The 144,179-nt window shown below is 40.9% G+C and overlaps 1 protein-coding gene across 1 annotated transcript; it reads right to left on the reverse strand.

Annotated features, from left to right (window-relative positions):
• Nucleotides 1-901: 901 nt before the first annotated feature.
• Nucleotides 902-101,962, reverse strand: PPARGC1A (PPARG coactivator 1 alpha). The gene is made up of 13 exons (XM_066384116.1): nt 101,805-101,962; nt 96,498-96,677; nt 43,949-44,143; nt 42,251-42,373; nt 41,182-41,386; nt 36,894-36,939; nt 36,711-36,784; nt 23,571-24,486; nt 22,913-23,017; nt 22,637-22,757; nt 11,959-12,080; nt 11,475-11,626; nt 902-4,845 (listed from the first exon to the last, which is right to left on the reverse strand). The coding sequence occupies exons 1-13, from the start codon at nt 101,850-101,852 to the stop codon at nt 4,742-4,744; spliced, it is 2,391 nt and encodes a 796-aa protein (XP_066240213.1). The 5' UTR covers nt 101,853-101,962; the 3' UTR covers nt 902-4,741.
• Nucleotides 101,963-144,179: the final 42,217 nt, after the last annotated feature.

A 144,179-nucleotide genomic window follows, 5' to 3' on the forward strand; every position in this document is an offset into this window, starting at 1 on the left:
AATTGAAGGGTCAGAGGAGACAAGTCCATATCTGAGGCTTGTCCACTGAATCTCAGAGTGCTTAGTACCATAGTTTTAGTTGAATGCGTTATTTGGGTAAGACGATGGCAAGTTTTTATTTTCTATTTTGATAAAGTAAGTGGCAAGTCTTAAACTGATCTAAAGTAGAAACAGAACCATGGGAAGTGCTTCTTGTGTTACTTAGCAGATTTTAATGTACGATGGATAGCTCGATCACATTTCCAATAATGAAAAGCATGATTTTTCTCTAGGAGATGGGACATGGGACAGGTCAGAGACTGGGCTATATTTAGCCACCTTTACCCAATGCTATGCTTCTTCTGTTGGGGCTTGCAGTACAAATTGCTGGAAGTGGGGATGGCCTTCCGACATCTGGAGACACCAGAGTGCTAACAAGGCATTCTCTGTCCTGTCTGGGATCAGGACCACCGATCACCCATGTGGCACAGCAGACCTCCTGACAGCAAGTCCGGCCCACAGCGATCAGCTTGTCCCATATTTAACCTGATGACTTCCACGTGATGGGGGCTGCATCCCATGACAAGTCTTCAAAAAATATTCATTCCATCTCCAGTAGACCCGCTTCCTATGCTGACTGTGTAGCGGGGTTACTCACTGGAGTCCATGGCCCGCACACTTTCCAGGGCTAAGTAGGAAAATAGAGCCCATCCACATCACCTCTCATTATAAAGCTCACCCCTTCTGCCTTTGCCGGGCACAAGGAGACCAGGTAAAATAGAGCAATCCGTCCGTGAGTAAGGAAAAGCAGGGAGAAGGGGAGGGGACCCAGAAGGCGGAGAGCCTAGTAACGAGCGGCTAACGTGGACGGATCTGAGAAGCACGCCAGGCATCTGGGTACGATAAAGAAGAAAAGCAGAAATAGATTTGAAACATTCGTTTCCCTTTATTAGCTCAGTGAGGCTGATGTGTACTGCACATTTTAAAAAAAAAATCACAGGAATTTTCATACAATGAATAAAACCACAACAATACATGTAGAATTGGCAGGTGGAAAGAAAAAAAAAAAGCCCGACAAGGGCTCAACTAATCGCTCACTTTCCCTCTTCAGCATAGTTCAACCAACAGTATTACACTTTCACCTACAAATCTTAAAGAAGCTCCACCAAATCAGCAGTTCACATTATTGAAAATGTCTGTCACATAGGTACAAATTTAGAATCATCACATTATATTACATGGCTATTCTAGGTCATCTATAGATCAGGTCTTAGACTACAGTGATTGAAGTTCTCGTTACAGCCATCAAAAAAGGACACATAATCATTACCTACTGTAAGCTCACATCTAAAGGCATGAAAAGGTTTCCTTTTTTCAACGGACCCAACCATCACACCCCAATAGTGCAAAGTTCCCTCTCTGCTGCTTTGAACGTTGACAGCCCAGCCGCTGCGCTCTCGGAGTCGTTTAGCAAGAATGGATTGTGTTGCACTGGAAGAATTATTCTGCTACATCTCTTTAAAAAAAAATCCCACATTTCTAAAGCACCAGTTCGGTTACCAAAATTGTAGATGTGGTACTTACCACAGCATGAAGGCAATGGCTCGCGGTCATCTTAAAACCCTAGAGGTCTATGCTGAAATTTGCCTCCGGTGATGATGGGGTACATGTGTTCATATGAAATAGTCTCTCCAAAAGAAATTAAAAATAAAAATAAAAGGAATACAGTTTACATTTTGATGGGCTACCCACAGTGTCTGCTTAAGATACAAAAGCTCTATTTGGATGGTATAGTGATTCTCTCTTTGCACTAATTTTAGATGCAATTTGAAGTTTGTGGAAGAAAAAAAGAAAACAACAACATCTTTATGGTAACAATATTTGTCAGGCCAGAGGGGGAATAAATTACTTCTCACCATGAAATCTGTAGTTGCTGCCTTTTGATAAGTAAGAAAAGAAACCAAGGATTTTTTCGCATGTCAACAATCCAGGGCACAAAGGAGAATATACTTAAAATTGATCACAAAAATTTAAAGGCAAAGTAGAGAACGCATCTGGTCCTTGAACACATAATATGATTTACTAAATATTGATTTCTTAAAAATAATTTATTGCTCTTAATAGTCTTTTTTATTGTTATTATTCTACAACAGAGGATACTCAAAGTTCAGAAAGAAAGACTGTAAACTTTAGTTTGGCGTTCACACAGAGTTAAAATACCTGCATTTCACCTACAGGAGAACGAGAATTAGGCGGATTAAAGATGTGTTACCGTTGTAACGCAGAACCTGTGAACAAGGTTATTTCATAGTATTTTTATTGCTTTCTATCTACTTAGAAATAAGAAGCCAGAAAATCAAGCAAGCATCTGACAGGACAGACAGTGGATTCATTCAGAACACAATATGCTGGTGATAAATGCATGCAGCTATCAAAATTAGCTGCATTGGCCTGGGGGGTGAAATCCATTTTATAAGACCATGTTGGGCGAGAGAAAGGAAAAGAACGATTAAGAAGTAGGCATATCATGTCTTTCAGAAAAGTCGTGTCAGCCAACCCGCGATCGAATCTCAACTTAGGAACTTGAATAACACACTCCAGACTCTACTGACTTCCATTCCAGGGGCTCCACACTCAGATGAAATCCTGATGCTCAAAAGGGAAGTTTTTCGGAAGTTTTTTATTGAATTTCAGCAGAAGCAATGTCATCAAGAACAACATCATGGTCACATCGAGGCCATGCTAGTGCAAGCAGAAACATTGCTTCTGCAAAAGCTGAATTTCCCAAATAAAACACTGAAACTCCACCCTGACAACTGCCATGCATCCTAGGTAGAAAATTTCCACTGGCTTTATTATTTTCATCATCTCATAATTTATAATAAATAGGCTATCTGCAACTGATAAATATGTCTCTTTAGTAAACAAAGGAATGAGATATCAGTATTTATACAGGATGCATAACTGTAAAAAATACAGATAAATACCGTCATCATACTCTGCCAAGGGAAAGAGATACTGGCTTCAAAGATAGTTCTTCAGACACACAGGAATTATTGTAAAAATCATACTGTAATTATTACCTCAGCATTTTGTATCAAATTAAAATCACAAAAAATTAAAACAACAGCATTTTAAAAAGATTTTTGACCTCTAGTTTCAAAACTACTGTTGATAGAGAAAATAAAAACATTTCTTAATGGTTACCCATTGAGACTTTACATAAAATCATGATATCGTCTAGAAAAATTTTAGATGAGAAAATTTCATTCCCCTAACAAATCCAGTGTATAAAACCTCAAAGAAAAACAAGCAACAAGAAAATGTGGAAAAATATCACGGAAGTGGTTAATACCTTTGGGAGGGGGGCTAGGATATTTCTTGACAAGATGCTTAGATCAAAGCTCACCTAAGAACGGATGGATATGCATAAAGCATCATTTGTTGCTGCACTCAACGGACACACACACTGTCTTTTTTTTTTTGTACAATCAAATATATATAAGCAGTAAGTTCAGCTTCTAAATAGGTTAGTGTACAATAATTGTTTCACCTCATAATTACATTTGAATATTCTTGATTAAGAAAAATTTAGCAGTTTTGAAAAGAAGGCTGCATTTACAGTGCATAGCTGTAACAAAAAAGAAGAACATTGTTGTAGAGTATGTACACAACATAAAAATACTCCATTTAACATCTGTAAATACTTAACTACATCGGAGAATGTAGCAATTATCCTATCTGAACACATCCCGGAGAGTTCTACCCAACTCTCGTTCGCAATGTTACACCACGCCCCCTCCTCAGAAAGAACCACTGGCCAAGTTGCACGCTTGACTGTGGACAAGGCTTTTGAAATTTGCAGTGGAAGATCAACATTTTTGGACATTTACATGGGTGTCAGGATAAAGGACGAAGGACAGAAACTTCAAAATGTTAGGAAAGTTTAGCATTCCAGTGCCCGCAGTATCCTCTCCCACCCAGATTCCATGGCAAAAGGACAAAAGGAAAAATAAAAGAGAGAGAGAGAAAGAGAGAGAGAAAGAGAGAGAGAAAGGATATTAGTTCTACGGAACCTGTGGTTTCTTCGGGATTGTCATATAATCATTACGTTATGAGAGAACGCTTGCTTCAAGTTGATTTTGTACTTTCTTAAAAAAACAAGAGTACGGAGGCTGATGCCCAGACACCAGCGGCTGTCATTTTAGGGTGGTTTGTGGTTGGTTGGTTAGTTTTCTTTCCGTTTTGAATTTATTCATTTTTTTTCCTTTTGAATAGAATATGAACATTTTGAAGTTCTAGGTTTTACGTGTGTCTTCTTGGAACTGCTGCCATTTGAAGTGGTTTGCCCTGGCACACTCTGGTCAGGAGCCCCCAGTCCCCACCTTTAAATATATACTTCCCTCAAACCAGGCACGCATGCGCGCGCGCACACACACGCACACACACACACACGCACACACACACGCCCGCGCACGCACACACACACACCATCACTGAGAGACTCCAGGGAACGCAAAGCTGACACCCATGAATAAACATGTGCTTACTGGATATCCATTCTGTCTCTTGCCTCTTCAGCAGCTGTGTTCATGTAAACCATTGTTGTTGTTCTTGTTGTATTGTTGTTGTTCTGTTTTGTTTTTGTAGAGTGTAAAGTAGGAGAAATTCCTAAGTATTTCTTGCAATAGTCTGTTAGGGAAGGACGCACTGTCCCGTGAGGTATTCACCGTCCCTCTGTCATCCTCAGCCAGGGAACATGTTACCTACGCAAGCTTCTCTGAGCTTCTTTCAGTAAACTATCAAAATCCAGAGAGTCATACTTGCTCTTGGTGGAAGCAGGGTCAAAGTCATCTGAGTTTGAATCTGAAAGAAACGCACAGTAGGTTAGATGCACTCTTTGCTGATGGTCATTAACTCAACAATTACTCCGTTCAACATGATCCAATTTGAGAGCAACTTATCCAAACAGTATACTTTAAAAAGTATGCCCTACATAGGTGGGACACAAAAAGGAGACTCATGGACATAGATAAAAGTGCAGTGGTTACCAGGGGGAGGGGAAGGGAGAAGAAGGAGGGGGTGGGGCAAGGGTTAGAGAGAAACAAAATATAGGGTGACAGAGGATGATTTGACTGTGGGTGATGGGTATACAGCATAATCAAATGTCCAAATGATGTGGAAATGTTTTCTCTAAATCTGTGTACTCTGACTGACCAATGTTACCCTGTTAAATTTGTCTAAATTAACTAATTAAATAATTAAAAATAAAAATAAATAAAAAGTATGCTCAACTTTATATTTCTATATACTGTATATGTATATGTATGTGTGTGTGTGTGTGTGTGTGTGTGTGTGTATATATATATATATATATATATATATATATATATATATATATATATATATATATTAGGGCTACCGGAAAGTTCTGTCCATTTTTGGAATAAAACAAAATACAAATTCTTCTGACTTAATTCATGTGGCACCCATCTTGAATATTTCCACACCAATCCTATCTTCCGAATATGGTCCGAAATGGTTTGCTGAGCTGAATTAAGTCTTTCTGCGATCTCCGATGTTGTCAGAAAAGGATCTTGCTCCAACATGGTCTTAACAACATCGTCATTGATCAAAGATGGTCGTTCAGAACATGGCTTATCAGAAAGGTCGAAATCACCTGTTTCAAATTTTTCAAACCATCTTCTGCATGTCCAATCAGAAACTGTACCTTCACCAACACTTTCAATAAATTTCTGCATGCTTCTGTAGCATTTCTTCCTTGTTGAAATTCGTATAAAATACAGTGGTGTAAATGAACCTTATCAGTAGCCATGGGTACACTATCGCTTCACACATAAGACTAACTTGTTGTGATAGAAATGGACAGAACTTTCCGTAGACCTAATATATATATATATATATATATATATATATATATATATATGTGCATAGAGTAAGGAGTGGTGAGCATTTAAAACACTGATCTATTGACTCATTTTAGACTTAAACACTCCTGTATGGCAATCAGAACAGACTAATCTTTCTATTCAATAGCAACTTATCTAATTGATAGACTTTAAAAATAAGGCTCCACAACTTTCATGGCATGTTAAATAACTTACTGAAAGTTCCTCAATGACTTAGAAGGAGAAACAAGAGTAGGAGCTGGAACTAATTTTCCTACTTAATGGGACTGATTTCACTGAGCTCAAGTCCAGTTGAGTGGGAGAGAGCAAATCAGACCTTCACATACTCCCCACCCAGCAGGAGAAATATATGGTCCAGTCATCTACTCCATGCCTTCAGGTACCCCAGCAACAGTGACACAAACTCCCCCAAACTAGAAGATCTGGGGAAATGTTTCATGTCAGGAGAGGGTAGATTCAATCTCTTTACTAATTAATAGGTGATCGAAAATACGCAGGTGTAAATAAAGACAGGGTCTTACTGGGATCATTAAACTAGCCCAAGTCACTTCCATTCCCAGTCCCACATGCTACTTTTATAAGCCTTCAACAAAATCGATGGGTTTCAGCAATGTTGATGTAAAGTGAACATCTGTTAACTCTTTCTGACTTTCTCCATTGACATCTCTAAAAACAGTCAGATGGTTTTGCCGGCCTTACAAGTGAGAAAGAATACCTTGGAAATAGAACAGAAAATGTCTTGTAAAGACATTCTTTTGAATGCTCTTAATTTGAGGGAAAATCAATCCTTTCCAGAAAACATTAATAACCTACGAAAATATGAACATTTCCACGTTTTCCCCAGACTAAGTTCCGAAAATGAAACGCTCAAAATGGCGGAGCAGTGTGAGGCTCGATCACGCGGAGGCATCATCACCGGCCTCACGAGACGTTTGGCTGAAAAGGTTGTGGTCCCTCACGCTTTGCAGCGCCAGATTCTTTTACCGCTTGCTACAATCAACGTGAACCATCTTAGCTTCCAAAACAAAGAAATTCCTGCACTTCTTGTTATCTTTCATTCTCACCATGCCTTGTCTTTACTGAATTTTTGTCAAACAAGTTTTTCCAGGTTAAAAAAATAAAAAATAAATAAATAACAACTATATAGTCAACCCAGGACATAAAAGCGAGGACAAAAGCGGCTGATCTTTCCTCGCTAATATCTGAAATGGCTAATTCTTAAATTCAAATGGTTCCCGCCCTTCCCTTCCTAGCCTAATGAATAGTTCCTCTGTATTGCTAAAACCTCACCAGCAGCTGTTGTTCAAATTGGTATCTTTTTTTGCAGAAAAAAACAGCAAAAAAAGTCCTGCTCATGGCTAGCCATTAGCCTAAAATCAGAGTCCCACCTGCATGGTAGAGCAGAGGAAGGGGTCTCCTGATGACGAGAGACCACGTGACATTTAAAGTCAGCCTACGCCCGTCAGGAAAACACCTACGTCTCTTTTCTTGGAGGAAAGTTTGAAAATAATCAAAATGTCTTAACCTTTGGATTTTTCTGCATGAAACTCAGGATTTCTGTATTTCTTTGTTTTTATTAGCAAATGCTAAAAATACTTTGAAACCGTGGCTCTCAAGAGTTTCTTCACGGTGAAATATGAAGGTTGATATGGACACATATACCCACTTAGATGAGTAGACTACATCACCCAGAAGGCACCCCCAATCTTTTCTGCGGCAGGCAGATAGAATGTGGTTCCAGGTACTTCCTGAGGCGATAAGGTCTATTCTACCCCTTTATTCTACACCAAAGGAAGGGTGCTGCAAACAAGTAAAATGTAATAAAAAGTTTGATAGAAATTACTCAAAAGCCATTCTAATTATTTTAAAAAATACATTGTTATAAATAATGACATTGCATAAATACAAACAAATACATTTCAACTGTATCCCTGGTACCTAGAAAACTGTTGGCACAAAGTAGTTACTAAAATGAATAATTGTTAAAGGTAGATATTAATCTTGACCACCAACATATTACTAAAACGACAGTCGAAAATATTTGGATCAGGATCTGGAAATGATTTACCAATAAACAGCAAATGTTCATGAAGAGTCATGTATATATTTAAGATGCTCATAATGGATTACATTTCTTTGAGTCAATATAAATTTATGATGACTATTTTACTTCATTTTTTCTTATACACTTAAGTTCTACCTCACAACAAACTCGTGATAGAAAATTATTGTTATTTGTACTGGCCCATTCTTCTGTTCTGGTCAGATAGTCCTAATTTAATTTTTATCATTTCTCTTTAATATTTTTCATTGAGATTGTTCAGAAAGATTCATTTTTTTAAAAAAAATAAGACACTAAATAGAAAGAAACACAGATTAGAGTCATAGACACCAGACTTAAATGCTGGCTTCACAGTAGTAACCTTGATTGTCACTTTAAATTCTGAGTCTCATTTATAAACCTACCTCATAAATCATAGCTGGAATCATATGTTTTACACTAATAATATTGTAGTGGCCATTAAGTGCCTCAATAGTATTGAAATAGGATATGCGGACTCACCTAATTTGGTGGAACAACAACAAAAAGAAACAAACAAAGGTGGTTAAATCTATCTAAAATGATCGGGCCCTGGCCGGTTGGCTCAGTGGTAGAGCTTCAGCGGCATGTGGAAGTCCTGGGTTTGATTCTGGCCAGGACACACAAGAGAAGCACCCATCTGCTTCTCTACCCTTCCCCCTCTCCTTTCTTCCTATCTCTTTCTTCCCCTCCTGCAGCCAAAGCTCTATTTGAGCAAAGTTGGCCCTGGTCCTGAGGATGGCTCCATGGCCTCCATCTCAGGTGCTAGAATGGCTCCAACTGCAGCGAAGCAACGCCCCAGATGGACAGAGCATCGCCCCCTAGTGGGCATTCTGGGTGGATCCTGGTGGAGCACATGCAGGAGTCTGTCTGTCTGCCTCCCCCCTGCTTCTCACTTTGGAAAAATACAAAATAAATAAAATAAAATAAATAAAATGATCTGTCATTTTACTCTTGGTAAATGTATCTGTATCACATCATTTCTACTTTACACACACACACACACACACACACACACACACACCTCACGATCCCTCTAATAGGCCAGTAGATGCTTCTGTTCCCTGTATTCAGTGGCCGCGCCCTGGTGCAGGGAACTGGCGCTCTTCAGGAGACAAAGACAAGGCACATATGAATGCTGTTCAGTTCCAAAGCTGGACTCTGATGCTGATTCTTTCGTTTTAAAAGAACTTGAAACTTCCAACTTCTCATGACCATATCATTTTAAATGATAATCATAGCCACTGTTTACTAAGCAACTACTTTATGCCAGACCCTGTTCACAGCTTCACAAACATTAATTTAATCTTCACAACAGCTCAATAAGTTATTTTACCAGTGAAGAACCAGAAGCAGAGGGAGTTTAATTGTTTGCTTAAGGTCAGAAGCTACGTCAGGTTTCAAACCCAAGTCTGCAGGATTCCAAAAGTCTGCAGGCTCTTCAACTGCACCATGCCTATGCTCAGATCCACTACACTTCATGCAATTGTCAGGCTTGAGGGAATTGGGAAAACCCATGCTACTACAATGCACTTCAAACACATTTTTCAGAAAATACAGAGCTAGCTTAGCAACGGCAAAGTTTCATTGCTGCTGGCAAGGCGGGAGATAACGAGAGGGGAAAGCGTTCTTCTCAGAAATATTTCAGGGAGGCTCCAGTTCAATTTGGAAACACCATTCAATCCTCCCTCTCCCAGTGATGAATCGTGATCTAAAGGGCCCCTCTAGGTAGCTTATTTTAAACTCTCGATGCTTTGAGAGACTAGAAACACCCTGGCCTTCATCACTGAACAAAATAAGTCAAATCAACTCAAGACTTCAATCTGTCTTGACTGTTTTTATCAGCCAACATTTGAACAAATGACTTGCCACCATTTATATTTTCGTCCCTAGGCCTCTATCTCTCCAGCAGTCAGCTACCTCGCCCCTGCTTCGTACTATCTATTTAGGGTTTGAAGTGAATTATAGCATATTCCCCCTGAACAATGCACACTACCTATATCAATTACTCTGGGAAGACATCACTTTGGTGGAAGGGAGAAAAAAAAAAATCCCCTGTATTTGGTATTCATTTCTTTCTTTATACCAAGCCAAAGCAAGTGCAGAGAGAAATATAATAATGCTTAGGAATAAATTTATATATTAATTTTATGATTCGTAGTATAATTGATTTAAAACAGTTATGTCATATGAACGAGACATTTGCCACTTTCTTTTCTTCATCAAAGAATGTAAAGTCTTATGATACACATATTATGTAGACAGGGAATCACAGCAAAGGAAAAAAGATTAAATTGCAAAAGAAATTAAGATGTCCATTGTGACATTATTTATAATGTTAAAAGGTTGAAAATTGAATAAATATTTAGTTATAATGGAATGATAAAATATAATGGCATTGTTCATTGAACAGTATTCTGTGTAGCTATTAAAATGTGTTGAATCATTTTTAATCCTGTGAGTACAGTGGAAAATGAACTTATATAATGTTAATTAAAATAAATAAAATTTAAGTTTATATTTATATGTAAAATATGACCTTGACTATAAGAAGTTAGATATTCTGAGACAAAATACTGGCATGTAAATTATACACGAAATAATAGTGGTTTTCTCTAGGTGAGAGGCTAATAAGTGATTTTCTTGTTTTTCTTAATTTTTAAAATATTTTCTAAAGTTTACCTGTATAACTTTTATACCAAGAAAAAAATATCAATACTTATCATATGTTTCAGTTTCCTTATCTGTAAAATGTGGATGACAATAATAATATCCATCCTCTGTGATTGTTCTGGTAATTAAATGAGAAAATGCTTTCAAAGTCCTTGGCACAGTGTCTAGCATATAGAAATACTAAAAAAAAAAAAATCACATTTTCTCTTTTTTGTTTTAAAAACTGTATAGTGTGATTTAGCATATAAAACATTATTTTATCCTCTCAAGGTGTAATTTATAGAAAAATGTTAACATTTCTAGGCTTTGTGATAGAATAAGGACAAAAGAACAAGACTTTTTGCATATTCTGTTCCATGAAACAATGACGGCAATGCTATGGTTTAGACAAAAGGATTCAGGGTTGGGGACAGAAAGCAATGGCAGATTACACATATATACAAAAACACATACAACATAAACACATGCAGACATACACTATACCCCACACATACACACAACGCATTAACACACAAAGTTTGACATACTCCCCTTACACACACACACACACACACACACACACACACACACCAGTGCTGAATTTCAGCATCTGGGCAGACAGAATTTACTTCTTCCCGTTGTTGCCAAAACTTACGCCCCTTGCCTTTGAAACTGTCTCGTGCATTATAAAATAAACAAGAAGATAAAATTTGCATTCAAATATTCCCTCTACTTAAATAATGGTCCGACCCAATGTGCCTTCAGTTTACATTTACTTCCATTTTGAGCTCTACATTATGGATTCCTCATCCCATGTACAATAAAATCCATACCTAGGTCTGCATAGTTAGACTTGAAAAATTGCTTGCGTCCACAAAAGTACAGCTCGAAGTCAGTTTCATTCGACCTGCGCAAAGTGTATCCATTTTCAAGAGCAGCAAAAGCATCACAGGTATAACGGTAGGTAATGAAACCATAGCTGTCTCTGCAATGAACAAAGAGCAGAAGTTCAAAGCTCCTGAGGAAGCATTAGCATAGATGGCTGTAACCCTTTCTACCTTGGCAGACTTCGCTGGTACCAACGTCTAAACCACTGCATCCATTTATCAGGGTGATTGTCCTGTCAAGCTGCTAAATACTTATTTCTGGGACAGGAAATCCCAACTAGAAAGATTAATAAATAGGGATGAAAGAAAATAAATAAGGTTCTGAACTCAACATGTCATCTGTCAAAGCATCCCCCTCCTAGTAATCTTATGGCCATAATTTTTTACATATGTCAGCTTCTAAACAAGAAATAATCTTGAAGATTCTCACCCATCATCCCGCAGATTTACTGTGCACTCCTCAATTTCACCAAAAACTTCAAAGCGGTCCCTCAGCTCTGTCCGTGTTGTGTCAGGTCTGATTTTGCCAACATAAATCACACGGCGTTCTTCCTGGGGGGCGGGGGAGGGGGAGTAAAGAGAGACTTGCTACTTCTGGAGACAGAGAAGAAGTTGAAGCTCTAGAAACATTCACAAGGTACGAGCATGCATAAGAGAACCCACGGAGCACGCCAGGGAAAGCAAAACACACTAAAACTGAATTAAAGGCTTCGTATGCTTGAACTGAGTTCTAATTTGCATTTCATCAATACCACGCTCTTCCTTTACATACCCCTCCTATAGCCCCTCATTCACTTCTACTCTTCCTGTCCTCCTCTGTTCTTCAGCCACGGGAACTTTTATATGTTAGAAAAGAGACGTGTGCAATGTGATGATTTTTATCACTGAATAACTGAACAATACCTATTAAATATTTTAACTCCCATGACTCAATTATTAATCCTCAAAATTGGTAAGAAATTGACCTGACTGGCAAAACTGTTTAATTTCTCATTAACTCGGCCTTCTAATAAGGACATGTACAATTCCCCCCCCCCCCAGTTTTATTGAGAACTAATTGACATAAATCACTGTGTAAATTTAAGGTGTACAGCATGATGTGGTTTGAGGCACAAATTTTGACAGACCTCAGAAGAGTCATTCTTCAACTCTAATATAAATAAATATTACCTGCAGAGCTTATTAAAAATGCAAATTGTTGGGGTTTATCCGAGCAGTACTAAAAAATATTTGGAAGGCAAGGTTCAGCGACCTTCATTTTTTTAATAAACACACCCAAATGATTATGACGCAGATGGTCCAAAGACAGTAATTTGAAAAATACAGTCTAATTTTGACTATTTTAAGCCATAGGTCTCCAAAGAATAAGCACTGTAAAAGAGACTATAAATTTCACTTTGGCAATAAATCTTATTTTAGAAACAGACTAGAAGGGCGTGGCCTAATTTTTACCAGTGGAGTCAATATCATCATAATCTGAAAGTCATCAATAATTTTATAACCTTTGACATGTGGGAAGACTATTTCATAGACTGAGGATGTATTTTTTAAAGAAGACAAACCAAAAAACGAATGACTTCTTAATGTAAGAAGCAATCCTATAAATCTTGTTTTAAAAAGATAGGCCAAAGGTGATAATGTCTCTCAAATCTGAGAAAAGCCAAGAATGTAAAGAGTTAATATAATGAATGTGCCTACCAACTAGGCTACATGTCTATCAAGGACAAACAAGAATGGAATGAACCGGAATGAACTTGAGCGTGTTGAGATTTCAGTTAGATGGAAGCAAAGACCAGGAAGCACAGGACTAAGGGACAGATTTAGCTCGCTTAAGAGTTTTCTCCAGATATACTGAGAGCCTCCTGTCTTGGATGATCTGAAAAGTAATTTAGGTCTAAGGCAAAGAGATGTCCGATGCGAGTTACTGAATGTCTTCCCTTTCCATGTGTCCAGGATTCAGCAAAAGACCTGGCCAAGACTGGGCACGCAATAAGGGCCTGAGAAATATAACTCATCAATTCACAGACTCTATAGTAGATATCATCCCAGTGATCTATTCATTTGTGTTTTATCTTCTTTTACCTTATACAACCCTCATATTTCTATTTTCATCAGGGAAATTACTCTGAGCTTCAAACTAAAAAAAAACCAACTATCTACATGACAGCGCAGGTCAGATGTCCCCTTGGCATCTCAAACTAGACCAACATCATCCAAACCAAACTCCCCAGTTCTAACCCCTCCCCAGTGGGTCTCTCTCTAATGTTCTTGTATCAGTGAAGTTCACACCATCTGGGCAGTTATTCAGGACAAAAAACTGAGTGCCTTTTTTGATTCTTCCTTCATATACAATCATGTGTTAAGTCCTGGTGATTTTTACCTTCTAAATCTAACTCTAGTCCATCTCCTTTATTATATTATATTTCCCCTAAACCAAGCAGCTAGCGTCTCTTTCTGGACTAGGATAACAGCCTTTTCACTTGAACACTGTATCTGTATTTACCATCCTCTAATTTATTCTGTCACTCGGGCAGAATAAGTCTTTATTAAGGGGACAGGAATCCAAGCATAGCAGCTGCTGTCTAACACATTCCAATGGCTTTCTTCTAACTTTGAAGGAAAGCCCTAAGCCATAAACAGGACCTACTGAGCCCATCACAGTCTGGACCTGTCATCATCATGGATTTATCTCCCACATTGCATTTTTTCCTTTACTCTATTTTCCAGGTACATTGAGCTTCTACCAGTCCTTAAGATATATGGTGCTCCTTCCTTTTCCAGGGCCTCTGAGCAAGCTGTTCCCCTGTTACTGGGAACATCCCTTCCCACTCTCCCTCTCCCTCTCTTTCACCAATAGACACATCTTGTCTAGAATTACAATGAACTCAACAGTTTTTTTCTTTCTGAGACTTGAAAGGAAGTCAGGATTCCTCTTAGTTGCTCTTATAGAACAATCTATTTATCCTTTGCAGTTCTATGCCCATTTGTAATTAAATAATTAATAGCTTTTTCATTGTTCAATGTCTATCTTCCCCTATAATGAAAGCCTTATGAAAGCAGAGAACATCTCTGTCCTACTATGTTTTCAGGTTACCTGAAACAGAGTCTCAATGAATATTTGTTGAAAAAAAAAAAAAATCAATCACCAAACGATTACTTCTAACATTCTCTCCATACCCTTCATTAGATCAAAGATGCCCAAGGGTGGTCCGCCCTCTCTGAGGCTGAGACAATGAATAAAGAAAGCCAGGCTTGGTGCTTTGTCACTGGGAAAACCTTGTCCACGTGGTTCAGCTGAGTGAATTAACTCAGGTTTTCATAACTGGTTTTTACAGGTCTATGCAGAAGCAGTGTGAAGTAGCTATAAGGGTAAAAGGCTCTAGCTTTTAAAATCACCTCTGAGAACCAGAGGCGGGGCTCCACTGAAACACAGTTGTCAAAAGACAGTCCCCCTGACATCAGCTGTTGAGCCTAAATTGCTGGCCAGATGAGGTACAGCAAACAAAGCAGGCTGCCTGACTCGCTTCCATGTAGATTGTATGTCTCAGTTGAAGGCTGAGATGGTGTTGGGCCAGAGCACCCAGCACGTCCAGGAGGTCCATGCATACCCATGGACAGTGAGGCTCACCCGGGGCAGCGCTGCACTTCTGAGCAAAGGAATCATAACATCACATTCCATTCCGTTGACCCAGCCAGCGCCAGTCAAACAGCCGCGTGAGATGGGACGGCTGTCTAAACTTCCTGGCGCCTGCTTGCATGGGTGTTATGATTTTTGTTTTAATGAGCTTATTTAGGAAGGTTTCTACTGTATAGAGGAAAAGGTGGAGGGGGGATGCAGAAGAGAGAGAAAGAAATTGAACTATCACAAGGAAATTGTTCAACTGCCATTATGGGAATACACACAGACAGACTACGTATTTGAGTACATTCAAAGTTAAAGTTAAAATCGACCGTATGCACGTCCATATGCAGATATATTGGTACAGTTTCTGAATGGCTTCTTTCTACAGAGCTGCATGCAACAGTGATCCCACAAAGAAGATAAACTGGAGGACCTGTTGTACTAGATAACGATATATTCTGCAGTGAAAAGAAGACACAACTTAGATGGGAGGAATAGAAATCCACAGGGCCATGCACAGGGCTGTCCACAGCCACTTAACTTACCCATTTGCCTATCATGTCTTTTTGTAAAAACACAGGACCCGGGCCATGTCTTGCTACCTTACAAAGACCAGAGATTGAATACATGCTAAAATTCTCATTTGAGAAAATGATTAGAGCGCTCAGTTTTCCTGGTGCTAAAAATGAAACTAAAAGGCATCTGAAGGTCTAAAAGGCAAAGACAAAAATCTTTCCAAGATTGGCCAAAATGTCTAGCAGAGAACCGATTATTTTTAACAGGTTGCAGTTTTATTAGACAGATGAATAGATTCCATATCTTTAAAAAACCTTAACATTTGCAGCCAATTTTTCAAGACATTAATTTCTAAACAGGAGATGAAAGGAAAAGAAATCAAAATGCTTAATAACATTTCCAACTTCTTAAAGGCTTGGAGGAACTCTAAACCTTTGGCAGAAGCTTTTGAAAAATGATTTCCAGACCAGTTTTCACTATTGAGGAGGATGGAGCATTTATCAAATATCTTTTAGCTTCCATTTTCACAAAATCTAGTTTGCTGATGGGGTAGATAATAAAACTGAAGCTTTATGTTGCATTAACAGGTATGGTAAATCCTCATTATATCAAAACACAGGGGATAAATAAAGAAAAAAAAACCTGACTGAATTAACTGACTTTGCATTATCAAAATCTTTATCAGAAAGTGTATAGAGCCTCCCAGTTAGCTGGAGAAAACATACAGTGTTTCTCATCAAATAATAAGCTACTTCTGGTAAAAGGGGTTTGACAAAAATAAAATTAATAAGGAGATTAACACATTTATTATCTAAACTATATCAAGAGTTGTGGTTGCTGCTTTTCATGGGTTATCTTACTACAGTGCTCTGCAAAGCTAGGTAATAACAAGGAACAGCCTGATAGAATTTGTACTCTCAGAACTTCTATTCTACATTTCCAAATTAGAATAATTTTTAAAAAGAGCCTTCTGGCACTGGCTAGGGGCTCAGTGGCTAGAGTGTCAGCCCAGTGTATGGACATCCGAGGTTTGATTCCTGGTCAGCGCACACAGGAAAAGCAAACATCTGCTTCTCCCCCCCTTCCCTCTTCCCTTCTCTCCCTCTTCCCCTCTCATAGCCAGTGACTTAATTGGTTGTAGTGTCATCCTATGTACTGAGGATAGCTCTCTTGAAACACAAGAGCCCCAGGTGCTAAAATTAGCCCGGTACTTAAGCATCAGCCCCAGATGGGGTTGCCAGGTAGATTCTGATCAGGGCGCATGCAGGAGTCAGCCTCACTAGCTCCCTTCCTCTTACCAAAAAAACAAAACAAAAACAAAACAAAACAAAAAACAAGCCCTATTTTATGTTAAGGTAACTGCGTGTCAGCTTTGGCAGTGAAAGATATGTGTTCATTGTTAGAATTGTTACAACCCGACTTCCTCAAAAGTTCCAAGGACACTACAAATTCTATAGATGAGATGCATGAATAAATTTTATGCCATTTCTAGAGCGAAGAGCCTCGTTAGGTTCTCTATAGAAATGGTAAACTGAGGGGGGATTGGCCACAGAAAGATATGGAAGGACAGAAAGAAATGTCAAAACTCTGACAAAATTCAAAAACAAAAGGATGATTTTTTTTCTTGCCTTTAATATTGATTACACTCATTTAATTCAGTAGTCATTCAGTAAGTTTCTGCTACTAGGGGGCACTCTAGGGAGGAAACAAAAATATAGCCGTCAGTTTCCCAAAATCAATCCCATCCTAGTAATGTTCAGGAATCTTCCTCCTTACTCCTGTCTAAGGTTAGATAAATGTGAAAAAAATCCAGGTTAGTCTACTTAATAGACAATATGCAAGTAAGAGCCACAATGCAGGTAAACCCAGTGAAAAGCCAGAAACCATGAAAATTATAGCCTGAAAATAAATAAATAAATAAATAAATAAATATATTTAAACCTGTATATATATATAACTGCTTTGAATGAAACTGCTCATTTTTATATAGAGAGCTTATAGCTCAACATAAGATATATTCACCTACATGAAATATCTCTTGAAAAGGGCTTAAATAGAAAACTACATAATTTTTTCCAAAAAGAGTATCTATGAGAAATGACACGATTTTTTTTTTCCCCATTCGGGAGAAGCTGATCACTTTCAGTGATGACCTGCTGTTTCTGGCCCCTGGGCTGCACCCTAACCAATGGAGGGGAAGAGAAACGAAATGCCACAGCCATTGCCCAATCACTTCTGGTTTTGCTTTTAAGCACTGAGCCATATCCTGATGTCTAGATTACCCCTTTTAATTAACATCTTATTAGCATGTTTTCTGGCAGGAAACTGGACCGATTGCAAATGGAGCTGGATGTCGAAGTCCACGAGAAGTTAGAGCGGTGACAGTTTAGACATTAAGTAGTAAACTCTGCTTGCACCATTCCAGTCTAACCTGAATCTTTTCAGGCCCAGGAGACTGATAAAGGCAGAGGGCGAACTGGTTTCTGAGAAGGAGTTTAGATGGAATTTGGGGTAAGTAGCTGCTGACACAACATACAATGAACCACAATGTATGATTCTGTGTTAGTAATTACCAATCACTAGTTTTTTTATGAACGTTCTGATTTGGTGCACTCACATTGCTCTGGATAGAGACTTTTAGAGGCATAAGCTATGAAAACTTTACTTATAGAGCTCTAAACCAAAGCAATATAGACCATAAAACAAAGGTGACATTAATTTTATTTTCTTGAGTGAGAAGCAGGGAGGCACAGAGACAGACTCCCACATGAGCCCCCACCAGGATCTACCCAGCAAGCCCTGGGATCTACCCTGTGCATCTGGGGCTGTTGCTCTGTGGTTCTGTTGCTTAGCAACCAAGCTATTTTAGTGCCTGGGGTGAGGCCATGGAGCCATCCTCAGCACCTAGGGCCAACTTGTTCCAACCGAGTCACAGCTGTGGGAGGGGAAGAAAGGGAGAGAGAGAAGGGCAGGGTTGCTTCTCCTGTGTGCCCCAACTGGGAATCGAACCTGGGACATCACACATCGGGCCAGTAGTTGATTGCTGAACCAACCAGCCAGGGCCACATGTTCCTTTTTTGTAATCTCCTTATGGAGACTCTGCTTTGTTAGCCCCATGATTATATGATTGATCTGAATGAATGCAAAATACAGCACTGCACCCAAAATAATCCAAGTATAAATTGTACTGTATCCATTATTTTAAAGGTATCTCAGAAGTCTGAATGGAAATCACCTACCCGACCAACTTGGGCAGACTGTCTTAGTTCCTTTTGCTGTTTCATGAATGACTTTTCAAGCTAATCTAGTCAAATGAATAAAAAAATTATTGCTTGTCTCTCTAGTGCCCAAGTCCATAAAAATAAACTTTGCAAAATGCATTTTGGCATAAGAAAGCAGATCATTCTGAGTAAGGAAATCAATCAGAAAATCTTCCTGTGGGTAAACTCATTAAATAGTTCCAATGTGCCTCCAAGAAAGGTTTCCAAATCTTTATCATGACACGCAGGACCCATCAGAGACCTGGCTTCCATGGGGCCCTGCAGACTTCGTTCTTGCCTCTGCCCTCTCCCAGTGTTCTAGTGAAATGACTGGCAGTTTCCCAGTATACCCTGCTTTTTCCCAGAGATGTAGTATGAGCTCTATTTTCTGCCTAGAATAGCAATGTCCAAGAAAAATAAATTGCAGTTTATGTAATCCTAAATTTTTCTAAGAGGCACATTTTAAAAGTAAAAAAGAACCAAAAATTTAATTTTAATGATGTATTTAATTTAGCTCAATATATTTAAAATATTATTTCAGCTTGTTACTGATATAAAAAATATTAATGAGTCCCTGGTCAGTTGGCTCAGTGGTAGATGTCCCAGGTTTGATTCCTGGTCAGGGCACACAGGAGAAGCACCCATATGCTTATCCACCCCTCCCCCTCTTGTTTCTCTTTCTTTCTCTCTCTCCTCTCTCTCTTTCTCTCTATCTCTCTCTCTCCCTCCTCCCCCTCCACTCCCACAGCCATAACTCGATTGGAGCAAGTGGGCTCTGGGCACTCAGGATGGCTCTATGGCCTCTGCCTCAGGTGCTAAGAAGAGCTTGTTTGCTGAGCAATGGAGCAACACCCCAGATGCTCAGAGTATCAGCCCCTAGTGGGCTTACTGGGTAGATCCCAGTTGGGGCACATGTAGGAGTCTGACTCAGCCTCTCCTCCTCTCCCTGAATTAAAAGTAACAATAATAATAATGAAATTTTTTCACTTTTTTTTTTCATTCTGTCTTCAAAATCAAATCACACTGGTAGTGTATCTAAATTTGGGACTAGGTAAATTAGCCACTTGGCTAACAGCTACCCTGTGGGTGGGACAGCACAGGTTTAGAAAACCGTTGCCTTCCATCCCCTTTGGTTTCAGATCAATCTCACCCTCTTCAGGGCTGACCTCCCTCCTTCCCAGGCCTGGGTGCCCACCCACATGGCTCCACAGTACCGTAGTTGTATCTACTACTACCACTCAGCATACCCCATTGCCTGTTTGTCTTTATTTCCTGGCAGACTTGAGGCTCCCTGGTTGGAGGGGAACAGGTCTTACTTAATTTTATATCTTAAGCACCTAGCAAACATTAGTCACCTACAGAGTCATGAGTTTTCACTTATGTTAAGAATAAAAATAGTATATTATTGTCAAAGGGGCATTAGTTTTATAGTAAGTCCTAAATTTTTATATTAAGCTCTTATTACCTATAGGTCACTGGGTTAGTAAACAATCTCTAGGTCATATATATATATTTTGCAACCTGCTTTTCAAAAACTAACAAATAAGCAAACTCAAGTTCAAAATTCTCACAAATGGCTATTGTTTTATAATTATTTAATATAAGCCAAGTTGACATTTGCACTATATAAGCCATCTTACAAAGAGAACTGATAAAAGATAGTCTTAGAGAATTAGAACTAAGAAATGGTCCATATTCGTGATGCAAGAAGAAGGCAGGGTGGCATCCGCTTCCAAGCTGAAGTTCATGACCCCAAGAGTGCGAGTGCTTTGGGCTCAGGCAACAACTATGGAAGGTAGATCAATCACACTACTTGATCTATTTGGGAAGAGCCAAACTAGCAAAAAGGCTCCACCCTCCCTTTTTGATTCTAGTCAAGTATTGGCATTAAATTATCTTTGGAAGGAATAAAATAAGCACATGTCATTTATCTACATTTATTTATATAGCTTGGGTTATAGCTGTGTTGTATTTTGCCCAAATGAGCAAATATATTATGTCATAATTAATCTCTCTCTTTAATGGCATACTCCTGGGAAGAAATGCAAAGGATTTTTATAAAGTATGAATTTGCAAACACTGAAATAACTACTTTCCCTACGTGCTTATGCAACACGATTTTCTTCTGTAAAGATTAACTGTAATGTGCCACGTTAAAAGGCTTTGTAAACGCCATGGCACCATATAAATGTGAGCTATTACAATTATTGAATAGGCTATTAATTAAAAACAGCAAAATTAGAAATATTGAATTTTTAATTTTCATTAGTCTTCTTAAGTGTTAACTAATGACATTCTGGCAGATCTTAATATCACAGCTCATTTGAAAGTTGAGAAAAAAATAAGGAAAAGCATCATAATTTGCAAAAGGCCCATCATTTCGTCTTAGGTAGATTCAAAGTTAAGTGACAGCAAACACCCTAGACCTTTAGCCTAAGTATTCAATTACCTCTCCCTTCTTTCTCCTTGAGTGCCTGCGATTAACAAACCTCTCAGCTAACCTTTCTCTTTTTTTTTCCAGCTGATAAGTGTTGGCTAATGCTTAATTTTGACTTCATTAGTCAGCTCTTTTCTCTAAGTTTTTCAAGATTTTGTTGATGGTAGTGGGTTTTCTTAAAGGAGCCATATACATCTAACCTTGAAAATTCCTTTCTCTCAGGATTGGTTTGCTTATACGCAAGATGTGTCAAAAGCTGATGACCCTCACGGAAACGGTTCTTATCAGTCAGCACAGAGAAGAGGCAGCTGCCGTGAACAAGAGCAGTGCCATTTCGAAAGGGTTAGCCGCGGCTCCCCGGAACACCCTGTCGAGAAACGCTCTGAGACCCTACGGGGGCTCAGTGGGCAAGAGTGCCATGATCGGTAGGACTATCTGCCACTGACAAGCGCTAGATGCCAACACCTGGATGCCTCCCAAGGTCTAGGCTGATAACCGATGGGTGAGAGCCAGGGTCAAGTCTATCCGATAGGAAGCAGCTGCTGAAACAAGTACTTGACCCACGGAGAAAAAGTTAATTTAACGTAACCTGCATCCTTCCACCGAAGGGTCAGCACTGTCCACACGTCAAGTGCATGGAATGCCCTGCGGTAAGCGGGGCCAAGGTCCACGTGGGATATTGACAAGTAGTCCATACAGAACATGATGTGAGAGCGGCCCAGGTAGGCGCTGGCCCAGCACGAGTGGGAACTGATCACGTTCCCAGCAAATCTTCCTCGACTGTCTCCTTTCCATGGAAGTCGGACCCCGTCTCTTCACGGACAGTCCAGCCCTCACATCTGCCCCAAAGACGGAACAGTGACACCCCCTCATATCCCTCTCCAAGAAGAAAAGCAGCCAAGAGCAGTGAGAAGAACTCATCCTTTGACCAGGTGGAACCAGGATCTGACCAAATAACTCTCCACTCCCACTCCCACCATTTCTGAAAACAGGAATGAGCTTCACAGTGAATGAGAAACAATACTGATTTAGCATTTGGCTTCCCAAAAATCTGTGTGAAGAGAGATTGGGGACTCGCTGATGTTTTAATGTCAAAAGGCTGAATATTGCACATTCTAACAAAGCCTTAGCTATAATTTATTTTCTATTTTCTAATCTACAAAAAAACAAAACAAAACAAAACAAAACAAAAGAAAAACCAGAAGAGGACAGAAAAGAAACAAACGAAAAAGAAACCCTCCTTTGAAATGAAAGTTAGCTCCAAGCTGCTTACGATTGCCTTCTGCCTCTGCCTCTCCCTCTGTTTGGCCCTTTCCGACTCCCGCTTCTCATACTCTCTGCGGTATTCTTCCCTCTTCAACCTTTCGTGCTGATACTCCTCGTAGCTGTCATACCTGAGAAACATAACTTCATCATTAAGTCAACCACCTCCAACAGCATGGGCAACATGAGTAATTGGCTGGAGAAAGACAGGGTTTTAGATTGCATCTGGCCACTTAAAAGCCGGGGATGATGAGAGGAGCCCAAGCAAAGCAACCCCCATCGTTACCTGGGCCTACAGCTGTAGGGTGATCTTGACCGTGATCTTGAGCACAGGGGAGAATTTCGGTGTGCACGGTGTCTGCAGTGGCTTGACTCATAGTAGTAGCAAGATCTGGGAGACAGGAGAAAAACAGAAAGGGCATTTGCAACTGCCACTTAACCCCCGCCGATCGGCACGGCTGCACACCCCCCTGGAACACCGTATTGCATGAACTGGCTTTTTCTTCCTAGAGACTAGTGAGATTTCCCAGTGACAGTTTCTGATCATCTAGTCAGCTTAGAGGCCTGGGAGTGATGTGCTCTCTCCGGCGTCTCTTATTGATGTTAATGCCGAGCGCCAGTCTGGTACACTGTCAGCTTTATCTTGCATGGATCTCCACTATCCTGGCACAGGGCAGCTCTCCAGGTAATGGAAAAAGTTAGATGAGCAAGTTTCTTACAAATTGCTCTCTCTGATCTGACTGGCTCAAGGCACTCTGCTCAAGGCTGACAGATTTAAGAGAAGATGAGGAGCGGTGTATGTGTAACAACAATCTCATTAGTTCCGGCACCCAGAATGCAGTGGTGAGGTGCTGGGCTGCCTGTGGGTTTGCATGTTTTTTGTGTCTCTTTTTTGACTTCTTGGAAAAAGCCTGACGCTCTGGGTGAGTTTGGACAAGGTTTACCTTGAGGAGGATCTACTGCCTGGGGACCTTGATCTTGACCTGGAATATGGTGACCGGGAACACGACCTGTGTCGAGTAAAGGACCTTGAACGAGAGCGCATCCTTTGGGGTCTTTGAGAAAATAAGGATTTGGGTGGTGACACAGAATCTCTACACGGAGAGTTAAAAGAAGAGCAGGAAGGGGACACATTGAACAATGAATAGGACTGCGTGCCGTCCCAAGGGTAGTTCAGTTTGTCACTTTCATCTTCGCTGTCATCAAACAGGCCATCCATGGCTAGTCCTGAATTTATAAACATAGGTAGTTTGGAGAATTGTTCGTTACTGAAATCGCTGTCCCTCAGTTCGCTGGTCTTGTCTGCTTCGTCGTCAAAAACAGCTCGACTGGGATGGCCGAAGTGCTTGTTCAGCTCGGCTCGGATTTCCTGGTCCTGGAGCTGTTTCCGGGGGCCGCAGGGAGAGACCTGCCCGTTCACCGGCGGGCTCTCTCTCCTGGAGCACTTGTCTGAATCTGTGGAGGGACAGATCTGCCCCTGCCAGCTGGAGGAAGCATCTTTATAGTCTAGTTGTCCAGAGTCTTGGAGCTCCTGGGATATATTAATGAGTATTTCCGTTTTGGAGTTGACTGACTGACAATAGTCATGGTCACCAAACAGCCGTAGACTGGGCCGCTTGGCCTTCCTCTCCTCGTGTCCGCTGGTGAGCGCGGAGGCCTTGCTGAGCTGCGCGTACAACTCAGACTGCTCGGGCCCTTTCTTGGTGGAGCCGTTGCCTTGGGTACCAGGACATTCGCTGTACCGGGGCTTCTTGGATGGCGGAGGGACCACAGTCTTGCAAGAGGACTTCAGCTTTGGAGAAGCCCTAAAGGGGTTGTCTTGGTTGGCTTTATGAGGAGGAGTTGTGGGTGGAGTTAGGCCTAAGGCGGAAAAAAAAAAAAAAAAAAAAGAAGGGGGAAAAAAAAAAGAAGGTAGGGAGAGAAAGAGAGAAGAGACAGAAATAATGTTCTTAAATGCCAGGATACGTTTCCTAACTTCCTAACTTTTTCAAGATTTCAGACAATGGTTAAAACTGAGTGAAAAATAAGGAAACTAAATTCATGACAATACCTGAAAAAATGACTCTCTCCCCCTAAGCCTCTGTCACCGAGAAAAGACAGATCAACCGGCCAGGCAGACGCACAAGTCGTGAGAGTTTGTATTTCAAACACCAAGGCTAACAGACCCGCTTCCCAGAAAACATTAGCGTGTCTCTCCCAGCCTCCGCCACACCGGGCACCACCAAAGGTCAGGTTTTCAAGGGCACTGCGTCACCTGTGTTATGGAAAATGACCGTGGCGGGGCTCAGGGGAATCACGGAACAGCTTTGGTAGCTTTTGTCAGCGAGGGTGCGAGTGGCTCAGGACTTTTTGTCCAATCCAGGAAATCTACCCAAGGAGCCAAAGAATTAGGCAACTTGCGGGACAAATACAGATGAGACGACGGCAAATGTGGGGATGACACAGGCTACGTCGAAGCGAGATCAGTGAATGAGGACGTACGAATGCAGGGAACTAGACGACCCTACCAACTTGATAGCAACGGTTCCCTGTCGCCACAGTTCATTAGCTTAGTAAGCCATGGCTAATGCAGGTATAATACATTCTTGTAAGCATAACTAATACATTCTGTCTAAAATATGGTTCTGCAACAGAAACCAAAGTGAACAGTAACACAAATTATTGCAGTGACAGGGGACCATTTTATGAGAGTACAGCATTAGGGCAGGTTATCAGGCTGAAGGATGGAAAGGAATCCAAGTTTCAGCAACTAACGAATGTTTTAAGAAAAAGTAAAAATAAAGGAAGAAGGGGTAACCCATCCGTTGTGGCCATTCCTGGTTTTTCACAGAAGGAAAGAACAGTCCGTTGGGAGTCCCTGCGGGAGTGTCTGTGAAGTGTGGGTGCCTCCATGAAGCGACACCCCCTGAGTCCAAGGAACTTTGAAGAAGGGAAGGATGGAGTTCAAATGACTTTATGCTTACAAGGGAACATTTTAGTTTACAATACACTTTCTATTTAGGAGGATAGGCAAATGCTATTCAGCAAAAAAAGAACTTCAAGTCTGCTAACAAGCCTGGGGTTAGACTTAAGGCAACTGTGCGTTTCAAGGCAAGGCAGAGAAATCCTACCTTGTTGGAAAATATATGTATATATATATATATATATTTATATTTATATAGGGAGAACCAAGTAGGTCATGGAGAGCCACGTGGACCTTGGGTATGAACAGAAAGATGCTGCCTCTCTCTCCTAGTTTACAATCAAGATGTTGATTTTTTTTTCCCCCCTAAAATGAAATATTTGACACTGCTCCTTGGCAATATTTATCATGCACAGCTAATCTTCCGTTAATGAGGGAAGAAAAGAGATAAAAATGTCAAAGTGGTTTGACTTTGGAAATGCATCCCGGAAAAGCTCAGAAAGACGGGAGGTGCAAACACAGGAGAGGAGGAATATCGGAGTCAAGAAAGCCTCCCTTCCCTAGCATCCTCCAGCATGCCTACCCCTCTTGGTTTACAGGTAAGAAGCACGTGACATATTATGGAGTGAACCATCCGGGTCCCCGAGGCACACGCCCCTTTTCCCCCTCTTTCATGGACTTTCGTGTCTTCTACTCAGTCTTAGAACCCCATGTCATCCATCGTTTCCTCTCTCTCTTCCTCCTTCCTGTTTCTTTCCCTTCTGCACTGCGTCGCCATACACATTGATTTTGACCATATGCTACCTTCAATTACTATCACAACAAATTTAAAGATACTAATGCCCAGCAAAGAAATGACAGGTTCTCAGTAGTTCTCCCAGGACGCTGAGGTACTCAAAGAAATAATGATGAGTAATCCCCCTTTGCTGAGTAAATAACAGTAAAATATTCCAAGAGACATAGCCCTTGCGCTGCGGGAAATGATATTCAACATCCTAAAATATCTAGCTCCATAAATCTTTTCATGACACCCCAAATTGAGGTAATTTTTAGTTTTCCAGTGAGTTACTGCCTGGATCAATCACTGGATACTCATCAGATATAGCTATAGATAATGCTTTTTTTTTTTTTTTTTTTTTTTTAAATGTGTGTGATATCTTGTCTCTTTAAATAAAGTAGAAGCTCTTAGAGGGATGTTGTTTGGGCTTATTTTTGTAAAAATTCATACCCGTTGTTGTTTTTATTCTTCTAGATCCTCCTTCACCAGTGGATCTCGCATTTTAGTGGCTGCAGGGTCACTTGGGAGGCCGGTTAAACATTTTCACTGAGACGGTTCACAGAACACATATGGAGGCCCACGGCCTTTCAGAGCCTCTACGGCCCAGGGCCTTCTACTCAGGTATGTGTGTTTTGACCGACATTCTAGACTTATATAAAGAAACCCTAAACTTCAAAAACACCAAATTAGGCCACTATTAAGTAGAGACTGATTCTAAAAATAACTCAGCTATCTAGGGATTTTAAATATAGAAATTCTTTTTTAGTCTTGAACATGTGAAACCCTTTCCCTAGGACCTTAAGCTCATTATCGCTTAAATAACTGATTCTCAAGTTGCACTTGGGAGTGGCGACACCCTGATTGTAGTTTCTTTGAGTGAAAAAGTAGAACCTTTCACCTCCTTCAGCCTGTGGCAACCCAGGGGGCAGTGGCTGAACTCCTCTGAGGACATGCAGGATGCTGCCTACTCCCGCGGCTGCTGTTTCAGAAACCTAAGCCCCGCGGACTTCATAGTTCTTCTTAATAGACACTTCTTTAAAATGGGACTTAAATACCTTTTTTTTTTAACATAGATGCTTAAAATGCACAGAAACTCTGCGAGATAGCCAAATATACCCTGGGAAAGATCAGGGCTGGAAATGTCTGTGGGCGTCACTTATGAAAACAAATAAAGGATTCTTGCTGAGTGGATGGAAATGACTGTAGGATTAGTGAGTAGGTGGGTAGGGAGAAACAATTCAGATAACTCCCTAAACTTTTTTTTTTTTACTGTGTACTGAAACATCTTTAATCAGAAAGTATCTACAAGCAACACTAAGAAATCTCAGGAAATCTCAAGACCTCGATCAACCAGCGCCTAATTGAAAATCTATTTCCAGAGATAGTTGGGACCCAAAGCAAAACAACCGTGTGAGAGGCATTTTTTTTTTCTTTTAACATAGTGTCAAACATTTAAGAGATGCTGATGGGATAGGGGACCCCTTGCTGCACCCGAACTAATTGGATTTCTCTAACCTCATCGCTCCTACCCAGGTTTCCTTCCCCTGGGGTAGGACAGCAGTCAATACCAATTCCTTAATGCCACTGCCTTCGCTCATCTTCCCGCTAATCAGCGGACCTCCGTCTCATCCCACAAGCCTAAACCAAGAGCGCGAACGCCTCCCATAACCTCCGGATTATTTCCTGTGTGTTGATTTTCCGGGGAATGTGTACATTCTGGCGTTGACAGTACAAGGTATATTCCATGCTCTCTCTTGAACTTAGCAGGTTTTGACAGATTTATGGGAGGACAGATGGCCATTACAGGCTGAAGGCTGACAAGAGGCAGTTCAGAGCATTGTTAACACACTTGCACAAACTCTCAGCACTGCAGCTCTGTGCAGAATGTAATTCAGACTATAGCTTTTTTATTGCTGCCTATTTTCTTTTGTCAAAAGAGCCTGCTGTGCAGAGCAACAAATGGCTGCTATTACCCAGAATGTAATGGGTGTCAGACAAATCACGTAACACAAACAATCAAGAGTATGTAGGTCATATTTCAACAGAGCACAACCTTAGCAATATTTATGATTACTGCATTGAAATGTGCTCTATAATAAACAAGTACCTCTCCATCACTCACACTTACGCACTCCTGCACAGCAAATCTGGGAGAAGTGCTACACGCTCTACAGTCATCTTTTTAAAAAGCCCTTTTATTTAAAAAAAAAAAAAAAAGAAGAAGAAGAAGAAGAAGTCAGAGACAAGTTTTATTTTGTTTTTCATTATGTGCTATAAAACGATTTTCTTGGAAGAGTTCTCTTTGGGGTTTCTTTGTTTAATTGAATGAGTCTGGTAAATGGGGAGTCCTCTGCTCTGTTTGCTGTGCTCCACTATCCACCCAATGGCTTCGGCAGGATCTTTATTTTACCATTTTACAACACTTTACAGAATCCACTGCTAAAGCTGGGACTTGCTTTAGAGTCGAGTCGACAGTGAGATTTTTCCTATGCCGCATGCCAATTCAGGTCTTGCTTAAGGAAAAACGACGAGAAGATGAGTTTCTAAATTGCTTAAAAACTCACCAAAAAAAAAAAAAAAAAGGAAGATTGGATTGGTTCAAGAGAGGTGCAGGACTTGTCCCACTCACATAGTTGTGGCCCCAAAAACTTGGAGGAGGTGTTGAGAAGACACAGGAAGGGCTGATCCCAATATGAGCTCTCACTGCTGCACCAGTTGTTAGAATGTCTATTTGACCAAAGCTCCCCCGGTGCACTCAGCTTCCCCAGGGGACTCTGTGAGGGCCAGCAAGCAGAATGGTAACAGTTGACACAGAGGGACACCCCCCTCCACCCTGCTCCAGCTGACAGCACCTCTGCTTCTATTACTTTCTAAGTGGTTCCTGTATCACCCCTCATGACAGGGGAACAAACTGGCCATGCAGAAAAGTCTCAGAACATTCCCGTGACATGTGACTAATTCCCCACTTCTTGCTCTAGGAAGATGAAGATCTTATCATTCGACCATCACGCACTCTCCCCCAGAGCTGGGGCAGGAGAGGGGAGCAGGGTGGGGCTGGGCAGGACTGGATTTCCAGGTGTCCCCTGCCTAAGCCTCCCAAGCTACTATGGGAGAGGAAATTGCTTTCTTGTTCTTGGCTTAAAAGAAAGTGGATAGTTCCCCTTCCAGAAAAGTACACTGAGGAACAAAGGAATTATCTTCCCCAATGTTGGGTCAAGAAGAATGAGACTGAAAATAGAAAACGAAGGACATATTTGAAATAAGGAAGAAACTCCCGACAGTAAGAGTTGCCAAACATTGGAAGAGTCTGTAAGAATTTGTTGGGTCTCTCTTCCTTGGAGTCTTCGGGCATGGGAATGGATTATATGACCTGTCAGATCACTTTCCAGTTCTCTACGCTGTGGTTTTCCTTTTAAAATGACCGACTATCGCTCGTATTTTGCTTTGGTCTCTCTCCCCAAAGATAAGTCACAAACAATAGAAGTCTATAGGAAAAGGGTATATCAAATTTATGCTTGTTTGTCAATATTCCATCCGGCACAATGAACTTTTTAAATGGGAAGTCCAAAAAAGAAACTATAAAACTCTACATAAAAGAAGACTAAAAAGGTACAGATTGATTGGTTAGTGAGTGGGTTGATTTTTTTTCGTAAATACAAGTCCATTGATGTGCACTTTGAATGACTGCCCATTGAACCCGAGGGAAAACCCTAAGTGAGAAATAAAGGACACCAATTCACAAGTTCACTATCATGAAAACCATGGGGGAAAAATAGGTCAATTAAAGAAAAACGTTGCTAAGATGTAATGTGTTGGGGTGATGAAATTGCCTGTGATTTTGCTCTTCTCATTTCCTAAGCTACCAATTAGTGATATTGCTTTTTATCACTTTATAGTAATAAAAATAAAAACAATTTATATATACATATGCATATATGTATCTATGAAGTTTTGGGGTCACTCTGGCCCCTAACTAAATTTCTTCATGCCTTGTGATTAAAACCACCGTGTTCAGCTGACATTGCTTTGCCATTCTCATTTCAGAAACAAAAAAGTCTAGCACTCTGAAAATCTCCATATGCAATAGATTGGAATGCCTTCTGCCAAAAGAGCATTCTCTTTTCTCTCATCTTGCTTTACTAACAGCTATTTTGAAATCAAATTAGTTTTTACACCTGTAAAAGAGAAGTGTTTTTTATCAGCCAGAATGAGCTAGTTTGGTACAATCACAAAGTCAGACCAGCTGGCAATACCTAATAAAGCAAACTTCCTATCTCAGCCCTCCTGTTTCCCAAGGACTCTGCAGATGGGACAGAGGGATTATTCAGGAGGTCTCAGAATTGTGTTGACTCTATATTTCCACTGAAACGTGTGGAAAATGTCATTAAAATTTGTGAGAGTAACCCTAGCTGGTGGCTCAGTGATAGAGTGTTGGCCCCATGTGTGGATGTCCCGGGTTTGCTTCCCAGTCAGGGCACACAGGAGAAGTGCCCATCTGCTTCTCCAGCCCTCCCCCTCTCGCTTCTTTCTCTCTCTCTCTCTCTCTCTCTCTCTCTCCCTCCCTCTCTCTTTCTCTCTTTCGCTCCTGCAGCCATGGCTCAATTGGAGCAAGTTGGCCTGGGTGCTGAGGATGACTCCATGGCCTCCACCTCAGATGCTAAGGAGAGCTCTGTTGCTGAACAATGAAGCAATGCCTCAGATGGGCAGAGCTTTGCCCCCTAGTGGGCTTGCCGAGTGGATCCCAGTCCTGGTGCATGTGGGAGTCTGTCTGTGCCTCCCCTCCTTTCACTAAATTAAAAAAAAAAAAAAGGTGAGAGTAAAGAAAAACAAGATACCAAAAAGGTTTGGGCAACAGCTTGATACAATTCTTCTGCCATAACCAAACAGATGAAGTTTGTAGATCAAGGATCAACAACAAATCAACAACATGAGTGCTGTTTCTACCCTGTCCACCCCCCTGCTGCACCTATGGCAGACATCACTAATTGATCATGACATTCCTACTGAGCACAGACTTGGCCTTCGAATCCTTCTCAACACAATGCTGCTGGCAGCCAATACCAATCAATGACACTTGGCAAGTGAAAGGAAACCTATTTAACATAACAGATGTCAACTACTATCTTTAAAATTCAGGCTTCAGGAAAGAAACATCAGGCTTCAGGTCAGGCAGACCTCCTCTGAACCCAAGGTTCACCACAGAGCTGGAATCAACATATAACTTTTCCCTCAACAATGAAATGGTTAGAGAGTCAAAAGAGATCATATATATGGGGTGCTATTAGGAAGTGTCTAACCTCCACAATTTGTAGTCATGATAGAGAGAGCTCTTGTTGAGAGAATATCAAAGAGGAGATTTTCTACCTATGTCTGGTATATACCACACCCACACCAAAAGCAAGATTTGTTCAATTTCTTGGAGAATTAGGAGGATTTTTGCCACAAAAAAGGAATACATAATTTCATATATGAGAATGCCAAAGGGGAGATAACATTAACTTAGTTAAAGGGAATAGATATAGGGAATCAAAAGTTGAAAAGATGTGCAGCAAGGTACAATGACCCCAGTAGATGAAGTTAACATAGAATTAGTAATTCAATAGCTAATGGTTATTGAACATATATATATGTGCTGGTACTGGAATAAACCTGTCTCATGTTTTATCTCATATAATCCTCATAATGATTCAATAAAATCAGGTGTTATTATCTTCCTTCGATGCATAAGGATCCTGAGTCTTACAGATGTTTCTTCAATTGACCAAAAGCCCTACAGCTAGATAAGGGCAAATCCAGAATCTGAACTTGAATTTGTCCAACACCAGCACCAAGGTTCCTCACAACTTCTCTAAGCTACGCTGTCTGTTTTATAAAAAATCATAATAAATTACTTTTATTTGGAGCATTGCTGCTCATAAAAGGTATTCGTTCAGGTTAAACCACATGAAATTGCCATTTTTTGTATGTCAGAAATGGTCGAATACTGGCAATTTTCGGTTTCAACCTATAATTTAGTCCTTTGAGTCAGACAGTAATTTCATTTGGGAATTAGAGATAGGCTTTAAAATAGAGGAAGCTGAGACCTAGAAAAGAGTAAGGATATTGAAAGGAGGCCTAGAAATAAAAAGATGAAGGAAGGGAAGTCCTTGTCTTATCTTGTGTATTTCCTTACTGACCTCTCTACCCACGTCAAATTCCTTCTTCCCCAAACAGCTCTTTGATTTTCTGCCTTCTTGCTTCTGTTCCAACAGTTTCTTCTCCCCTTTCCACTTGTACACTTCAAACTCTGATACGCAAGGCAGTTTACCCTGTGGAGAGCCCAATTTCCTCCAAAAGCACTTTCAAGGATCCTCTCATTCACTCACTGCATAATGGTACGGTCTTAATGCTTCTGTCATGCTGAACTGCCTTTAGATTTCTTTCCAATCTCCTGCCATCATCGTATCTAACTTGAAGCCACGTTACAGGGTCCCTTTGATAACTGCTTTCCTCCCTCTGGTGAGTCTCTGAAGCATAATTAGGGTTGGTCACATCCTCCAAACACACCATGCAACAAATTTCACTCAAGATTTCTAGAGGAGATGAAGATTGTAAACATCGTACATTTCAAACCCATGATATCTCTAACAAAAATACAAAACAAAACAAAACTGTACTCTACCAGCCTCCTCTTCCATTCACCACCCTCCAGGCAAGCTCCAAACGTCTCTCAGTTTTCTGTGGTATCCTCCACATTCCTCCTCATTCTGTTTTTCTTATTGCTTTAAATCCCTTCTCTTATGCAATGAGATTTGGCCCTGCCTCTAATTTGCATCTTCACACTTATAACCACCATGCTCAGCAAACTAAAAACACCCTCTGTGCCCATTTATGTTTAAGAGATAACCAAACAATATAAACAATAAGTAATATTTTCCCTTCCTGCTTCCTATACAACATGTTCTTTTCTCTCCACAGCCTATAAGTCCTCATCTCAAACACAAACACATTTATTTAGCACCTACTATGGGCCAAGTACTATGCTTCATAGATTAGTTGCTATGTGTGACACTTGCTATACTATCATCCACCAAGATCTATTAGATTGCAAACATAGAGCAGGTTTGAAAAATACATTGTTAAACTGATTTTCATTGTACCCAATAATTTTTCAAAGCACCAGGAAAAAGGAATTTAAACTAGTAAGATGAAGTCTGGTTCACTGATAGAAACAAATCCACTGTATATATGTTTAAAGAATATAAGTATTTTCTATAAATCTCTACCTGCCTTTCAGTAGTGTAGGCTACGGCCTATCAAAATTATAAATAGATTATTTAAAATTAGGTAACTATCAATAAGAGGAATATTAAAACTTCTGGCAAAAAAAAATCAAAGTGTATTTTTATAACAACTGATCTCACTAACAGAAGAAATGTAATTTAAATGATACATTCCTACATATAAATTAAAATATTTTGAAAACAAAGATACCCAATGCTATCAAGGATGAAATAAAGCAAATATATCCATGGAGTGCTAATGGAAAAACACCTTTCGAAAAGCAATGTGGCAATATACCATATTCCTTCATGTATAAGACGCACCATTTTTCAAAAAATTTGGGTTCTAAAACCTGAGTGCATCTTATACAGTGGTTGTAGATTTTTTTACTTGCATTTCCCACAATTTTGCGCTTGTTTTTGCACTCATTGCTGAAGAGTGATTACTCATCAGACACAGATGAGGACAAGCTAATGGATGGGAGTTTTGACAGTAATGAGGAGTTGTATGAATTTTATGATGAATAAAACTTGAGTTCGATAACTTTATGTAATACATTTTTTTTCAACTTTCGGGCCCTAAAATTGAGGTGCACCTTATACATGGGGGAAATAATGGTATATGAGGAAGCCCCTGAAATATTTATGTCTTTATATTCAGTAAGAATAACTACTAGAAATTTATTTTGAGACTATAAGATTAAAAAAAATTATGAATGAAGATTTCCACTGCAGTGCTATTTCAAAATGGTAACAGCCTCAATGTAAACAGTAGGAGTATGAATAAGTAAATTTAGATGTACCTACTCAAACCAAGGTTATATAGCACCCTAAAAGCCTGATAATAAAGAGCTGCAATACACAAAAGTTCCTTATTAAAATGTTAAAGGCAAAATCAGGATGCAAAATTATATATATAAATAAAATGATCGCAGGACATGAAAATACCCATCTTCCACTGAAACAATGGTACAGATATCTTTGTAACCTAGAACTACAAATAACTTTTCTACCAGTTTATATTACTGATATTTTTATAGTAGACTTTATTATTTATAATCAGAGAATAATAAAGAATGTTTCTGTCACACAAAGCTTGGTTTTGGTATATATACCATGGAAGTTTTCTCAGTCCCCTCTAAAACCAAGTAACTGACTAACACAAGAGTCTGAACATTCCTAGTTAATAGCTTCCTTACAGTTAACTGGTTGCTATCAGCCCCGGCAAGGCATTTCCCAAGCCAGTTAATGTCCAGTATACTGGTGACTAAAATTATATAACAGAATAAAATAGCAAGTACATTAATAAAATATCAGTAAACAAAAATTGCTATAAAAAAAACCCAATAAAGACTAAAAGAAGGACTGTCAAATAAGTTGTAGATGGGTGCTAATGAAAAACACTGAGAAACCATGGGAATTTTGATTATAATTTACATGAAAATCATAACAATCTAGAATGATTCTCTACTCAGACCACCTCACAAATATTTTTAATTTTTTCTTTTCAGAGTAAGAAACAAAAAGTGAGACCATCTATAACGCATTATTAATGAGGTTTGTGGCAAAAAAGAAGAAATCCCTAGTTAGTACACTTAAGTTCAAAATCAAGATCTTTCTCTTCAACAAAAAAAGTTGATATTTTCATTTATATTTATGTTTTAAGCAAAAATAGTGACAAAACTGCATAAACTTTAGTCAACTTTATAGTAAACCCACCAAATACTCATTCTCATTGCTCAGATATAGGAGCCTCCACTGCATATAATATATAAACACAAAAGTAATTTATAATCATATTTATAAATTATAATTATTTAAAAATTATGTTATGTATATATGCTTATAAACAAATATATGTGTATACTTATGTATGAATATAAAGATATATTTGATATATATATATATATGTGAGTCTACATACATACACACACACATAAAATACATAGAGATACCATGAAGTTAACTACTCTACTGATTTACCAAATCATGCAATAAACCTTTCATAAGGAGGTAATTTAGCAAACTCAAAGTATGAAATTAAACTTAGTGACAACGACCACAGTGCACATAGGCACCATGGTCCTGGTTGAAAGCATCTCGTTTGACTTACTGTTCCTTTACCCTTATCAGCAATGGCCAGAGCCAAGGAACTTCTTGTTCAGACATCCTAAGATTCACTGTGGGGTGGGGTTCAAGTGCCTAAACTCAAAGCACTTGCACAAAGACACCATTTACAACCAACTCAAAAGTCTGCTTTGGAACTCTTTGTTTAATGAATTTCTCAGAGGTCAGTCCAAGTCCTAGTGCTCCTTCCTCTTCAGTATGTGAAGTTAAGACTGAGTTCAGAAGTCCAAATGCTGAAGGAAATAGCTCTTCTTTAAAATATATATAAGAACGTTTTGTTTTGCTGAGTGGGTATATTTTCATTTTTCTCCTTTGCTAAAAAGATATTAAAATGATAACATATAGAGGAGAGCATTATACTGTTAAGTACACCAGAAAGTGAGAAACACTCCCAGGGAAGCCCTGAGAAATAGTGAACCAGCCTTCAAACCTTTGCTCTTTTGCTTTCTAGCTCTGTGATCCTGGGCAAATGACTTAACATCTTTGAGCCCTTATTTCCTCATCTTAAAAATGAGAGAACTGCTACCATTCTTAAGAGGTCTTGTGAAACTAGCCAAAACCACTTACATTCCTGGCACAATTATTGAGTGGGAAATGAATGAATAAATGTTCATTTCTCCTCCTACTCAAGTTTTGGTGTCTTAATCTAAAGGAGGGTTATTTGAGGATCTAAAGCTGTAATACATACAGGATGGGCAAAAGAAGGTTTAGTTTACAGTTGTGAGTATGCAAAACACAGAGTTTATTCTTGTGTTACTTATTATTGTATTATTTTTCATAGGAACAACTGTAAACCTACTTTTGCCCCTACCCTGTATACATCAGAGACTGGCTCAAGTCTGACTCATCATAACTATCTTTAAAAAAAACAATTAGAAACATTTATAGATAACACACAAAGTTGTTTGTTCTCTATTATTTTCTTTAATCACATAAAAAACCTCTATTATTTAATGTGTGATATATATATATCACACATACACACACACAATCCCAAGTGAAATGTAAGGCTCACCTGCAGTTCCAGAGAGTTCCACACTTAATGTTCGTTCAATAGTCTTGTTCTCAAATGGGGAACCCTTGGGGTCACTGGAAGATATGGCACATTTATAAAAACAAACTGAAATGGAGTTGCTGTAGCCAAATGTATTAGAACCCCCTTCCCTTTATGAAAATGGTTACGTTTCTTAATACTTACTTTGGTGACTCTGGGGTCAGAGGAAGAGATAAAGTTGTTGGTTTGGCTAAAGGAAAAAAAAGGAAACTAATTATGAAATATTGAATGGGTTTTTTTTGTTTGTTTGTTTTCTTTCTACAACAGTCAGGATGGAAACTGAAAAACAAAAGTAAGGAAATCCTTGAATATTGGATCAAAGTCAGACAACCATCCATTATACTAAACAAAACAAAAAACATTTGCATCATGAAACTATCATTCAAAAACCATGTGAGAATAGAATTTTCCCCAAAAATGTAGCATTCCTGTTAAGGATACAAAATTTGCATCATACCATCAGAGAGAAATAATCTTTTCTATTTTAATTTGGAATACAGTACACGGTTTGTTTAGACAAGCAAAGAGCAGAGTAACTACAAGACGACAGAACGTTATGAATATTCAGTTGATTTTTCTCCTAAAACGTATAATTTTATATCTAGCCTGAGAATAGGTTGTTTGTATGAGGCCAAAGCTCACATAATAACCATTCCATTCATGAAAAAATTAATTGAGAGATTATGGCAAATTGTGAACACTGATCCAGATGGATGGAACCAGGGGTTTCAGATCCCCAAATCCGAGGGGCGCAGTAAGACACGACGTTTCTTTGTTGAGAGGCCTACCAATTTACAAAGAGAGCTGTTCTACTTCCTTCCACACTTCCTACAATTTACCTCCCACGGTAGGCATTTCCCAACTACAAAGAGTGAAGTAAAAATCTTCTTACTCCAAAATATCAATTGCTACTCTTCAGCAGTCTTGTATTTTGAACAGAAGGAGGAAAAACATGATGCAAAATGCCCTTAGGATATGTATCTCCATATTACGTATATATATTATATTTATATATATGTATATACATATATATCAATATATATATTCTTATCTACAGGGATATAATTATACATGTAAATTTTTTTCAGTAAAATAACTATGTTCAAAAGGTCAAGAGATAGTCATTTATGTCATGAAAATCATAGAATTGAAATCAAAAAGATCTTCAGAATAAACTTCCTTATTTTATGGGTGAAAAACCAGAGAAAAATCTTTTGAAATGCTCAATGATATTACCAGAGACATAAAACTGGTTACTGGCAGAGTTGGCCCAGAATACATTTCCTTTCTTCTGTTATCAAAAGGAACTACAACCAACAGATATTAAAGTAAATAAATCAACACCAGTCATTAAGGTTCTTTGAAATGTAAAAATATTATTTTATCCAATTCAACCTGAAATAAGGTACTTTACTTGGATAAATAGTATTTACATATTTAATTTGTAGACTTAGAGTTAGTTTTTTAAAAAAGGAATGGTTTCTCATTTATCCAGTGTACATTCAGTAGTACGAAGTGCTGTCTTCTACAAATTACCAGTAGATACATCGATTGATAGCCTTATTCATATATACAGATAAATGAACTGGTTTTACATTAATCTTTTCAGTGTGTCTGATATAATGAGCCTTCCAAAAATAACACACTTATGAAGGAACTTTACCAGCTTTTAGAGCGCTCAACTAATAATTAGGATAATGCATACAGGTTCTATAAATAATGACACCAGATATGAACTGTGTGCTCTCTCATACAATAAACGCACACTGAAAATTAGTCTCTACAGTTCCATTTTCAACGTGTAGAGTAGGCTGTTTGAAATGCTCAAAGGAAGACCCCCAAAATTCTGATAGCTGGGTACAGGTAAGGAGGAGGGCAACAGAAGGAGAGGAAAAGGCTGTGGCCATATTTAAGGGCACCAAGGGTAAACAGGAAATGAGGGCCACAGGAAGGGCAAAACCCAAACCCGCAAACAGACTGTAATCCCTGAACACGCCCGTGCTTTCAGCAGCTCAGGGAACATGGACTTGATTCACTCAAGTTTCATCCACACTGTTCCAGTGAGCGGGAGGCCAGAGACTCTAGGATCCTTGAGGGCAGGAATTCATTATGTTCATGCAGATCATGGTATTTTTGATGAATGAATACATTAGCAAATGAATGAATAAGTAAATAAGTGGGACACCAACATGTGCCAAAGGCCAGACCATTAGCCTAAGAGACTTAGAAGAACCCACACAGGAAGTTCAGTGAGAAGAAAATTACATTCGGAATGGTAAGCTCAGTAGACCCTGTCCAATAGCTCATAGCTTTTTTTCTTTCAAATTTTGAATAATACTTTAAATAATCCCTGAAGCTGAGCATTTATATATTTCCTGTTAGTTATTAACAGCCAGACATGTTTACTTTCTTTTAGGCCTTTAATAACCACAAGAATATATATATATTTGTTCTGGGATAGGTTTTTTATTGCCTCACAACAGACATATACCTTAAAAAAAAATAACCCCACTTACAGCTCTTCTAAAAAATATTTCCTCCATAGGCCAATTTAATTCTGTCAAGTGCTACAATTTAATGGTTTGTAATGGTTTACAGTTATATTTAGTGGTAAACAAAATAAAAAAAAAAACACTTCAAAATCAAATAGGACCAATTAAAGTTTCAAGAAAAAAAAATCATTAAAACACGTACTGCTGGGCTGGGTTCAAAGACTACAACATTTCATGGAGCTCCAGACTTCATATTCAGGTCTAGAAAATGAATGCATGACCTGACCGGCAGGAGGCAGCGAGGCGCCCCGTGAATTCCTCCGCTCGCAGCGTATCTAGCTGGGCTGGCTCTCCTGCACCCGAGGCCCTGGACAGCCGGGCATCCCCCCACGCGGCTGGGTTTCTCTATAGAAACTCTCCCGGCGACTGTGTGCGGGCCGATCAAGATCTGAGCAAGCTAAGAAAACTTGGCTCATTTGAATAAATATATTCCCTTGAACTGACAGCAAGGGGATGGGTAGTGATGGAGAGACAGCCTCCAGGAAAAACCTAACGGGGAGCCAATTAAAACTATGAAAGGAAAGTTCCTGAGAATTCTGGGCTTATGGGGAGGTGGCGATGAGAGAAGGGCACTGAAAATGGTGGGAAAGAAAATAATTTTGAAATAAAGCCTGACCAGGCGGTGGCGCAGTGGATAGAGAGTCAGACTGGGACGCAGAAGACCCAGGTTCAAAACCTCGAGGTCGCTGGTTTGGGCCCAAGGTCTCTGGCTTGAGCAAGGGGTCACTCTGCTGTAGCCCCCCCCCCCCAGCCTCAAATGAGAAAGCAATCAATGAACAAGCAATCAGCCGCAACAAAGAATTGATGCTTCTCATGTCTCTCTCTTCCTGTCTGCCTGTCCCTCTCTCTGACTCTGTCTCTGTCAAAAAAAACTCAAACAAAACAAACAAACAAAGCCCGGCAACAACAGCATGCCTGTGCCCAATGATCATGATTCCAAGCCGGGGTGAGACCCCTCCCCCGCAGCTGCTTGGGAAAAGCTGGGGACAGGAAAAGAAAAGAAGAGGTGGGTGTGCAGAGATTCTATCAATAGATGAGATTACACCCCACATCCACAACAGGGGTACAGGTCAAGTTCACATGGAAATGGGATACTTTAAAGCAAGATAACGTTCAACAAGTTCTTTTGAGGTCTCTAAGACTATTTTGAGAGAAAGAGTCAAAAAGAAAGAAAACTACGTATCTCTCTGCCATGAGGGGTTTTCCCCAGACCACCCTGATCTGCCTCAGAAGCGCCCGCCATCCTTACACTAACGTATGGGGATAATAAAACATCGGCCTAGAGGTTTTGTTTGATCTAGGCAATATTTTTAAAGATGGGAAAGCAAATTTTTTGAATTCTAAGAATTTCCAGATCCTTATTTACAAAATAAGAGCTGTGAGCCTAACATGTATTCTTTAAAAGAAGAGAGCGAACAATACACTTAATAATCACAAGAGCCTTCATAATTATTATTTACAATATCTTAACGTATATTCACAGAAAATCAACAATGCCTTAGGTTTTCCATTATTGAAAGGGGGTAAAAAAAAGCTCTGTAATGAATTGCCTAGCCCAGCTTGCTCAGAATTTCAATTATCAGCATTTCAGAGTTCACATAAACCTCATCTGAGGTTGCAATGCTACCCCCTTGGACTCCACCCCCAACCCAGCTAACGTTTCAGCTGCCATTTGGTAATTGTGCATCAGCTAAACAGGAGAGGTTCAATGTGTGGCTAAGGAAGGACTTCCTCCCCATCTATGGTCAAGTGCTGAATTCTCTTCCCAGAGAGACACCTAGGAACTGAAGCTCGGAGCTTGGGCGTCATCAGCCCACTGCACGCTGGATTTCGCCTTCAGTGCCCTCACCACACAGAGCGTGTTTTGGTCCCCAGCCTACCTTGTAAATGTTGCGACTGTGATTGTGTGTGGGACTTCTTTTTGGAGGTGCATTTGTCTCTGCTGCTGTTCCTGGTCTCTGTGGGTTTGGTTTGAGGAGGGTCATCGTTTGTGGTCAGATACTTGAGAAGCTCTGAGCATGGACGTCTTTGTGGCTTTTGCTGTTGACAAATGCTCTTCGCTTTATTGCTCCATGAATTCTCAGTCTTAAAAACAAGGCATAAAGAAAGCTAAAATTAGTGAACTGAACCTTAGAAGAATGGATATAGGTTTTCTGAAGAGATGAGATTTTCAATGAAGTGTTCAGTCTAAGTGTACTAGATCTATGAGCTGTGAATAATTGTTTGCAGAACAAGGAAAGAAAATTACATTTAAAATTCCTAAATGACATTTATGCAGCTTTTTATTTCATTTCTCCTACATTTCAATGTTCTTACTCAGCAACATGTAACTAACAAGACCCTACAGCGCCTTTACTGTGAATAAAAAAAAAAAAAAAGAAGCTGGTTTAAACCTTAATTTGCCACTGATTGCTAGAGCCCAGTATTCACAATTCTCTTAAGTACCCCTTAACGCGCCGTTTTCACTCACAGTGAATGGCAAGACAAACATTGTTTAATACAGCCCGCTAACCGAATTATGTCATTGCCAGCATTCTATCCAATTAATGGCAGAGATAGATCTTTTGTGGTGATTCCAAAGCAATCTTTCTCAGGTTAGACAGCTGGCAAAACAGTAATCCTGCATCTTGAAGTCACTTATAGATAACACCGGCCTACCAACAAATTAAATTGTAGCCCACATAGCTCTAAGTATTAATAAGATGGGCAAAGGAGTAACAGACAGTGGAACTTCCATTCTAATTGTCCAAAGACAAAGCGTCAATGAACTCTTCCTAGTTACAAGTAGCTGAAGTGTTGCTTTTAGAAACTCATTTCATAATTGGTTTCACCATAGTGAAGCAGCTGCAGGATCCCGGTGGAATGAACACATGTAAATAAACCTATGATTTGTTTTACAGCGTCAAGCAAAAACCCTTTGTTACTTCCCCTCCTGTGTTATTTTCGTACCTTAACGACTGCAGGGTTTGTTCTGATCCTGTGATTATGGTGTGCATGGTTCTGGGTACTGAGACCACTGCATTCATTGTAACTTAGCTGAGTGTTGGCCGGTGCCAGTAAGAGCTTCTTAAGCTAGAAACATATCAGGGAAGAGGAAAAGCAAGACAGTCATGAGTCTTCTAAGCACCAGTGTAGACATTTTTAATGTTTATAACTACTTATAAAAAATTAGTTCTACTTATAAAAAATAATTCTATCATTCTTTAGTTATATCATACCTTAGCACAAAGGAACTAACAAAAATGTATTTTTATTAAGAAAAAAGTTTGGCATTACCCTATGAACTAAGATGAAAGTTGCACCTTAGTATGTCTACCTAGCTATCTTTGAAGATTTGTAAATAGGGAGAGTCAGGTGTGGGTTCTGGTTCAGTCAGAGCATTTTCTGACTCTTGACTTCTGTTTCTTTGTTTGACTTGAAGGCTATCCAGGACCTCCCTGCTTGGACATGTAGTATGACTCTAGGTCAACAACGCCTCCCTGCTGAACCAACTGTGTGGATGAAAATCATCTGGTATCAATGTAAAGAAATCACAGTTCTAGACAGCAAAGCCAACAATGCTGACAAATGGAGAAATTGGGGAATACATTTCTCATAAGAAATTTTCTCATAAGATATTTTCTTCTAGACCAGAAATATCAGAAGGCAAAAGAATATAAGTAGGTCTCCATATATTTACATGGAGTGCTTTCAACATTTAAAAATTTAGTATTGGGCAATAAACAACCTTTAAATAGCATGTCAGAGCATATTGTTAAAATTTGGAGGATGGCATACTGTAATTTACATTGTGTGCTCTTACATCAAATTTATGGCAAATGACAAATGGCTACCATCGATGAGAAAGTAAAACTGTGTATCAGAACTAATAAAATTCTGGTCAAGCACTGCATTGAAAAGAAAATTCACTCTTCACTGCCAACAAATTTACTCTTCATTGCTTACCATAAATTTCGGTAACTCAGGTTGCAAATGTGCTATTATTTTTCAATCTTCATAAGAATTATGGATCCAAAAACTTAAAATATTACATACCCCTTGACATACCTTCTATTTCTAGAACTGTATTCATAAGAATAAAACTACAAGTATGCCAATTCTTATATAATTTATGACAGTGAAAAATAGGAACAAAAAACTAAATATCCAACTTTGGGAACTGCTTAATAAATTAGGACATCTTTGAATAATAAAATACTATACAACCTTTAAGAATAATGCACACATTTAGAATTCACAGACATGTTGATATATCTTAATGAAAGAGGAAGTTTCAATTATTTTGCATATTAGAGGCTATTAGAAATTACAGGTGAATATTTTAGTCTGGTTTTTTTTTTTTTTTTTTTTTGGTTGGCCCATGTTTTCTAAATTTCTACCAGGAACATAAATAATACTAAGAAATAAACACATATATTCATAGATACAAAAGATAGTTTTTAAAAATGCAGGAAGATTACACAAAGACTGTTATCAATATTTTTTTTAACACAGAATCACAGACTTCTCAATGCCGAGCGTACTTCGGGATTGTTTTGGCATCAGTCTAAATTCAAAATCCGGACCTTATTGTTACTACATCATACCCATGCAGCGGGTAGCCAGAGGCAACTCCAATTCCTGTTAAACAGTAGGAAGGGTTCTTACTAGAGACGGCTCTTCTGCCTCCTGAGGCGGAGGGGTGCCGTCAGGCATGGAGGAAGGACTAGCCTCATTCTCAGTGGTCACATCTCCATCTGTCAGTGCATCAAATGAGGGCAATCCGTCTTCATCCACAGGGAGACTGTCCAGTGTCTCTGTGAGGACTGCTAGCAAGTTCGCCTCATTCTCTTCATCTATCTTCTGCAAAAACCGAAAAACAGAAGAAGACGTGAGTATGTTGACATTGGGAGACGGGTAACACTATTAATCAGCATTGACTGGACATGTTGAGCCAAATGAGTAAACAATACATGAAAATTTTGAATGGAAATGCAGAACACAAAGATCATGTCTTCCTCAAACTCCAAATTCACTTTTGGCCTGAAACACACAATTAGTTAGTACTTCTTCTGTACCAACTTCTGATTGTTGATTTGTCCAATTAAGCAATTTATCATGTCCGTGCTTAATATGGCTGTATATAATTCTGTGTTGTTCAGACATTTTCCACTTGTTTACATCTTGTTTCCCTCATTAAAAGAGACGATTTAGAGTGTCTGAGAACTTGAGAAAATTTTAACCATATCTATTTCATCTTCATGTAGAGTGCTCTGATCTCAATAGTATAGTACCTGCTAAAATGTATACAACACTTTGAATATCACCAGAAACTAAACTATACTAAGAGAAACTGAACACTTTCATAATTTCAGTTCTAATTTCATCACTGAACACTCTACAGTCATTTATTCTTCTCCCTAACATCTTTCCCAACTTTAGTTATAAATCCACAATCACAATTGCCTATTAGACATTTCTAGCTGCTAATAGTTCTGTCATCTTCAAAACTCAAGCTTAGCCGCTCTTGACTTCCTGTGTTTGGGCAGCAATTCTTCAGACCTAAACTCTGAAACTACCCTGAGGCTTCTTTATCTGTCCTATCTCTAAGTGCATCTTTTCTTTTTTTAAATAATTTTATTTTTTTAATGGGGCGACATCAATAAATCAGGATACATATATTCAAAGATAACAAGTCCAGGTTATCTTGTCGTTCAATTATGTTGCATACCCATCACCCAAAGTCAGATTGTCCTCTGTCACCTTCTATCTAGTTTACTTTGTGCCCATCCCCCTCCCCTTTTCCCTCTCCCTTTCCCCCCTCCCCCGTAACCACCACACTCTTATCAATGTCTCTTAGTTTCACTTTTATGTCCCACCTACGTATGGAATAATGCAGTTCCTGGTTTTTTCTGATTTATTTATTTCACTTCGTATCATGTTATCAAGATCCCACCATTTTGCTGTAAATGATCCGATGTCATCATTTCTTATGGCTGAGTAGTATTAGCTATTATTAAGAAGACAGGTAATAGCAAATGTTGGAGAGGCTGTGGAGAAAAAGGAACCCTCATACACTGTTGGTGGGAATGTAAAGTAGTACAACCATTATGGAAGAAAGTATGGTGGTTCCTCAAAAAACTGAAAATAGAACTACCTTATGACCCAGCAATCCCTCTACTGGGTATATACCCCCAAAACTCAGAAACATTGATACGTAAAGACACATACAGCCCCATGTTCATTGCAGCATTGTTCACAGTGGCCAGGACATGGAAACAACCAAAAAGCCCGTCAATAGATGACTGGATAAAGAAGATGTGGCTCATATATACTATGGAATACTTCTAAGTGCATCTTTTAAATGCGTTCTTTTTTTGTGGTCAAGGGTACAGTTCTAGTACAACCTTACTTTTAATGGGGATTCCTCCAAACATACTCTAACTCATTTCCCACACTCATTACTACCAACACTTCCTTGGAAAGCTAGTGTTTACTAATTAATTCCACAAATATTTTTTAACATCTACTTTATGTCAAGATCATATTAGGTGTTGAAGGTATAAAAAGAAGTAAGACAAAATTCCACCCTCCAATAACACTCCAGTAGAAGGAAAGAACCTGTAAAAACAGTTTATTATAAAAAACAATATTTACTTCAGTACTTCCTAGGCCTCCCAAACTGAAGCTTATGCACCTTTTTTTATAGGGCAATATGGTATTTTCGTGCACCTGAGCAACCAATGCTGGGCATACAGTAGAGGTACTCATTGATTACTTGTTGAATAATTCATTGATCTGCATTTATTGTGTAGAATATATGCTGTGTATAGCATTTTCTTTTCCTTATTTTAGCACTTCACATTGTCCACTTTGACCTGTTTCATAAGTCTTTTTTTTTTTTTTTTAAGCTTTGTATGCTATGACATTAACAATAGCTTGATTATCCTGCACGGGTTCTATTATAAAATGCACCTAAGCTGCTGACATCTAATGAAGCCAGCCGGGCCCACACTTCCTCTCTTTCTAGTACTGAACTCCAGGTAACTGGCCTGACAAAATTACAAGAATCACAGAGTAAGACAGCTAATCAGAAAATCAAATTGTATTACTAGAGAAATCAGGCAGGCCTTTATCATGCATACATTTTATTTTCACATAAAAATGTTTTCCTTCATTACTGATCAGCCTCCATCCAGACTTCTTTCTCTTTTGGATTCAAGAGGCAAGGAAGAGCTATTTGCCACTTCTAGTAGACTTTAGTGGGCCTTTCCTACATTTGCATAATGTCTCTTCCAGATGCCCCCAGACTTGACATGAGTGGAGCAGCAATTGTAGGAGTTTTAAGACTCTAATGCAGTGGTCTCCAACCTTTTTTGGGCAATGGACCAGTTTAATGTCAGAAAATATTTTCACGGACTGGCCTTTAGGGTGGAATGGATAAATGTATTACGTGACTGAGACAAGCGTCAAGAGTGAGTCTTAGGCCCTGGCCGGTTGGCTCAGCGGTGGAGCATTGGCCTGGCGTGCGGGGGACCCGGGTTCGATTCCTGGCCAGGGCACATGGGAGAAGCGCCCATTTGCTTCTCCACCCCCGCCCCCCCCCCTCCTTCCTCTCTGTCTCTCTCTTCCCCTCCTGCAGCCAAGGCTCCATTGGAGCAAGGATGGCCCGGGCGCTGGGGATGGCTCCTTGGCCTCTGCCCCAGGCACTGGAGTGGCTCTGGTCGCGGCAGAGCGATGCCCTGGAGGGGCAGAGCATCGCCCCCTGGTGGGCAGAGCGTCGCCCCTGGTGGGCGTGCCGGGTGGATCCTGGTCGGGCGCATGCGGGAGTCTGTCTGACTGTCTCTCCCCGTTTCCAGCTTCAGAAAAAAAAAAAATACAAAAAAAAAAAAAAGAGTGAGTCTTAGATGGATGTAACAGAGGGAATCTGGTCATTTAAAAAAAATAAAACATTGTTCAGACTTAAATATAAATAAAACAAAAATAATGTAAGTTATTTATTCTTTTTCTGCGGACCGGTACCAAATGGCCCACTGCACAAGGTAAAGCCGAATCAGAAAAATGGTAACTTAAAAATAGCACTACTTCCTTCCATAAATTGACCAGTCCTTTAAAATCCAAATTGCTCAACTCAATAATAAAACCTTATTGAGCATTCCTCTTTCCCCCTCAGTTTTCTAAACAATGTAATTTTAATAACAAAGATACTGAAATGATATTCCCTTATTTTCTAGTCATAATTTGATTTCCAAAGATTCCAATCTTCTTCTTTTTATTTTGATTTCCCACATACCAAAACAAACAAACAGACAAAAAACATGTTATCAAACTGTTCTGAATAAAAGTTATAATGAAATAAAATATATATCTATTATTTTAAATGTGCTAAAATCATGAAATTTACATTAATATAAATATCTCCACATTATCTAATAAAGATAATTTTGAAAATGTCTCATCTCAAGCACACACGCAAACACACGCACACTTTCAGTAAATTGGACATTTTTTCCCTAGGTATCCCAACTTTCATAAAAGTTTATTTCAAATTTAAAAGTAGCTCAAGAAGAAAATAATTAAAAATATTTACTAATAAATGAGTAACTTTGTTTACCCTGCTTTAAATATTGTGTTTGGCTTTCCTGCAAAATTACAAGCCTCTATTTGCTTTCAATCACATAATACAATAGTGCCTTAGTTTTATCCCTGGTGTAAACAAACTACAATAATTCCAATCAAGTCAAAATGACAAAGAACACTTAAATTAACTAGTTTTTTCCCAACTTCATTAATGAGCCTGGGTGAATGTACATCGAATACAATGGCAGAAATATTGGAGCCTGATAATGTTTTAATTAATTTACAAGATCTGATTAAACCACCAACTATTTTAAATTTTAATTCTCCTCTCTACTGGAACCACAATGAGGGGGTGAGTGTTATGGGATGGAAGACTGGAAATATGTGTTTATGTGTGTGTGTGTGTGTGTGTGTGTGTGTGCATGTGTGTGTATGTTGGGGTATGTAGGTTGAATAGGCTGGTATTAAACAAGTATGAACTAGTAGGGCTTTAATCATTATTTACTTTCAGTATCCCTTAGAAGTAAGTTAAACCTTTTATTTGTCATTCCTATATGTGGATGACTATAGAGGAGCTGTAAGACCAATTGAGCAATTGTTATAGAACAGGCGTTCCTGAATCAAGGAAGAAAAAAAATGCTGTTATTTCAAATTCTCTGTTTTCTTTACCTTTAAAAGACTAGAGGAAAAGTCTGATATTTACCAATGACACTTTTGTGTTGAAGCTCAACAGATTTTCCTACATGTAAACTTGAGTGAACATTGTCCCTAACCACGGCGATTTGAATTCTCCTACCGTGAATTTCAACAATCACACACTTCCAAGAATGGATGTGACAAAAAAAAAAACTCTGTTAAACAATTAATGCCACTTTTTCATTATTGCTTTGGTCCTAATTTACAGAGCAAATAAATCAAAGTTGCTGCAGATGAAGTGCACTGGCCTAGTGACGCATGTCTGTTCACAGGTGACAGGCCGCGGAAACACCACCGTCAGTAAAACAACATTGCAAGATAACCTTGCAAGAACTTGTCTCTGATACTGCTTTCTCGGTACCGAAAATGACTGTTCTAAGAAAAATATACTTCTTAGCTTCAAGTAAGTTTTTAAACTGGAAAGGAAAACAGCGTGGAGAGGAGAGAGCAGCTCTCGAGTGGGGAGCAATGTGGAGCACCCACGCTGAGCTGGTCTCACAGCCGGCAGCCGACGGAGGGAGCAGGGTGAGAGCCAGGCCAACAGGCTCCTCCGCCATAGAGCTCCGCGGCTGTGGAGCGCATTTCCCATGCTGGGGTTCAACCTTGGGCTCTCCTTACACAATGCTAGTCCGCGGCTCTTCTCCCAACCTAAATAAAGGTCCGTGTGGCGGCAACACTTCATTCTCTAAGGGGCTCTCCAAGAATAAAGAGAGAACCTCAACAAAAACTCACTCAAGGTATAAAGAACTTTTAGTGGCAGATGAGACGCATACATGAATACGAACAGCCCAGATTTAGAATGTGCGACAATTCCAACGCAATGTCATATCCTTAATACACGAGAGTTCAGAACAGTCAACACAATCAGAAGGTTCAGGTCCGCTCTTTGGGACTGCTGGGTGCCTGAATGACCCGGACAAAGTCTGCTATAATTCAAAAGGCACAGTGGAAGGAAGGTAAATTCTGCCCCTTTGGGGGTCGAATCACCTTCAAATTGAAACTTTGGACCCAGGGTATAATATTGGGGCCTTCTTCCTTTGTGAGCAATTGGCAAAAGGATCTTCCAACTGGTAAGACACATACATCCTGGGGCAGAAAGTGCATTCCACTCATCCAAGGGCACACTCAGAGTGAATAAATCCACTACATGAAGGAGGAGATGAGGGGCTTTGAAATGCTAACCGACACCTCAGGGAGAAACCCAGAGTGAAGACGGCATGTGGTCTCCCGTGGACTTCTAAATGCTGGCCATTACGGAAGGACCATGCCCTGTGCATGACAGTCCACATTTTTTTCCACATCTTGTAGAATTGCAATTATACTCTGTGTCCCTAGATTCTCACACTCGCTTGATCTCTGTTTGATAAAAATAGTTTAATAGCCATTTAATCACAGCTTCATTATCTTAGCTCTCTTAATGCGAATTAAGCCAGGAGAATTCTTGCTTCCTCATTATTCAAATCATCAATAAGAAGGAAACAGTGGGGTCTTCTTATCACTCATTAATCAGTTTTAGTATCTTAGGAACTGTTTACTCCAAGATCCATCTGTATGAGAGGTCACTTAACCTCTCCGAGCTTCTATTTTTTTTTTTCTACATAAAATTTCAGGTTATTATCTGCCTAATTCCTATTACGGAATTCTTCGGCACTCATGATGAATAGGGAAATAAAAAGAGTGAATAAAGACCTGAGAATTCTTGAAGAAGGTGCTCAATAAATATTTCAGGGTCCGTGTCTATCATTTTGATTACCATATTTGAATTTCATTCTTTGAGTAGATCTGCCCTGGCGTTAGCATTGGGCCAGATTCCTCCGGAACTCCCAGCATGCCTTGGGCTTCCTCCTTGCCTCATCCGGCTGATTTGGAAGCAGCTAATGAAGACAAAATTAACTCCTCCTTTAAGTGAGGGCTAATTAGGAAGGGAAATCTGCTACAGTAACATCTGGTAATGTATTCTGAAGCCAAATATAAATGACATTTTTGGATTATCCACTATTTTGGATTATTCATTCCACTCGACTCCATCAGAAGTTGAAATAAATAAATAAGAAACCAACTTTTAAGATGGATTCAGGGGTACAAATAAGGAATACAATTGATCGTAGGCGTCTCTCTCCTGAATGTCCATCCACACATGAAGTTCTGCACCTCAGTGTCATGCACAAGAAGCCAAAAAACTTGTGCATGTATAAATTTTGGTTTTGATGTACAAAGTGTGATTCAAGATTTGCAAGAAGCTGAATTTGCAATAAAGAAAAAAAACTTTTTCCTGAAATGAAATTTTTTTTAAAAAATCACAATTTAGACTAAACCATTAAAATAGAATTTGAGAGAATTTGAGGTTTTTAGCTTTCTGGAAAAAAAAAGAATGAAAAAACCCATCTTACTAGAACAGATACCGAGTCACTGACTATTTATTGCACGTGTGCACTCAGCGGTATGAGCCTTTGCTGAAAGGCTGTTAAATATTTTGAAGACTCACATTCAAACAACTGTTTTTCTCTTTTTTTTCTCTTTCTTCCTTTTCTCTCTTTGATGGTCTATAATCCATTGTGGTTTCGCTTACACCCAGGCAGGGGCACCAACAGTGTGTCTGCCCAGCTTCTCACACTACAACAGAAAATGGGCGGAACTCCGTGACCCTTCTTATGCATTGCTAACCTCTACCCTGTTCAATAGGAAGAGTCCTGAAAACAACCTGTAAGCATTTTGTTTGGCATATGGAATAAAGGGTTTTGAAAAAGCATTGGGCACTTGAAGGTAGGAAAAACTGACTTCAGAAATCTCAAGCATGTATGTGCAACAAAAACATAATCAAGACAATAAAGACCATATCACATTACATCATCCATGTCTTATAAAAAATATTTTGGGCCCTGGCCGTATTGCTCAATGGATAAAGTGTCATTCCAGCACACCAAGAACACAGCTTGATCATGGGTCAGGGCTTGTACGAGAAGCAATCAGTGAGTACACAACTAAATGGAACAACTAAGTGGAACAGAAACTAGATGCTTCCCTCTCTGTCTCCTTTAACCTCTCTCTCTCAAATCAATGGAAAAAATTAAAATACATATTTTGTATCTATTTAATTCTTACAAATGCCCCAAAAGTTAGCTTATTCCCCTATTTATTCCTAGGTGAGATAAGCAATTTCTGTGACAAGTATTTGCCCTGGGGGACACCAAAGTTGCTGGAATTTAAGGTTTTACTGCTTCTGTAGCTAGTGGAAAGAATACAGACTTTAATGTTACTATCTGAGTAACTCCCCATGAACATATAGGCTACTTAAAATATTATATATGTAAATGTGTCTATACATAACATACTGTGTCCCTCCGACAGAAAAGTTTGTATTTCAAGAGCACATATTTAGAATATCTGAAAATATATTTCAATCTCTTAAGTGCAGTCTCACATATTCAATGGTAGTTGACTATAGAAGTGCATAATAAGCACATGGATTCCTCTTTTCAGTTGCCTACTCTGAGGAAACCAATGATGAGACACTGAACATAATAATGCCCACAAAAATAAAATGAGAATCAAGTGGAAATAAATATAAGCAAAACAAAGAATTCTCTCAATAGACATATTTAGATCTGTGGAAATCTATATAATTCCTATTAATATTTGTGCTCCTTTTAAGTAGGGAGATGTATGTTCACATCTGTACTTAGGCTCCATTCTAACTTATTAGCACATATGGCACATTCACAAGTTAATAAGTATGTACTGAACATGCGAAGTTCATTACTCTTACGAGGTTACATGAGCCAAAAGTGTAAAACCAGAGGTTCAAGAGAAAGACCTAAGGGAATCAGGGTTGATGTACTCAAAATGAGCCATTCCCAGGGGTGGGAGAGAAGAGGAGATGTTTCATGTCTATTTCTCAAAATATTTCCTCAAGTTTAAACTAAGAGAGAAACCAGGCCCTCTGTAAAGAACACCAGACCAGAAGTCAGGAGACTTCCTTCCGGTTCCATTTGTACCACCAGCTAGCTGCATGGTCTCAAATGAAACAACCCCACTCTGGCTGCAGTGTGCTGGCCAGATTGATAAGCTTATAGATTCCTAACGGGCATCCATGATTTCAGCCTTGCCATTTGCCATTCCACCCCAGCAGTCCATTCTCAACACGGAAGTCTAAGTGACCCTGATCAAACTTATGTCATTATCTTGGCCTTCTTTTGACTAAACCCTCCATGGCTTCCCAGGGCTCTAAGAATAACAACCAAAATCCTAAGAGTGATCTACTAGACTAGGATCGCCATAAAATTTATCATCCAAGCCAGAACACATTTGAGAGTTGCGGGAGGTTATATAGATAATTAACCACTCAGGGGCTACTCCAGACTGCCCTGGGCTACCTAGATGTATGGCTGGTTGTTCTATACTAAGACCACATCATCTCACCTGTCAACACGCTCATTTATTCATATGAATCTTTCCGATCACTCTGACCTCTTCATGAGTCCACAGAAATGGCAGGCATTCTCCTGACAAAAATGTCAGGCATTCTCCTGCCTTCTCCTGCCCCAAGGTCTTTGCACCTGCTGTTTCCCCTTACTAGAAGGCTCTTCTGCCAGATGGCCACATGGCTTGCCCCTTTATCTCCTCATTTACTCAAATGTCATGTTCTCAGTGAAACGTTCCTGACACTTCCAGGCACATTCTATCTACTTTTCTGGTATAGTTTTTCCTTTGACACTTATTTCTGTTACTAAATATACATTTGTTCGTGATCTGTCTAAAATAGAAGATCTGTAAAGCCTGTCTGATCGCTATTAAGAGACTTGGAATATAGTAGATGCTTAATAAAAAATAAAGAAAGACACTAACTAAAAAGTCTAACTAGTCCTAAGAATTTAATGTGACTTTTAATTTTTTTTTTTTTTTTTTTTTGCTGTGGTCATTGCTGTTTGTTTTGTACTTTCTACCTCCTTCCACCTCCAGCAGATTTTTTTTATTAATAATGTTTATCTTAGACTATGATTTGAAATGAGCTTGCATTCATTTCTCATCCACCAGCTAATAGGTCAGGCATGCAGCCAAGATATTCTTAGTGGGGAAGGAGTAAATATGAACAGCGACAACTACAGAGGAGCTAATTCTGAAATAATTTCCAAAGCCCCGACTCTGTAAGAGTCACTGTAATGTTCATCTTTTTAGAAAAGAAGGAATTGAGACACAGCTTGTAAATACAGAGGTTTACTCTCACCAGCCCTGGTATTTGAAAGGACACTAGAATGCATCATCAAGCAATTAATTTGCAAATATCTCAAAAGAGCCAAGACGATTTATGAGGAGAAAATCATGCCAGACTAACTTACTATCTCTGCCCGTGCATCAGGCTCCCTAATCAAGAGAAAACAATCGATGCCATCTATCTGGGCTAGAGTGAGCTAGTTCGTTCCACAGTCATCTACGAGCTGGGAATATGTAATCATTGCGTTAGTTGGAGGGTTTTTCAAACTGTGTTCCATGGAACCCTGGGCATCCATCCAGTTACTGTAAGCATTGGTTATAAATATTGTAGACTATGATATAGTTTCTGTATATAATTGAACTCAAACACCAACATAACGAATTTGTGTTTAGAAAGCAGTGTGCACACTCAAATGTGTTCTCTTATAAACACATTAGAGACCACCAGCGCATTAACCTGCCAAGATGAATCATTTTGTGTTAGTCTCAGGAATAAAAAAATATATATATGTGTGTGTCTTAGGAAGCCAGGGTAAGCAGTTTAAAACCTGAAGCTGTTCACAAACACTCATGTCTATGAAGCAGAACTTTCTCAATCCTCTTCCATTGAAATAAAGTACAATTTCAGCAGTTGCTAAGATGGATATAAGATACTGGTTATCATCTTAAACACCAACTGCACTTTACTTCCTATTAATTTAAATAGTGTCACAACTATTATAAAAGATACATGTTATTTTAATTTAAGACATAGTGCATAGCAGCTGACATTCACAGAGTGTGTCCTATGTGCCGCTGACTCCATCGCTTTCCACGTACTATTTCATTTAAACCACCACTAACTCTGTTCTTCTCGGCAAACTCACGTGGATAACGGGAGGCAGGCAGAGTTGGATATCAAACCAGACCTATCGGATAAAATCTTGTTCTCACGTCCTGTGTATGTTGGAATTTTATGAAAGATACTGTTAGCATAAAAATGGGCATGCACACAAGCTTGTATAGTCTATATTCTTATTAGTTAATTATCAACAGATGAAAACGAAGGTGGGGACATGCCGCTCCACCCTGTGAAGCAGAACTGGTCTTCCACGCAGCACGAGGATGCTGTTTTCAGGTCGCTTCTCCCTGTTTATCGCCGACCCAGTGTGACCGTGCAGCCTAGCTTGGATCCTATGGGTGGTAACATGTTCTTTTATTAGAACATTCCTCCTTTTCTCCTTAATTTGACTACATCATACCCCTACTTCAAATCCTGCTTTAAGTGTTCCCTGCTGTTGGGATGTTTTTCAACAAATCTAGCTCATCCTGGTATCTTTAAGCTCTTAAAGTCTTCATAAGAATAACCTGGATCCCTGGACAAAATAAATAAATAAATAAATTTCCAGGCCCCATTGCAGAACGCAAAATCCAAATCTCCACATCACCATTTCTCAACTTCGCGAAAGTGGCATTTGGGGCTAGATAATTCATTGCTGTGAGGTTTGACCAGTGCATTTTCAGATGTTTTACAGCATTCCAGGCCTCTGTCCATTAAATGCCAGTGGCACCTCCCCAAATGTGACAACAAAAAAATGTCTCCATATACTGCCAAATAATTGTCAGAAGGCAAAACTGCTCCCAGTATAGAATTGGTTGATAGAGGAATGGTCCAGGATTTCGAAGTTTTGATAAGCAGCCAAGTGCTTTTGATAATCATGTGAATTGCTGTTCTGTGGCTGTTGAATAGTGTATAAATCAAGTTCAAATTTGCAATTTCATGTATGCTAAATGTATCCCCTCTAACACATACAATTCTGACAACTCTTAATAGTTATCAATCACATTTTTATTTAGTCTGTGTGAATTCATATTCCCAGTATTTTACATGAATGTGTTCAGATGTTTCATGGTCTATACTTCCTTATTGATTACAGCTTATTGTTTAACTTTGCACATTTCTTTTTTATTAGTCATATGACATTCTTTCTATGACCAATCATTCTTCTCTTTCTTCAATATTTTCTGACTATCATCGTTATCATAAAGTTCATTTTGGTTTTGCTGTCTATTTGATTACATAGACAGTGCCAAATGATTCTTGAGGATTTTCTTCTATATACTTTCACAGAGTTCTTAAACATTTCTAGACTTCTTAAGATTTGTTTACAGCTCAAAAAAGGCATAAAAGCCATATGAGATTTTTATGTTGTTATGAAAAAGGAAGTGAAGCAAAATACAGACTCTGAAGTTAGAATGCCTAAGTTTGGATCCTGAGCTCTGTGACCTCTAGCAATTTACCTAATCTCTCTGTGTCTCTGATTTCATGTCTGAGAAACATGTTATAATAATAAGACCTACACTGTAGGCTTACTTTGAGAATCAACAGAGCTAAATCATACAAATGGTGCAGAACAGTGCCTGGTATATAGTGAGAGCTATGTTTGCTGTTATTAATATTTTCATGATTACATTATTGTCCTTACACTCTAGATTGAGTTCCAAATAAGGAAAACAAAATATTATAATCTTATTGGGGAAAAAAATCCCAAAATAGAGGGAACACTTAAAATATCAATAGTAGACTTTCAGGTGGGAATAAGATATGAACAAAAGAAAGGGAAAGAGAGAAACATTCTTTATAAGGGAAGCCTACACAATAAAGAGATTTTAAGTATGGCATTAAAATGATTAAATCCATGAATGCTCAGAAATCCTTACAATTTGAATGAAGGTCATTGTCTACCTGTTACTTGTTGGAGTTGCTGTGTTAGAATTGAAGGGTAGGGTCTGATAGAATCACTAGCTGCTTGCCAGCTGATCGTGTGGATTAGGGGTCCCCAAACTACGGCCTGCGGGTCGCATGCGGCCCCCTGAGGCCATTTATCTGGCCCCCGCCATACTTCCGGAAGGGGCACCTCTTTCATTGGTGGTCAGTGAGAGGAGCACATTGACCATCTCATTAGCCAAAAGCAGGCCCATAGTTCCCATTGAAATACTGGTCAGTTTGTTGATTTAAATTTACTTGTTCTTTATTTTAAATATTGTATTTGTTCCCGTTTTGTTTTTTTACTTTAAAATAAGATATGTGCAGTGTGAATAGGGATTTATTCATAGTTTTTTTTTTATAGTCCGGCCCTCCAATGGTCTGAGGGACAGTGAACTGGCCGCCTGTGTAAAAAGTTTGGGGACCCCTGGTGTGGATCAACTACGTAAAATCCATGCCAAGATGAACTATGACATCTACACTTGACACACCCTCTGCCCGACACACATGTGCGGGGGTGGCCCATGTTTAGTGCATATTTACAGATAAATTTAGTACTTACACATATTTACTGCGTGCCTACTATGTCTTAAAATCTGTTTTCTAGGGACTTAATTTCAGTCTGAAGATGAAAGGATAGCAGATAATAAACAAATGAGCCCCTGCCAATACATTTCTGCAGGGAAAGAGACCACATTTGAAAATATTTAACCAACACTACACGTGGACGTTGATCAATGAGCACAGCAGCACGAGGACTTCAGAAAGGAAGCCTACTGCAAATGAATCATATAGTTTTATGATTGCAAATTAGTAGATATTAACCCTGAGCATAAGTGATATTTTTTTTAGACTGACTGTAAACAATATTTTATAAGAATTTCCCATTACAACCAGTAAGTTCCCTATAAGATAGTACATATGCTGCCCCAAAGAAGTACTTAGAAGGCACCATCACCAAATCCAATGCTATTTCTTCATAAAGACTTGGCACCACAAGATAAGTGTGCATACCACGCAGCTGCAGATCCCTGGCACCTGGATCTACATGGTGAATTAAGATTAAGAGTGAAGATGCCAAGATACAGGTTATGTCAACAGTCTGATGACTGCGGTATTCTGGCGATAGCATTAAAATGAGAGAAAACTGTCTCAAGGTGGTTAGAAGCTATTCGAAGGTCAGGCTCTCCTCTCTGTGGGGCTATCTAGGGTGAAGGAAATCAAAGTGTGCTTCTTGGTAATCTTCATGATACTTCTGGCCCTCCCCCCAAGAGAATAGGAGCCATTTAGAGACTGGGATTGGGTCTCAGACTCCTTGAGCAAATTTAATTTTCCACTAAAGTGTTCTGAGCAGAGTAGTGGGTTATCAATGAATACTTGCCGAATAAGTACAATGTAAGAAATTCATCTTCTCAATTACTTTGTCTCTAAGTATCCCGCGTTGGTTTAGGTTCCCAAAGCAACTGAGTAGTCTGTAATCTCCTAGGATTTAGATACTGAGCTTCTTTTAATACCAGACTGAATGCACCCCTTGTGAAGAATCTTTAAATGATGTATACTGCAGAATCACTCATAATTATCAATTGTTTATATGCATGTGTGGCAAGCATGCACAGTAAGGTACCATTTGACATTTGGTTAGCCAAAAAGACTATTAACTCCAGTGGGGACGTGTTTTTAAAGTGGCCTTGATAACTGGATTAAAAAAGCATATGTACCTGTGACAACATGGGAAATGACAAAAGAAGTACAAACCAAATTGAATAAAAACACAAGATTTACAAAACAGTCAAAGGAGAAAACAAGTCATTTAATGACAGGCTCACCTAATCACAGGATGGAATAACAGAAATACCAAAAGTAAGAGCTAAAAAACGTCAATTCATCCAACTGCATGATCTTGGATATGAGATGACTAACACCCAAAGAGTTAAACAGGCTTACTTGAGGTCAATAATAACTGATCAAAATATGTATTTGTTTGGAACCTATGGGTTCCTTAGTTTTTCTACTCTATGTTGTTTCCCAGGAAAATAGAGTAATAATAGCAAACAACCTTTCTCTTTACACTTGTCATTTCTTATCGAGTCCTGAATATTGTTTAAAACACTGTAAATGGGAAGTTGCCAGCGCATACCTCTATAAAATGCTGGACATAAGCTTCTGGGAAACATGAATCATGATTTGTATGTCAAACTGAGTATCAACAAATGTTAGCAAATATTTATGAAGTACCTACTATGTACCAGGCGTTCTTCACACTGGGGACATAGCAATAAACAAAATAGTTTAAAATCTCTGCCCTCAATGAGTTTATTCTAGCAGAGGGAGAAAGATGATTAACAAATTAAATTACTGTAAACAAAATAAACTACTGTGAGGAGTAAATAAATGTATAAAGCACTAAGAACTCTACTTTTATTTAAGAAAAGCCGCATCATTTTAAACATCATTTATTTATAAAAGCAGGGCATGATTTATTTTGTTTTCATTTTTTGTTTGTTTTTAGAAAATATTTCACACCAGGGTAACTTAGAAACACTTAAATCTCTAAAACTGTTAAAATACAATTCTTAGTACAAAAACTTGACTCAAAGAAAAGTTTCCTGCTGACCATCTCTTACACAAAATGAAAGATAACTCTAGAACTGTGAGTCTCAACTTTGGCTTTATATTAGAATCATGTGAGCATATAAACTGATATATTTATGTATCCCCTCCCCCTCTCCCGGTCACCCCAGAGTAATAAAATCAGTATTTTTGACGGTGAGAGTCCGTGTTTTTAAAAGCTACCATGGTGGGAATCTGATAGGAACTAGGACTGAGAGCAGCTCCTATAAAAGGTTGAACGGGAGCTTTTAAGGGAACAGGGAATATTTTCTATAATCGATCCCCTGAGCTGATGCAGAGAAGACTTTCCCGTCAGTGCAAACCAGAGTTCCACATCAAGATACCCTGAACCCCTTAATTTCATACAGAAGGTGGACAGGTCACCTTCATCCAATCCCTATCAAATCTGGTCCCTTTAGTAGGATTGATCATTCTTGGGTCCCAGGTCTCACCTCAATTACCCACTTGGACTCTGGGTTCGGAACTTTGCTCTTTTAACCCAATGGTTAGTTCTTGTCAGTATCTTATCTCCAGTGTTAGATTTCTATTTTATTTTTTTGTACCCAAAGGTCCAGCAAATAGATCTCTTTGGTGTATGGGCAGGACACCAATCAGACAAGAGTCTATTATTATGACAGCTGCCATCAGATTAGATCCCTTAAAACAAACAAACAAACAAACAAACAAACAAAGGTCCTGGCCCAGTAGTTCAGTGGATTGAGCATCGTTCCGGTATGCCAACGTCACGGGTCCGATCCCTGGCCAGGGCACATAGGAGAAGCAGTCAATGAGTGCACAACTAAATGGAGCAACTAGCCCTGGCTGGTTGGCTCAGCAGTAGAGTGTCGGCCTGGTGTGCGGGGGACCCGGGTTCGATTCCCGGCCAGGGCACATATGAGAAGCAGTCAATGAGTGCACAACTAAATGGAGCAACTAAGTGGAACAATGAGTTGATGCTTCTCTCTCTGTCTGTCTCTCTCTTTCTGTCTCTGTCTCTCTTCTTTCCCCACCCCTTCCTCTCTATCTCTCAAATCAGTGGAATAATTAAGAAAAGAAAGTCACAGATTGTGTTAGAGTGGCCTCAGACCATAGGCTGAGTAGGCTATGAAAAGTTGTGTTTCTCAGGGCACACACTGGAACAATGTTCCTGTCTACTCTCTCTCCCCTTTCCTCTCTCTCTCTAAAATCAATAAAATAAACATTAAAAAAAACAACAAAAATCCTTGATCATAAAAGCAAAAAAGTCACTGAGGAGAACCCACACAGTGGTGTGCTACATTCAGGAAAATGATGATTTAGATGTATATTGTTAAAATGAAACATACACATTAAATATTATTAAAGTAATCGAGAAAGTCGGAAAATTGCAGTTGTTCACACCATGACTTATATACATATATTGGGAAACATTTGAGAGAACATACACCCAAATACTACAAGGCAGTAAAACTTCAGATAGCTTTATTTTCACTTTTTTCTCATCAACCTATAATTAGCATGTTGGTATTTATACATAAAAATATAAAAGATAAAAAGCATGTGTAGGGTGTGATACAAGAATAAGAGAAACAGCTTAAGTGTGACTGAACGGCTGGTGAAGGTCACTCCAGGCCCGCTCAGCTCTGTGACCTGGCACTGAATCCGTCTCCCTGGGCCTTCATTTTCTCATCTGGAAAAGGGCAGCAGTGGAGTCTGCCCTGTCCATTTCTTAAGGTTATTGGGAGGAAAAATAGCATGATTCCTATGTGCTTCGAGGAAGAGTAAGAAGCATTGTATAAAAAATAGAATGTATCTCAGATAAAAAAATATCATTCAAACAGTATTTACTAAATTTGAACTACACTCACCTATGTAGTTGAATACTTAAATTTATTTCTTCCTCTCAACACCTCACAACTCAAACAGACTATACCAACCCTTATAAGAAGAATGACAGAATTTGTCTGAGACGACAGCAAAGCTATGAACAGAGATAAGAAACCATTCATGCCTTCTTCCTGGTGCCCTTGTTTTACTGGTGACATCATTAGCTGGAGACAAACTCTCCGGGTCTGTCTGTTGTGTTGGTGTCAGCCAGCTGTAACCTGTTCAGACATGAAACATCTGATACTATCAGCTCAGGGTGGCGCTGGAGTGGACTGTTTCACCTCCGGGCCTGATATGAAAACATGAGGCTTTAGTAATTGATAGAAAAAGAGTTCTGTGTCATTACTGTGCTCAGCTCGTCCCTGAAAGTGTACTGGGTCATTCACTATTTCCGATTCATTAACCTGAGGTCTCTTATTTTCTTTTCCTATTAATATCATGGCCACCTGATATTATTTCCAAAGTAGCAGAATATTTCTAAAGTAGCAGAGTAAAACTCTTACGGGATTTGTCCTTAGATGAATGAGGTTCAAGTTCAAATTCTGTGACCTTGGAAAAGGCATTTGGACCCTGGGACCTCAGCACTATCAACTATAAAGTCGAGATGCTTGCTTCACAACATTGTGGTAAGTATTAAATTAGACCAGTGGTCTCCAACTTTTTTGGGACACGGACCGGTTTAATGTCAGAAAATATTTTCACGGACTGGCCTTTAGGGAGGGATGGATAAATGTATCACGTGACTGAGACAAGCGTCAAGAGTAAGTCTTAGACAGATGTAACAGAGAGAATCTGGTCATTTTTAAAAAATAAAACATCATTCAGACTTAAATATAAATAAAATGGGAATAATGTAAGTTATTTATTCTTTCTCTGTGGATCGGTACCAAATGGCTCACAGATCGGTACCAGTCTGCAGCCCGGGGGTTGGGGACCACTGAATTAGACAATGGGTGGGGGGTTGGAAGGCACCATAAAACACCATATGCGTATTTCCAACTATTTCTCTAATGATGTCAGGGTTTAAAAATCATTTTTAAAATGCTATCCTGTCAATAACTAAAAATTAAAGAGGAAATTGTAAGGAACCTTAAGCAATTAGGACTTAATCTATTAGCTAAGATGGGGCATTTCACAATCTTTACTCCTGATTAAATAGCCTTTCCACTTATATAATAAATTGGGTTTAGTAACTGGTAATACCTTACAGATATTACCTTCAGTTTGGAATAGCTGAACTAGGACAAAACTATCAGTTAGTACTGAGTCACAGGAAATATAAACAGTGAATATATACGAGAAAAAGAAGTTTGAAGATGATAGGATGAGGAATTAATTCATTTTAGTTAAAAATCAGATGAGATAAAATAGAGTCTTTAGTAAATACAGTAAATAATTTACTTAAATCCTTTATAATTCTTATTTTAAAAAAGAGAAAAGGAGTCCTCAGTACATATTTAAACTGAGGTCCATGACTATGTTTTATTTGACTTTATTCATTCATTCCTTTTCGTATTCATTTGTAGATTTAGAAGATCTTTTTTGGGTGACAGGTGTCTCAGTCACACAGCAGTGTTTCCAACAGACACAATCCCTGTCTTCATGATGTTTACAGCCCAGCTGTCCAGCAGTCATTGCTGTATGACATAATTATTTAAACATCAAATGACAGAAAACATAACAGTCTTAAAAATGAAGATACGGAGAAAAAAGAAAAGTAAAAAACAGAGGTTAAGGAATTAGAAGAGTGGAACAATCCATAATTTTATCACCACTTTTAGTTGAAAATGAAATACTCTTTCCACATTAGTACTCTTCAGTAGAACTGTGGGTATCAGAAAACAAGGAGGATCTTTGAAATGTGAAGTAAAGTTTTAATCACCAGACACAACTCTTCAACTTCTCTCTATTCTTAAGCATCGCCAGCATCTTCTTTGGGAGCCGTAGTGATAATAAAACATTAGAGGAGAAACAGAGTTTTCTGTGAGCCTCAGTGACAGGATTATTGCCATAAAGACCAAATAAAATCAGACCACAATCTACCAGGGAGTTAGAAAGTAAACTCCTGTTTTGGCAGAAACTGTCAAATTTCTGCAGAGTACAAACATGACAGGAAGATAGACCCTCTTTCTAGTAGATAATACAGTGGTTACATGCTTTTTAATGACTGTACCTTTTATCTTGAAAAAAATTACGTTGTTCTAAAATCAAACCAATTTCAAGATAAAGGCCAAGTGAAAAAAAAAATTCTAGGTTGACAAATAAAAAGAATAACAATCTTTGAGCTCTTGCTTCTTGCTAGGGCTATTATTTTTGTTGTTGTTGTTGTTGTTTTAGCACTTTGCACATGTTATTTCCTTTTATCTTAGCAACACTTTGAAATAGCTATTACATTACCATTTTATAGAAAAAGAGACTAAGGTTCAAGGAGGGTAAGAAACTCCCCTAGGTCACCGCACAAATGTGGCAGAGTAGACATTTTAATCCACGTCCCCCTCTTCCGGGCCCCTAACTCTTCCAGCTCATATTTCCCGTGGCGGACTTCAAACCTCATACCTCTATAGGTGTTCATTTAAATGTAATTGTTCATTTTATTTTCAAGATTTCTTTATGGACAAAAACATAGCTCACTGAATATTCTTTTAGAAAAAGAAAAGTCACATGTTTCATTGCTTCTAATGAGTTGCTGCAGTTCACAAGTTTCCATTACATTCTGACAATTAAGTTACTAATAAACTGAGGAACCACTAATTGACTTATTCATCTCACAAATTCAAGATCCAGCTAGCACCCTAGAACACAATTTACATCAGGGGACCAAAAATTATTCACATTTTTGCAATCTACTTAACGATTAGATTTGCTTTGGGTGATTTGCATATCATTCCTGAACTTGAGATGCAGTTCTGATTTGGAAAACACACCCACACATGCTCACACACACATTGGTAACAACATGTGGCCGCGCGACTGCCTGCGCTATCAGAACCAATGGAAAGATATTGTTATGCTGAGGCCAGTGCAGTGCTGGTGGACCCAATATAAAAGGTGGTAATGGAAACCGCAGAATCTTAGCAAATTCCATCAATTTCATAGAGTATGAAAAGGTCACTATATTCGATTTATACTTAAGACTGAGTACAGTATCGAAAAAATAAATAAATAAAAACAGCACAAAAGCCAACATATCTTATCAGTTGTCCAGGATTCAACATTTACTGACTATATAAGACAATTGACCGATTACCCATAAATGCTTTACTTGGGTTGAGCCTGTATTTGGCTCACCAAGTTCTTACAAAGAAGTTAACACTGTGAAAACATTTAATACTATGTCAACATGACTATGTTAACTGCTCTGTTCAAGCTTCAGTAAGAATGAACTTGTGTGTTTCCATGTCCCGCTAGTAACACTCCAGTTCTCAGAAATTTTGCTCAAACTTTCATTGTATATATGGTTTGTCTCACGGGGGCTATTGAAGAACTAGAGTATTAAGTAAATTAAATCTGAGACAATATTATGCATTCTCAAACAACACCTGAGGACGTTGGTGATATGTAAACCCTGACTCAGGAACTCTGGGTTGTGGTCTGAGATGCTGAATCTCTAACAACTTCCCTCGTGATGCCAACCTGCTGGTCCACGGACTGCTGTATCAGTAGCAGGACTCCAGTTTTCTTCATTTCTTCACCAAACTCAGCACATTTTCTCTAGTATTTTCCCCCATTATGCAAGGCAGAAAAATTCTGTTTAATTACAACTCATCTCCACTAGAAAGGCATTCCAGAGGTTTCGAATGAAGACTTAGATTTTCACATCACTTTACTCATTCTAGTTCAGGTTCAAACTCAAGGTCTTCCCACCAGAACTAGTCCAGACATATATTTTGTTTGGATAATGTCGTATCTGCCTACAAAAAGTTTTAAACGTTATTAGATTAGTTAATGATATTTACTAAACTGAAGGTTTCATCTGGAATTTCTGCGTTGTTGTTTTTTTTTTCCCCCAAACCAGTTGGGAGATCAGAAGGTTTGAGGAGCAGTTGATCACTCTACACAGATGTCCCCTCTATGTCACTCACCTCCCACTCCCTGGAGACTCACTTGGCAGTGACTTTCTGTGGCCATCCTAAGTTTTTCCATAGAGTTTGGAGTCACTCTCTGCTCTGATCTTCCTTTTTCATTCTTCCTTCCCCCCTTTTTTCTACCTTCTCATTATGGTATCTTCAACATAAAATGTTTTTCCTATATTTTCCTCATAAAAATCCAAAGCACAGCTTAAGATCCTGTTTGATTTTTCCTGTCCCATTAAATATTACTTAAGCACATCAGCTTAACCCTTCTCATGTGCTTTAGCACAGCACACCATGTTTTATGCTCTTGTATAAAACCCAGTTTTTATCTTTTCATAGCACATTTTTTATCAGCTTCTATCTATGTAGTGAAGCAGTTATGTACAAGATGCATGACTCAGATCTGTGTGTGTGTGTGTGTGTGTGTATGTGTGTGTGTATTTTTATGCCAATGATCTTGACTTTCAACTAGATTGTCACTGTGTGGGGACTCTACAATGTGCTGTTGTGTTTCAGGTTAATAAGATTATTCACATGAAGTCATTATAAGCAAATAATGTGCCAATTTTCTTTTGAAGCTATGATACTTCACCTTTCATAGCTTTTTTGTTTTGTTTTGTCTTGTATAAGGGATTTTTAAAAAATATATTTCTTTTCAGTTAAGCATTTAGCACTCAGGATATTGGTTTTTTATAACAGAAGAAAGTTTTGGTTACTGAAAGCAAAGACATAGTCAAAACTTGTGACTTGTCAAAACTTTATAGCTTGATTAAGGTTAAGTACAGAAAAAGAGAAAATGCTTTTAGTGGAAGGTATTCTCTACAACATCTCTTAAACTGTGGGGAGTGAAAGGTGTATAAGCAAGAAAATTCAACATAAAAGCAATATTTACTTGCATGTTCTTTATATAATCACGATATCTTATATGCCCTATTATAATGGGCCAAAGAATTATGATTAAACAGGTGAAAAGAAAGATTTTCTAAGTTATAGCTACTATGCTGCCTCAAAAACTAGCTAACCACATTTTGAGGAGAGAAGGAATACTAAACAAAGCTCAAATCTGGGAGCCAGACTCATGTCCATATCTGAACCCGGCAAACGTTTAGCCACCATGAAGTTTTAGTGATGATAATAAGGAGGGATTCTGCAGAAAACCCTTATGCTGTACCAGACACACTCCCTGCTCCTTATTTAGACTCTCACCAAGAATATTAAGGTAGAAATAACAGCCTTATATCTCTTATACAGAAGGATATATATATATATCTATTTATATATCAACTTGTAAGTTATATGATTGTCTGACCACTATGCTGTACACCTGAGGCTAATAGAAATAACATTGAATGTCAACTGCAATGGAAAAATAAAATAAAAATAAACTTGATAAAATTTTGAAAACACTTGAAAAAGTATTTGCTAAATCAATCCTTTAATATTTTCGGAGTCCCTTCCATGTAGGAAGCGTCACGCAGTAAAGCATGAGATATCCAAGGAGGTCACACAGTGAAGTCGCTCAGCGTACAGGTTCCGGAGTCAGGCTATGTGGGCACGACCCCCAGCTCTGCCATGGACAAGGACTGAGGGCCTAGGCCAAACTACTGAACTTTTCGGGAACCCAATTCCCCATCTAGAACGAGGATAATTCTAAAGTATCTGCCTCAAGGTTATTATAAAGATTAAATTTATTAAACATATAAAGTGCTTAGAATACTGTCTGGCACATACAAGCCTTCAATAGAATTACCCACTGTTAAACATTATTTTTCTTATCCTCAATGAGTTTATAATCTTGTCAAGGAAGTGAGACAGAAACAATGAAACTAGAACCCCATGAAGCCATGCCTATATCACAAGTGTCAGCGGAGTCATTTAGGTACTGAGGGTTAGTTCTGAAAAGAAAGTCATTTTTAGTCTTAAATAATGTTGCTAGAAACCCAGGCAAGGAATTTCTTGCCAAGTCATAAAATTTTTCACATAGCTATGTTATTTTGGTCACAAAAATTCCTCTTGACAACTATTACAAAGCAGACCCCTCCTAATGTGTGGGTGTGTTAAGACATCTAGGTTTTCCCTCTAATCTAGAGAATGAAGTCACATCATAAGCACATGTAGGCCTCACACAAAACTTAATTATGAACCTATTCAACCACCATATTGTGTAGAAATTTCTGATGGCCTTCTAACTTGTCGGGCCTGATGTAGTGGCCATATAATCAAATAAATCCACAGGGTTAGAAAAGAGACACAGCTTGAAAAAAAAATTTAAAAATCTATAAATGAAGATACCTTTGTCCCATGAAGATGGATATTATTCTTATTGATTTTTTAAACAATCTATTTACCTTTTTATTCAAATAAGTAGAGTTTAATTTTATTTATATATTTTGCAATTCTAAACCTGTAAAAATAAAAAGTGATCTAAAATTAAAATGGAAAGCCATAATTAGAAAAGTGTATGGGTTTTTGATACTAAATATGTAATAGAAGCTTGTTGGCTCCATTTAAAAGCTTCACACATTGGGATTTACTAACAAAAAAAAAAATGACAATACATACTTTTGCTAACATGTATACCCTTTTGTTCATTACCCGAGTGTCAATAATAACAGTGGGTTTTGATACTAATAATATGCATTGTACAAAAATGTTTGGCTCAATGACAGGGCTCCCGTTAAAGAAACATTTAACTGTGTATATTTCCCAAAAAGGGTCATGCTACTTAGTTTTATATTCTGAGTACCTAATACAGCAGATTCTGAATAAATCCCAGATGGATGAACTAATGAATGGGAAGAAAAAAGGAGAAGGAAATTTAAAGAAAGGGACTTATTTCAAAATAAAATAGGTTCAAATGTTTATGCGATCTTCGCCCCCCCCACACACCATTCTTCACGTCTCATTGTAATTTGAACCTAACTTTTAGCACTCAAAACAAACAACATTTATTATCAAGTATATTTTAAAATACCCAGCTTTACTTCCAAAGAGATGTTGACCAGAAACATAGTATGCATTCAAAAAGCGCTTGGCCAATACAAGAGAAAGGCGGGTTTAACCAGGAGCTCCTTTAGGACAGGTAAACACCTGCTAATCCTTGATAGTGCTCCAAGAACCAGCCTTGTACCTTTTCATATTGTACTCCAAAAATAATTTCAGATTTACGTAATTCTTCATTTATTCAGCATATACATAGTAAGAACTTACTGACACTGAGTTAGGTGATGAGACTGTATTAGTGAAAATCACAGCTCAGACCCTCCAGTAGCTCCGCATCCAGTGGGAGAGGCAGACTAGTCCAGAGACAGTCGGGCTGCGAAATGATGGAGGACAGGACAGAATGCAGTAGGGACACTTCAGGATACTAGACAGAGGTAGTTCAGGAGAAGTGATGTAGAAGGGAAAGTCTGGATGATAATAAAGAATTAGGCAAGCAGAGACTGATAAAGAGTTGTGCTATGTCTAAACAAAGCAATATAACTTACGTCTAGAAAAACCCACTGTCACATAGTAGATGCTCAATAAATAGTCATTGACTAAGTGAATAATTATGCTTGTGTTATGTTATGGGAGCCATCTGACATTTAACTACCACCAAATTATCTCATCCTGAACCAAAATCAAGCCCAGTATTTGGAAATTGGTTGCCATAGTTACAGTGTAAAAGCAAAAACACTTTAATCCCCTAACCCCACCCCAAATTGCTCACACAATATGCATAAAGGCTTACTGCCTTCCTAGAATGTGCCACGACAACTGTAAAGAAAATCAGACAGCAGTTGTTGAAAATACCCAATGCTGGACCTCTGCAACCAGTATTCTGAGCGAGGATGCTCTGCGCCGATATTTTCTTTAGTGTAGTCGCTGCTTCCTGGTCTCCGCTTACTCCAGGCTCATCAGTCATCGCAAACATCATTGACTAAAATGCGGTTCACTTTAATGGACAAAATGCCTCCGCTTGTTGGCTATGGCCAGCCACATCAGAGAGAGGCCAGGCGCGCTCGGAGCTGCAGGGCACTCTGAGAAGTCACACTGTGGTGGCTTGTCTTCCCTCCAAAGGTTACACTTCATGACAGAGATTAAACATCTTGCCTGTTCTTTTGAAAAGGATTGCTTTTGAAAATTATGCAATAATGATAGCCACTCAAGCAAGGGAGCTTAGTCATTTTCCTGTGGCCTTTGTCTAGAGCTTCCCAATTTGGTCATTTCTTCAACAACTATTTCTTAGGTGCATACCACATGCTAGGAACCATGCAAAGTGCTGGGCGCAGTAGTGAATCAAGCAAGCACGGCCGCTCCCTTGCGGAATTTATCTTGGATTAAAGGTACACATTGGATACACACCGGGAAGCCAGTAAACAGAAGTCCCCCTCCCCCCCTCCTCACAGAGGGGCTGGCTCGGAGCCCAGGGGCAGGCTGTCGGACACTCCCTCCCCGGAATTTGAATCCTGCCCAGAATTCTCTTGCAGTTTTGTTACCAAGGACACTGTTGGTTTTACAGAGCTATCCAGGAAGTTTGAGGTACTGAATGTTCCTACAAATTGCCATTTATTGACTACCAATTATGTTCAAGCATTGAACTCTGCACTTCCCTTACATTATTTCTACATATATTATTTGGAAGTTGTTGTTTTTTTCTTTTTAAATGAAAAGGCTAATGTTTCTTGGCAGAGACACATGAGGGATTCCTCAGGGATAGCAAGGATATGCTGTTGTAGAATGTAATGTAGTCATCTAGCACACCCCCCACGTCCCCAGGTGCGGCGCACCGCTGGGCACACTGGGCACGCGCATCGTGGGCGCTCCATCCGCGTCCGGGGAGCTGCTAGGTCACCATAGAGGCAACGAGTGCATGCCGTCGTATGCCACAGAGAGGCCCAGACGCAGGTGGGAGCTCACCTCTGGCAAATGACATCAGAGGCAAGGTTTCATAAAATGTATTTAGTAGACATCTATATATTTAACATGTGAATCTCTATTTATATCTAAAGGGCACAAATAATTAAAATATCAGCACTATTTTCAATTCATGAAATTGCAGAGGAGAGTCACTAGATGGTAGAATTCCTACTGCTTCTCTGACAGAAGCAGCCCACCCCTCCCCTGAACGTCAAGCACGCCATGCTCCGAGGCCTCCCTGACACCTTTAGGACCCCACACTGTTCACGTGTTGTTCCTTGGCTACCCAGTATGTTTGTCCGGCACCACAGTTTCCTTTTATAAAATCGTCCCTTCTCCACTAGATCCCCAGTGGGAGCCAGAAAGCAAGAGGCCCACTCTCCGCTCATTGCACAGGGGCCGGCGCAGAAGCCAGGGCAAACCTATTCATATCTGAACTGTGGTCAGACTCTCTCACTGTTTGGGTGCATGGCTTCTGGGCCCAGTTCAATGCCCTCTGATCCATTCCAGGGGCTACAGATAATCTGCTGCTCTTCTGACTGGAGACATTAGAGCTGATTCTAATTTTTTTGTATTCTGTTGTTTGCAGCCAAAGAACTCTAAATTATAAATCCCAAAGACTACAGTTAAGTTCTGAATATTTTCCATGGAATAGACTCATTCTTACAAAAGTAAACACTTTGTTACTGTTACAGTGACGGTCTTTATAGATACACTTACAGGTGAAAGGCAAATACCACCACCTCCAGCTATTTACAGATGTTTTATTCATCTTGTCAGAAAACATTTTTCATATGCACACTCTATTCCAGCGGCAGAGTGACGCATTTCCGATGCATCCTCTCATTGCATCCAAACAACAACCCACTAGAATGGAAGTTCCCAGAGGCAGGGTTCTCTACTCCCTTGTGCACTACTGACTCGCCAGTGGCTGGCAGATTTTCACACATAACAGTGACCCCTTATGTTTGTTCAATGAATGAATAACCCTATCAGGCAGGCACTATTATACAAAAAAAAGAAACTGAGACACAGAGAGGTTAAGAAAACTTACCCACGGTCCCACTGCAAGGAAGTGGTGGAAGTAGAACTGAAAACCCAGGCCTGTCTGACCCCGGGGCCCAATCTCCAAACTGTCCTGCTCAGCTTGCAGGCTCTTGAGATACAAAGAAGAAAGAGAGTTGCTAATGTCTAGGAGCCTGGGCCCGCCCCTCCGATTCCTGGTTTCCTTACTGTGAAGTACGTATAGGGCTTCCATTTGGTTTTCGTAGGTCATCTAGTCCCTTTATACTTATGGACAGTGCCAAGTAGAAATAATATGTTAAAACTGGAAAGGGTATAGTCACATCTCACCTTTGGCATCACTAGTTTATGGACTGTCAAGCTTCCTAAGTTGGAGGATGTGTTCCTTACTGCAAAACATTTGCTGGCCCTGGCTGGTTGGCTCAGTGGTGGAGTATGGAACCAGTGTTTAGTAGTCCAGGATTTGATTTTCAGTCAGGCCACACAGGAGAAGTGACCATTTGCTTCTCTCCCCTCCCCTTCCCCTTTCTCTCTCTCTCTCTTCCTCCTGCAGCCATGGCTCAACTGATTTGAGCATGTTGGCCCCAGGCACAGAAGATGGCTCTGTGGAGCCTCTGCCTCAGGTACTAAAAATAGCTTGGTTGCAAGCATCGGTTCCTGATGGGGTTGCTAAGTGGATTCCCGTCAGGGAGCATGCAAGAGTCTGTCTATCTTCCCTCCTCTCACTTAAAATTAAACAGTCAATCAATCAAACAACAACAAAAACATTTCCCTTCTAGTTCTTTAAAAAAGGCAGAAAAAATTAGCAAAGTTTGTATGGACTGACTCTATGTGTTGAAATATAAATATAAATTAAGATACATAAATATATCATTATATAAATTATATAAAGTTAAAGTATAAATCTATATATTTTATAAGATAAATCATAAACACAAATTAAGGCAACATACAAATATAGATTTATACATATAAATTAAAGTGTTATTATAATAACTTTTTAATACCAGCCTACTCCAGTACATCCCTCACTCCATGGATCGCCCAGGAAATAACATTATACTAGGAGACATCTCCAGCATCATTTCATAAACCATTCTTCCTGGAGTTGCCTCTATTAATTAGAGAAGAGTGACAATGCCTCAAATACCAGTCTCAAAGTCAGACCAAGACAGGGATCAAGTCAGTGATGATGCCAACACAATCAACACAGAGACACTGGTAAGCCATTTGAGATGTGATCTTTGGCTTGTCCAATTAGCTCTCGTCTGCCTGCATGCTGAAAGTGTCAGTGAGAACTACCTTCAGTATCTTCTAGCAAAGGGCAGAGAGAAGATGTGGCCAGAGACCTAGGAAGAAGATTAGGAGGCTGCAAAGAGACACAGTCACAAAAACCAAAACATTTAACATAAAATATCAAGGGAGCAAAGAGTTTCACTACATCCCGGTCAATGGAGAATATGGCACAGCATAGAATAACGGGGACCTGATAAAGGGATTTATATTAGAGAATTCAGAACTCTGCAATGATACTGCTTCTCCATAATCTTTCAAAAAGCAGATGAGATATGAGGATTAGTGCAAGAAGGAAAAAAGAGTAGGGAGCAACAGAAAAATTCCAAAAAAGTCAAGGAATTCTGAACAAAGACTAAAAAGATGGATGCAGGAAGAGAGGAGACCCAGAATCCAAATAACTGTGCTTGGAGGACACTGGGTACCACTGGCTCTCCCTCGGCCTGACAATATTTACTTGCTGACTTCTCAGCCTTGGGATGACCGGACTCCCGGGAAAAACAATAATGCCAGGTGATACCAGTTGCATTCTTGGATATTTATCTTTATCCAATCAGCAGTAAAGCTGTTACCATAATACCCTGATCAATAATTTGCTACCCAAACTGGAACACCATGACCTTTAAATACAACATATTTCACGTGAAGGGCAAGTACACATAACAGTTCTTTCTCGGTGTGCTGCAGGGGGAGTGTCTACGAGTACTCTGGATGTTTAGACACCAATAAAACACTGTTTTGTAAACACAGCCAGAAATGCAAAATGGGCACCACTTTATCTTAAACATCAATGCACAAAAAACTGTATTATTCGAAACAAAGAACGAACAAGCTGCAATGGAATCACTGGCCTAACCAAAGATTTTGATACAGTCACCAGACCCAGCCTGGCAGCTACTCAACAGATCTTGTTACTCAGGTAATTTTCCCAGTCCCCTGAAAATATTTCCAGGACCGTTTAGAAAATCATAAGTTAAATGCCATTAATTCATGTATTCATTAGACAGTACCAAACACTTTTTTTGTGCACAGAATTTTGAACTAGAAACTGAAGAGCTCATAGGAAAACACAGGAACCAAAAGACATAAAAATCTTAATCCCTATTTATAAACTAGCCGAGGGAATAACACAGTCTTATGATGTGTTTAATGAGGCTAGTATTATGTGCAAGGCATTGTATATAAGAAAAGAATGAGTAAAGTGTGGTTTCAATCCTTAACCCCGGAGTAGCAGAAAGCCAAAATATTAGGAAAAGGGGTGCACAGGCACAAATGCAAAATGATTTATCTCCTACTAAGGGGAGGAGAATGTGCAATTTGTAAGAAATGGTTTATTTGGGGAAATAGATCTATTTTCAATTGCATTTTACAAGAGTTATATATATTTGACACTAAACTTGTCGTTCCGGAGAGTTATTTTACGGGCATAGTCTACCAAATCTCTAGTTTACGAAGACATGCCCAAGAGTTCAATAAAGGACTTTAAAGCCAAGTTTAGGATGTATTATCGATACGTTGTAATTGTCTTCCTTCTCAACCAAATGCCAACAAAAACCTTGGTCAGTCAACAAGTACAGGGAATATATACACTGAGAGCAAAGCATATCACAGACAGACAGTTCCTGGCCTTAGAATTTTAATATACACTTTCAAGTGCAGTCCCCTGCATGTGAAAACCTCCACAGACCAGTCTGTGGCAGGATGCATCTCTGTTGCTCTCCCCACTAAAGAACATGAAATCTACTCCAATAAGGTCTGCTAGCTGTGTAGGTAGAGGTGGAATTAATCAGGAGGCACTTCCTGAATCTGGGAGGTTCCCGTGATTTTAAAATTCAGGAGGATTAAAAAAAAAAAAAGGACAGAAATAATTCAAGGTATTTGGAAAATTTGAAAAAGGCTGGGAGTAGGCGGGGATGAGCCGCTCGGAGCCAGGCGGTAGAAGTATGAAGTAATAAGAGGCAGTATAAGGGCGTGGTTAAATATTTAAGCTGTAGAGCTGGGCAACCTTAGTGCTTCTGGTTACTTTCTGTAACTTGGCCCGTGGCAAGTTACTTATCTAAGCCTCACTTTCTCAACTGTAAAATGAAGTAACAGCTCCAACCCATCATGGTAGTTATGAGAATCAAATAAAACCCTTTTTTTTTTACATTATATTTATTGGGGTGACATTGGCTAATAAAACAATATAGGTTTCAAGTGTACATAATACATACATCCGTACGGTGAACTGAATTTAATTTAATCTGTTCAATTAAACTTTATAAAAATATATTTTTTTACATTAAAACACTTTAAAAATATTTAGCTCCAGGGTCTGCCATATAAAAATACCCTAAGTTGCTATTGTTATTGGCAAGAAGAAATCTGGCAAATGATCAAGCTCAAAGCAAAAGCGAGACATCTTTAATACGGCAGACACAGGGGACCCCTGACAGCCCTCCTCCGCTGTCTGCAGCGTACATAGTTCCTTTAAGACACACTCTTTATAGTAACTTCCATAGCTGTTCCCTAGCTCAGTGATTATTATAGTGTGTTCAGCCGCCCCGTGTGCTTTGCCATCTACATGTGTTACCTTCTGCATCTCTTCTCTTGGATCCTTCCCTGAACCATAGCTTTCCCCCTTCTCTTATTTTCCTTAACTGATCCCGAATTCTCAGTTCATCCGGGCTTGAAACCACAGCCATTTTCCCTCCCTTTTCTCTCGCCGCAGCCTCGAACCTATCACTTTACGTGATCGAGATCTGTATCGATTCTTCCTACACCAAGTCTCCCACATCCATCTCCTCCTCTCACTGTCAGCATCGCCCCCTAATTCAAGCCCTATTACCTCAAGCTTGGAAACCACAGGCGCGGACTCCGGCCTGCGATCTCTGTTCAGGGTAACCCTTCTGCCATGACATCAAACCCCACAAACCTTTCTCCCTGCTTGTACTGACTTAACGCAGATACCTCTTACGTGAGTCACTAGCGTGCCTGGGCCTCAGTCTCTCCATTGCTAGAAAAAAAATCTCTCCTGATATCAGGTTTCAGTGGACCCTTGAACAACACGGGTTTGAACGGCAAGGGTCCACTCACACACAACTTTCTTTTCAATAAAGACTGTGAATGTATTTTCTCTGCCTTGTGATTTTCTCAATAATATTTTCTTTCCTCTGGGTTACTTTATACAAGTATATAATACATATAACACACAAAACAGGTGTTAATCGACTGTCAATGTTACTGGTGAGGCTTCTGGTCAACAGCAGGCGATTAGTAGTTCAGTTTTGGGGGGAGTCAAAAGTTATACTCCCATGATCGACTGCAGGGGCCCACATTGCTCAAAGGCCAGCTGCTGCACAACTGTGTGTTCTCCTCTTGTGTCTGGTTTCTCTTCTGCCCCATTAGATTAGCCTTTATTCCCCAACCATCCCTTGGGCTTTCCTCATTGTCTCTGTCCAGTTTGTTATGCTAACGCCTAGCGTAGATCTTGGACACAGTAGGCACTGAATGAGTATGTGTGAAGTACATAAAGAGATGAAAGCTATTGCCTAAGCTATTTCCCTTTCCTCTCTTCTGATGGAAGGTCCTCTCTATCTCAGAGATCTAGCTCAGAGGCTCCTCCATGGCCTGACTTCCCTCTTCCCCCACAGGTCTTACAGCTCTCATCTCACCTCTGAAAACTCTTAGTTTGCTAATATGCCAGTGATCATGTGTTTCACTTCTATATTCTACATGGTGCTCCACACGGGGCTTTGTTGAATTACCATCCCCATTTCACCCACTGTGCCCCATGGGCAAGTCTTGTCTTTTCACAAAGCTGTCCTCCCCCCAGAGGAAGATGATCCCCAAAGTCAATACACTTCCTCCATGGGTACCACTGCTTCCAGCAAAGTTTCAGGCACACAGAACTGAGAAGCAAGGGTTGGTTCCCTAGCCCAGGAGGGTGTGTGTGGGATAGGACACCTGCAGCAGTAGCTGGAACACGGATGGGGGGCAGAGGGAGGCAGTGAAAGAGGCCGCGATCACCTCAGTACAAGTCAGTGAGGGTGTAAAAAAAAAAATGACTGGGGAAAAAGGAGAACATTCATCCAGGAACAAGAAGGAAGTCCTTAGCAACAGACTGAACATGGACAACAAAGGACAGAGAGACAGAGGCAGTGACCCCAAGGGGCACGGTTTGGGGGAAAAACAGCAGGCTGGTTTCTGATCCCTGAGAACACACAAACAAGAAGTTAGGCAACCGGTGGGCACGGTGCTGCAGAGTCAGCCTGCGCTAAAGATTAACAGCCGATCTTAAAGGGGACAAAAGATCAGGAGCCGGCTTGCAGGGCGACGAACACCTCATCAGCAGCAGGCAGCAACTGCAGGGCGACACAGGCCCATAGCTCCACCGTTCTCCGCAGAAAGAGGCACCATTTGATCACTGAACATTCAACAGAGCATCTCAATAAAGCAAGGACATCTTTGGAGATGGCTATGCAACTAGCCAGTGGCTCCCAGGTTTCCTGATAGAGAGAAAACCAATGCCACCCTCCAGACATTGAGAAGAAGCAGTGGAAAGCTGGAAATCTGAGTTCTGGTTAAATACTAACTCCTAAATTCCTAATCTGTGGGAGGCCAGAAACCATGCATAACCAAGGGTAGTGATCAGCAGTTTGCAGGGGCCCAATAAAATGTTTATGAGAAGGCTGGTGATTGAGGTAGAGTCACTGAGTAAGAGAGAAGACCGAGGTAGGGTGCCTGAGACATAGCAGGATCTCTACGAACGCCTTGGACTTCCCTGACTGCCACTCCACAAGCATGGGCATCTGACTTGGGCAATTCGGTGACAAGGCTTCTTGACTGAGGTCCTGCTTTAAATACCTTTCTTCACCCCCCCCCCCCCGCCACATCTGGCACAACAGCGTGCATATAATATGCACTCAATAAACATCTGGCTATTTATTGCACTCAATAAATATCTGGCTATTGACTGGGAGCACCTATCAAGGCTAAAATCCATCCCGTACTGAGTCTTCAGAATTTCAGTCAATTGGTCAACTAAACTTTGCTGATAAGCGGCATTGTTTCTGATGAACAGAGTAGATGACAATACATTATATGTTGTAATCCACACCTGTGGTTATAGGATTTAAGCTGAAACAGCTCAGACCTAGAGCTCACTAGCCTCCAAACACACACACACACACACACACACACACACACACACACACATACACACATGCCAAGATGGTTGTGCACGATCAAGGGCTGATAAAGTTGTTTGTATATACTATATAGAGACAGACAGACAAGAATTGACAGCATAATAGTCTCAAGAAGGGTTGTTAATATGTAAGAAAGAAGGATACTGGGCCCAGCCAGCCGAGTGTTTTAAAACTGCATTTTCTTTGCTTTCTGCTTTTAAATTACACACTGCAAAGTCACCAAGGAGAAAGCTTTAAGAAAACTTTCATTTGCTATGGTACAGCTCTCTGGTCTTTCTTTGCTTAAAAAAATAAATAAATAAACCCTCTGGAAACATTTCTTTCTTCTCATAGACATTAATAATGATAGCTTGAACTGTAAAGATTTGGTTTTACTGAAGGTAATGGAGTAATGTTTATTTCCATTAGACTGGGCCTATAAAATCTTCTTTTTATAACCGTGAGCCTACAATTTCCAAACAGCAAAGCTTGACATTTTGGTGTCTGACAGGCAACACTTAATATTGGGATGTTTTAAAAATCTATATGAAAAAAGCTCTTAATACCAGATAGGCCGAACATTTTCCCCGCAAATGGTTTGTTTTAGCTATCTCTCTTCCTCCTGGACGGACGGGGGAAATCAGACAGCTTATTGGCTTAGTTCGTTAGGCCAGGTTAAAGGACGCAACGTGGCAAGGCTCTTAAAGGAGCTTACCCCTGAGCTAAAAATAGCAGGTACTAGAGAATTATCTTAAATACAACCAAATTTGTTCTGTACTGTGAATGCAGATAACTGGAATATGTTTCCATTTTTAGTCATTTTGGGGCTTTTTTTTTTCCAAAGTTTGGCTGGTGGTAGCTGACTATTGAATTCATTTCTGACTCAATTTGTCACATTTGCTATGAGAGATATCGCCCCCTGGGGTGCTTGACTGAGGAAGGCCTCTTATTTCCTTCCCTCTGCTGCTTTTGTTAAAGTCTAATGAGGTGGAAGACTGCTAGGTGTCCAGCGTACAGGGCTCATTAGAAGGCAGATTCATGAGCAGATGTGATGAGGAGCCTACTATGTGCATCTTTTTTCTTGACCCTTCTATCTTCCCCCTAAGAGGTGAGAAACACAGTTTGCTACATTTTATAAATAAATAAGCATCTGTTTAATTTCCCATGTGGTAGAGCCTCGTGAATAAACAATGTACTGACAGCGGATCAATTCTCTCTCCTCGCCGTTTCAGGGACGTTCGTACTGCTGTGTCTTCAAGGCGCTTCAGTTCTAACTTCACCCCCGAATTCATCCCCCTCCCTTAGAATCAGTTGTTGAGGTCTGTCTTTTTCACCAGACAGCCAACTCCTCTGTCTTAAGAATTATAGACATAATACCTCTTTGTGTTATGACCACCTCAGTTGGTGCCTGGCACATAGTTGGTGCTCTTTAATTAGCAGGTCAGTTAAGAGTTAATAAAATCAGCCCCTGTATTAGAGCATCCTATATAATAGCATAATGAATATAACACTAGAGTCAGCTTGTAGCCCTGGGCTGGGTAAACTGTTCTAACAAAGACAACTCATCAAGGCCTTTGCTAAAATAGCATGGATGACCAGGCATTCAACTGCTCTACAAAAAACAGAAAGAAATTTGGGTTAATGGGATCCTCTCTCTTTTCTCTTTTTGTACCCTGGTTTCTATGATCCTTGCCTATAAATGAAAGCAAGGCCCCAAACATTCACAACTGCTGAAAAGCCCAAACGCCTTGGCAGACGAGCCATCCTTCACCACCTCACCACTTCTTACAGTGCTTGATTTTCCAAGATTCCAGGTAATTACCATAAAATGATGGTGTAGCAAATGTGTTCAATCATGTAGTCACCTCCACAAGAGGTAAATTCTTTGTATTATAATTTCTGACAAGAGAACTACAATAACAACAACAACATATTGGCAAAAATGTGGAGTCTGGATGCATTGGAAAAGGCAAAGCTGGTTAGGCAGTTATGAGAACAGTATACTGGGAACCTGTGGTCATGCATTTTCAAGAGTTCCCAGGTAACAGCGGGCTCCTTGTAGAGAGGCAGAGCTACTCTGATTTCCGAAAACCTAGAAAGAACCTATTCTTTAGTTCTTTGTTGAGTGTGAGAAATGTTTCCTCTTCTGTAGGGAAAAGGAGTGAATGCTCAATGGCCACTATGGAAATATGGTCTTTAGTTCTTCACTGAGTGTGAGAAATGTTTCCTCTTCTGTAGGGAAAAGGAGTGAATGCTCAATGGCCACTATGGAAATATGGTCTTTAGTTCTTCACTGAGTGTGAGAAATGTTTCCTCTTCTGTAGGGAAAAGGAGTGAATGCTCAATGGCCACTATGGAAATATGGTCTTTAGCTCTTCACTGAGTGTGAGAAATGTTTCCTCTTCTGTAGGGAAAAGGAGTGAATGCTCAATGGCCACTATGGAAATATGGTCTTTAGCTCTTCACTGAGTGTGAAAAATGTTTCCTCTTCTGTAGGGAAAAGGAGTGAATGCTCAATGGCAACTATGGAAATATGGTGGTGCTTTCACGTGCCAACGCACATTGGCTGAACACAGTCACGGGTCTCAGAACCGCCATCCAACCCACCCCTAGATTTTCATCTGAGCAGCAAGTCTCCTCAGTGACTTAGAAGGTAAGCCCACAGACACCCTGGCAGTCACACAACATACTGCTGTCATTGTTGGCTGTTTACCATCCATTTCTTAGAGAACATGCTCTCAGAACTTTGGTATGTCTTATTTTTAGTAAGATTGGTCTGAATGGCCAAAAAGGTCATATTCTCTTTCTTTCTCTCTCTTATCTATCTATCATCTATCTATCTATCTATCTATCTATCTATCTATCTATAATCTATCATTTCTCTCTCTCTCTCTCTCTCTCTCTCTCGCCCTTTCTCTCAATCTGGCAGAACCACTACAAATCCATACATTAACAGACATCAAGGTAGAGTTCCAATGTGCACGGAATCACATTAGGCAACGAGGAGGTGCTGAGGCATCAGCTATGGCACACCCGTTCCCTCACACGATTCGCACTATTGCCTGAGGGCCACAGCCAGAATACTACCTCTTACACAACTACAACCACAATGTAAAGGCCTTCCCCAAAGGAAAAGGTGCTCTTTTGCTCATGTGACAATAAACACTCACTCTGTGCCCAAGAGCACCCCAGATAGTATCCTAAATTTAGCGACCTAATAGTTTATCCTTTGCCTGGCAAAAGCTTCAACTGAACCCAGACCAAAACAATTAGCCTTTAGAATAGCTCATTGTTCTAATGCAGTTTATGGAAATGATGTCTGTGGAAAATTTCCTTTGGACTCTTACCACTCACGACGTATTTCCACTGGCACTCAAAGGAGGACAGATTTCATTTCTGATCATGGCCAACTGCACACCGTTCTCTGTCCCTGCCTCTGCACTTAATTTGCATTGATACCCTCCCTTCCGCTGCTGGGCTCCATAGAGGGACATGAGATGGCAGGACAGCAGCCTCACGCACAGCCTGGAATCAGCTTTTATGTTCCTGGATGAAAGGTTGGGTGGAAAGGCTTACCACCGGCACAATTAATCTGGTCACCCAGGGACCATCCGCTGGTTCAAGAATAGCTCAGAGGTGAGTGATGGACAGGGTCAATGCTGGCTGACTGTATCAGGGGCTATTATGACAGCCATAAAGCGGAAGGAAAAAACTGAACAAGGGGAGAATTACTCCTGAAAGGGACATGAAGAGAGACACAAATGCCTCCGTACAAAAGATAAACGTGAGAAAGTACCGTGGGGAGCCGGGCTGCTCACACAAGTCACAGCCGACAGCATTCTTTGAAATGGCCGAAGTTTGAATATTAATGAGGGGTCATCACCTACCAAAGCTCGGGGTCTGTGTAGAGAAAGCCAAGCTGTCCATTCTCTCCCCTCAGGTGAAAGGTGACAGAACAAGGTGAGGGAGTTTGGGTAAAGCGGACACAATTATAGCATTCCTTGGGTTTCTAGACAGAAATTAGATTTATGGAACTCAATTCTGTACATTATCTAAAATCTTTACCTAAAACCAAGCAGCACATTTTAGCGATTATTTTGCAGTTGCTAAAGTTTGTGATTTATTTATAAGTCTCGTCAAATAAAATAGGAAAGAAGGAGGAATTACTCATCTTACCAATATTACAATTGAGTGAGCTCCAAATGACTGCATACATGTGAATTATGCACTGTTGGGGTGGCGGTTTATTTGGGGACTAGTTAGGAAAGCAGCAAAGGTGGAAAGTAATTTCATTCAAAAGTAATGTGGGGAAGTTACTTTTAAGTGTAACTCTGCTGAGCTGCATTTGTCTTGACCAATGAATGGTCTGTATTTACTATTGACAAGAAAAAAAAAATCAGTGATCTCTGCCAGAGGAGATTTAAGAGCTGTATATTTTAAGGGAGGAAGTAAACTAATGGATCATTCAAGCAAGTTCCACATTTTGTGGAGCATTTTTGCATTCAGCACCGCTACCTGGGAAAGACTTCCAGGATGCTATTGGGAGTCCGCACAACATCTCTGAGCACTATGTAAGCGAATGTGTATCAGTGCGCCTGCCCTGTTCGTGTCCCATCGCCCCGCCCTCATCTCCAAAGGCATTTGTGCAGATGAATGCAGAAATGGATTCGCTTAAACATCCAATTATTTTTTTAATAAAAGCATTTAATGAAAAGGTTTTAGAATCATTTACATAGTTCCCTCATCTAAATTTAAAAAAAAAAAAAAAAACCTGTAAAAATTTATTTCTGTAGCTCTCTGTGATATTGTAAAATAACTGTAGGGAGCCCTTTAGAAATACAGCCCTGAGAGATAGAAGGCTATTTGCTCTCAAACAAAATGGCCCCGACAGCCCTATTTTGAGGGTCTGTGTGCTTTTGTTAGTTTTGAGCTTCGTCTCTTTGGGTGAGGGCCCACTTCCTTCTGCCATCTCTACTATGAGCTTTACCAGCTCCTCTCCTTAATTTCCTAAATTATTTCTTCTTATCTCTCATGTGCTTGGGAAACAGATAACTAGATTGCTTAAAACTATAAGGAAGAGCAAAGGAAGCATGTGTCAGTGCGGGCGGGGGAAGCTTGTCTGGGAAGAAACGCAGTAAGTTTCAGGGGACGATTTTTCTGCCTCTGGCTGGGCTCCGCAGAGACGTTTTTACAAATGGTGCATTTCTCAGCTATATTCCAGACAATTAATAACACTGTTAATAACGGTCAGAGAAAATGAGGTCTACTCCTACAAATTATAAAAATAACCACTGTGATAAAGTAAAAAATACACCTTATCTACGGAACATACATCTTTTCCTTTGGCTGTAAAAAAAAATAAAAAATGTAGCTGGAAATAAAAGTAAACCAGCAACGAAAGGGAAAACATGGGAATCCGCGTTTGGCTTTTCTGTCCCACCAACCACCACCGAGGCAGCAGTGAGGTCACACAGTACCGTCCCAGGGTGTCTTGCCTTTTGCTTACTCAGAGAAAAACCCCATTTGCCATTCACAGACCAATTAAACCGAGCGCAGATCACGCTTCATGGATCGCTGGACTCAGTCATCTGCCAAGAGGCAGCAGTCAGTGATCTCCTAATGCATCTGAACACAAAATCCGTCGGGTTTTGCTGGACAGAATGCCTCCGTTGAAACTTTAGGTCGGAGCAAATATTGCAAAGCGCTTCAGAGTAGATTCGTCCCAGGAGAAATTGACACAAATTCCTTCAGGACAGGAGCAGCCACCTCAGCTACATGCCGGGACTGGCTGGTGATAGGATTAGAGCAGCTAGAAAGTGGCACTGTGACCTAATGCAACTCTCAAATCTGTTGCACGCAGAATTGGGGACCGATGGCAGGAAAAAGAAGTCATAGAGTGCGTGCAGCATGGCCCTGTTCAGATGCTCCGGCATGTGCCGGGACTTCTCTCTGGTGGGAACAGAAGGTGAGGCTGCCCATTAAGCAGCACTGCCTGAAAGGGAAAGCCAGGCTGATTTACGCAGCTCAGAGGAGAGCAGGGTGTCTTCTCAAAGCATGTGCTGGCGAGACACAAGAGGATCCTGACATGAGAACACTTCTGGACAGAATCTGAGTTGGCAGGGGATCCCTGGACACCCGGAACAACTATGTCTGGAATACAGAAGCTCCTACTTCTCATCTGAACAAATGACATGGCACCCAGGGAAGCTAATGTCCTTAGGCCGAGAGCCCATGGAAAAACCAAGGGCATGCCTGTAATAGAGGAACGATTTTCCCTATGTAAGCACCATTCAAAAGCAGAGATAAACTTCTCAGAAAGGACTGGGGAGAGGAGATGTAAGCTGGAGTGTTACAGGAAAGCCAAAGCGACCTATCAGACTTAGGCTCAGAAGAGGTGTAACGACCGGAAAGAGTGAGATAGCATGCCTCCATCCAGGGAACAGGACTGGCCCTGTGTAAGACTGTCCCATGAGACCATGAGAAGAAAGCTCCAAGAGATAGAAAAGCCACATGTTTAGGATGTCACGTGTAGGCAAGAAGCATGTCAGCCCTTCCACCTGGACTGAAATACCGTCTCAGAGAGAAAGGCCAACAGGTCTAAAAAGGTACAACACCGTTTTTCCCAAGGGATCCCCAGAAACGTGGCCAGGGTGCCATGTTGTAGTCACATCAGTCTTGCAGGCTGTTTAAAGAAGTTTCTGCTCACAGCCTTGCTCTCTTCCCTGAGGCCGCCCCCCTCTTGTCTTCCCTCCGCAAGGGCAAGGAGCAAACTGCCGCTGTCACCAATAGCCTAGGTGGAGGACACAGTGCAGCAGCCCGCATGTGTGGGACCCTACGTCTGTGCTCTAGGTTTGGAAGAGAAGGTCCCAGGAGCTCAGAGAAATGGTCTCGGGCAACTTCCACTTCAAGGGGAATGCGCTGCCGAAGACGACATGTGTGCCAATGCGGAGATGGGCCAAAATACCTGTGATGACCAGGGCAATGGGCAGGTGGGGAAGTCCCTGCTTCACTCCCTCCGTCAGAGCACCTAACTCACTTGAGGTTAAAGGTCTATCTTCATCAGATGCCATGAGCTTCATGGAGCTGCGATCTGTGTCACCTTCTAACCACGGTGTCCCCAGACACGGGCAAGACCATGAGCACACTGATGGCCGGCCATATAGATAGATGAATGGGTAAATAAACCAGTGAAAGAACAGAAAAGCTTTTAAAAAAGTCAGAAGCATGAACACCTGGGGAAATCTGCAAAAAATGGGAGACCAGCAGGGCCTCTGGTCCTCCGAGTCACTTCCCACGGGAGAAAATGTGAGCCCCTTCCACAAGTGATATGGGACGAAGGGACCAGTGTTAGTAATCACCCCCGTGACTACTGCATTCCACAGTGCTGTCCTGCAGGGTTACAGTTAGCCACTGAACCCGATTCATCGACACAAGCACAGGTACAGGCTGCAGCACCTTCTGTCTTCAGGCCATCTCAAAAGGAAGACGTGGAGGATCTGAACACATCGAAGAATTTCTCAAAAGTGAAAAAATACTTGGCATCCATTTCATGCCTCGGGTGCAGAAGCATCAACCCTGGGGAGACGCCCTCTGCAAAGCCACGCCCCAGCTCCTCGTGACCACCTTTCATCTTTCTCCCCCTTCCTCCTTTCTGTCAGTTGCCCATTTGGTTCAATAATTTCTTTCCTGAGTCTCTCTAAATTCTCACTGTGGGAAAGTTCAACTGAAATGCCCAGCTCTCACTGAAGAGTGTTCAGGTAACAAATTAAGAATTAACTGCAAATGCAATGAGGAGGTTTTCAGAGAAGAGTTAGAGAATTTCATGACAATTAGCACTGATTTGCACTACAAGAATAGAAGGAAAAAAAAAACCCCACCAAAATATTGTTTTAAAGGAGAACAAAAGAAGCTACTCACACATACACAACCCAAAAAAGGCTCCCAGCACTGGCTGAAAATGATACGATGGGATGACAGAAGAAACACCCCAGATTAGCCAATTAGCATTCACCCAAGAAAAGCGAGCGCTGTAGAGAGGGAGGGGAAAGGAATTCATCAACAGTAGTATCAACTTTACAATAGCTCTGACGGTTTATCTGCCCAAAGGAAGTGCTACCTCCCCACGTTTCTGTGACCCTCTCGACAATTCTGGGGGGGGGGGGGGGAACGTTAGTTCAACATTATCGCAAGCCCAGAATATGGCTCTATTTATGTGACAAGTTGACAACATACAATTTCATGCTTGTTGAACTGATCGGTGTTATATATTCACTGTGAATATTATGAAGCTTCACCATTATAAATATGAAACAGTATACACTTATTCAAAATAACTCCAGCAGTGGCAATTTATAGCTTGGTTGTTTGTGTTCTTAGGAGGTCCAAATGCTACCTTAAGAAGCTTCAGCGTGCAGAAACAGATGTGCAGTGTGACTGTGACCAAAACGGGTTGACGATGACCTATGTGAAAGCAAGCTATTACATTTTGGTCTGCATGGCAGCTGACACTGGTTTGTATTTAGATATGTGACTGTTGGGAACACTGTGTCCTTAAAGCTCTGTTTAAACATGGGCCAAGACATTTGTCTGCTGGACTAATTATTTTACCACCCTTCTATGGCAAGTATCACTGTCTTTTTCTTTAGAAAAAAAGAACGTGAATGTGTACACACACACACACACACACACACACACACACACACACACACACATCTCCACCGTACTGTGTAAAGTTACAGCAAGTACCTTAAACCTTGCTCGTGTCAGGGGAATGTTGTCACATGCTCTAGAAAGCCTTTGTTTTGTTGTTGTTGTTGTTTTTTTACAGGGACAGAGAGAAAGTCGAGAGAGGGATAGACAGGGACAGACAGACAGGAACGGAGAGAGATGAGAAGCACCAATCACTAGTTTTTTGTTGTGGCACCTTAGTTGTTCACTGATTGCTTTCTCATACGTGCCTTGACCACGGGCCTTCAGCAGACTCGAGTAACCCCTTGCTCGAGCAAGCGACCTTGGGTCCAAGCTGGTGAGCTTTTGCTCAAACCAGATGAGCCCGCGCTCAAGCTGGCAACCTCAGGGTCTCAAACCTGGATCTTCGGCATCCCAGTCCAACGCTCTATCCACTGCTCCACTGCCCGGTCAGACTCTAGAAAGCCTTTGTACAGGACTGTAGCACTTTCCTGATCAGGTGCCTGGGAACGGGACAAGGCCACAAACCATCAGGTCGTAAGCTGTCCCCACAACTGGTGTTGGCCAGGTCTTGTCCTCCACTTCTCTCCCCACTCCCTTTCTTTCTCTTAGCGAGCTTCGGCCAATTTGCAAGTGTCTGTTGCTTCCACAAGGACAGATTTGGAGGAGTCGAGAACAATACAATTTCTCCAAATGTGAGAGGAGAGGAAGGAACAGGCGCCTTGCTCAAGTTAGATATCAAAAATTTGCATAAGTAGTTTTCCGACAACAGAACTGCTATTCGGTGCGAAATAAATTGCTTGTATTGTGTGCAAGGGTCCCAACCTTGACCAAGTTTGTGGTCACTCCCCTGCTGCTCTGTTCCTTAAGTTCACCCAGGTAGTCTTGCTAAAATGCTCCAGTGAGTTGCCTACCACAGGGAGAACTGAAAAGGTAATGGTTTATTTATTTATTTATTATTTAATTTAATGATTTGTTTTTTTAGGTTGACCTGAGAAAAGACTATTGTGTATATAGGAGTCTTCAACTTCTTTATCTGACTATTCAGAAAAATAAATGCAAAGCTTTTGAAACATACGTGAAGTTTTCTGCAGGATTTTTAGTAATGCTCTTTTGTCTCCTTGTGTGTGTGTTTGTTTGCTTAATATTAAGTGACACCCTTCGCTCTTGTTTTAAGATCTAGAAAAGGATTCAGTGACCAGAATCCTGGCTATCTTTTGAAACATTTTAATTATCGTGTTTAGGAACTTCCCCATTCTAACGAAGTTTGCTCTCCAAATATCTGCATTTCTTTCTACTTTTCCTGTTGGACTGAAGTCAAGGTGTTGTTGGTCTGTCTAGTAAAGCCAACCCCCATGATAACATAATCACATACGTTCATTTCTCAGGGACCTTGGCGGTTCTTATCTCCCGGCGTTTATGATCTCTCCTGAGCAGCAGCCAGGAATAGCAATCGGCAGCCTGTTTGTAAAGCCATCTTAGTCTGAACCTCGCCTCCTCCTCTGTTATCACCCGGCGATATTCCTCGGCTAAATCCCACGCACCCCAGCAGAATTTGCTCCGAGCTCCCTTTCAGAATAATGTCAAGTATTCTCGGCGTGTATGGAACGTATCAAACGTGTCACGGAGGGCAATTATCATTTCAGGGAACGACTTATTAATTGAAGAGTGTGTGCGTGCTCTGCTTAGATTTATTGATATGCTGCCCACTGTACATGTTCGCCTGGAGCTATTAAGTTCACGGTGGTCAGCGCTTCTGACAAGCTTCCCTGCCGTTCGCACGGCCTCAGTCCCTCTCTGGGCTTTCACTCAACGTTACTTCTCGATCACCTAGAACGTTAAACACAGTGCTCGGGTTCTGTGTTAAATCACAACTGTTTCCTATTAAGTGTTCCAGGCTACCCATTTTTATTAACAGTTATTTATTAAATCCTTAATAACGTAGATAAAATAGTTAGTTAATTTGTGTGTTGAGCCATGGATGTTAATTTGTAAACATAATAACACACTGCAATCATTTGCATAATAGCGTTTTAATCTTTTTAGTAAAAGCTGTAATTCCCTACAAAGTACACTGCAGTAGAAACTAAGTGACTATTGGTAATAATACAAAAGGCCTTAAAATTCTGATCCTATTATAGTGTTGGAACATACCCAAACTGCTTCCATAATCTCTGAAATGTTACTGTTCTCTGATTTAGGTGTCTGTGTCAAGAATAAAAATGAAGTATAACTGCTAGCAGTAGACTATTTCCTAAATGTAATTCAGTATTCACTAAGCACCAGCACTTTGCAAATAGCTCTGAGGGTCCCCTTCAAAGTTCAGAGCTCCAGTTCTGCCTGCTGAGTGAGGAACACCAAGGAGCTCACGCTGAACTCTGTTGTGCTAAAGACAGGACTCTGATAAACCACGCTGATTTGGCACAGGGCAGGGCATGGGCCACCAAGGATTTAGCAACCGGGTCTCCTCCTTCCTTCCTGCCTTCCCAGCCTGCTTGGACCTCCTTGAACTGACTGCCCCAGAGCAGAAGTTTGGAAGAGAATTAAAAAGTAGGAGAAATACTTTAGGAAGTTAACTTCTGGGGAAAAAAAAACAGCTCTAGAAGAGGCTTGGTCTCTAGAGCTGATTAACACCAATCACAAGACCATCCAAAAAAAAAAAAAAAAAAAAAGAGAGAGAGAGAGAGAAAGAAGGTAGTTGTTTAAAAGTCAGGCCAAGTCACTTTACACAAGATCTGGTCATTCATTAATCTGTCCTGCCGCAAACCTTGAATGAATAACTCGCAGTAGTAATGGAGATGGGCAGGTCTACAAAATATTAGTGTTTAGAATCTGAAACTATGCAAATTATTATATTATTTTGGGACGGAAAAGGCACAAAAATATCTCCCATCACTGTTTTGGGACAAATGGCGTATAAGAGAAGAAGTCATTTGTCTTCGTAAAATTTTGCCCTTGCCAAGAATATGAACATGTATTTCATTGTGTAGCTCTCTCCCCTCTCCCTTGCTCTCTTTCCAGCCGCTTATAATTCACCATCTCTGGCAGGTTACAGTAAAACACTGTATCCAGCTTTGCTTTCAGACCATAGACCTCAGCGCGCAGTCTCGGAAGTGACCTGAGAGGTTAAAGAAGGAGGGGGAAATAAAAGGTCCTTACAGAATGGTTTTACTCCACAAGCAATTCATTTTATAAAACCCACAATAAAAGTTTTCACTGCTAAAGGAATGGGCACATAATTATAGGGAAATTAACCTTGCTAAGAATATCAAGTCTAGGGTAGGGAGCAGAGGAGGAACAACTTGGCTTCGCAAGGCAGTCTCCAATGTTCACGTTGTTATCTGCTCTGAGTGTGGGTCTCATTCAGAGGTGAGCCATCTGCTGGGCTGTGTTTCCACGACATTGCACATATAGATAGGGGACGGGGACGAACAGATACCTTATATGTGTAAGGCTACTACGCAAGCACACACAGTTGCTCTACAGACAGACGGTCTGTCCCGTGCAGGACCCTGATTCCTGATGATTTTAATGTAGATGGATATCTATGAAATAAACCAAGAGGCAATGAGCCTCTCTTCTCCTGATTCCTCTCCAAGTTTTCCTCCTTGTGAATGTGCGTCTCCCCTTTCCTGGCTTCAAAGATCTCCAGCGGAAGCGATGTTTATTAGAAGATCTATTGGAGAGTCCAGGAGGTGGGGGTAGCCTGAGACCGACTCCTCAAACGGCTCACCTATTTCCTGTAGCGCCCACAGTCTGTGACACGAAATAGTCCGTCTTTAACCAGAAGGGCACAAAATAGTATGTTCTACAATCATTGTGTCTAGTTAAACATATAGATTCTCACGTTCCAAACTGCAAAATGGCTAAGAACTGGATCAGTTCCATTAAAAAAAAAATAAAAGCAGCCAACCTCATCCTTTCAAACCACAACCTATATTCACAAAAGCAACTGCCAGCAAAGTAAGTGGTGGTGAAAGATGGCCGTGTAACCAGCATCCTGTGACTTGCTATTTATTCGTAGGGACTGACGCCAGCAGACAGAACGCTGTGGGTCAGGACTCCCAAGCCATATTTTTCCAGTGGTCAGCATAACGGCGGGGAAGAAATAGGGTGATAAACCAGATGTTCTCAAGATAAGGCAGATGTTATCAAGCCAAGAGGTCTAAAAAGGTCTTTAACAGAGGTGTGATGAACACACACACACACACACACACACACACACACACACACACACACACACACAAAACGAACAAAACTATGTAGACTCCCTGTGAGATAAGCCGACAGTAGAATTTGCAACTAAAGCAGCACCCAGGCTGGGTCAGGTTGTTGCTTCCTGATTTGTGACTCTGTAGGATGAACATCTAACTGATTTATATCCAGAATTGGAAATTTTGTGGTAGACTACAAATGCAAAGATAAGTACAACATAAATTTTTAAAATACTCCATAAGTCTCCATGAGTTTCAACATTCTTCAATGTTCTTATGTTACAGCCAATTATCTCCCCACTTAAATGGCTATTATTTTCTTACTTGAAGTCTATGTTCTCCATAAGTGTCATTACCAAGTGTGGCAAAAATCTGGCTGTGGGCCGTAAATTTAATTTAAATGACAAACATTTATTGATTGCAAATTGGAAATTCCAGAAATCTTGAAAAAAGTGATTATTGTAAATTAATTCTGTCTCTCCACATAACAAAGCAGAATTTATTCTCCTGATGATTAAATTAAGGTGAGATGGTTTTTCTGCACATTTTTTTTTCTCTCTCTCTCTGTTTTGTTAAAATTCCAAGAGGTTTGCCATTCATAGAAAAGTCTGTCTGACCACGGGCACAGGCAGAAGCAGGAATTCATTACCAGGGAAGGCTGCAGAATTTCCTCCAAAGAGACAAGTGAGAAAAAGCAGACACCATGTAAATTTGTGGATTGGGTTAAATATGTTCTGCCCTGAAGCAGCAGGGAGATGGAGAGGCCCTTTGTAAAACGACTCATAAGTCTAAGAAAGTACTTCAGTTTCTAAAAGTGAGCAGAAAGTTAACCAGGAAGGTAGCCATGAAGTCCTGATTCTCTTTGGAACATTTTTGAGTTAGCATTCTTTTCACCTCCCTCCTGAACCTACCTCATATTCATCAGGGCTGATGGAATTTTCCTTCAAGGTGTTTTAAGTCTTAGTTCCCTGGATACCATCCCTTCTGCTGTCACCTTGTCCCTTCCCTGCACCTGCATCGCATGGCGTTGGAAGGAGTCTGGGCTTGCTGTCTAATTTCCCCTACTTCCTGCTTGTCCATAGTTCCTACAGCTCCCAGAATGATCGCTTTTAAATACCATCTCCATTACATTGCTCTGCTGCTTTAAAAATAATCTCTAATGACACCTCAATGCATGTAAACTCCAAACACTTTTAACTGGGTTCTCATGGCCAGCTTATATTTTGTACCTACTCTAAATCCCAATGTACTATTTCCCCCTCCTGTGTTCCCGTTAATGTATAGTTTAGTGTGAGTAAAGCAAGCCCCTAGACTCCTTACCCCCTCTATGAAAACACTTCACCCTTATTCTCTTAGCAGCCTTGGTGACATTAATCTTGTCAATCCTTCCTTCACCAGGACACACACACACACACACACACACACACACACACACACATATACACACACACACACACATATATACACACAGTCTTGTAATGTCTGCCAGTTGTTAATATATAATACATAAGTAACCCTAGGTACACAAACAGGCATGTACATTATTTTTCAATTGAGCACACACACATATATGTAAATATGCAAATACACAGTGTCTCGCATTGTTTGCTAAGTGGCTTCACATTTCTTCATTTGGCCTCCCACATGTTTTTCTTTAGGAAGCAGACCCTTTGTGCTTTATAGCTAAACTTTACATTATCTAATGCAGTCTATACCATTCATAACTACATGACTGTCAACTCGTTCCTTAGGCTGCAAATATTTATTGAGCACTTAACCTTCCACTGTTTTCTAAGAAAATGTCTAGGAAAACGTCAGTGAACAAGACAAACAGATCCCTGGCTCCCCAAATACTCACAGTCCATGGAATAGTCAAGATTGCTTTTTTAACTTTTTGGTAAGTACAGAATATATGCCCATTTTAGAGGGAAAAACTAGAATATAACTGAAAGTCTAAAGAAAATTGTAAAATCTGCATTTCCATCGGAATGATCAAGTACTCTTTAAAGCTTTTACGGACCATTCCCTCGGTGCCCTATGAGGGAATCTCTTACAGACAACCGACAGGACACTGCCCCCCTACTTTTTATCCTATAAAAGTTCACAGTGTCAGACTCTCACAGAGGGTTCGACTAGTTGCCCAATGTGAATGCTGGCTACAGCTGTGAGCCCTTCTCTCCCCACCAGCAAAGTCCGGCCTCAGAACCTACTGTGAGTAACGACCTCGAGATAACAACACTCTCATTCACCATGTTCTGAAGAACCCCAAGTACCTGCATTCTTAAGTAACAGACACGCGACTGAAAGACGCCCATTAAAGCAGATGTTAAAATAAAGCAGGGACAAGGTGGCCCACAGTGACCCAGGAAGGGGCCTGGGCTATTTAAGCTATCCCTAGGCCACACAATCTCGACACAGTGCCACGCTGTGAAAACATTCCTTGATTCTCCTCCTCCTTCAAACAAAGCACAAAGGCAACACAGGGAAGGAAGTTATGTTGCAATATTCTGAAACATAAATCTTGCTCCCAGCCAGTCCAGGGACAGTATCCTGTTTTCCTGACACATGGGTGAGATTCACGGGAGGCCGCACGGATGGGCCCTGTGTCCTGTTTTTCTAAGTGGCGTCTGAATCAAACCTGGTTGCCTGCATTTACACATCCAAACACAGGCGATGCAAGCAGACACCGCTGTTTGTGTGTCCAATTACTCCACCGATGCACAATTGCATGTCGGCACACCTTGCCCCCCCCCACCCTCCACCTCAGGAATTCATTCTTTCCCAAACAGTGACATTCAAGCCCATCCCCATTGTTTCCTCCTTCTAAAGTTACATAAAAATTACATTTAGATTCAAAAGTCTTGAAGAGGCCAAAGGAAGAAATTCCTATTTATTATATATACTTGTTGGGCTCTAACATGCTGCTACCCTCTCTGTAGCCCTACACACCCTTTTCTCTCTGCTGCCACTAGAATCCCTTGCTCCTGTGTCCCATCCATGTCCAGCGGAGTCATCCATGAGTCAGGGGAAAGGGTTTAACTGGCGGGGCCTTATTTCATGCTGGGAACCCGAGGTGGATAAGGCTCGCTATTGGCAGATCAGAGGTGGCAGAGACCGTGACTGTTTTTGGCTTGCTCTAGTACAAGGCCTTCGCAAATGTGATGAGGCAGGGTTTTGGGAACTGGAAGGAAGGTAAGCACAGGTTGAAGTCCGCTGTGGAAGGTTTAAAGGCACAGGCCCTGGGAAATGACTTCAGGACCCACGCGGCTTCGGTAGCAGCAACACAGAGCTGCAGCCATTCAAGGGTTATGTCGCTGCAGATAGACCTTCTTCACAGGGGGAGACACGATTTTAGAATTCCACCTAAGCTTAACCAACGCTTTTTTTTTTTTCTTTTTCCTGTTAGAGAAAAAGATGTCTGAGTTTAGCAACAGAGGGCAAAGAGTAGAGGCATCTTGGCTGTATGCAAGTGCTGGGCAGCGGCTGCTGTTTGTCACGGTGTTGCCACGTATGAATTTACCCTTTGCACAAAGAAGAATGGATTCTGTGACATCAGAGAAAACTGGGCAGAGGTGGGGGGGGATTTCTCTAAACAGCCACTTTTGCTGTCTGTCACATAGAAAATTCCTGACATATCCATCTCAAGGCCCTGGGCATCTTGATTGTTTTAGATGGTTTCTGATTCTTCACACCCCATGCCTTAACTATATTTTCTCTTGGAAACCTGATTGATTCATCTTCAGCGTTTTGTGACGGGGGCTTTCAATGACTTTTTTTCTACACGGGGTGTCTCAACTTTAACAACATCGTCACTTGCAGCTAAATAGTCCTTTGCGGTGGGGGCTGTTCTGTGCCCTGTAGGAGAGTTAGCAGCACCCCTGGTCTCAACCCACTGAATACCATCAGCATCCCCTGCCCCCCTCAGTCCCAGCAATAACACGTGTCTCCAGATACCGCTCAATGTCCCCTCGGGAGCAGAACTGCCTTCAGTTAAGAACCACTGATTTAAAATGACCTAGTGATAGATTAAAATAAATGAACCTTGTGTCTTAGAGCATTCAAAACATCTCTATCAGTGGTAGAAAGTTACATAAGGAAACATAGGAGGGTGTCTTTGTGTAGATTAAGCACCTACGAGAACTAACTAGTTACTGATCCAAATCTCCCACAGGTGGACACGAGGGGAGCCTCGTGCAGGTGCTACCACACGAAATACGGGGACACAGGGTCATGGAGAAGGCTGTCGTTTCTGCGACCAGCCCACCCAGCACGCCCTCTCCCCCCTGCCTCCTGTTTATTTGCTAACCATCCTCTACAAAATGCATGGCATTCACCAGTATGGGGAAGCCTGATTTTTAGATAAGAAGTCTATAGAGATGGACATTTTCAAAAGTACTGTTTATTTAATGCAGCATGACTTAAAATGGGCCTGTAACCTGACAAGTGTACTGAATGAGGAATGTTCAATTTACCAGTTCTAACCAGCCAAGTCCTCACATGAACTCTCGAAGACCCGGCTGAGAAGCCTGGGAAAGTGTAACTAACCACAAGCCTTCAGCATTTCCTCCACCGTCCTCCTTTCTCCAGCGCTCCCTCCAGCACCGCAGGCCCTCTGCTCAGACCCACCCAGGGCTCCAGGCGTGTTATAAAACCGTCCCTGTCGTCAGAACTACAGCCACCTCAGCTGACCAGCTAGTCCTCCCTGCATGTCAACCAACACTGAAAGACTCTGTTCTATTTTTAAATATATTGAGCAAAGAAGCAGCTTGATGTGTCTTTATAAAGGATGGCTGTCACCCAAATTCATGGTTACTCTATTTTTATCAATGATATCGACTTGGAAGTCAGATAAATTTGGGGCGTGTATCGCTGGCTTTTATTTGTCGGCTGTGTGATCTGGGGGAAATCACCTCACCTCTCTGAGGATTCGCTGTCTGCATATGTGAAATGGGAGTGATAAGGCCAGCTCCAAAACAATAGGTTGTTCTGAGGGATGAGGGACGTGGCGTCCACCAAGCACAAGTGTTCCAGAATTTTGGCCATTTTGTCACTGCTGTTATTGTTCTTAACATGACTATATCCAACCTTCACTCATTATTCAACCAGCTCTCCGATGAGCTGGTTGCTGGAAACGCTCAGCCAATATTGTAAAATTGGCTTTCTTAATGATTCAGTGAACATTTATTCACTGTCTTTTATGCACTGGGTGCTGGAAAAACTCAATAAATATTGCAAAATTGGCTTTTTTAATGATTCGAGATTTCAACAACATATAGTCAACTATAAGAAATATCTCTGCTAGTGGGTAAAAAAATAAATGTAATGTGCTTAGTATGAAGTCTGGCACATAGTAGGTAGAAAATATTAGATGGTGATGGTGATGCCGGCAATGCTGATACTGAAAACTGGCTGATTTGGTAACTTTTATTCACTCTACTTGCCAGAGTACTCATGTTTGTCCCATAAGAAACCATTTATTTTTAGCAAAGGAGTATTGACCATGTGAGAAAGAACTTTTTTTCCTCAAAGTAACACTTTGCTAGGGGTAGATTAATATTCTTTATTATACGGTAGGCTTATAAAATAAAGAGTATAGAGACTGGGAGGTAATTTTCACAACTGAAAGATCAATTGATTTTAACTAATTTATAAATTAATATTAAAACAGTTGGGTTTGAAGTTTCCAAGATATACAGAAATCAGAGGTATGGATCAAAAATAAAATAAGAAATTGCTCACCTACTTTGTAACGCAAAGAAATGTAGATATCTAATCCCTTAATTTAAAAAAAAAATGCTTTCTTTTACATTAATTCCTATGAGGCACCATTTTCTGTGAGAAACAGATAAACAGGTTTAGACTTTTGTTCTTCGTGGTCACTGATTCTTTCACAATCCCTTAGTATTTCAACATCGTTTAATGCACTCTGTCGTGGGTCCTTAGCTCTTTAAGTCTTAATAAAAAAAAAAAAAATCCACGTGTTTTCCAAATACTGTTTTTCACAAAATAGGAAGGACCTAACTGTGATAAAAAGTCTTTTGAGGACAGCAAAGTAAGAAGCCATTATACTTTCAGGCCAATAATCACGCCTGTCTGGCTCAAGCCAAGTTCAATGAGAAATTAATTTTCACCAAGAGGTGTCCTTACCTCAAATATGTTTGAAGGCTCATTGTTGTACTGATTGGATATTATTTCTGATTGGTCACTGCACCACTTGAGTCCACCCAGAAAGCTGTCTGTATCCAAGTCATTCACGTCCAGTTCAGAAAGGTCAAGTTCAGGAAGATCTGGGCAAAGAGGCTGGTCTTCACCAACCAGAGCAGCACACTGCGGGAGGCAGGAGGAAAAGGAAAAAAAAAAAAAAAAAAGCTTTCATTAACTTCAGGAATTTATTAAACTGCAATAGCATGTGATAGGAATTAAGCCTGGTTAATTCAACGACACCACCAGAGCTGGTTTCCAGGGTTTTAGTCACTAGAAAAAAAAAACATCCTAAATTCTTTAACACACTTTGCTCCCAGAGGATACTTGGCCTGACCCATTCAGTCCCAAATTTTACCTCCAAATCCACACTTCCGTAAAGCCTTCTCTGATTCTTCCAGTTAGAAATCAACTAGATTTGTTTGTGTCTCTCTCTGACAGTCCTTAACCACATTTCAACTTGTTTTCTGGTTAACTATACGCAAAATTTCACTCTATCCTTAGAGTATAATCCCTTTGGAAGGAGGGATACAAATTTGATTTTACCTTGCAATTGACATCACACATAACAGATACAAAATAAACAATTGCTAAATGAAAAATAGAACATCAGAACTCCACTAGGAAAACCTTCTCTATTCACGCTCCTTTTAACCATTATAATCCATATAATTCATTTAGCAGCTAATGATGCAAAGTCCTCTAACGTGTCCGTAGTTCTCTTGAATGGTGATTTAAATCTTTTAGTCTCACTTGGCTTTTCATGAACTTCTGAACTTCATCTCAACCAGGTCAAAATCAAGTTCCTTGCAATGAAGGACAAAAATTGTATTTTTTTTGAACTGATCTTTATATCTTCCACTATATCTGAGATGCAAGCTGTGCATATGTGTGTGTGTGTGTGTGTGTGTGTGTGTGTGTGTGTGTGTGTGTGTTAGAGAGACAGAGAGTGTGATTGGGATCATCTGACATTTAGAAAGAAAAATCACTATAACACATGCCATTACCACTATATTACCTTTTATCATTTATGTATTCCTAAACTGTAAGTGCATTCAAAGGAACATTTCTTTGGCATTTAAATAATTTTTATATATTGATAGGTTTAAAATATGTTCTACTGTGGCTTGCTTGTCACTCAGGCAATCTTAAACTGGCCTGTCTTTCACCTCCTTGCATGGAGCAGGTGGTCTTTTAACTGTCCCACGCTGTGGCTTTTTAAGGAAAGTGGGCCCCTTACCAAAGAGGTGGTCTTCTCATCTCAAACTGGCTATTCGACTGCTGAGTCCTCCCTGCATACTGTGAAGAACCCCACAGAAACTTCCTGCTGCAGGGACCTCGTGATGCCAGAGACATGGGTCATTCTCCACCCACGCACCAAGGTGTCTAAATCAGCAGGCGCCCACTCCGAAGTGGCACCCTCCCGGCCCGGCCTTCGGGGGTCAGGGGACATGGCGCAGTCTCGCCCCCGCCCGGGCGGCAGTGGGGCATACAGCTGAAGATCCAGCCTGACATTTAGATTTTGAATAAAGTAAGTTTTATGCAGATACTGTTCTCCAGCACCCCTGTCATCCCTGGCAGGCTGCATTACACGGGTCATATGCAGCAGCGTGATCCGAGCACCACGCTGGGAAGTAGCTACTAGGTAATGGAGTCAGCAGTTGGGAAGGGAAAGCCAGGGTGGGGGTGGGGGGCGTGCCTGAATATCACTGCAGTTTTTCCCTGAGCCCAGCAGGCCCCGGTGAGATCCCAAATCGCAGGCACAGAGGCAATACAAAGAAAGGGCCATCCTCTCCATCAAAACTCTTTTCTTGTCATTTTATTGGTCTTTTTTTTTTTTTTTTAATCCAAGTTGGGCCAAAATGACAGGCCGGTATACTTGACTAGGTTTATCAGTAAGGGGAGACTGGCGGGAAAGATGTCATTCCGGCGCAGCGCCCAGGGTGTGTTTTGGGCGTAGCACATCCCAGTCTTCATAGCCGCCCACACTGCGTCGCCTCTAAGCACAAACGCACCGTTTCAACCCTTCCACAACGCCACCAAGTCAGAGACACGGGGGTCACTTTTTCAGTGGTGCCAAGACCACGAGGATTTCACCGGGGGATATAGTCCTTAGGAAGAAAACCACCTACACAGAGACGACAGAAAACAGCAGCAGCAAGAACAAAGTCAGACTTAGGAAGTGGTAGGCCTCTGAGTCTGGCTGGAGTCCCTGCAGGCAGAGCACGGCTTAGAAACCGCCTGGAATGCTGAAGTGTCCCACCAACTGCCGGGCAGCTTCTCACTGTCACTCTTCCACTGCCCCCTCGAGGCATGGCCAGTTCAATACCCTTTCACCTCTCATACACATGTATTTTTAAATCACTTTTGAAAACCATTAAGAAAATCAGATCGATATTTTTTTGTTATTTTGTTGTCATTCACCTATTTCTTCCCTTTCCTCTCTCTCTCTCTCTCTCTCTCTCTCTCTTTCTCTCCGAAAACTTTTATGTTATGATTAAAAAAGGGCCATGTGCTCTTGCCACTGTTGACATGCTAACAAAATCAGTGCTTTTGAATGTGGCAATCTCCTGATAATCTAAAACATGTCAGTGGCAGCAAGTGTCCCTGTTACTCATTGATACTCGGCCTTTGGAAGGTGCCAGGTGTCCCAGTCCGTGCGCGGCCGCTGCCTGGCTGTCCTCAGCAGCCTGCTGATGTTTACTGCTTCCCTCCACACCTGTAACAGGTGTGCTTTACTGTAGTTACAGACCCACACGCTCCTGGCCCTCTGCCGCTATGACAGCTACTTCACTAGTGCCAGCTTTAATTTTATAATAAGATTTAAGAGGATAAAGCGGTTACCAAACACAAAAGGCTAATTATTGTACGTTATTTTACCCCAACAGACTTTTCTCTTGGTTAAGGAGCAGACAATAAATTAGCTTAAATGCACTGATGATAATGAATCATTATAATTAAGTATAATTCTCCATTAACCTTTCAGAGTTTGTGTGTGTGTGTGTGTGTGTGTGTGTGTGTGTGTGTGTGTGCCACTGATGGTAAATTTTAAAGAGCGAGAGAGAAGAAAGAGTGGACTTGACCACGTTAATTACATTAATGAAAAAAGAATCATACTTCTTAAAAAAAGATTAGTGAAAGGGGGGAGGGGGTTGGGCGGGGGGCTGTTAAGAATAACGGTCTTAGCGGAGTGTATGTCATGTGAACCATCTCTATCAATCTTAGTAACCTTATTGTACATCACCTTCATTAAACTGTAAAACACCGGGGACTCTGAGCAGCTAGAGTGATACAGGCCTTTATTAACCAACACGCTGTCCTGTCATTATGTGCAAAAGGGCATAATATGTTTTAGGATGACAGCAAACATTAATGATTCACAAAATGAAAGCTGCCTGCGCTACCTGCTGCTCGGAATATTTTAGACTGGCAGAGGTGATTCCAGAGCTGCCGCCGCCAGGCAGGGCTTCCCGCAGCCTGCTGCCGACCGTGCGACAGAGAAGCCACGGGCCGGTCTCAGCCAAACGACAACTCAATCCCCGGCCGGACAGTGAGCCCGGGACCTCACCTCCTCCAGACAGAAATGAAAAGGGGCCACTGTTCTAAACGGTGCTGACGCTTATTTAAAATGACTCCAGGAATTCCAATGATTAAAAGTCATTCTGCCATATTTCCATATGATCCTATTTCTCCAACAACTCCTAGCCAAGGAATAATACATGATAGAAAAATGAAACTACAGCAGCCGAGACGTACAGGGCCGGCCAGAAACAACCGGCCGTAGGACCTGCCAGCTACCCAAAGACAGTTAGGACTTTGAAGCCACTTATAACCCTGATTCATAACAGCTACAGAACACATGAAATTATCCATATCTATCCTACCTTCCCAAGAAATCACAACATGATAAGAACCATTCCAATCCGCAAATACACTCAGCTGAGGCAAGGAGGGCAGAACCGAGCCCACACGAGCAAACCCAGCAAAGAGTTAAGAAGCCAGGGCATGCCTGGCTTGATAGGAAAAATGCACTTGCAGACAGCCTGGGCCAAATTATTTTCACTTTAGATGTGTATCGCTGCACCACATGAACATCTTATTTAATCAGATCACGTGTGGCACTCGACCCTCCCCCTTACCCTACGTGCCCCCAGCTACCCAGAGGAAGCACTCGCAGTCCTTTGCCAGATTCATTGTTAGCAGCTCAGATCCTCTGTGCACTTCAGTCCGGTTGCATCTCAGCAGAGTCCACAGAAAGTTTCACTTGTTCCCCAAGTTGCCCAAACTTTCCGAGAACACTGCGTTTGTGCGGAACGCGAACATGCCAGGTCCTCGTCCGCGGCTAGTCACTCGAGACTCCAGAGATTACAAGGAAACAGCTTGCTTTTTCTCCTCTCCCCCCCCCCCCCCCCCGGATAAATTGTAGCCAGCAGAGACTGTGGAATTGATGTATTGCCGTCTATTTTTACACAAGCAGCGAGCAGCTCCACACACAGTCCTGCATAAACTCTATTCTCTCTCCGGCTTCAGGCAGCTCTCTGTGGTACAGCGAGATTTAACCATTGGCTTCCCTGCCACCGACGCTAATGGAAAACCTTGCACCTTACATTCTTTTCCTCTCTTGTTTGCTCTGGCTGTGTCTTTCAGCCACATAAAGGAATTTTAAAGGAATCAGCTTTGTTGTTTTGTGTTCTGTAAGAAAAGCTATCTCAAATAGCCCAGCAGGATTATTTAGGATTTTTGAGTCCTTCATCTGATGAACACAGAGACATGGAGGGGGAAAAAAAAAAAAAATTCCAGACTAGAGTCAAAACTGACTCTATTTGAGCACATCCATTTTAACATTTTTATCTTCATCTTATTATAAATAGAAATGGCATTTTTCCAACCAGGCCACTAAATACCACTGGAAAGCCTTCAGCTCCTGATTCATATCAATATCTTAGAGCATAAATATTGCATATGAGTAGAAACAGAGCCAAAGGCACATGGGAAGAGTTTCCAACTGCAAAAGATACAGATGACAGCAGCTAAGCTTTGATTTGCTTGTGGCATCTCAGAGCCACCTTAAAATAGCAAACTTATTGGAGTTAAGATAAGATTAAGATTCCTTTCCAAACGCTCGCTCCCTGCCCCGGCTACTTTTCTACCTCCTCTCCTCCCTCCCCCAAGCCCTTCCCCCCTTACAGGAATAATTGCATCGCGCCGAAAGCTCCAGTCCTGGCTGCAATGCCGAGCCCGGCCCCAGCTCACCTCGATGTCACTCCATACAGAGTCCTGGTTGCACATGTCCCACGCCATCCAGCTCCTGAATGACGCTAGTCAAGCTTTTTCAACTCCAATCCACAGTGACACAGAGCACACACTCATGCAGGCAACCAGCCCCTTACTGAGAGTGAACTGAAGGCACCTGTCTTACTACAGTCCCCAGTCACATGACAAAGCTATTAAAAAGTAGGCTGGGCTGTCACTCACCCAGCCTCCCTTCTCCTGTGCTGCTCAAACTCCTGACGTCACTCAAAGGCAGCCCTCTGCCTCAGTGAAGTAAGGCTTAAAAAAAAAAAAAAAAAAAAAAAAAAACGGAAAGAAGAAAGAAGAAAGAAAGAAAGGAAACACTTGGACTTTCGGAGGCTTTGAGCCTCATGCTGCGATTAAAGCCAGCTTTGAATGCCACAGACTCTAAATGGAGCCCTGGCCATATAATAACTAAAATCCCCTGCAATCTTTTTTTAATTTATTTTCCTTCCAAAACAAGCAAGTGGCAAAAACTCCCTGTTTCAAGACAGAGTAACTATATTCTTAACTGAAACGTGGACCCCCGAGCACTAGAATTCTAAGACCTCCAAGTGGACTCCAGCTCGGTTTGGGACTAAAGCAAGCCCTTATCACATGATGCATTTTTTATGAGACATTTTCTGATTGGGAGAAGTGTTTGAAAGCAGAGAATGAGGCATGCATATTTTTTTTGGGGGGGGGGGGGCTTGTTTAATCAACAAAACAGCCTGTATTTGTTAAGATATAAACAAACTCCTCCACCAGAAATTGGCTGTCCCCGTGGCGGTAGGGAACACCAGCTCCTGAAATGTCACTGCAGTTTGCTTTGCTCATATAAGGAGAACAGGCGACACAATTCCACCCTTTCAGTCCCTTCTCATTACTTCCATTTCTCTCCTAGGCTCCCAGAAAACAAGTGTTAGTAAATACAGTCGCTGCTGCGGTGCCCAGATCAGCTTAGATGCCAGCCTGCCCTTTTTATTTTTTTCCATATATGTAGCATTTCCTCTCTCACTGCCTTAGGGTGCCTTTTTGAATAAACACTGGATTCCAACCCCAGTGCCCTGGGTTGTACAGTTTGCATGCGAGATCAAGAATGTCCGTGGAGTGAGGGGAAAATACCAACATGCTATTAGCAGAAATATTCATGTCTTGAGCTTTAAAAAAAAAAATTTTTTTTTTCAGCTTCTACCCTAAGACAATGAGGGCTAATGCAAGTGCAACTGTTTTATGATGATACTACATATCGAATACATAACAAACTCTAGGTACCAGACTCCACCAAAAAAACAAACAAACAAACAACAAACAACATTTTTCCATAACACTACAGTAGTCTGAGTTAACCCTTCCAAGTTCCAGAGAAAGGTACACGTGTCTATATATCTGTGAATATATATGCTTTAATAAAATCTTAAACCCAGTATACTTTTAAAATCAGCTCAATTATTTTACTGATAATGACTTATCTAAAAAACATTCCCCAGGTATCTAAAAATAATTTTTAAAGCACGACCGTCTTAAACTGCTATTCTTTTAAGGTTAATGTAAAGTAATCTCTATTGTTCATCTCCTTGGGAAGAAAAAAAAATGATAATTTGCTCTAAGACATATTTTAAACATGAAGTTGCTCAAAAAATTAAAGTGAAAGAAAAACCAGAAAATAAAAAACCACCCCAAATCTCAGGCTGCTCCTGCCTTTCAGACCACACATGCTGTAAGAGATCTGTGCACTCTGATATCTGCAACAAGTTGCTAGTAAATTCCTGAATAATGTGATGAAATTGACAGTTCGTCATTATGGGACATCAAAAGACGGCCCACAGCTCTGACATTTGAAGTCAGCTGAATTCATTTCACTGGCATATTTTCCTTCTTACACATAGTGGAAAATTACTGTAGTTTTAATTTTCTAAATCAAGAAAGAACAAGAAAATACAACCGGGGAAGGCTTTTATGTGCACAATTAGTGATGTTATCCTACACTCCCCACAAAGAAACACTCATTTTCTTCAAAATTGTATTCTGATTTAATGTCAAATGATAGTAAATTATTAAAATTCAGGGACAAGGTCATTTGCTCTACCTTCAACACAGTCAACTATGCAATCATATCGGTCACTTGACCAAGAAGAGTTGATGTTTATTAATTATTGTCAAGTGATCCCCGTGTCGTGATATTCTGATACTTTTCATTGTGCTCATCGAATGCTAGGCTTCTATTATACGGTGATGTTTTTGTTTGTTTGTTTTGTGTTTTTTTAATCCTATTTACACCTTTTTGAGAAGCTCTTTACACTGGAACATTTTTGTATTATTGTTTTGGATATTATAACCTGCTCTCATTGTGTTGTTGGGGTTTTCTTATTGGTCTGTTTGCCCCCTAACTCCACTTTTTCTTAATCAAACCAGCACATTCACTGAAACCATAGGTGCTTTTATGGGTTTTTTTCCTTCACCATCACAAGGGGATTAGGAGTCAAAACATTGAAGTGATTTATAAACTACAGCATCTTGTACTTTCCCCTCAAATTTCTATTACTGTACAACCCAAAATAGAAATAGATTCATGGGACAAATTAGAGTACCTTCTACTATTTATTTTTTAAGTCTAAAAACTATAACTCTAAGGACAGGGGATATTTTAGAGGTCTCATAATTTGTTTAATTAGTTCTTCAGATTAAAATTTCTTTTCTGTCCAGTTTCTTTTCTTTTCTCTTTCCTTTTTTGTCTTTCTTTCGTTGGGAGAACCTAAAGCGTGGGTCCCCAGCCTTGGTCTCTTCCGGCTTCTCAGGCAGTGTCTATATTTAATTGTGTCTCTGCCTTGACTGTTCTCTCCCTCCCTCCCTACAACCCTCTCCTTTCACCCCTCCGTCAACCGTGCCTCCAGGATCTCCACCATTTAATTTCAATCAACAAGGATCTATTGAAACCTGACTGTGGCCACAGCAACATATTGCAAGGACTGCCAAGAAGGCATATGACATGAACACAAGGGAGCTCACAATTTTAGGGGGAATGACAGCCTTTAAAAACAGAGAGTAATTTCATATATAAAGAAAAATCAATGTTTCTTCATTCAATATCTGGATTCCTCTTCTCCTTTAAACATATCCTTTTGGGTACAAGGTCCTTCCACTGACCGCTACAATTCCTATCTAAATCAACCCCATTTTGTCTCAATGACTGAAAGAGGTATTTATTAACATCTGTTGAGTGTCCACATGTTCCGTATCTACACCGAGCCTGGAATCCACCCTGATGGAATTTCTCCCTTCCGTGGCTGTTAACGTCTCCCAAAGCTACTACATTAGTAGTGGCAGGAGGATCTATCCTCAGAGTTAATGACAAGAAAGAAAATAAACCTCCAAGAGAATCATTTAATTTGATAACAAAAATAAAAATATCTGACCACGTATATAACATGGTCAGAGATGTCACCCATACTCCTGCCCAAAATGACAGATTTGCCCGCCTTCAATATTTCAGACAACTAGACCACTTCTACACAGTCCAACTCAAATAATTAGGAGTCAAATACCCAAGTAGACAATAGCAAAAAAAAAAAAAAAAAAAAAAACTGGTTACTGGTTTTGATGCCATTATTGTATATAAGTGAGAACACAGAAGTAAAAAGCTGTTACTATACCTTTGCCCATTTTTAATAAGCTACAATAAATGATAAAAGAATAAGTTTAAGCTAAAACTTATTTGAGGGAGAAAAACAGAGAAGAAACAGCTACAGCAGAGCTTGCATGAGCTAGACATTAAAATCAGTGTCAAATATGCCACCTCTCAATCAATTTAGCCCTCAACACAAAGCCAATCAAGATGATCTGTGTACCCATTTTACAACAAAGAAAAACAAGAGCAAGAGTTTTGAGTTTTGATAGCAGCTGAAAAGAGCATACAGTTTCCTGAGAGCCCTTGTAGGAAGAACTCAAATTTCATGCATAAAAATAATGTTCATTCCTCAATCAAAAGCATAGCAAAGACCCCTGGTTTTATATAACTGGAAACCAACATTCCTGGGAATACTGCCTGCCTAGAGCATTCTTCCAGGAAGGAAAGGGGTCTTCCCAGAATCGCTAATATTTCTAAAGTTAATCATTACTGATAGGCATCCAATTGCTTGTTTTTAACACCTAGAGGAGTTCATTGATCCCAGTACCCCACGTCAGTTTCTGAGCACAGACTCTGAGCCTCGGGGACATGTTGGAAGCTGGGACTGTGCAGGCAAATAAGTTGTAAAAAGGTAGGAAATTAACAGAAACCTCTTGCCTCTGAACACTTTAAAATCAAATCTTATTTTATAAAAAAAAAAGCACCGTTGGGGAAACAAGCGGAGAGTCGGTGGGCAGCTTTAATGCTTCCTCTCATCCATTTAATTATTTATTTTCCCTAAATTGGAGGTGACAGACAATCTCAGTCACCGCCTCTCATCTCCAATAAAACCTCCTGCGGTCCAGACCCATGCACCTGACTCAGCCTGTACTTTAATCTGAATCTCAAAATCTACTTGGGGCGTTTTGCACATTAAAACAACAACAACACAAAATAATTTGAAAATTAATCCGAGTTGCAGTCAATTGGGTTAATCTAAACATAAAGCCAGAAGTATGCTTATTAGGTACACAGATAAGAGATTAAAAAAAAAAAAAACAACCAGATGGTTAAAATCTGATTTTGTCTGATGTTTAACTCTGCCTTATTTGTGCACCTACAGACATTTTCATTTACCTTAATTACTTCAGATTATTTCATCTACAACGCAGTGAGTTAATGATTATTTCGACAGAAAATGTTCAATAGGATTATATAGCAATGTTTCTTTACTAACACTGAAAATAAAGCACATTATATTTTATTAAATTTGGTGCTATTTAAAAATGTTCGAACCTCAAAACTGTAGTTCACTTAGAAAGAAAGATATTTTATCCCCCAATGGAAGTTAGTAAGGACCAGAGAAAATGGAGGCACACAAATTATTAAATATAAATTAGTATTTGCTAGTCAAACAGTTCTCGCTAGTAATAATTTCTAGAGCTTGGGTCTTAATGAGCTAAAGTTGTCTTGATTTTGGGGGGAAAAATTCTATTTTTAAACTAGTATCAAAAATAGGTGAAGTTCTTTTTCTTTTTTCCTTATTATTTATTTATTTATTTATTTTTAAATTTTAATCCCCGTAGACAAGCCTTGGAAGAGTTTGGTTTATTTTGCTTTTCTTTCTATTGTAGATTTTTCCAGTGCTTTGATATTTGAATTTCACTCTAACAGAGCTAATAGATATCCTAAAAATGAGATGTACAAAGAAAATAAATTCAAATCTTAAGAAGAAATTAGCTTAAGGTCTAAGCTAAATTTTGTGATGACACATAAAAATCTTACTAGCCCAAATAGTCACAGGATTTTTGAAGAAAAATCCTTTACCCAGAATACTGCTTCTAAGACTGACCTCCACGCTTACAGTTCAATCAAAAATAGATGTTAAATGCTACTGGTACAATTGTAAATGGGCACACGTTTTTCTAGAGGCCAAGCAGGTGATATGTATCAAACATGTTTTAAATGGGCATCTCCAGGAACCCAGAAAGTCTACTTCTAAAATTTCATCTTAAAGAAACAACCAAGGGGTATGTACAAAGATTTTTGGTGTGAGAATCATCAATGCTACAATTATTTACATTACTGAAAACTTAAAGCAGTGCAAATGTCCAACAGTAATGGCCTATTCAGGTTTAAAATTATGTTTGAGAAAACCATAATCACAACAAATTTACATATATATATATACACTCAGAAAGAAAGAAGAGAAAAAAGGGACAAAGAGACTATATAGCAAGGTGGTCATAGTGGCTGTCGACATTATAAGTATTTTTAATTTTCTTTTTATGTGTATGCGTGTGTGTATGTGCCTTTCTGTAATTTTTAAATTTTCGGTGATAAACTTATATACGTCATGTATTTAAAAAGGAAGCCATTTCTCTCAATCATGGGAAGTCTATCAGCTACTCCACTCAGCATGCAAGGCTACTGAGCAACCCCAAGAGAGGTGATGACCCGGCTCTTCAGAACATTCTGCGTCCTCGTTTACAGGGAAAGGGAGGGAAGGTATCAACCACTAATCACCTGCCTCAAAGATGGGCCTATGTCAATGACTCCCAGGTGCCACTACCATCTTAATTTTGTTTCTCAACTTGAAACTTTATCAGTTAAGTTAAATAAACTTTCCATTCAAAAATGTAATTATCCTTGGTAGGATTAGGGAAATTTCTGTTATTTATATAAAAGCGTCTATTTGTGAATCATATTTTTTTGCCCTTCTAGCATCTAATACAGTTCACAAGCACATGCCAAAGGGAAAAAATAGGAAATGTTGTAAGAATATCATGGTTAGGCTCTGGCTAGGTGGTTCAGTGGATATGGCATTGTCCTTGTGCTCCGAGGTCATTGGTTCGATCCCCGGTCAGGGCACATACGAAAAGCAACCAATGAGTGCACAACTAAATGGAACAACTAAGTGGAATGAGCTGATGCTTTTCTCTCCTCTCTCCCTCTCCCTCTCTCTCTCTCTCTCTCTCTCTAAAATCAATGAAAAAATTTAAAAATATAATAAATATAAATCATAGATTATTGAGAAAATTTCTCAAGAAGGGATTTTACTGAGCAGGGAAGAGGAAGGGCAGTTCGAGACGGCTTAAGGAAGACCGTTGGAGATGTGCCGCCTACAGGAGACAATTGAAAACTGACTGGATAAGGAAAATGCAGTCCAAGTTTCAAGCCAGTGACTTGTGAGTGAACTTCTGGAACACAGTCTGTTCCTAAATGTGGAGCAACCTACATAAACGCTGTCCCTCTGCAGCCCTGTTCTTAGCAGGAAGCTCATTCTGGACTCTCCAAATATCCCATGACAGGTGACCCACCCTGTCTCCCACAGAAGGCTGACCATGTCCACAGGGAGCAAAGCTTTACTCTGAGCCTCTCTGAATGAGCATTTCCACAGTTTCATGGACCTTTCTGGCAGACTGACTATTAAGACATCGTGAGAAGACCGGTAGTAAGGCTGGAATCAAGGCCAAGCTCATGAGATTTAAAGTGATTACATAGGCTCAAGTTTATCTGATAAGTAGAGTGACTTTGTAGATCTTGATTTAGCCCAAAATGGAAGGAAAGGGATTCAGCCATGTCACTGGTGCACAATTCAGCTTTGGGAAGCTCACTTAATGATTTCGAGACTCAGTTTCCTTATCTATCAAAGGAGATGATCAGATTCAATTATATCTAAGATCGCGGCCAGACAGTTCTCAAACGCAACGAGGTGTCTGCCTTGACAGAGACAAGCCACTCGGAAGAACTCTTTGTGCAGGGTGAATAATCTAAAGGTTTCATCGTACAAAAGGCACTGGAAGTTGGGGAGGAGGTGCAAGAAAAGGAGCTGGAGCTCAATTTTGCTAAAAGTACATAGATGGTTTCATTTATGAAATACGCATATTAAACTCCCTAACAATTCCCGAAAAAGATCATGGAAGAACTCACAAAATATCATACTTTCAACCACACATATTGGCTTGAGGAACCCAATCTCTGTAGACCTAGGTGTCGTACAAACCCCAGTTAGCTGCCCTAGAGAAGCAGCAAGCTCTCGTTCTGTTTATCATCATTTTATTAAGTGGTGCAAACCAGGCGTGAGACCCATCCCGACTTGCACAATGGGGGTGAAAAGCACACAACGAATGTGACAGCGACTGTCTACCTATGCCTGCATGTGGATGCAATTTAACATTCTTGCCTGTGATGCGGCTTTACACCAGCTAAGAAATATTACCCAGAGAGAGTAGGTTTAGAAAAGAGGATGGATCCTAAATTCAGAGCTCTGTAAATAGGAATAAGGTCTATAACATCCCGAGAAATAAAAGCTCAAACAAAGTAACCCTTTTGCCACCCACTACCACAACATCCCCCACCCCACCTTAAATAAAAAGCTCATTATATTTGGTAAAAGAAGACATGACCTCTTTTTTTAATTTGAGGGGAATCATCTGAGTTATCACTGTATGGTGTGGAGGGAGGTAGAAGATCCTATGCCTAAAATGTGTTATCGTAGCATTATGAGCAACTGGATTAAACTGAGGTCTTATCACAGGATAGACAGCTGATGTATCACTGGGACCTCGAGTTTTCCTGTTCAGCTGTTTTCTTTATCTATACAACACTATTTAGCAGGAGGTAGGTGGTGCTTCAGAGCCATCTAATACCACCCAGCCCGGAGACTTCCCTTTTGTGCTGAATGAAGAGCCACAAGCACCTAAACTTCCTAGCGGACAATCTGGAGAAGGAGCCCTGGTGAGTGTTACGCCGCTGTAAGGGCAAAGCCTCCATAAACCACAGCTGCCCTCACACAACGCTGGGCACCCCAGCAGGACTCACCAGCAGGACATTTTTAACTTCACCTTTTCCTGCCACCAGGGAAAGAAGCAACAAGAAAACTAACCTAAGAAAACTTGATTTCTGGGCCTGCAGGACAATCTCCAAGGGACAGTTGATAAGAGCTTCCCTTTGGAACCAGCTCCCAAGTTCTGTTATTCTTTGAAGATCCCAGGATATCCATCGGCCCAACCAGATGATCGGGAAGGATTCTTTTCCTGCTTCTTTTTCAAACAGAAATCTCTCTCAGCTCTTGAGGTGTAACTTTCTACCACCTATCTTAGTAGATCCATTTACACAGAGGGCTCCTAAAAGCACCCCCTCCCCAAACTTTTGTGCAGCCATACAAAGTTCCTAAGTGGGAGCTCCAACTCAGAGCTTTCTGGTGGGTATTTTCAGACAGTGCCTTCTTCTCGATTACACACCCTTATGTGGAATACGGTATAAAAACATGGATCAAGAGCACTTTGCAAGGATGCATCTTGCATTGCAACCACTCAGGGACCATAGCTGAGATTTGTTATTTTGTTTGAGCCTGAATCAAATGAAAGTATGGCTTATAATGTTCTGTGGTGGCAGGGGAGAGAAGTAATTTAAATAATAATTGATGTTCAATAAACCTATTAATTCCACTTACAATATTATGGTTGTGGAGTCTTTATAGTTTAAAAGTATAGTCAACTACATCAATGAAAACAAGTGAACTTCTACTATACATCAACATGTGGCTCAATCCCACACATAACGTGAAGCAAACGAAGCCAGATACACCAGCAAAAGGCCACACCTTATTATTCTATTTTTTTATAAGGTCTACCGGAAAATTCTGTTTGTTTGTATCACAGCAAGTTTCGACGCGTAAGCACATGTTTATTTGGCGCATGTGTGCCTCTCTATTTTTATCACTTAATGTATACATATTGATGTAGCAAATTAACTAAAACAAAGTTGATTCATGTTAGTCTTATGTGTGAAGCAATAGTGTACCCATGGCTACTGATAAAGTTCATTTATGCCACTGTAATTTTTACGAATTTCAACAAGGAAGAAATGCTACAGAAGCATGTCTGTCACATCCACCATATTCCCTGGACTTAGCACCCTCTGACTATCACTTGTTTTTGTCCTTACAAAATTTTTTAAAGGGCAAAAAATTCAAAAATGAAGAAGGTATCAAACAAGCACTGGTTCAATTTTTCACATCAAAAGATAAAACATTTTTCAAAAATGGGATATACAAATTGCCCTTACACTGGCAAGAAATCATTAATAATAATGGCAATTATATTATTTAATAAAGTTTATTGACGGTAAGAAAAACTTGTATTTTGTTTTATTCCAAAAATGGACAGAACTTTCCGGTAGACCTTATATATAAATAAGTACACAAACAGATATACCTAATTTATATACCTGGAAGTCAGGATAGAGGTTGGCATTGGTGGGGGTTGAAAGCTGGGAGCATGGTGTGGGGAAGGGGGTTCTAGAAAGTTAGTGTGGTTTATTTCTTGCCATCAGTGCTTGTTACACGTGTAAAACTTCATAGAACTAAACCCTTAGTGAAAATTCAGATAACTAAACCCTTATAATATATGTGCTTCTCAATATTCATATTGTACTTAGATCAAAATTCTGAAATGCACGGAGGAAAAAGAGAAGTCTTCCCTATATTAAAAACTTTAAAGTTTTTTACCTTTCTGTTAAAAAACAAAAAACAAAACAACCTTAACGTTTAGCTTATCTTCTTAAAGAGGCCAGTAAAACACACAGATAGTGCAGAAGCCAGGATCCAAGGAGCTGAGGTCTAGGCTTGCTTGTCTGACCTTGGACAAACCACTTCAACTTTCTACATCTATATTCTCTTCTAGTAAAAGTAGGTTAGAATTAGGCATTTTCTGAATGTATTTCTTAAATAAATGAAATAAAGGAAACCTCCAACTCTAAAACTTGAGTACATTGCCCTTTCCTGAAAACTCATTGTCGAAGGGTGTCATTGCCTTTGTTTGAAAACGTGGTCTCCGTCTCTGAGACATGGCCTCTGGGGTCACTCAGTCAGTGTACATCTGCCACTTGGCTCTTTGTGTGTGATCCAAAGCAAGTTACCTAAACTAGCTGAACCTCAAATTCTCCATCTGTGAAAACAACTATAAATATATATATGCCTATTTATATATATAGTTATATATATATATATATATATATATATATATATATATATATGCCTATTTCACATGGTTGGTATTAAGGTTAAATGAGATATATCTGAGCCCAGTGTTGGCATATATTAAGGACTCAGTAATGATACCTGTCATTAATGTCCAGATACTTAAATTTTCAATTTAACACCAAGCAACATTAGAGTAAATGCATAAGTTTGCTCTTTGCCCGGCTTCCTCCTCTTAAAGGCAACCTGGACACAAGGCACAGCAAACCTCCTTTTGAAGTCTTACATGAAGCCAACTCTGAGCGCGCACACAGCATCACCTACGCTGCCGGAATGCCAAGTGTCTGCCGGCCTCTCACATTCCCCGAAGAAAAGAAAAGCCAGCTCCGTACTCGTCCTGACCTGGCCCTACCTCTAAAGTGACCAGAAGCAGCAAGTGCAGAAACGGTTCTTGGTTCCATTATGCTGGCCACAAAAATTGAGCCAAAAGTCTTTTTAGAGTTTCCCTGTGAAAGAACAGGACCTCCACATGGGTGCATGAAAACCGACAAGATACCACGAGTTTGCAAATGTGAGAAGAGCCACCAAATGTCAAATCGTCTTTTCCGATGATGATATCTCTGGAGGAAGAAAGGAAAGCAAAGCCACAGGAGCAAAACAGGTCAATATAAAGCCAATTTGCCAGCAGTGGCCTGTCACCTAAATTGCCTTAACATTCACACTCTTTGTGAATGCATGATGAATCATATGATCACATTTTAAATGGATAAAATAACATAAAGGATATGGTAAATATTTTGTCTTAAATATTTAAGAAATTTTTGGCAAATAATTTTTCTGTGCAATGAAATACTGACAGATGGTCATCTAAATTGAAAACTGTGCTGTCCAATAGGAAGGCCCCACCCACATGGGACTACCAGCACTTGACTAGTAGTCACACTTGAGGTGTGCCATAAATGTAAAATATACATAGCACCTTAAAGCCTACGCATGAAAACTCAAATTAATATACCACAGTGATGATTTATATTGATCACATGTTGATATAAGATTTTGGATACATTATTGGAGGAAATAAATATATTGTTAAAAATAAATTTACCTTTTCTAAATGTGGCTACTAGCACATTTCAGTGACATGGATGATATGCAAAATCATCCAATTTGACAGTTCTGGTTTAAAGTTTTGCAGTATCCTCAACTAAGGGATATCACACATGCAAATAAAAAAAAAGAATTACAAAATCAGGAAATTTAAAAATAAAAAGGGGTATTAGAGCAGGGCCTGAGCAATGCACAACTCTAGGGGGCGCCCTTGTCACCCTCGTCTGTGGAATGTGATCCTTGAGAGCTTAACCATATTCAGCTTGTGTGGCCCCGTAGAAAAAGCTGTGTAATCCATCCTCCCTACATAATCAGGAATCCCTTCTAGACTATCCCCGAGGCAACCCCATACATCTTTTCAACACTTTCCACACTTTTTCCAAATATATACATAGTAATGAGATGCAAATTTATAAAGTGAGGTCTACCCAGTACAGTACTCCAGATTAGGAGTGTAGAAAATAGAGCTGATCCCATTATAAAACCCTAATGGGATGCGGAAGAAGGCCAGAGCAACACGGGGAAGGCAAAGTCTGAGATATATACGGGGCCGCAGTGTTCTCAGGAAGGCAATGTGTTTCCTGGAGACTGGAGGCATTTTTCAGGGGGTAACATTCACTTTAATTACAAAATGCGCCCGCCTCTCTCTTCCAAGGGAGAAAAGCCTGTTGTTGCATCTATAATGCAGCTTTAGTTTTTGATGCCAAAAATGATTCAGTAAACACAGTTATGTTATGGTATACTATTTCCTACTCAGTACTCAAATTAATCTCAAGGCAGTGTGGGCACTAATTCAATTTGATGCCTGTACTTAGGATTTCACACAGGTGCTTCATCCAATTCCAATAAAAATCTTAATTCATGGTAATATATTTATTTCTAGTTCAGTTCATGCTAAGGAGTGCAGTATCTTTGCAGAAAACTAATTAATATCAATCATATATTATAACACTTTTAATGGTTCGGAGGAAAATCCTACACTGGGGGGGAAAGATTAGGTGAACCAGGGGGTCTTAGCCCATTCTATTTACTCTACTTTTAGGATTTGAGAAAAAGATACCAAACACCACACAAATACTAATGGACTTGAAGGTGCGCATCATGAGATGGCTGGGAATTAAAAACCCTAGTTCTGATCCCTAATAGAACATTGAGTTGATGTGACCCAAGAAGGTCATTTATACTCTCAAAGACTCTGTTTTCCACCTATTTTATCTAACAACCATATAATTTTCAAGTTGGTAAAGATACTTAAATTCAGATGCATGGCACTATTAAAATAATGAACGGCTTCGTTAATAGCAAACTTTCTGCAATTTTAGGTAATAATTCTATTTTTTTGGTTTCATTTTAGTTTTCAGTGGGGGTTTTTTATTTATTTTGAAATTCTAATTAACATACAATATTCTATTAGTTTCAGGTGCACAGATTAGACATTTACATACCCGACGAAGGGGTCACCACAGCACATCTCGTGATCACCTGTCACCATGCATAGTTGTTGCGATACCGACTACATTCCCTACGCTGTGCATCCCCATGACTTATTTTAAACTGGCAGTTTGCACTTCTTAATCCCTTTCGCCTTTTTCGCCCATCTATTTTTATGTAATGTTTACTTAACATTGACAGCATCACATTTCCCGGGATCGGACATATAATCAGTGGGATAGTCCAAGGGTGAATCCTGAAACTATGACATAAATGGCACCCCCTGGAGTTGTGCGATGCAGTGAGCAGCCTTTTCCTTTCCTCAAGGAATGACGTTTCAAAGGCCCGATTCTCCGCTAGGCACAGAGAACTGGAGCAGTGGGTTACACAACTCTTCAAAAAAATCTCAAAAGAATAATAACAATAACAACATGACAGGTCCCCTGAAATGCGTGGTGGTGATAATACCCAGTCTTTCCAAATTAAGCATTAGGCATTTTATTCATGCTATAACAATTTTTCCACACTGACATGCTAAAAAAAAAAAAAAAAAAAAGGCAGGCACATACTATTTTTATAAAACCTTCCAATCTGACACGTATTTTTTTTAAAGCCTAATCATTGGATATAAAACAAAAGCCAGAACACCAGCAGCATGCTGATTTCTAGATGCAAAGATAATGCTGCTTAAATACTCACTTTCAAAACCCGATCCATAGATGAGAACCCCCAAGACAGGGGCCATTCATTTCAGTACAGTGTTAATACTCCCATGCAGCTGGAGGGAGTACTCACGCTGGGGGCTTACCCACGCTACTTTTTAATTCACAAGGGCATGGTGACGTAGGAGGGCACCTGGAAGTCACTGCTCAATGAACTACACAATAGGGCTCAAATCTGAAACCCAATCTCAGCCAGATACGGACGTAAGAGCAAACACATACAGTATCATGTGCTTTTCAACGGCGCTCTGTCTCGAGGGAGCTTTCTGACATCAGCAGTGGAGACAGGTGGTTCCCTCTCCAACTGTGGAAAATAAAACCCTATTGCAGAGGCAGTAAGTAAATATAGCTGTACTGTAATTTTTCCTTGGTGCGCTCGCCCTGTGATTTCTGTCCTGTGATGATACTTGATCCAACGAACCCTTTCAGGGCACTTTTTCAGGCTAATAACTGACTAAACATTTGCAAACTAGCTGAAACTGCATGAAAGATACTAGGAGAACACTCTGTTAGCTCTCAGTTGGTACAATAGGGGTTTTCCTACTCTCGTTTATTTATTCAGAATAGGTTGGCAAGTGGCTGCCCAAACCTCCACTAGAATATGTCACCCTTTGTCCCCGGTTACTAATACAACCCAACAAAATGACAGACGGGAGTCAGACCATCTTAAAATCACATGCATACAACAGGTCAATACCAATCCTATCCAGTTTGAATCTGAGAACTGAAATCAGCTGAGATGTACTAAGCCCTTTGTGGCCACAACTATTTGCTTTTGCATTTAAGAATTACTAGCAGAAGGGCACCCTATAACATGTGTAGAAAATTACTTTATTCAACTTCTGTTTCCTTTTCTGAGCATAGATACTTTTACACTCTGACAACCACTGGCTCTTAAAGCATTCTCCTTTTTGTTGTATCTCCTTAGAAACACAAATCTTGTTCCCTGGCAGCGGCGGCTCTCAGCGCTGTACCACATGCCCAAACGAGTCCTCCCTTGCAGCTTTAATTCTCAGTAAGTGGCATGAAAGGAGGTCAACCCTTCTCAAAAAAAAAAAAGCTCCAAGTTCTTTTTGACTTCAGAATCTATTTTGGAAAGCCACACTCCTGGCTACATAAAGAGCGGCTTCCCATTTTGAAACGTTGGCTGTAACTACTGACAACTTTATGGAGTGGTCAGCGAAGAGGCAAACGCAGGGTGATGAGCACGGTGTCAACCCCTGATCATAATTCGCTCCGGGAATTCGGGAAACTCTGTGAGACAAGGAAGTCAGTAAATGCCATCCTCTCCTCACTCCCCCCCCCCCCCCACCGCCCCATAACCCTTTCACCACTTGAAAGCCATCTATGGCATGCATGTGTGTTGTAGCTTTTCTTTCCTGAGATGTTCATTGAATGCTTAACTCAATAATGCCATCTTAATCCTGACAGTTTCCATGGTAACCTGCCACTGTAATAAACAAGCCTGAAGAATGGGGAACGAAGCACGATACTCCTGTCCTCCCCCCCTCCCCATCCCCCATGCTCCTTCAACTTCCAAAGGGCGGGATCTTCTCTACGTCTCTGAAGTTCATTGTTCATAGCTCTTGGAGCTAGAGTAAAAATAATAGCCTTCAAGAAATGATACCCAATGTCTGGTGGGCTGTGCTGTGTGACAAGCACTGTGCTGTGTAGTGATGGGGATTATCTCACTTCATTCTCACACTAACAGTAAGAGCAAGTACTATTATTATGTCTATCCTGGAGATAAGCTTGCAGAAGCTTAGACAGGTTAAGTAACTTTTCTGATACCAAAACTCTGGTATATGGGAGACCTGGGATTTGAAGTCAGTGCTGTCTGATTCCAGACATTTTTATCTTAACGAGCAGGCTGTGCCTGACCTGTGGTGGTGCCGTGGATAGAGCATCAACCTGGCATGCTCAGGTTGCTGGTTCAAAACCCTGGGCTTGCCCTGTCAAGGCACATACAGGAAGCAACTACTATGAATTGATGCTTCCCACTCCTCCCTTTCTCTCTCTCACCTCTCTCCAAAATCATACATAAAACTTTTAAAAAATAAATGAGCAGGCTGTGCAGAAAAGAAATGGCATTTTTGTTTGTTTCCAATATTCATATAACTTAGACATTTAGGAGTCGCTCCATGAATCAGAAGGGTACCACAGCTTCACGTTCAGAAGGAGAGGACAAACCCCACACACATCTACCTAAAACAGCCAGGGAAGTTAAGAAAAGTCAGAACTCTACGAGAACACAGCCAACACATGGTACCCTACTCTGGTTAAAAGAAGCCATTCGACAAGTATCTACCAATGTGATCTGGCATCTCATTGAAAAGAATACACTTTTCTTTGTGGATCAACCTCTAAAGTTAACTTGGGGTGCCTGCTTCAAAACACTAAGGAGAATGAGTCTGTATTATATTGTCACCCTCCTTCCTAAGTAAAATTAAGACCCCTTTTAAAGACAGCAATTGCAAATAAAGATCATATTAGAACACATCTTAGGAACACATAGCTAACCATATTACGAGAATGCTTTCTATGCCACAAATGTGTTTCCATGCAAGTCTACACTATACGTTCACTCAATGTGTTTATCTTACTCTAGAATAAAACTCAGCAAATAGACTTTAACCTTGACTGTTAACACCAATAACTGCATCAATTACCAATATATTATATTATAGCCTTTGCTTGGAAGAGTGGTCAAATATGAAAAAGTCATATGAGTTAGTCATTCAAAACTCATTTCATTGTAGTACCTGTCTTTAGGAAAGGTGGCTAAATTATATGGTTTTTCTAATCTCCTCTGATGTAGAAAATAGAAATAAAACAGTCTATTGAATATAGTTCAAAAAAATATGTCGGCTTGGAGAACACCATAGCTCTCCTGTTGAAACAGTTGTAACTAAGATCCAAAATACCTGGCTCACCTGGCAAACTGGAGGGCTACCATTCAACAGGGCGGGTTCCGGAGGAAATAGCCTAGAACAGAAAACCAGAATAGGCTATGCCCTCCGACACCCTCATACCTCCGGGAGCCTAGAGAACAAAGATAGACTGGGATGGTTGATGGCCATCTGAGGACATTGTCAATGCTGATCTCTCATGACAACCATCATCACTACACCTTAAAAAAAAAAAATCAAAATGACACTGATTATAACTGAGTCAGAATGAAAGTTGCATGCTTTTGATTAGATAAATTTTGAGGTCTGGTCTGATGATGGTAGCGATTTTTTTTTAAAAAAAGAAACTCACTTTCTCAAAGAGCGAGCCAAGTCCACTTTCACAAACTCTTTCCAGGTATGCAAATTATGCCGCTAAGAACGAACACTTCAAAGCGGAATCAGAACTCAGATGAATGCAGAACACGTTGGCTGGGAAGGCCGTGCCTCCCAGCAAAGCGTACAGTGGACATGAACATGACGGTGAAGCCGCGGCAGTACACTCCTCCTCAATACCACAATGTCCCAATACCGCCACTTACTTTCTCCAAGTCTTTATTCTTCCATCTAGAAAACGGAGACAATACCTACCCCACAGGCTCACCACGGGTATTCAACAGGATGAATGGCAGGGACATAGGGAAGGGGTTTGCAGAGTGCCTGGTATACAGTGGGCACTGCACGAATGCCCATTTGCCTTTGCTGGGCAAGTTTCTCAGCACCAACTATTTCTCTGCCCTCTCAACCTTTCCTCTCTCTCTTTCCCCAAAGTCTTTTAAAATAAACTACATGCAATAAGAGTTCTGTGCCTCTCACCGCATGGAGCGGACGTTAAGTTTGATGAATGCACCAAGTTGTCTGGGAACGGGGGCTCATGTGTCCCTCTCTGTGGGTGTCCCGCCCACATATGGAGGGGGAGGGGGGGGGCAGGACAACACCTCTGCTTGGAGCACAAGGTGAGCTTCACTGGAATGTGCAAGAGAGGCATTTTTATTTTTCTATTGAATGTATTGGGGTGACATGGGTTAATAAAACTATATAGGTTTCAGATATACAATTCTATATTCTGTGTTGCATCATCTGTACACTGTATTGCGTGGTCACCATCCGAAGTCAAGTCTCCCGCCTCCACCACTGCTCCCCCTCCCCCCTCCCCCACCCACCCCCTTCCTCCCGGCAATCGCTGCGCTGCGGTCTGCGTCTCAGCGGTCTGTTCTGCTTACCCCCTTCACCTTCGTCACTCAGCCCCTCTGACAACTGCCAGTTCTCTGTGGCTGTGAGTGTGTTTCTGTTTTGTTTGTTTCTTTTGTTCATTAGATTCCACAGATAAGTGAAATCATATTAAAGATAAAAGGTTTCTGTGGAAAAAGAATCTTGAAAACTTTAAAATGAGAAAAAGGAACATTGACATACAGATTTGCTGCCAACGCTTAGCCACGGCAAGTGTGAGCAGAGGTCCGAGAAAAGGCACCGTACAAACTGCCGCCCAATGGAACTTCCTTCACCAGAAGTAGTGACAGTGTCTATATTTTCCAACTTCAAGTATCTCTTCAGGGTTTTGTTATTTTTTTTTTTAAGATTGTATTTATTGATTTTAGAGAAAGAGGGGAGGAACGGGCAGCATCAACGCAGAGTAGTTGCTTGTCATCTGTGCCTTGACCAGGCAGGCCCCGCATTGCAGACTGGCGACCTCAGCATTCCAGGTCAACACTTGATTAGGTCAGGCCACCACAGGTCAGGCCTCTTCAGGTTTTTTTTTTCTTTTTCTTTTTTTTTTTTTTTTCATTTTTCTGAAGCTGGAAACGGGGAGAGACAGTCAGATAGACTCCCGCATGCGCCCGACCGGATCCACCTGGCACGCCCACCAGGGGCGACCCTCTGCCCATCAGGGGGCGATGCTCTGCCCATCCTGGGTGTCGCCATATTGCGACCAGAGCCACTCTAGCGCCTGAGGCAGAGGCCACAGAGCCATCCCCAGCGCCCGGGTCATCTTTGCTCCAATGGAGCCTTGGCTGCGGGAGGGGAAGAGAGAGACAGAGAGGAAAGCGTGGCGGAGGGGTGGAGAAGCAAATGGGCGCTTCTCCTATGTGCCCTGGCCGGGAATCGAACCCGGGTCCTCCGCACGCTAGGCCGACGCTCTACCGCTGAGCCAACCGGCCAGGGCTCTCTTCAGGTTTTTAAAGACAAAATTATCAAGAACTAAATATTAAAAAAAAAAAAAATCAAAACTTTGTAAACTCAAAAATAGGTGAAGTGCAGCAATTTTCCACTCAGAAAAAAAATAAAAAAGGAAAACCTGAAAGATGACTTTTATGCACCAAAGCTTTCTTTGAATATTGGCATCAAAAACTACTCTAGAAATGCCCAGCATTTAAAATAAGTAAGACAAGCTGGTGACATTAAAGACAAGAAATGCATTCTCAGAATCCATCTATATATATATATATTTAATATGATCAGTAGCTACCACCACTTGAAAGGCAAACAGAGAACAGCAAAGAAAACAGCACACGGCTTGGAAAGTTATCCACAGAGACTCCATCTCTTAATTCATGTCTCCAGGCGTTATTTATAGTCTCTCAGACAGTAACTTGAGACTTGTCAAAGGGTGTGGAGTAGACTTCCTTCCCTCCATGAGCTGCTGTGAATCCTAACCATTCACAGTCTTCCCACCTTAGAGAGGTAGATAAAGGCTAGGCTAAAAATGAAGAAGTGAAAATTCTTGCTCAAAGACTCTCCTGGGGCCAGAGGACAACTTGAGCTTGGTGCTGTCAGGGCAAAAGGAAAGGCGCCCGGCACGCATCTCACCCACCCGGCCACATGTGTGGGAATGCGGGTCCCCACCTGCACGTACGTAGAGCATGAAAGGGGACACGGCTGTTAGCAGTCCATAAATCACTAAGAATCCACTGCGCTCCAAAAGATGGCCCCGGCGCTTAACTTGTGTAAGGTTGTATACCTTTCCGGCCTGGGTGTGCTTACAGTCTAAAAAGTTAGTGCAAGGTCAGGCTCACCATCGAGCTACATTCCCACATGTGAACACAGCAACAGAAAGCGTTCAGGGAGAAGAAGTGGGGCTCAGTTAGGGGCTTAAAAATAGAGCGAATTCACCTTGCAAAGCCTAGAAGGAGCATGCCAGCCAGGCCCTGTGTAGACGCTCCGAGGCCCCTGCCCCACATGTCATTCAAAATAAAAGTTAGACTCGTTACTAAATGATGTATGTGTAGAGAAGCCCGATAGAGTTTTAATCATCGTCACAAGTGCGGCTTCAATGATTCTTTTAAAGGATCAAATATCACCGTTTGTCCAAGGAAAAATGTTCATGCCCCTGCAGGGCTGCCTTGCTGTGTGCCCCGCTCACCAGTGCAGTGCCGTATTGGGTCATCTCGTGTGGGTTCCAACACCCAGATAAAGGAAAACAGAGATATGTTTTGCCAAGACCTTCCCATCCATTCACAGGCGCTTCAATGAGAGCTCTGGGGCCCGTAATAAAGGCTGGTGACAGGCACCTCTCTGGGTCTGGGGTGGCCACTGGGGTCCAAGAAGGATAAGAGGCAGGAAGAAGGACAATAAAGGAGAGACAGCACCCCCTTTGAAAGAAGACTGAAGTGGGGACAGAACCCGGGTCTGACACTCCTTAATACTTTGAAATGGGTCAAGATCTCTCATCTCCCGGGGCCTCTGAAATAGAGTTGGCGCCGCTGTCCTCATGGAGAAAGTCGGGGTCAGCTACCTAGCTTGGCACCTGGTGGATATTTGCTCACTGTTCGTTCTCCTGAATACTAAGGGCACTAGGAAATAAAAGAGTCCTGGTGACAAATGATGAATCATACAAGGTCCAGTGTTCGTTTCTGAGGAAAATACAAAGAAATATAGAAGGTAGTGAGTGCCGAGGCGTGGCTCTGAGACAGCTGGTAGAGCGCAGCTGCTCGGGGGATCCTGTCGGAAACCTGTCCTTAACCCACAAAATTCCAGGAAGACATTTTAAGCCAAGAGATACTAAATCAAGTCCAATATGAAATTGAATGTATAACGCCTGCCATGTACTCACTGCTATTCTAAGTGCCTTATGTATATTATCTTGATAATATGGGAACTATGGGCATCACCTCCCCTCCCCCATTTTTTTTTTCCAGATGGAGAAACAGACACAGAAAGTTGCTAAATCACAGCTACCCATCTAATAATATTGATACATGGCAATGGTGAGATTTGCACTCGGGCAGCCTGGTTCTACAGTGCCGGCCTTAACCCTCCCACTAAACTATGGCCCTCTGCCACCTGCCACAGTTTTTAGTTTTTCCTAGTTAAAATTGTGTGATGCACTCAAGCCGCACAGTGGAATAAGATATGGCTAATGGGGAGCATGAGATCCATGAGTCTGAGGCCACGGAAGAAGGAGCAGCCCATCGTCAGTGCGACACCAAGAACAGAGGGACCCAGGCCGCCTGGAGCGGAGCGGGGAAGAAGCAGGTGTCCTCGAAACAGGCCTTTTCTCGCATCTCCCTGACTGTGAAACCAGCCCACACGGTCCTCGTACCGCGTGGGGCACCCTCAATAAAAATCACTGTCTTTGGCATCTTTGAATTAATGAGGTAATGACATCTTCCGTTGATCTCAGTCACAAATATGAATGAAATATAATCTATCCTCTCGAGTTTACAATTTTGTGGGGACAGGGACATGGAGTCCGGGCCAACACGAGGGCAGGAGATTTGTGGGGATGAGATGAACGCCCGTGATGACAGCCGGGATGTGCAATTAGCATTCTGCTATCACCACACACAGGGCTGCACGGTTACCTGACGATCTTCCTAACGGGCCGCCAGCCCGGCAGTCTCTGCTGATAAACTGAGGCATGTGACCATGCAGTTAATCAAGAAACACATGTTAAACTGTAATTAGGTAATAACTTTCCAGCTGGACAAAAAAATTGAGTGTGCCCAGCTTGGACTAGAAAAATTAAGATTTGTGAATATGAATTACATCAAGAAATATATACCAAATGTATAATGGTGGCTTTTTAAAAGGCAGGTCAGGAGTACATGTCCCCAAATGTAACCAATTACAAACTGAATTAACATAAAACGGAAAGGAACTACAAAGGAGTCATTAGTATTCATTTGAAAAGATACCCAGTGTGAGAAGCTATTCTTTTAAGTAGGAATATGTCTCAGAAAAAGGTTTTAAAGGAGGCAAGAGGAGAGACAGAGAGAGAGAGAGAGAGAGAGAGAAAGAGAAAGAGAAAGAGAAAGAGAAAGAGAAAGAAAGAGAGAATTACAGAGAAGGGATGGCGTCTCGAAAGCAGGGCCCCCTCTGGGTTTGGTTTGCTCGGCCAGGCTGAGGGGCAGCGTGATACAGAGCAGGGCCACATACCCGTGACTCTGACACAGACCCTGGCTCTGAGCCATGGGGCCTGAGGAAAGGTGTGACAGCTTTCTGTGCTTCGTTCACGTATCTGTGAAATAGGGCTCACTGTACATACTTCTAAGGGTCTTATGATGACCATAAATTCAACACATCTGATTGTTCATGTACAAAATTGGCTGGGCTATGGTGGCCAGTAGTTTGTTCAGCCACTAATATAAGTGCTTCTGTGAAAGTCTTCTGTAGATGTAATTAAATCTACAATCAGTTGATTTCAAGTAAAGCAGGTGTCCCTCTATAATGTAGGTGGGCCTCATCCAATCAGTTGAAGGTCGCAAGCAAAAAGAACTCTGCTTCAAGACAGTCACCTGGAAGTTTTGCCTGAGTTTCTAGTTTGCTGGTCTCATTGACATAGATACAAATAAAGGCAAAGACAAAAAAATAAATAAATAAAGATATAGAGGCTTAATATTTTATCATATAGAAATATTAAACTTTTTTCAAATGTGTTCTCAACTCTTAGGGATTAAGGTTGCTTCTAATTCTTTCTTCTTAAAAATAATGCTGCGATGAACATGATCAAAGATGAATCTGTTTGCAACTTTGAAATATTTCCTCAGATTAGATAAAATAGATAGAGAGAGATGATATGTAGATATAGATGTATTTTGTCCTTGTTTCCCTGGGAACTCTAGCTAATACAACATGTGCAGTACAATGAATGCTCACTGTGTGCTGCCAGTGCTATAAGCATACTGAGAACTTTCACTCTTCAATTCATTCATGTTCTCTCTCTCCACTCTCTCTCTCTCTCTCACCCCCACCACCATGTAAAAAATAAACATACAGGCCCTGGCTGGTTGGCTCAGTGGTAGAGCGTCGGCCTGGCGTGTGGGGGTCCCGGGTTCGATTCCCAGCCAGGGCACACAGGAGAAGTGCCCATCTGCTTCTCCACCCCTCCCCCTCTCCTTCCTCTCTGTCTCTCTCTTCCCCTCCTGCAGCCGAGGCTCCATTGGAGCAAAGATGGCCCGGGCACTGAGGATGGCTCTGTGGCCTCTGCCTCAGGTGCTAGAGTAGCTCTGGTCGCAACAGAGCGACGCCCCGGATGGGCAGAGCATCGCCCCCTGGTGGGCATGCCGGGTGGATCCCGGTCGGATGCATGCGGGAGTCTGTCTGACTGCCTCTCCGTTTCTGGCTTCGGAAAAATACAAAAAATAATAATAATAATAATAATAAAAATAAATAAATAAATAAATAAAATAAACATACAGAATATAAGCCCTTCTTCAGTAGTAGGTAAACTGGTGGAATAGCTAAAAGCCCAAGAATATAAACTTTAATGTGATTTCAAAAGCAAATTTAGGACTCTTAGAAAAGAGGAAGTAAATGCAAATAAAATAACAATATAATCTAAAATAGTGAGTGAACACTTAATACAGTAAATGTGCTGAAAACAAACGAATGCTAGAATCCTGTAGTGATGGAAAGAAAGTAGAATTTTTTTCCCTACTGCTTTGTACCAAATCCGACTATTTTACTTCTGAGCTACCAGAGCCTCCTGGATGAGGTACGTATTCATTCACCCAGCTCCCCACCCATCCATTCACAAACCCTGCGCCGAGTGCTGCTACAGGCCACGGGCCGGGTAAGTGAGCAGGGTCTAAACAAGTACAATTATATTAGTAGAATATACTGGAGTAAAGCAAGGCAGGAGGTGCTGGGTTAGCTCAAAAAATAGACAGCTAACCTCTTCTGGAAGGGATTCAATCATTCATTCATTCATTCATTTCTTAAGTAAATCTTTATTCAGGTGAACTTTGTGTGCCAAGAACTATCCCGTGTCCAGGAAATACTCAATATAAGAAATAATCTTAGTGATGGCCGAATTTTATTGAGAGCCTGCTATGTTTCAGGCATTGTTTTAAATCCTTCACACTGATTTACTAGTTCTTTTTATGCTGCAGGGTATCTGGTAGGTGCTTCCTGTGTTCTTTCCTATAAGATAATCATAAAGGCATAAATTCATATACTTACTCTTCAAAGAGTCATGGATCACCTACTATCAAAAAGGCACACTATGATGTTAAGCACCAATTTGATTAGCACAATTGCTGTCCTTACATTGAATGGAAGAGACAGTTATACCCACAAATAACTAGAATTTCAGACTCTATGACTCCAGTCTCGCAAAGACCTTGTCATAGCTAGAAGACACCAGCAAAGCTTTCTGAAAACATGAAAATATGATTTTGAATTCAAACAACAGGAATGTGTTGAGTGTGCTCTGTCTTCTTCTTATACACGGAAAATAACCAAGAAGAAATAGTGTTAATATCCATGAGAGACAGATCTTCAAAATTACATTTAAAAACAACTCTCTCTTTTGTGACTAAGTGCTATATCTACACTGTGTTAACTGCAGGTCAATATGGCCTTTACCTAGCACAGTGACCTGGATGTCAGTCAACACCAGTGTTTTCAAGTCCCCGGGGCTAGCATGAAGCACTGTTTCTCAGAGTCTTACTGCTTGAAGTGTGAGCACAACCACAGAAGATGCTAGTATAAACATCTCTCGCGTTACTGATAAATAGCACGGCATTGTCATCCATTAACAGCAACTATATATTGCAACAACTTCTACACGAAGCCTTATAAATAACTGTAGTTTTAATTGCTCGAGAAAACTACAACATCCATCAACACTCCCGCCTCCTGCTAAGTATCACCAGCATCCTAGGAAGTTACACAGTCACTCAAAAACGGTTACAGCAACGAAAGAGTCAAGATTTCATCCGTTAAGAGGAAAAGGACGAATCTATCCAGAGAACACAAAAGCAGACTTTCTCGGAGGTGAAAACCAGGAGAAGGGGTGGGGAGTGGTGTGTATTCAGGAGAAAGCAATCAGGAAAAGGAAGAGTCCCCAATCAAATCAGAGCTGAGATCACTCAACAGTCAATATGGGTAAAAACTAGGAGAGGAGATTGCTTTGGGTTAAAAAGAAAAAAGAAAAAAAAAAGGCTGGTTGTTTTGTACTTTTCATTCACTCCACTCATTTCTTTTCTTTTTTCTTTTTCTTTTTTTTTTTTTTTTTGGATGTATAAAATGTGTATCCTCTCCAGTTCCAAAAAAGGGGATTACATACAAAGTTTAGACACATGAAATAAGACAACAAAAATAAAACATCAGATCAAATCAAGCTAAAAGGAGGAAGTCAACAAATGCTAGGATAGACTTGGCGTGCACTACGTCTTTGGAACTGAGTTCTGAATTTAGCTCTGTGTTTTCTGGCTGCTTGGACAAAAATCAAAATGTGTTGTGTCAAATAAATATTCATTATCCAACACAAGGAAACAGGACTTCCCTGACCTCTCTAGTTCAACCGAAACCCCCTCTCCCGGGAACCAGGCCGCAGGACCCAGTTTCTTCTATATTTTCCTTCAAAGTATTAATCAATTTCCTTAAATTTTATATCATTTGCTTATTTTCTATTTCCTTATACTAGAACGTAAGTAAGGCTCATTGGAACAGGAGTCTTTTTTGTTCACAATTTTATCTCACGTGTTCTAGAGTAGTAACTGCCCAATAGAATATATATTTACATATATATTCATGTAGCCTAGAGTGATTTTATACTAAATTCCAAAAGAAATTCATCACGCAGCCCCTTAAATAAACTACATCGGGCTAGGAGGCTTTGTTGAAGTGCAGACATAATGGATGTGACAAACACACCCTGAAAGGCACGTGCAGATGTGTAGTGACAAGGAAACAGAATCTGGAGCCAGAAGATCTAAGTTCAACTACCAAGGCCACCTCCTTCTGCTCTGTGCCTCCTATCAGACAACATGGCATCATCGTGAAGCTCAGGGACTCTGGAGTCAAGCAACCAGTTTTTTAAATACTGGCTCTAAACGCTTATAAGCTGTGTGACCTTTGACAATTTACTTAGCCTCTCTGTGCCTTAGTTTCTTCTGTAAACTGTAGATAATGACAGTATCCTCAAAGGATTACTATGAGAATTAAGTGCATTTATATATGTAAATCAATCAGAACGTTGCCTCGCACACTGAAAAGCTAAGTACTGGCAGTTAATTTGAACTTGTGACTCTCATTTATAAAACATGGGTAATAACTACCTTTGGTGTAGTTATAAGGATCAAATGATCTTAATCCATGTTAATGTGCTTACATTTTTAATAGATGACTTATTTTTTACTTTCAGAAAAGTAGTACATGTTCATCATAAATTCTTTGGAAAGATAGAGAGTAAAAATCCTTTATCTTAGCAAACAGTGACAAACACTATTAGCATTTTCTTGTATAAACTTCCAGATTTCTTTTTATGCCATATCAACACATGGACATGTTTATGAAAATATAATTTTTAACAGAGTTTGACACATATAACACACTGTTTTGAAACCTGTTTTTTTTAAAGATTTATTCATTCATTTTCTAAATTTTTTTTAATTTTTTTAAGACTTTATTTATTTTAGAGAAGAGAGAGAGAGATAGACGGGGAGGAGCAGGAAGCATCAACTCCCATAGATGCCTTGACTGAGCAAGCCCATGGCTTCGAACCAGCGACCTCAGCGTTCCAGGTCGACGCTTTTATCCCCTGTGCCACCACAGGTCAGGCCTGAAACCTGCTTTTTAAAAACTTATCATGGGTGTTATCTCATATCAGCAAATAAAGATTTACATCCTTCTATGTAATAGCTGCCCAGTGTTCCATTGTATGAAAGTGCCTTGATTTATTTAGCCAATACTCCATTCGGTTAGGTTGTTTCCAATTTGTGAAAGTGCTTTGTAAACTACAAAGTAATATACAAATGTTAGCTATCATCACCATTATTTGTAAAATAAGCGTCTAGGTATCACCATTAAACTCCTGCAAGGTCTTCTTTCACTATTCCTTTAGCCCTTCAGAAATGAAGCTTCAAACTAATTGTACTCACACCATCATTCAAAATGCCTGGCGTTCAGGAATCCCATATCTGGACAGGGGAAAACATGCAGACTCCTAAATCAGATCTAGGGGAGGTGATGGGGATTACTCCCAAGAATCCATCTCAGTGCAAAGACTGTGCACTTTCTCCAGGCACGTGCCACGCCACTCACACTCCTTTGCTCATACACTGGCGTCACTCACTGATCGCTGCCCTATTCAGAATGCACCCGTGGCTCCAGAATCGTTATTGATAAAGAACTCTAAATAACCATTATGAAACAATAGGAACAGGCAGGAGAGATGAAATGCATTTGCTAAGCCCACGTTGAGGATATAAAGAATATAAAAGGTAATAGCCACCAGTATTTACTGAGTAGCTACCATTGAAGGTACACAGGTTGCGAGTGGCAGATTCTGCAGCTGTATTAATTTATATCATGGCCCTGTCTGTATTCTGAGTTCCTGGAGATTTCTAAACATACCCTGTCCTTCCTTGTCGCCTCACCTTTGCCTAATAAGATGCCACATAAGACTAGTAGATAGCTAATAAATGTTGTTCACTTGTAGAGAGCAGTTGAAATAATGACCAAAGACCTTGATCTCGATGTTTTACAATCTCACGGATTAATAACTGAAATTAAAAGTGCCAGTGTATTCTCTGAAAATAAAACCTGCCATATTATTCCTGGTAGGATAGAGTTGGATAGGGCCTCCAATCGCATGAAAACAAGTAATTTAGATTTGCTACTCTTTTTAACAATAAATTTTCTCTATTAATTAATGTTGTGACTTGGAGCAAATGTGCATGGCAGGAAATAGGATGCCCTGCTGGTACCCGTTTTGCAGGAGAAGGTGACATGTGCATTGAGATATATTGCAGATGTGCCTCTCCCTGGCATAGGTCCCAGCAGGAGCTGGATGGGTTCAGCTTATAAAACCCTGGCCTTTCACCTCCTCAAGGCTACAATGAACATCTCTATGGGCTTCATTCATTCAACAAATATTTACTGCATAGCCAATATGTACCCCACACTGCTATAAGCACTAGATTTGGGAGGTCCAATATGACAACATAATAATAACAACTTAAATAGATTATACATAAACATTGTCTCTTAACAATGGGTCAATCATCATGACAACTATTATTCATGACTACCAAAGATAGGGTGTAAATATTTTCATCTCCTAACATTAAAATCACTCCTACCAGGAAGGTCTTTATCCCAACATGGAGGTTTGCAAATAGGTTTCATCATGTCTCACGTGTTCCAACTATTTTATAATGGCTGTCAGAAATGTATTGTTAAAAAGATTCAAGCCTATCTGAACGCTAAAGAAAATTCTGCAATTGATGAGTGATGTCTGCTATAAATAAAGAGTTGGCCAAATGTTCTGTGGTCAAGTAGGTGCCATTCTTATATATTCTATGTCACGCTGACCCTGCTCCTTTGTCTTTCTGAATCACTCTATTTTACTGATTCTTGTGAGTTATTGGAGGACTCACCAATTTATAAACCATGACCCAACATGGTTAATATTGAGTTCTGCCACCGACCACACTTCACCACCTAGCACCTGGCTTCACACACAAAGTTCTCCATTTGCCACCTGCATGACTTTGTATAGACTCATGGAACTATTCTGGGTCTCAGTTTCCCCCTGTCTAAAATAGAGACATAGCTATCGAAAAATCTCTCCTTTTCAAAATCAACCTAGCATTCAGTGATCCTCCCTATCCCAAACGATTGGGTTTCAAAAAGGACTCTTGCAACTTGAAATATCTCTTTTCATCCAATAAAACAAAAGTTATTTTCTTTGATCCAGACGTGAATTGTGGATCTTGCTGAGAGGCAGCTCCGCTTGTTGTACCCACTCTCTAAACCAGTGGTAGTCAACCTGGTCCCTACCACCCACTAGTGGGCATTCCAGCTTTCATGGTGGGGCGGTAGCAGAGCAACCAAAGTATAAATAAAAAGATGGATTTAACTATAGTAAGTTGTTTTATAAAAATTTATTCGGCCAAACCTAGCGAAAATCTGACCTAAAGTACTTGGTAAGTAATTATTATATATTATATGCTTTAACTTGCTGTAACTCTGCTTTATAAATTTTATAAAGTAAAGTTATTTCCCTACTTTATAAATCACCATGACTGTGGAACCGGTGGGCGGTTAGAAAATTTTACTACTAACAGAGATACAAAAGCGGGCGGTAGGTATAAAAAGGTTGACGACCCCTGCTCTAAACTGAGTTCCCAATAAATGAATGCTGATTCTCCGTCTTGTTCCAGCCCTTTCAGAAATCCCTCTCTCTGACTAATAGAAAATAGGATTTGAGTGATGGCCCTCCCACTAACTGGCCAACAGCTCCGGATAAAATATTGCTATTGACAGAATGTTCTCCCTGTCCGCGCTGAGAAAGTAGCTTGGCAGATGCAGGGAGAGTCCACGCGAGGCAAGGGCAATGCGCCTGGAACGTGGGTCAGACTGGAAGAACGGAGTCAGCATGACGGAGGGTCTTGCTAATCAGAAACCGCGCTGAGAGGTACAGCAGAAGCCGCCAGAGCCAACGGGACGGTGGGAATAGGAGAGTAAGAAGCACCCGCAGTGGGTGCGAGGTTAAGAAAAGAGAGACGATCCAAAAGCTTGACTGGCTCTGTGTGACCCCGGAGGCCTCCCAAGCAGCAGATGTAAATGAGTTCATTTCTGTGACTGCGATGTTGAACTCATCCAGAAGAGTGGTATGCATAAAGACATCCCATCACAAGCTGTCAAAACTATCTATCGATTTTAAAAGATAAAACGTAAAATGATCAAAGGAACATCATACATATGTGGGAGGGGGTAAGATCAAGCGCAGAGGAGCTGCTACGTATGGGACTGGATTCTGCTGTGGCTGGTGAACTAACTCTGTGATCTACTGGGTCCTTTCTCTAGAAAGGGGCCTCTGTTTGCTCTGCCTGGAGCTATCTAAACCTTAAAAGACAAAAATGGAACCAAGGTTAATAATATGTATGAGTCCCCATCATGGTGGTTTGTTTATACTGTGGTGAAGCCTTCAACTTTGCCATCCCTTAACGCTAACTACTCAAGTGTAGAAAAACACAGTCGTCCCTCAGGGTCCACAGGGGATGGGTTCTGGGATGGCCTGCAGATACCCAGACCACAGATGTTCCCATCTCCCAACAAAACGGCAAGACCAACGCATATAATCAGGCCTCTACATTCACAGATTTCTAATCACTGAGCAAAAACACTATAGGAATTTATTGAAAAAAAAAATATATATATATCCATCTATAAATGGACTGATGTTGTTCAAGAGTCAAATGGACTCTACTTGCCTTTTTCTCTTCCCACCCCCAATTTCTTCTTCCCATCACCCCAATCTCAACCCTCCCCTAAATCTCAGGAAAGGGCAAATTGGAACAAGTTTTCCTGGGATCCTTTTCTGTAGTCTCCTGTAATCTACAATGTCATCACTCAGCTTCCGGCCTCCTCCTCCCTGCCTGCCTTTCCTGAGATGACCAGAGCCCGGCCAGACTCCAGCTCTTTCCATTCTTTAAACCGGTTGCAGCCACAGGGAGCCTGTCCCAGCCAGAACTCAATCTCTGCTGAGGCTGCACCTGCCACATGACCAGCCTGGTCTTCCCCACCGAGCAAACAGCAGGAAGGCACAGCCCAGAGGACTAGGGAGGGAAGTTCTACTATAAAAAGGATAATTAAGTCCCCCTCCCCCATGCCACCAACCCACCTCCCTCCTACCTACCCCGTCTCTCAGGGAATGGAGTGGGACACACCACTTTGAGCACCGGGCAGGGGAACAATTCCTTCCTCCCACTCGTCACATTCTTCTGAGGAATGGGGCTGACTTTGATTCTTCAGATTACATTCACAATTAAACTCTTCAAGACTTTGTACTCCGGGAAAATGGTAAACAACCCAACTCTTGTCCTCGGATAACCAAGTGTGTGTGTGTGCACATTGGTGGGGGTGGAGAGCAGAGGGAGTTGAATTGAATCAGAAGGGACCCTTCAACTCCTGAGAAAGTCTTCAGAGTAGAAGCGCCTGTGAGTGAAACGTCTTGTAATTTAAAACTCCGTTTCTCGTGGTGGTGTCTCCGGTTCTCAGCCTGAGCCAGGCCAGGCGTAGGATTGGATCTGGCTGCCCTGACGTGAACAAATGCACCACAGTACATGGCAGACTCCAGGGGGCCGGGCAGCTCCTCCTATAAAGCCCCAGGCACGCAGAACACCATCTCTGTGCCGTTTCACTGGCGATGACAGAGCTGTCTGGAAGGGCTTAGACCCCACCAAGCACTGGCCTTGGCAGGGAAGGGGTATTCATAAGTACGTGTTGTGCACGGCTCTTCGGAACGTAGTGGAAAAGGCATGTACAGCCTTGCTGAATGCGAGTGAAATTTTACCTGTACTGTTGTCATGGGTGCCTTGGGAAGGAAAGTTATTGGAACTCAGCTTTCAATAGGAAGCCCAATCTGAATAGAAAATAATAATCATAATTCTCTGGTTGGAAGGAAAATACGGCATTCGCCTATATAGCATGCCTCTGCAGGTCCCCAAATTATAGCGGGATGCCAGAAATGTTAGAGAATACTGTGGACCTGCTTGAGCCTTCCTCATCGCCCATTGACGGGGAATAACATCTCACCCGTGCCATGGACATTTGTTGACTATCCACAATGTTGAAGAAATGCTCCTAGCATGTTAGAAGGGGGGGGGGGCAGAGCAGGAAGGGGGCCCAGCTGATCAGAGTGGGATTTTGACCTTACGGAATTTGCAGTCTGACAGGGAAATCGATCCACAAACACCAAAGATACTTCAGTGCCAGCAAGAAACACTAGGCAGGTTAGACACTGACCTCTCATGGACTGGGTGTTCAGCTCTCGAAGAGAAATTGATCGCAGCTGAGGCAAAGCACTTGCTCAGCTCTGGTCTCCAACAGAAGGCAGGGAGTCCTCCACATCTCATCACATCGAGAAAGGAGGATCTCTAAGACAACTTCACTTTTTTGCCAATATATGCAGGTCCACATCCATGTGTGGTCTGAATTTCTATAGCGATGGAGGGATTTCTCCTCCTTTCTTTCCCCCAGGAACAGCAGGGAATCGACGTGTGCACACAATAGCTAAGCTTCACTTTTTATTTTTTCTCTAACTCTGTCATGTTTTAAGAGGATTACCTTTATTAGTTCAGTTAGTTCACTTTCCTTTGATTTCTTAATGTTAAAAGCAAACCAAGAGTCAAAGCAGTTGACTTCAGCCGTCCTCGGGCAGGCACCGACCTCTCCCGGTGCGAGGGGAGGGCTTCAGCTAGCGTTTGCACTCTCTTGTGTTTATTTGGTTTACTCCTGACAGATACAATGGAATGCTTCAATGAAAAACACCCAAGTCATTTTCTATCTATGAATGAACAGAAGGCGTCCTGTGGCTAAGGAAGAATAAATATTCAACCCCACTGGAGGCCTGTCGGCCCGCCCATCCTACACCATTATCATACCCGCTCTGGCTCCAATGCGTAATTTACTCAAGTCCGTGCTGTGTCGTGGTAGGCTGATCTGTCACTGACACCTCTTTGCCACTCCACCCAGGGGCCACGGCAGTGGGGCTAGGTTCGAGAAAGTTGGCTGAAACTGAAGCAGATGTTTTATCAACTATTATGTTCTCTAGTTCTTGACTTTTGCCCCAGCAGCTCTTGCTTTTTTTTCATTGGGTTGGTGGGTGCCGTTAACTCCTCTGGTGCTCGACAGTGCTGAGAGCAACAGAGCCTCCAGTATGCTCACGCGGGTCGGGAGGGGTGTTGCAAAAGGATATTGTGGCTCCTTGCCCCTAACAACTGAGTCTCACTGCGGATTTGAGAGTTAGAGAAATACTTCTGAAGGCACGAGGTAGATGGGCAGATTGAGGTATGGAACAAAGAGAGGATCGTTCCTCGTGCACAGGGAGGGGGAACTGAGAATCATGGCTGTACACTGGACTCACCCACTGGAATACAATCCTATGTTAGTATCTGTTCTCATCATAATGTCTACACTTGCACAGTCATTTATTTTTTCATTCATTCATTCACTCATTCATTCATTCAACAAATGAGCACCTGTGTGAGCAAGATTACTGTGGAATGGCCGGACACTAGGGAGAGAAACGAAGCAGTGAGTAAGAGCTGGACTCTCCTCTTCAGGGATGCAGTCCCGTGGGGAAAATGCATGGCAACAAATACTTTTGGGGCAAAAAACTAAAATAAAAAAAAATATATACGGTTTCTAGGAAAGAAGTACATCAAAGAGCTGTCAGAACAAAAAGGAAGGAAGAGGGTATAACCTGAAATGCAGATATTTAGAATTAGATTCCAAAACTGCTCCAGTCATACTGAAGTGAAACTTGAATGTCACCTCCTGAGATGGGAGAGACAGGGAGGCACCCCAGCTACTCTCGACCTTTCCTTTGAGATAAAATACGTTATTTCTAGAAAAAGTTCACTTTGGAAATAATGTGTCCACCTCCTTTTCCTTAGCTCTACTCCCACTGTCAGTATCTTCTTCCTGTTCTCGTTCTTCTTGCTCTTGTTGAGGCCAAAGAGAGGACCGTATCTGGAGTGCAAGGGGAACTTGTGACATCTCCGTCAGGGCTGGCCCGGCCCCTTCTTGACGAAGGAGTCACCCAGCGCTTCTGAGTCTGGAAGCAAGGGTGACCCCGTTTCCGTGCAGGCTCAGTCCTGGCCTCTCCTGGGCACAGGTAGAAACGACACCAAGCTACGCTGCATCTCTAACGGTGGTTTTATGATGAAGCTGATCACAGGAGATAGATTTCACCATCAACGTCGTTTATAACACTGGAGCACAGACTGGACACTGAAGGGACCCATCTTCACCTCCATAGCAGCCCTCTCTGTGTAGACAAGGGCTTTTACCCTCCCCTCTCTTTGTGGAGATTGCCTGGTTCACCTTTTCGGGGACCGACAGTGCTGTTTGGAAGAAGGGTTGTTCAATTAATGTCCACAGGAGATGTCCAAGTTTCTAAAGCAAAAATTAAAGAAAGAGTCTTTTATTCCATTTGTTTTTCCAGACAAGATCCCAAACACAAGGCTCTGGGACAGTTTATGTTTTACACACGAGAACCATGGAGCACCACAACCAGGCAGAACCAGCTTCCGGCCTCCTGCCCAGAGGGGTTCGCTGAGTGAGAGGGGCGTGGCCAGCTGTCACGGCCCTTTGCTTATGCACACTGTTTTCATGTCAGACTTCCTTGCTCGGTGCTCCTTCAAACACTATGCAGAAGGACATCCCCCCGCTCCTCTCTTTTAGAAGCACGAAGGGTTCATGGTTGTAAGATCAGAACACATGAGTTTCAAGCACAAACTCACTATGTTTTGAAAAGTATAAACTATTTGAACAATGAAATCATTCAAAAGACAAACCTTCCAAATGTCCTCAGAAGAGATGCGTGAGCACAATTTTCTTCTAAAATGCAAAACTGGAGAACTAAATATGGGCCTGAAAGCGTTTTGCTTTTAATTAACGGTCTCTAAGATTCCTCTCCATCCGAGTCATCTTTCACCGACCCATTGTCAACCGGCGGAAACAATGGCATTTTGGTCATCGAAAGAGTCATTTTCGCCAATGAGCTGTCATTATCAATCAAGCTCAGGTTGTCGGCATATCCCTGCACTAAATACAAAAATGAAGAGGAGACTAAATCTGCGAGTGAATAAATTTTCTGCACACCAATCCCCGCGGGCCATGTGTTTATAAGTCAACAGCTTAAAATGAGAACATCTGATGAAGGTAATACACCTGTTAAAAGAGCATAAAACTCCAAACCCAATGGTAAAATATAAAGATTATAAAACCTCTTAAAGGAGCCATCAAAGCAAACTATTAAATGAATACATCTGCTCCATGGTAGAGTCTAGTTTATAAGTGCCACTCACAATAAAAGAGATTTAGGACAAACATCTCATGAAAGGATGTGAAGAGCAGTGAAGGGAACGTATTTTGAGGATGATGAGAGAAAATGGAATGGATTCAGTTAAAAAGAAGAATTGACCTCAACGGAGTTGAGGACTCGAGTAAAAAGGTTTGGAGAGTCTAGTTTTCACTGCAAGGCACGAGACAGGAGGAGAGAGGAGGGTCATTTTTACGCCCCACTTTGTACTTTGGTGTCAGTCTACAGGCAAAAAGGAAAAAAAAATCGGTTTAGCACTTAATGGTTAACTGTCATTAAACAGGATGTTTAAGGAAAACACTAAAAGAAATCCCCAGTCAAGGCGATTCCTATAAAGATTTATACCTAAAGTGTTACTAAAGGTGTGTGGTAGGAGACTAGGCTTGATTGTATGTGATGGTAGGTCTGCCTGACCTCCCTGGGTGTGACCTTGGGAGTGCAGTGCTCTCTGGTTTTCCTGTCTCTGTACATTCTGTGTCCCATTGCCCCATCCCGCCCATGTTGGTGTGCCCTGTAATCCATTCCCAGACCGCTCTTCTTGTTCTTCTCCCTCTTCTTTGGTTGATGTCACTGCTTCTTACGGGTGCAACTATCAGCACTACAGTAACCATTTCCATATCAACATCTCCAACCCAGAACACGCCCTCTCAGCCTCTCCGTGAGCTGGCTGCCAGCCACCAATGTCCTGCAGGTCCAGGGAAACCCGAAGTATACAAAATGGACCGTGATATCCTCCCTAGCCCCAGCTGCTTCCCTGGGTATTTTTGTATCAGTCAGAAAGTAGCAGCAAGATTCACCCAAGCCATAAACATGCAGTCTGTACTTAATTCTTCACCACTCTTATGTCTGTTCTTTCTACCCCATGCCACTCTGAATGCCCTCCTGTAGGTCAGGCCCTCATCAACCTTGCCCCAGCAGTCTCTCTAGAACACAGCTCTGGCCACACACCCCGGTGGACATCATGCAGAGCCTCCACACTGAGCTACAGGGAGCTCTCATGGCAGAAAGGCCCTCGGTGAGCAGGTCCCTGCCCAGGCATTCTGTCTGACTTCTCAGCACCCTCTGCCTTTAAAGCCTCTGTTCAAGGTCCATCTGGATTTCCTTCTGGGCCTTCTTTCCTTATCTTACATCTCTTCATCTTTTAAGAATCAGCTAAGAGGTCAGCTCTTCCAGGAGGTCTTGCTGACTTCTTGAGGTTAAGTCAGGTCTTACTGCCAGAGCCTGGTATACTTGTCTACCACTGTATCTAGCATATTATAATCTTGGTTTATACACCTGTTTCCCCCAATACACAATGAGCGCATTGACCACTGGGGCTCTCTGTCATTCACCTCTATGTCCACCATACACATAAGGACAATGACTATTGTGTGATCTCGCTCACAAAAACACATCTACACATGTATCCTGTGCATAGATATTATATTACATAGCAGTATAATAAGAACTACATATACATTTACAATGCCAGTAAAATACAAACTTCCTATTCATTTACTTCTTCACATCCTTAAAGACAACTTGTATAGTTTGCTGGTTGGTTTTGTTTGATATTACAGTTAGGGAACAGGGTAACGGTACCTATTTTGCCTTTTCTTAAAATTAATCAAATATGAGCATGAGTTTCACCAAACTTGGTCATAATAATACTATGTCACAATCCTTGCTGAGCACTTACCATATTTAAACACTATTTTAAGGGTTTTAGATGCCTGAATTGCTTTATCCTGGGGTCTAGGTATTATTCTTCTCCCCATCTTCACAGAGGGAAAAAGCATTTTCCCTAAAAAGCCTTGAAAATAACTCATCCAAAGCCATACAATTCAGAAGGAAAGGAATCGTGACACAACCCAGGCTCTTCAAATGCCCTCAGTCAAAATTCATCTCACAATGATGAACTTCTATACCATGGTGAACAATTGTGTTATGACTAAAAATGTTCATAAGCATAACACCCAGTATGGAAATGGTCACCAACCAGTCAGAATGTGCCCTGGAGGCCCCTGCTATAACAACCTTTTGGTTCCTGGATTATGAGGTAGCCAAAGGGGTCTAAGAGCCGGAGTCATGGTGATACGGTGGGGGGCACTCAGAGGACCTCGGTGACAGCTATTGACTAGGTAGCATTTTAATATTTTGAACATCAATACTATAGTACAGGGGTCCCCAAACTACGGCCCGTGGGCCGCATGCGGCCCCCTGAGGCCATTTATCCGGCCCCCACCGCACTTCCGGAAGGGGCACCTCTTTCATTGGTGGTCAGTGAGAGGAGCATAGTTCCCATTGAAATACTGGTCAGTTTGTTGATTTAAATTTATTTGTTCTTTATTTAAAATATTGTATTTGTTCCCTTTCTGTTTTTTTTTACTTTAAAATAAGATATGTGCAGGGTGCATAGGGATTTGTTCATAGTTTTTTTTATAGTCCGGCCCTCCAACGGTCTGAGGGACAGTGAACTGGCCCCCTGTGTAAAAAGTTTGGGGACCCCTTCTATAGTATAATATCAATTAAATATCAGAATAAAAGTATCTGCCTATTCTCAAGGTTTGCTGTTTTACTCTCCCCAGAGTCACTGTCCTTGTACACAGCTGTCATGGAATAGAATTTTCTTAGCAGGAAAATCCACAATTTCTGATGGAAGAAGAGAGGCAGTAAAATTATTCTGGGCTTCTAGGATCCTTTTCTCCTGTATCTCCAGACTGTAGAGGAGTACCTGGCACAAAAAGAGGTACTCAGTAGTATGGTTAAATAAATCAATGACCATCTCACCAAAACCAGATGAAATGTTTGGCTAACTGGGGACAAACACAGGGTCCCAACTGCTCTCAAGTGCTAAAGCATTGCTATAGACAAAAAGAGACAGGGGTTACTAAATATGTTAGAAGGAGAACTTTGATAAGTTGTTCAAGATTGAGGAATGAAACCCCCAAGTTGTGCTCACATCATAATAGGTGTTCCTTAAAACATCATCTAAGGATGTAGGTCCACTTTTCTATGGTTGAGTGTCATATGCAAGTTTGGGGCCAGAGCTGAATTGCTTGGACAATAGGGGTGAGGCTAATGCTGCCTCCAGGGGTCTTCCCAGTCCCTCTATCATTTTGCTTGACATGGTCCTGGTCCCTCTGAAGTGACATAGCATAAATACTGTTGAATGTCAATGACAAAAGCAATAGCAGATATTTTACTAAGAGGAAGAAGTGTTGTACTCATGACAGGGGGTGAATTCAACCTCAGGGGGAAAGGCTGTAGTGGCCCACACATTGAAATCTCCATGGAAATATCAACATTTCAAGTCTGTGCTTAGCACACGGACAATAACAAGAACAAGAACTGGAACAACACCTGCCACCTTCCACTGAGCACTGATTGTGCCCTAGGCTAAGCCTTTCTAAGCCTTTTCTCATTAAATCTTTATAACACCCCTATGAGAAAGGTATCATCATTATTATTATATTTTATAACTGAATGTTAACAGGGCTTCAACTCACCAAGTAACCCTTTAAAACATGGCTCTTTGCAGACCCCACTGTTTGTCACTGGAGGGCACCCCCCTGAACAGATGCCTAGTTCAGCACCTGGGACATCTTTTAGATGATGTCATCTGAGTTTGATCCAAACGCTCTGTTTTATTTACTTTTAAGTCCCTTGATAAGGTTTGCAATTCCTTTTCACTCAAACATAAAGATCATTTACACTGCTTTGCAGGGCTTCGAGCACAATGGCCTCCCTCTCTGCCACGCGAGTGGCCATGAATCTGATTTTTGGCATGGCAGCCTCCATGCCGCTGACTACCATTGTGCCATAGTGTGGACTCGCAGGACAGCACCTAAATAATAAAGAGTAGCATTTCCGGGCTTTGCTTTGCACCATGCAAGATGCCAATCATAGCGTGGGGAGTGGCACCTCCTCACCGCTGACATTTAGGAACATGCTGATGGACTATTTCTCTAGCCAAGACTTCAATACACCTCTGTAATATCTTCAAGATTAACCTTAGCAACAACAAAAACAAAGGCATAGAATTTTATCAGTACAAGGTGTAAGAAAAGAAAGGTTCTGAAATATGAACAACCATCATCATCGATTTTTTTTTTTTTTTTTAAGCCAAAAGAGCATATACCGCTCCAGCTCTTCTGGGGACAAAAATAAACTGTTGCTAAGAAGTCATCCAAATGGGAAGCAGCAGGACCTTTCGCTGCCCAATGAACTTTTTTTTTTCTTTTTCCTCCCCCTTCCTACCCAGACTTTCAAGGGTATGAACTGATGTAGGAAAGTGATCCTGGGAAGAACAGGTTAATGTAAATCACACAGTGCCCTCAGTGATGCCTTAAATAATCGTCACATGGCCCCTATAATCTGTCCCATGCTGTCAGCACTGGGTTAGTCATAATACTATCTGATAAGAGCTGTTCAAAGTGACACACTAACCAACATGAGAGCCACATGACTTTCTGGCGTGGCGACTGCCCTTCAGCTGAACTTTGGCTTAGAGCGAAAGCCTCCCAGAGGCTGCCCGGCACATGCCACCACCTGCAGTGTCCGGTGGCATTTTCCGTTGCTAGGGCCTCTGTTGCTTCAGGATCCCGTGAGGGGCAGCTGGGGCTCAGTGGCAGGGAGTCGCAGGCTCCCCCCCAGCTCTGGGGCCAGGCCCGGGGCCTCTGAGGCTCTGAGGGCTGCTGCATTTCGGAGCTGGCACTGGGACTCCCTGTCCCTTCCACAGTTGATTAGTTTTGCAAATGTGTGTGTTGCACATCGTGCCAAGTGCCACAGCAGGGAAACTCGGACCCCCAAAGGGAGTTTGTGCTGGAAGAGGTTAAAGGAGGAATGTGACTCTTGCCTAAGGGACGCAAAGTCAAGGGCAGGAGAAAAAAGGGGGTGGAGAATAAAAAGGAAGGCAAGGGCTTACCTCTGGGTGGAAGGTTACTAGGGACTGGTTCTGTTTTATCTGGGCTCTTCAGTTCTCTCCAATCTCCCCCTTTTTTTTTTTTTGTAACCAGCATGTTTTAGATTTTTAATTTGAACAACAAAGTCATTTTTTTTCCAAGAAGGAGAATAAAGGAAGCAAAGACTAGCGGAAAAAAGGGAGAAAGGAAGGTGACCCATTCACTCCCTGATTCATTCACAAAGCAGAGAGCAGAAAGGAAGGGAGAAGGAGGTCATCTGACATCGGCTTTGAGAACATTCAACTGGCTGTGTGCCTCTGGGAACTTACCGAAGTCTCTCTCTAAGCTCGATTATCCTCAGCAGTAAAATGGAATAATAATACCTAGTTTACAAGACTGCTGTGCGGGTAAAAAGAGGCGATATATGCTAAGTGGCTACATGCAGGTGGTGCTGGGTAAATCAGAGCTGCCAGGAAGCCACAGGTACGATGACGAGTTTTGGAGTGGAGGTACCCAGGCCCAAATTCTGACTCGACTACTTACTACATGTGACTTCAGGCAAGAAGTTAGTTCACCTTGTTGAGCCTGTCTCCTTATCTCTGAGGGGGGAAAATAATCCTCAACTGTCCGGTATTGTTGAAAGGGATTACAGAGGTAACATTCAGCATTTAGCAGGCAGTTGAGGAAGTAGTAGGTATTCAGTAGCCGGCAACAATCATGGTGGTAGGGAAGTAGGTAGAGAGAAGGCAAGCTCATTCATTTACTCAGCAAATGGGAAGAGCAAGAACTACATATAAAAGTAATAATTATACAAATGGAGAGGAAAGAAATAATAATCAAAGGTAAAAATCAATAAAGATTGGAAGGTTTCTAAGAGGACACAAATACATGAGAAGACAGAGAACATCAGAGAATGTTCGGAGCGGAATTAATTGTACCTTTTTAGTTGGAAATGACCCAACTCACCCTCATTCTGCTTGCAAGAAAGTAATAAGCTAATCTTCCCATTTTACAGATTGGAGCTCAGAGGCCTGGAAAGACCTGTCTAGGATTACATAGCTAATAAATAGCATACGGGGGCTTACCTGGAGTTGTGCCCCTGCTACGCTTTCTTAGGAAATATAGGTGGGTAGGAGAAAGCACGGCAAGAATTCAATAGGACGACTGCAACATTAGCAAATAAATAAAAGGCAGTCAATAGCAATGGACAAAAATTTCTGATTACATTGGGAGAACTTGAAGATAGTCAGTTTTTCCTGTTGAGCCACGCACCACTTTTTTTACATTGGGAGAACTTGAAAAAAAAAAACTATAGTTCTTATAGTTTTCCTTTTTTAAAATCAATACAAGCAGTATTTTTACAAAATAAAACACTTTAAAAATGGGAAATAAAAATTGTACTTTGTAGAAAAACACCATATTGAAGATAAACCAAGGAAGCTAGAACTTCAGGAGGAAAGTGGGAAGATTGCAATGGGAAAGAGGAAAGCTGGAGCTCTCCTGCGAACATACCCAGGTGGGATCATTCAGGCTCCCGACTGCACGCGCTAAGATTTCCCACAACAGCCCACAGCAACGTGCTCTGCAGAAGGGAAAGCCTCCAACACATGGGGTCTAGGAATCTGAGTCCTGCCGTTCCGGGCTGTTAGCATCAGACAGGTGCTTCACAGAGAAGAAGGAACACTTTCACGGGCCGGGTGGGCACCCTCTTCCGAACAAGCAGTGGCCCTGGGGGGTGAAAATGACAAGGACCCAGGAGCAAGGGTGAAACTCAACAGGAAGGAACTAGGGCCCTTGCCTGGAGTTTCTTCCCCATTATTCTGGTGCCAAAATGTCTGAGCACTCAGTGAATTTTTTAACACGTGGGGCCATTTTTTTTCCAGAAACCGGTTCAGTGCATTAGAATAGAAAACAACCTCAGATGAGGATGTCTGCCTATTTCCTCTGCCCCTTAAGAGCTGCATGGTTGGTGGACTGTCCCTAACGCTCACCCCCTCTCTTTTCACTCCGATGAGGATGTCTGCCTGTTTCCTCTGCCCCTCAAGAGCTGCATGGTTGGTGGACTGTCCCTAACGCTCACCCCCTCTCTTTTCACTCCGATGTAGAAAGAAAATCTTCAAGGTTGTGGCAAAGATTAAAGGACACAGTATAGATGTGCCTAGCCCATCGTGTTATTAATACTATTATTTCCTTCTCTTTTCAGGGAGCCTGGGTTTGCAGCTTCCTCTTCCCCGTTGTGCACAAGGGTGGGTTGCTGGTTGGACTACCGCTCACCTGATCACCCCATACTGGTTGGAGACATATGAAGCTTAAGCAAGAGAAGCCACTACAAAAATGCATGGCCAAAGAAAATAGAAAATGGGAGAAAGAGGAGAAGCACAATTCAATATTAAG

The sequence above is a fragment of the Saccopteryx leptura genome, chromosome 5, assembly GCF_036850995.1.
Source record: "Saccopteryx leptura isolate mSacLep1 chromosome 5, mSacLep1_pri_phased_curated, whole genome shotgun sequence".
Classification (NCBI taxonomy): Eukaryota; Metazoa; Chordata; class Mammalia; order Chiroptera; family Emballonuridae; genus Saccopteryx; species Saccopteryx leptura.

Excerpts from the sequence above, each read along its gene's own strand:
- PPARGC1A (XM_066384116.1), bottom strand. The coding sequence starts at position 101,852 with ATGGCGTGGGACATGTGCAACCAGGACTCTGTATGGAGTGACATCGAG. Across the intron at positions 42,374-43,948 it reads AGGCAGAAGAGCCGTCTCTA|CTTAAGAAGCTCTTACTGGC; the intron begins GTAAGAACCCTT and ends ATATGTTTCTAG. Across the intron at positions 22,758-22,912 it reads CCCTACAGCTGTAGGCCCAG|GTATGACAGCTACGAGGAGT; the intron begins GTAACGATGGGG and ends TATGTTTCTCAG.